General features: G+C 27.6%; 3 protein-coding genes across 3 annotated transcripts; 2 read left to right on the plus strand and 1 right to left on the minus strand.

Moving 5' to 3' along the window:
- Nucleotides 1-6,771: 6,771 nt before the first annotated feature.
- Nucleotides 6,772-23,135, minus strand: LOC129957520 (protein shisa-5-like). Its single transcript, XM_056069861.1, has 5 exons — nucleotides 23,114-23,135; nucleotides 21,490-21,554; nucleotides 19,604-19,748; nucleotides 16,018-16,148; nucleotides 6,772-8,640 (listed from the first exon to the last, which is right to left on the minus strand). Coding segments are annotated over exons 1-5 (498 nt in total). The 5' UTR covers nucleotides 23,116-23,135; the 3' UTR covers nucleotides 6,772-8,485.
- A 278-nt stretch (nucleotides 23,136-23,413) lies between these two features.
- Nucleotides 23,414-39,340, plus strand: LOC129961798 (PRA1 family protein 3-like). Its single transcript, XM_056075366.1, has 4 exons — nucleotides 23,414-23,713; nucleotides 29,314-29,459; nucleotides 32,001-32,072; nucleotides 38,009-39,340. Exons 1-4 carry the CDS (start codon nucleotides 23,532-23,534, stop codon nucleotides 38,146-38,148), a joined length of 540 nt encoding a protein of 179 aa, XP_055931341.1. The 5' UTR covers nucleotides 23,414-23,531; the 3' UTR covers nucleotides 38,149-39,340.
- Nucleotides 39,341-54,202: 14,862 nt separating this feature from the next.
- Nucleotides 54,203-120,901, plus strand: LOC129989343 (uncharacterized). The gene is made up of 12 exons (XM_056097829.1): nucleotides 54,203-54,307; nucleotides 89,539-91,093; nucleotides 96,996-97,132; nucleotides 102,334-102,455; nucleotides 104,349-104,598; nucleotides 106,523-106,672; nucleotides 108,621-108,687; nucleotides 111,727-111,773; nucleotides 111,967-112,045; nucleotides 113,736-113,856; nucleotides 118,172-118,345; nucleotides 120,527-120,901. The coding sequence occupies exons 1-12, from the start codon at nucleotides 54,250-54,252 to the stop codon at nucleotides 120,662-120,664; spliced, it is 2,898 nt and encodes a 965-aa protein (XP_055953804.1). The 5' UTR covers nucleotides 54,203-54,249; the 3' UTR covers nucleotides 120,665-120,901.
- The last annotated feature ends 23,278 nt before the right edge of the window (nucleotides 120,902-144,179 follow it).

The following is a 144,179-nucleotide window of genomic DNA, read 5'->3' on the forward strand; positions in this document are numbered from 1 at the left end:
AAAAAATATTTTCAACCTAATTAAAGAAATTTATTAAGGAGTTCTCATTGTGTATATAGTAAGTCATAGGTACTAATTAATTTTCCTATTTTAGCGTTAATTAATATACTGAATGATAAGAAATGATACGGATTTCCTTGGATCTATTTCATTTACTTGCAAACGATAACTGCCAGTAAAGTATAAAAACAGCCAATCAAACTTTATATCATCTGCATGGAAAAAAACAGCATTTTTTTTTTTTTTTAAGAAAGCAAAATTTATTTTGAATTAAAATCGTTTGACCCGAAAGTAAATTTAATATTCAACTACGATATTATTATTCGGCTATTAAGACTCGTGCTTTGTGAAAAATAGATCTATAAATACAAACAAATTTACTATATAGTCCCTCAAAAAGTGGGTATTTTAAATCAGCAAAGGGGGATTTTACAATTTTCTTGGATATTTAAAAAATTATTTGGGGTATATGCAAAATTTTTTCGATTTCGGCATTTTAGAATGTCAGCTTCGCTCCATGGTAAAAATTTTATTATGTTACAATTCCCTTTTTCTTCACATTCATCTTTAAAATTTTTTAAAAAAGTATTAAATATGTGTTATTTATGCATTCGTTACTTAATTTTATGAAAAAATTATAGTTTTCTTTAGGCAAGTGAAATATTTTTTTGAGAAATATATAATAGTTTTAGAGATATCGCCAGAGCGTCTTATGAGCTTCTCATAAGACTCATTTAACATTGGAAGAACATTTTCCACTCTTAAAATTATCATCAGAATTCCATAAAATTTCATTGTGAGCTTAATTTTTTATTACGACAAATTGATTTAAAAAAAATTTAATGGAAGATTTCCGAGATAACAGTTAAATAACTGGGTTAATCAGTTTCTCTACCTTAATAAACCTGTACTCTCGAGTCATTTCCATCGACACAAAATTTGTGAAGATGCGATAAGTAACAAAATTACAGAGGTGTTCCATCTTTTTTTGTCGACGTCTATACAATAAATCCTTTTAATAGGTTGTTCAACAGATTACTCCAAAACGACATATTAATGATTAATTATATTTATATGATTAATAATTAATTATTATAGTGTAACTAGCAGTACCCGCACAGCGTTGCCCGTGCCATAGCATCCACGAGGAAAAATTAGCTTTAAACTTAATGCCGGGCTTGCACTCGGCCAGTAGGTCCCGACGGGACAACAACATGCCGCTGTATTGTATCTTTTCTCACTGCACATGCGTTTGTAGAATTTGGCGTTTTTTCTTTTTTGCTTGAAAAAATTAATTATTTATTATAGATTAATTCCGCCATTTTTTGTTCTTTGTTCTTTCTGATGCAAGCTTGTGTGTGTGTGTTTCATTTTATTTGTCATTTTTTTTTACAGTTTTCCAAATTGAGCTATGTTGACTTTTTATTTTTATTTTACAATGTTTCTTTGTGTAATTATCCATCATTTTAATACGATGCGCAGTGAAAAAGAAAATTCAGGGGCGCCAAAAATGCAATTTATAGCCAAACATGGAATGCCCGAATCTAATAAAATTGTGGCAAACATAAATCAATTCCTTTCTGCGCATGCGCTACTTAGTCGCCGAGTGTAAACCAGGCATAAGTTTAGCCTCCACCCGAAATGACATGGGCATGCCAAGCAACATTAAACAAACATAAAAAAATATATTTAAAAATCATCAAGAATATTTACAAAACAATTTTTTATAGCACACATTCAGCAATACTTAGATTGTTAAAAAAGTAAAAATAAATTATGTTCATAAGCAAAACAATATTCACTAAAAATATACAATAGAAAAGCTGTTTTAAAATTTAAAAATATACAGATAAGTCATTGTACCCACTATTCCACACTTGTTTATCAACTCTGTATAATCTGATATGAAAATAAAATTCAGCTTGCTTCGTAATATTTCTTTGTAAACTATACAGGCTGTTTTTCCTCCTGGAGCGAAGACAAAAAGATTTTGTTTGGATGTAATTCTAGAAAGTGCTACATAAAGTTGTAAAGCCTAAACTTTGATATACATTCATTTCGCGCCTTGCGAGGTTGCCATCTTTTCGGTGGTGCTTTGTTTGGGGTTACATTGCGACCATTTTTTTACTACTGTTTGTTTACTGTAATTCGATTTTTCCTATTCATTTCTCTTGATTTTTTTTTTTTTTTGCTGTACATATTCCTTCTACTTACTTTCATTATTTCCGATTAAACTTTTTTGCGTGCATTCCATTTTACAGCATTTCTTGATAAAGCCTGACTAAAGCAGGGGCAGTTGCTCCGGGCCCCCACATCTGAGGAGACCCCAAATCCTCCAACATATGAAAATAACTGTTGAGAAATTTGCATATTTTTCATTTAAAAATGTACTAATATTTAGTTTATGAGATTTAGGGGTTTTTCTTATAGACAGATGCTTAAGATAGTTGTAGAAAGCATTCTAATATAAATCTTGCCTTAGTATTTTATCAGATTGCATTTTAAATTCAATGGTTAAATGTGGTACTTCGGGGTAAGACTAAGAGTGTTTTTACTTTTAAGTTTAAATAGCATTTTGAAATAATTAACGACAAATACCATAGATAAATTCTATGCATGGTTCTTCATTACTGAAATAGTGAAGCAGAGGGGGAGGGGGCAAAGAAATTTTTGCCCTGGGCACCAATTAGACTAAGTCGGGCCTTGTTTATTGATTTTTTTCCATATTTCCGTTAATATGCTAGAGCGTTCTTGGGAACCTTACAATTGGAAACCCTATTGCTATTGCCTGCGCCACATTCGACCATTTCGCTAGAATTTGGCGATAAAATATTTTTCTTTGGCGAAAATTATTGTATATCAAAGTTTTTCCTTGAGGCAGTATTTTTAACTGGCTCTGGTGCAGGAGAATCAATTTTAATATCAAAGAGTTATCTCATTCCAATAGATTTACCGTCTTCCTTTAAACGTGTTCATTTCCCAGTGTGGCTCTGTTTTGCCATAACAATAAACAAAGCCCAAGGACAAACGTTTCACACTGCTGAAATTGACTTAAGCAAAGAATGTTTTTCTCATGGACAACGGAACAACTTTGATATACAATCATTTTCGCCAAAAAAAAAAAAAAAAAGTTTATCGCTAAATTCTAGCGAGATGGTTGAATGTGGCGCGAACGGTAGCAATAGCGTTTCCAAATCGTAAGGTTCCGATGAATCAAAATAAATAAATAAAAAAATGGTGACTTCCAACAAAAATAGTGGTAATGTAACCCCAAACAAAACGCCACCGAAAAATTGCCGACCTCGCAAGGCGCCAAATGACTGTATATCAAAGTTTAGTCAATAGCATCATCAACTTTTAAACTTAATTTGTGTGGGGGACGACCAGATGGATTAAGAGAAATTAAAAATTCCATTGGATAATGAATAGCTTCTTCACTATCCCCAACTGTGTCTATTGAATAATAAACTTGGGCTGGGATATCGAGTAAAGATGACATTCATTAATAAGAAGTGAATGTAATGGTTCAGGCGGGGGGGGGGATCTTCTAATTTAATTTTCCCCTATAAACAACACATGCCATTTGATTCATCTTTCCATTTTAAAGTTGAGCAATATGGTCAAACTATAGACATCTTCCCTATTGACACCGATGCATCATTTCTGTAATCTACATATAAATTGTAATTCAAGACGGAGTACCCCTTTTCAGACTAAATATCAGGAACGTTTGTTCTTTCACTTCTTCTCTGTCTCAAATTTAAATGCCTTTCTTTGTCAGCAGATAGGCGATCACTTCGCTCCTCATGAGATTCATTTTGTCTCTGTAATTCATTTGCAGTGCGATTTAAAGAGAGACGGTTATTTCGCTCAAAGGAAGAATCTTCTTCACCAAGTGTGGACATTCTTTCTCTGATATTTGCTAACCGAACGTTTTTCATTTACATTTTTATTATTCCGCAAGAAATGAAGCGTTTTGTCATTTAATGTGCTCGGCCAAGGCTGGATTTCCTTTTTTTGGGCATGAGTTTTGAATTGCTGTTTAAAATCAGACGTAAACAAAGAAATGTATCACATATGCATACCACAACTCTTGCTATTCGCGCATGCACAATTTGAAGTTTTCGCACGTGTGGATAAGTGTTTCACGCATGCGCGACTCTTAGTAGGGAAATAATTAAAATTTCAATTATAAAACTCCTTTTTTAATTTCGATATGACTTCAATATACTAAAACTTCCTCCAATAAATGCCCTACAAAATGGTACAAATATCTCCAATATTAGTTAAATATTTCTCGAGTTCATAAATACAGACGCTTTCAGGAGACTTCATTTTATACTATGTATAGATGAGAAAAATGATCGAATGTGTAATGGACTAAAGAGACTTTACTGTAAATATCTTTAGAGCATCTTCTCCTAGATTCTATATATTTCTTTGGCGCACCAACTGCTGTATTCTTATTTGCCGCTCATTGGGCCAATCTGCGCATTTTTCTTAAACACAAAAAGAATAAACGTAATTTTATCAGGCATAATTAATACAAATTCACCATTTTCGAATTCCGCTGAAAATCGAACATTTTCGAGTATGACATAGTACATGTTTTGTATTGCCCCTTCGGGATAACCCTCCCAATATTTCAAAAAACAAACAATAATGCACAATGTTGCAGATGGAATGGGGAAATAAAAGTCAATGTCGAAGTGTTAGCTTTATACGTGTTGGCAACCCTCAAAACGTTTTCTATGTTCTGTAGAAAATTAAGCACTTTTAGCGTGCTTAAAAATGGTTTCAAATTTAAGCACTTTTCATGACGTTACACATCCTGAGAGGTTTACTGCAGAAATAATTATATCCGAGTAACTTTAAAAAGCACAATTCTTGTTTTACTATCTGCAGTATATACATATAAAACGAAAAGTGAGTTATTACTGATGCATTTGAAGAAATGGCTTGATGAACTCTGTCATTAATACGTGTGAAACAAGCTGATAGTGTCTCGTCACTGCTTCATCGCATACTTCCTAATAAAGGTTGTCGCATCTCCCCACGCCATAAAAATTAGAGACTGTGGTGAAAGCTTTAAGCCAGTTAACAGCTACACTACCTGAGCAATTGCTTTTGTATCGTAGTCATGTTACTAGGCTGCGAACCACAAAGTCCCAGGTTCTATCCTCGCTCATATCAAACTACCACAAGACCATAAGCAAGGCCATGAATGCCACAATTATACAAATTTTTATTTTCAGAGTCCCAGTATAGAAGAAAGGGGAGGGGGGAATATACTGTGAAACTTTTTGGCTAGCCAGTTGAATCCAAAACTTGACACAGCTACAATTTTAAGAAACAAGATAATTTATTCAAATTTCATTTATCAGATTTTTTTTTTTTTTGGTACAATGTTTGCATGCACAGGAATATACAGACCAATGAATGGTCAACTCGTTAACAAATGTATTCAAAATTTTGATATATATATATCTTTACTTTAGACGCTAAAACTGTGAGTAAAAATATTTCATTTATGTAGTACTTAGTATTTTGAAGTTATCCTGTTCACTTGTACATGGACAAAAAAAACTTCACGGAAACAGATTTTGTTCAAACTTTGGTTGAAATCTGCAAATTTAGTATGAAGAAATTTCAACTCAAAGCATTTTTCGTTATAGTGTTCACAAATAGATATAATATCAAAAATGTGTTATTCAGAAGTTTGAATTATGGAAATAAAGCAAGATCTCAAGTTCGAATTTTTTGGCCATTACAATTTTTTTTTTTCTCTTTGGATAGTCCGTATATGAAAATTATTGGCATTCATTTATTTTTGGTAACTTCTGGCAAGAAGAATGAATGACTTGCAAATAAATTTGGAGTATCATGAACATTTTACTTTATTTTAGGAAACCTTGAATCATTCAGTGTATTCAAATGCACATTTTTCTGGCATATTATTAAGAAGTAATAAAATTTGATAGAAAAATTATAAATATTTAAATAATTCATGGATGGAAAGTAACTAAATGTCATTGAAATGTTACTAACAAATGCTGTATAAACAAATAATCATGTGTAGAAAAGAAAGGATGAGCAGAAATTGCAGTTAAAAACATAACATAAATATTTAAAATTACTTCTAAAATAATCCCCCTTATGTAAACAAGGCAAAGGAGGTGAAATATAAAACTTAAAAATATAAATTTATGTTTACAATAGTATAATGGTACTAGAATATTTAACTTCTCCAAGCATTCCAAATTGATAACTTTCAGTTCCGACTTATAAAAATGAATTTTCATAAGTAACAAACTTTCCATCTGAAGAATATTTACAAATAAACATAATTTAAATGCTTAGAGGTAAACTTGTGGAAGAAAAGCCCAGCTATTTAGAGACAAATTCCTTTAGATAAATTGTTTTGAAGCTGCATGGGACTATCTTAGTTCAAATATTTTAAATGATACATGAAAGGTATATTTATCTTCTTGAAAGTTTCATAAATACAAGTTGAAAGACATTTAGCCAGTAATGGAAGATCAGATGCTTGTCAGTTAATGGGAAGGAAAGATGACATTTAGTTGTTAAAGAGCCAACATGTTCAATATTCACGTATATAGTAGATTTTTCGAGTAAACAAAAATGAGAATTTTTTTATCCATTAATAACATGCATGAATATGCTTGTTTTCCTCAAAAAAACTGTAATAAGAGCTAGTAGTCATATTCAGCAATAATAAAGCAACAAAAACAACAAAAAAAATTACCCAACTAGACTTTATATGTTTATTCACATCAAAAAGTAAATTGACATTTTTTCTAGGATACATCAAAAACAAGTAAATTACAAAGCTCTAGCATTAAAGCTCTTACAATGCTGCAGTAATATGAAAGAATATTTTTAATGAGAGTACAGTAAAAATGCGTGAATAGTCTAGTCTGCATGTTATATTAAAAATTACGACACTCAAAATTTTAAAATTTTGGCACAGCATTTTGAGAAGTTATGAATTAAGAAAGGCTAAATAGTTGGAAACTTAATTTCAAATGCAAGTTTAAATATCATTTCAAAAAATAAAACATCTTTAAATGATTTAAAGAGCAAGGCCTTTAGACAAAGCTCAGAGAAATGAAAGTTCATAAATTTTAACAGCAAAAAATTTAATTTAATGCTTTTTCTTTAACGAATGGAAACTCTATTGGAACTAGAAGAAATTACAATAGAAATGTTAATTAAGTACAAATAAATTTTTACATTGACAGTATTCTGCTCACCATATCTACAAAGAAAATATTGGTAACAGAAGAATAGTTCTGTCACCAACCTTCACTGCCAATTCAATTCTATTATGTATTAAAATGCAATGAAAAATTGCAATCCTTTATGAAAAATTTTTATGTTCCAAAAATTGCTCATAAAATTTTTCTTGAAAATTACATATTAACAGACTTAATTATTTATCAACTTTTGTACTGCATACTTTTATAATATATAGTATGTGCAAATGTTCACAGAAATGGGTTAAAAAAATCCTTCAGAAAAGACTTTTGTTCAACAAACATTTAACAAATATCTTTATGATCCTTCTTAATGGCAGTTATCCTTTAATTATATTAATCAATAATACAAATCTTTATTAAAATATTTTATAAATTGGAATGTTGTTTGAATTGGAAATATCAATTACAATTTATTATATTTAAAAAAATCTTAACAGCATGAAAGTAAAGACAAACATGATTAACTTTAAAAAAAAATGTTTGGAATGAAAAATTACTGACCAAGTTTTCAAAATTAAATTTTTATAATACACAGATGAGATTCCATGTACATTGATTTAAAAGAAATATAAAAAAGAATATTAAATTACTCTCTACTTCAAGATTTCTTTATAAACTCTGCATACAGTGACAGATTATCATTATAATGGTACTATAAAACTGAGCATGTTTTTATAAACATTTAATTAAAACATACCCAGATGAAAAAATCTAAAATTATAACTATAAATAACTTTTGTACATACTTATTTGCTTACAATATTAGTAACCAATATTACAACATTAATTTTCAACAAATTTAACGCCATCTTATCTTACTTGTACGATAACTTATCAGTTATGCACTTAAATTAAAATTTTTTTAAGCCAGTATTTAATAAACAATTTAAATAATCATTCCTAAGACAATATTCAATCAAATAAGGCACATATTTGTAATTTCCCACAACTAAATTTTAGTTGTACAATTATTAAGAAAAGCCTAATAATGAGTTAATCTGTCACTATTCATGTATTTTCTAGAAGTACACTCTTTGTACATTTTTTAAAATAAGGCACATTATGGCAATAATACATATACTGCCATATAAAAAAATAGTTGACATTTCACAAAAAAGTTTTAAAAAATACAAATATTTACATAAAACAATCACAACATTCAAACGATATACAAAAAAAAAAGAGGAAAATTATTTTGACATTCATCAATACTTGTAATCAGGATTTGCAGGTGGTTGATAGACATAATTTGGATTGGCAGATTGATAGTATGGTGGTGGGTTTGGAATTTGACTAGGAGGCGGATGGACTACTTGATAAGAAGCTGAAGGAGCAGAAGGTGTATTTGGTGTTACAGGACCTAATATGAAACATTTGAAAACATGGTTATTAATAAAATCTACAGCTACTCATAAGGTAAGATTATTATAATATTTTAAATTACAGATTAAGGAAGTGATAAAAGCATATTTTTTTGTAGTTTCTTAAGCAAAATTTCTGAAACTCACACATCTGATAATTATTCAAGCTAAGCAATTTGAATGAATATTTAAACTAGGGAGGTTCTGCCTCCTGTTGACTAACATTCACAAACTCTCTAGACTCCTTGCTTACAATGAGAATCTGGTTACAATTTTGATAGAGGTAAACTGATTTAACTGCGGTCAGCAGAGAACAAAATTTATTGACTCCGAAATGAGAAATTTCTTTCGATTTTCTTAGAAGACAAATTCAAAACAATCAATGAAACTAAAACTGATAAAGAATGCATGGTATGATGCATAAATACAATTACTATAAGAGGGCATTTCAATGTTGATAAAAATCCTAAATTTCTTTTTAGCGCTTTTACTTTAATCAAAAGTCTTTAAATGTTTTTAATTCTGAAAGGCGTTTTTCATGCAACGAAAGCATTAAGAAGACAATAATGTATATCTCTCATTGCCTAGTAAAATAACTACTAGCATTCTTTCAATAATTTGCTGTGCTTCACATTATCTTCCATTTCAGAATATTTTACTTTTATCATCAATGTGTATAGTTGTAATTATGTTCTTGAATATTATGCTGATTACAATGAAATCTAGCAGTAAATGTTTTATAGCAGGCCAAGCAACAGCTGCAACTTCTCAGCAACTTTGAAAGAGAACTTCTATTGATTTGACAAATGAACACCTAACAGTATATTATATGAATGAGACACGATTCGCGGTGTTTGCACATTGCTTCTAAAAAAATTACATACAGTATAGTACAACAGTAGTGGTCAATTTGCTTGAGGTTACTTGGAATCAAAATTTGACCATAAAGGATTATTTGTAAATGTAATAATAAAATCCGACCTCCCAAATTTCTTTATTATGACCACAGAAACTTGAGACTTAATTGCGTGTGAAAACGATTTCCTTCAAACACAAACAGTAAAATAATCTTCGTTACTTAATTTCCTTATTTTCAGATTCTTATACATCTAAAAATCCATCATAAAGTTCAAGTTGTAAATAGAGCAATCTTCCTCATCAGTCTTAACATACGCATCAACTATAAAATGCTGAAAAAAATTTGTAATAGCATCCTTCACAAATATTACTGATATATCTTTTATGAAACTGTTAAAAATTTTACGCATTTACAGATTTGAACAGATTTATATATCAATTCAAATCCCCACCCCAACATTTTCGTATTTTAAATTCAAAATAAAAAATTAATTTTTCATTCCTTAAAAATTGCAAATTGTTTGCTTCACTCAAGCATAATATATAAAGATTAAGATAGCACCTCATATCATTTAGTTAAAGTAAAGATAAAACTCTGTTGTGCATTTGGTAACAAATTTTAGAACAATAAGGAACATTTTCATAGATTTATGCACTTATAGAACTACTGGTTAAAATACATTGCATTCATAAATATGTATTTTCTAATTACAAGATGCATGCTAATGAGGTGATAAAAGTTCTTTCATTTGGCAGGTCAATAATGCTGGTGAGAGTACATAGCTGTCATGATACGTAATATATTTACAGATTTTTTTGCCCCCCCCCCCCAACAAGTAATTAATCTAAGGTGGTTACTTTCATAATGACCTGATTGTCCACATAGTATAAGAAAGAAGAATGCAGAATACCTTGTAAGAAATTATCCATCTTTTCTTCCTTGCTGCTTTTCAAAATTTTCAATTTATTCCTTTTTATATTGTGTGGGGCTTATTTCATTGTTTCAATAAAATTTATCAACATCCTCGATAAAAAAAAAGGTTTAAACAAAATCTCAATTGTATGTTCATATTTGGAAAGCGAAGCCACATGATTGAGCCTGCAAGTGCTGCTAAATTGTACAACAAAATAATGCATTTTTTAAAAAATTAATTCTTTAAGCCAGTTAAAAGAACAGAAAACGTTATATTCTCTGATGAACATGAACAGTGCACATGCCCTGGATGCTAATAGAAAACATAACAGCATAAATGCTATTATAATATCTATCTTGATAAAGATTTGAACTAATCTGATTGACACACTATTATAATTAGTGCATCTATGGCATTAATTGCTAATTAAAATAACTCTTTAAATCCATAGACTTTAAAAATGAGGAAAATGAGTCGCACCTTTATATATAAACACTGAAAACGATAGTCAGTGTTTAGTATAGAAGAGATTCTAATTGCAACTTTCGTAATGGAAATGGATTATTGTTAAAATAGACAATATGTAGCAAGAACTAGTTAAGATTTCAAATGCTGAAAAGATAGAAGAAACTTATAGACGGATAGACATTGTGAAAATACTTATCCCACATATTGGAAATCAAACATGATTGATTTAAAAATTAACTGCATCGAGAAAGACGAACTAAGCTGATACGCTTAAAAAACACTATATATTTATTATATTATGCAAGAATCCAAACTTGCACATAAAAACTGAAATTTAGATAAAATTTAATTTTGATTGACATCTGTTAAAAATATAATTTAGATCCAATAAGAGTAAAACTGCTGAAATTTAACAGATATCAAAACTGCAAAATTTGTCAAAAAGAAGGCAATCTAATTAAAAGTATGTATATTATATGCAGCTTTAAAGAGGTTTAAGGTTTAAAAGATTTTATAATATTCAGTTTAAAATATTTATTTTTGTATCAAATTTAATTATATACAAATATTTTTTAATTTTGTAAAGAATTAGCTATAATATATTAAAGAAGATGGTTTTAAAGAAGATACGCACACTAATTTCTCACATTTTTGCATTCAATGACAAATGAAATTTTAACTAATGATGACAGAAATTTTTTCAATTTATTCTTTTGGTCTTAAAAAGTAAAAAAAAAAAAAAAAAAAAAAAAGAATTAAGTTAATTGATAAAAGATTTAAAATATTTAACATGAAACATATCCAATGTAAAAACTATGCACTTATTTTTATAAACATGTTTATTTGATCTCAGGTAACAGAATTTACATCAGTGTTACTTTAATACTCAAATTTTAAAGAGATTTGACCAACATTTAGGTAAGCATGCAATTGCAAGAAATCTTGCATATAAAAGCATATAGGAACTTAGCAAGGAAGCATTAGAAACTTTATGCACACATAAAGTATAGAAGTTATAACCAATATAAAACAGAAACAGTATTCCTGACAAGTTTGCCTAAGGTTTCACTAATAATTATTTAACACTGAATAACAAGTGATTAGTTTTTAGTAAATACTAGTGAAGATGCTATTCTAATTACAAAAAGATATTTACATACTATTTAGAGCATTCGATTTCATCTACTGTATATATATGTATAAATATAAATTATGCTATCTACCCAAATAAATAATAGTATAATGCAATTTAAGCACATTATGATATAAAAATTAAAAAAAAAACTAATGCAGAAACATTTTTTTAATTCAGTGTTTTATGATATGATTTTACTGATCAATTAAAAGTGAAATTGTTTATGCATATTATCTATTTTTAACTGTGCATTTCAGGCATTAAAAATAAATGCATTTTGCTTTTAACTCTTTACATTTGGATAGTGAACTCATTCTATTGTTTCTGAAAATGCTGTACTTAGAACACAACAACATTTTGAAAAAGTAAGACAGTATCAGATTACCATGAAAAATTGATAACAGCATGCACCTAACTATCTGCTAGTTAATAGCAATATTCTCAAATGCATTCATCAATTATATAAATACAAATTCAAAATTTTAACATTTATCTCCTGATTAGCAGCATTCAATAGTTATTAATATACAAAAGAAAACAATAAGCAAAAATGGCAGAAAAAAAATATAAAAAAAAGCATTACTAATATTACATGCAATTTTCAAAACAAGTAAAAAGCAAACTACAAGGTCTGTCCAAAAAGAAACAACTTTTAAAATAGAATGCCAATGCATCAACCACGTGTTAAAAATAAGTTGTGAAACATTCACTTTGTGCTTCTATCAGTTCTTTTTTTCAAAAACATTAATAGTATTTTATCAGTACTTTGTATCTGTGGAGACCTTCTACATATGGAAAAATGAAAAAGTAACAAATCTGTATCAAATTAAAATTTGTAAAAGTTTTTACTACAACACTTTAGATATGTTGTAACAGCCAATCTCAATGCTATTTAATGGTAAAAATATTTAAAATTCAGCAGAACTTCAACTACAGATATCTGAAAGGTAAGCACCTTACCACATAAATGGTGATCTCCATGTCAAGAAAACACATGCTTTGAATGATAAGAATTAATGTGTATGTAAAATTGTTGATAGTTAAGTAAAATGTTAGCCTTCTCTCTAGATTTATGAAGAAAACATGCATCCAAAGACAAAAATTTATTGGATAATTTAAATGCTGTTATAGAAATATGACAATTCCCCAGATTGGAAATAAAAGAAAGTTCTGCAGATCAAAGTTAAAATTTGACTTGAAAAGTAAATTTCTAACAATAGATTAAAGGAAGGAAAATTTGTGGTTCTAAATCAACATTTTGAGAAGACATTCCAAAAATTGAAGATTTAGTAAAAGAGATAAATATTCATCTCCTTGTAACTATCAATTTATTTTAAAAGTTTCTTTTATTTGGACAGACTATGCACTTTTTCTATTACAGTTAAAATTAATCCCTTCAGGACCAAATACAGAAAATGAAACATTCCAACATGGAGCAGCTTCAATGGCCCATGCATTTTCTGCAGTCAAATTTAATTTCATATAAAAAATATATAAAGCCAGCATTTTAATACGACTCCAATTTTACTGTTTTTACAATACAATACTGTAATTATGATATGTAGTTATGTATATGATATAAAAAGAATGAAAACTTGTAAAATACTAAAATTTAAACTATGACTATGAAGAGAAATAATATTAAGATGAAAACAAAGTTATAAATAATATCTATAAGAAATTTATAGGTAATCGAGCAATAATAATTTGTAGATAAAGAAATTTAAAAATTCATACTTCTTATTGAAAAGTTCATCAACTGCCGAAATTTTATTTTAGAAGATTAACTGGCTTTGGATTTTGAGGAAGCATCCAAAGACATTGTTTTCATAATTATATTCTTCTATGTCCGAGAAAAAAATCTTCGGACTCACTGTTATTACTGATATCAGTATCACTTCACTTTTCTAGGTAGGTAACATAGTTCTACTTAATTATGGATAACAAAATGAAAAATTCAATACGATTCCATAACATATTTCAAGATTTTTAAAAAACACAGCTATACTCTGTTTCACCCTAACTTGGCAGTATTGTAAAAGGTAGAAAATGCGACGCTCTGCGTTGGGAAAGAGCTCCCCATCAATTCCGACTTTAAAATAGTTAAAATTTATAAAATAATATCATAAATTACAGAAATCCTTTTTTTATCAATATGTATTTAAAATTATTCTCAAGTTAGAAGTGCTTATAAGTTAAGTATTTTGTAAATAAAGCGAACGAATAAAACTAAAAGATTGACATAATGAATTCCACTTTGGCTAGAACCAGTCTTCAAGGTCAAATATTTGGCACGCTTTGCTTTTACGTCTCCGCCAACTCAACTTCATTCAGTTCGCAACCATTATCATCTTTTGTACTTTTTTTATTCTCGCTTTTCTAGCAGCTGCTATTTTCGATACTATTAATCACATTAGTAGTTATTAGTTTTGTTAGGTGAATATTTATTCGATTCGTCATTTCTATTAACTTCTAAAATGTTTGAAAAAGAGAAAGCGTTATCACCGACTACGCTGTGCACACTTTCAAGACGAGTGAAACCAACAAAAAGTGCAACATGTAAAAACATATTAAATGTTTATTCTCGACTCCGAGAAAATCCTTAAGATTCTATCAATCAAATCGTCGATAAAGATGTTACAGATGTTTCGCAATGAACAGTTTTCCTTTTGAAAAAAGAAATAAAGGCATCCTTTAAGTACCTCTGGAAAGAAGTGACCAGGCTCAGTAGATAAACATTCAGGTCTTGTAAAATATGATGATTTTACCTTATTCTGTATTTGACGAAAAATCCATGCATTTTTTTTGCAGAAATGAGATCCCAACATTAGATAAAGTTTTAACAGATGTGAACGATGATACAGATATCTTTTCGAAAAACATTAGCCGAACTACGCTTTACAGAATATTGAAAGATATTGTTTTCTTTTGAGAAACGGTGAAACGAAATGAAATAACTTTAATGATTTGTTAAAATAATGTGTCAATAATATTGAAAAAATAATGAAAATAAGGAAACAATTAATTCTCCGATAAAGTGATAAAGTAAATAAATATTTACTATTTGGCGAAAAATTTGCGAGATAAAGTTTTGCCAGCGATCTGCATTTCTAGTAACTTTGTGCTTTAAAGTAACCCTGTTCCCCTGATGACGACTGCGATTCGGCATGCCTAGAATATACACTACTGCCAAGTTAGGGTGAAACAGAGTATAGAAATATTTCACTCTCATCCTCTTCTGCAGCAGTAAACTAAATGCACTTTCCCATAATCTCCTAACAAAAAAGGCAACAAGAACACCACAAACTCTTTAAACACAAATGTGCTTGTTTGTTTATATCAATAAATCTATCAAATCTAAAAGAGCAAAACAGAAACTAATGCCTGTATATGAATATCAAATAAATCATTATGTTTTAAATTGGTATGCATGTTACATTGGGTAAATAGGAATGGAAAAACACATATATATGTGACAATGGTCCTGAAGGGGTTAAAGCATTCAAAATGCTATTAAAAAAAAAAAAAAAAAAACTAATAGCAAGCATTTTACGCACCTAAATCTATATCTGTCCAAGCAAATAAATCTTCTATTAGCGAACAACTACACAAGAATCAAAAAGTTAGTCATGCACTAATCAAAAACTAAATAATGCAAAAACTAAAAAAAAAAAAAAAAAAAAAAAAAGCAGAATATATGCATTATTCTAATAATTTAGGAATAAACACAGTGAATCTTGCAAAATAAATTACTTGAATCAAAAACTAAACTTAAAAGAAATGCAAATAAATATAATATAAAAATATTGGCAACATAAAAGGCTTTGTGTAAGCTAATACTGAGAAAATTAAAATCAAGTAATAAAGAATGCTGCTTTAAAAATATTGTTCAATTGCTTTCAAATCAATATATGTACTAGATAAAAAGTATAATAAAATATGAGCTTACACGAAGAATAATGCATAATTCCTTCTTTATACATATGATCAAGAAAACTAACCGTAGAGGACAGTTCCACGATTCAGTCTGCGCTTTGCTAAACAGCAACAGCTGCAGAAACAGCAACAACAAAGAGTAATAATAATCAAGATGAGTAGGGCACCAACAATGATGCCAGCCAGAATTCCAGTGCTATCCAAAAATAAATTAGAAAATTAGAAAAACAAGATTAACACTTAAATAATATATTAAAGATAAAAACATATTGAAATCTGTAGAATCAAAACAATCAAGGCAATGTTAAAATATAGAACATTTTTTACCACATATCCCAATGTGTTAAACTTCCATCTATGATAATTTTGTTTCTAGGAAATGTATATTAAGTAGAACTTGGCTAATTACTAACGAAACCTGTAAGACTCAGAGATAACAGCCAGCTGTCCTTGCATGTTGTATTTACTCATAGACCTTCCTAAGGGTCCTTTTTGATCATATCAAAAACCAAAATTAAGATGACCGCAATCAGGTATCAATCATTGTACAAAAAAAAAAAAAAAAAAAAAGTAAATACATTTACGCCAATAAACTGCCTGAGCTGTTTAGTGTTATATGCTCAGTATTTAATTTTAAAAACTTTAAAAAATAAAATCAACTAAATGTATGCAAAATTTATACTACATTACTAGTTAAAAATATTAAGGAATTAATTTTTTTCTTCTTTCTAATCACTACTCCACCTTTGGAATTAAAATTTAGTTACATAAATTTAGAATTAGAAATTTTAAATTAGTTCATCGGAGCAGTGAGAAAAAGGAATTTTATCTTTACAAACATGAAAAAAGTTAAAATAAAAAAAGCAGCAATAATTATAATTTGATATGCATACATATTTAATTCTTGGTTATCCTTTCTCTGATATTCTTTCATTAGGATGGTTAAAAAAAAAAAAAATCTAAAATCATTACAAATGAGTCACTAACACACTAAAGTATGCACGATTAAAATAATCCATCTTAACAGTAGACAAAATAAAATGATAAATGGAATCACACGTTTGGGCTTTTCAGTTTCAAGTTGACAATTTATTCAGATAAAAATCATAAATTTCGACTACATTGCAAGGTTACAAAAATGCAGATTCAACAATTTTAATTTCAACAGAGGAAAATTAACTTTGCACTTTTAATTCTTTCTCTCATGGGTTTTATTCAGTAGAGTTACACGTCATATCAGGTTACCAGGACTTTAGTTTCATAGCTTTTTTTTCTTTCCCCAATACAGATATGAATATCTTAAGATTTTATACTAAATTAGAAATTTTTCATTTACTAAGCTCTGGAATTAGTTTTATTAATAGTTCAAAAAGGTTTTGATTAATGACTGACAAAATATATTTATAAATAAAAAGAAAACCTTTTACAAGATTCTATGAATTTTTCTTCTATTTTATACTTATTTTTACATCACTCTCCAGCAATTAAAACGTGTTTTAATTTATACATACTTAAATAGTTTTCAAATTTTAATTCATAAACAATAAACATTTAAGCTTCATAATTCATTTTTTATTAGTAATAAAAAAAGTTCCAATTGTTCATTATTTTATGAGGAATACCAGAACAATAAACTAATGAAATTACAAATAGTGCTATGTCTCTACAAGATAATTTCTTTCAACAGATGTAATCAACTTTCAGGTTATGGCTGATTTTGAACTATGACTCGTATATTCCTACAAAAAATTAACTTGAATGAAATTTGGACTTGAGGAAAATTGTTAAGAAATTCAGAGCAACTTCCACATACTAACTATTTGTGTTGATGCACTAAGTTTAATGCTTTGGCTAAGTTTGTTTTTGCATTGTTTCTGAATAAAGAGGTAAGTAATTTATATTAAATAGTTAGTTCCAGGAAAATTCCCATAAAATAAAAGGTATTCACATACAGTTCACTATTAATTACCGAACTTTGAGACACATAATTCATTTTAACAGAATTTTATCAACTTGTCACAGTAATGTAAAAATGCTCTATCTTCAAGATTCTTTAATGTAAAAGATTCCAAGTGAAAAAAAAAAAAGTATTAGTGAATTAATTGAAACCCTGACAGCTAATACGGCTCCATATTTGTATTTAATAAATATTTTGAGTTATGAAATTGAAATACATGTAGTTTTGCATAATCCACATTCGGGTAGGTTCAGCTGTTTCCCTCTCCAATTTGGTTAATTTGTTATCAATTAATAACAAACTAAACAATATTATTAAAAAAAATTCAAGCATAAGAATTTACACTAAAAATTTAAAATGGCAAAAAAAGAATTAAATGAAAGTAAAATAAAAACGAAAGTGTATTCAATTTTTCATTTTTAGAACATTTAAGGGATTTTTTATAAGAGGAACTGTAAATATCCAACATTAAAAACATTTCCTTCCTCTTGAGATATTTATATTTTACTTCATGAATACTACTTTAGATGTTAGGAAGCATGATTAAAAAATCATTTCCTGATTGTAATCAGATTCTTTACAGAACATTGCTTCATGAAAATTAATAGAATGTATCATGAAGCAAAATGATGAGATGTATTGAAATATACTTGCAATATGCACCAAGAAATAAATTAATCTTAAAAAGAAGCAGCAGTACCAGATTTTTTATAAAAAGTAAATACTTTCAAAGATTTTTGTCCTTTAACCCCCCCCCCCCCCCCTTTGTAATAAAAGAGTGAGAATAAAAAAATTGAACAAATTTTTCCCAAAGAATTCCCATTTTAATAGTTTTTATATTTGATTTATAAAATTTCAAATACAAATTCATCATTAGCACTGAAATATCAATAAGAATGATAATCTAAACAGTAGACAATCTATAATTTTATTACTCAAGGAAGTTATAAATGCTTTTAACAGAATTAGAACTTGAATTCAGAGCAGATAATGGGAAGGATGCAATTATTAAAACTGCTAAAAGGACTAGTTAAATAGATATATAAATAAAGTATTTATTTACTTTAATTAATACTTTTCTATGCCTAATGCAATGGAAAAGAATTTCCAGATTTCTTCCGATTCTAAGAAAACTTTGTTCCTACACATCATAATTAAATCGAATTTAGAATCTATATTTTTAGAATTTGAAAAGTCAAATGAATTTATTACAATGAGAAACATTTCTTTATAATTAATTTTCAATAAAATAAAACAGAACTTATAAAATAGAAAAGTCGAACTAAATAAAATGACAAGATGAATTATTAAAGTCTTGCTTAGAAGCAAAATAAAAAACAGACATGCCCTTTCTTAATTAAATAAAAATGATGAAAAGAACAATATCAATATGGATATAACTAAGCATTCTAGAGCAAGAAGCAAAAAATGTTTGAAAATGATAAAACAATTAAAAAGTATAACAATCATTAGAGAAGTTAATATTAAAAATAATTAAACCAGAAGTATTCACAATATGACAAATTCAAAACCAAAATACACAATAAAATTTGTATTTAACACAGTAATTAGAAGGGGAAAAAACCACATTTAACAAATATGTGTTGAATGAAAATAGTTAAATATACCAAATGACAAAATGTATAAAAAACTAAAAAAAAATAATCTAATAAATATAATGCTAAGTAACAAACTTTTCTTTCAAGAAATCTTCCACATCGCAGCAAACTTCAACAGAAGAGATCAAGCCAGATTTGCAACAAAACACTTTATTCTGGTTATCTAATCCAGTTGGACAATGAAAAATAATGCCAGCAGCACTGCAGTCCATTGCAGATACTAAAAACCATATTTATCATTAAATGTAAAATATTTATTCATAAAGCAGTTCATAAAAATAACCTCTAATATTATTATTTAATAATATTGGAGATTAAAACTCATTCTTCATTAAATTATAAAACTCTGAATTAATCAGAGAACTTTATCATACTGAAAGAATTGTCAAATATTCCCATTTTTATTTAACTGATGTCCAATCACTTTAAAATTATGGTTAAAAAAACTGATGATAATTCTCTTAGTTTAAATTTAAGGGACGCATTGGAAATGCTGAATATTTCTAGAATCAAAATTCTTGTCTGTTCAAAAATTTTAAAACAGTGATATGTTGAGAAGACAAAGAAACATTTTTAATGAAAATTTAAGACACTAAATTCGATAACTTCCTTGTTAAATTTGGATATTTTGATTGTCTTAAAAAAAAAAAAAAAAAAAAAAACTAGATAACAGTACATAAAATATTCTCATAAACTGCTTTCATACCCTAATATAATTGACATTTAATATTTTAATGCAAGCACTATATTCACAGTAAATCTACAGTTTAGAAATGCAATTAAGTATCCAAAATGATAATTCTATTTCATATTAGAAAAGATAAATATATTGGATAATTTGTATAAACAATTTTACACTGTATATGTCTTATTTTCTATTCTAGATTTCTTATACTAATACCAAAAAACAAAGTTGATATGTTACAATTTATGCATATTAAGATAGAAATGTAATAATTTCAATTAAATATGTTATTATATTAATAATTAAATATTAATATATCTTTATTATCACAGACAAAGGTATATTTTAAGAGTTATATTAGATAAGAGATTAAAACCATCCCATATTTGTTTGATAACAAAGATGCAATTTATAAATACTGGTCTGGGAAAATACTGGATATTGGCTGGGAAGAAAATATTCTTATATCTACATTTTTGCTAGGTGATCTACTAAGATAAAAAATATGCATTTACTCTGTGAAAATTTTATTTTATTTATTTGTTACTGACGATATTCTGCAGAAAGAGAGACTAATACAAGTATCAACACATACAGGCATTTGCTTCGATACAAAATTATTTATCTTTTAAAATTACAAACATTTCAAATTTTATTATTGTTTATTAACACATCTTAAATTGTCAGAACAAGATCTAGCAACACACATTTGTCCACGAGAAGAACAATGATACTGAAAACTCAATATACTATTCAAAATTACAAATTCAGAATTTAATGTAATAAAATACTTTTATACAAGTTATACAATATAAAATCCTTTTGTCATCTGTCATTAATATGAGAATAAAAGTTAAAAAACAATATTCAGATCTTGAAATATATAGAAATATGTATACCATTTCAAGCAACTTTCAAAACTAGTTTTGATTAGTTAATTATTTTTAAAGAATGATACAAAACTAGATAGATTTAGTTAACCATTTTTAAAGAATGATACAAAATTTAATCAAAAATTACAATTGAAAACTCAGACAAGTAAAAAACTTAAAACATCTATAGATTTTTATTCAACAGAAATCACAATATTAAAGATAAATAATTACAATATGTAGGTAAAATTTACACTTAACATTTTAATTATTTATCATAAAACCTTTATTGTTCAAATTTTTTATCAGCAAAATTTTAAGAAAATCTGTTTAGTTTGGATTTTTAAATGTTCAAATTATAGGCAATTTTTTTCATTTTACAATATATTGAAAGATATACTTACCTTCATAAGAAAACTTCAAAACAAGAACAGCAAAGAGCAAGAAACGTGGGCTCAGCATTTTCTTCCTATGATGTAAATAAGAAATTGCATGTCAAAATTATTTGTATGTAATTATTCTGAACATAACATTTATACAAGAGATCCTCGGTCAATCTCAATTCACTATTAACAAAATTTGAAAAGAACATATCTTAATTTATAAGATAAAAATTAAACTAACATCAGAAAAACTTATATTTTCTCTGATTACTTTAACTACAGTTTTCAGCTTAAAACACATGATCCTGCATGGATACACAAATTTTTCTTAAAGGAAAAAAATAAATAAATATATAAATATGCAACAATAACAAAACATTTTGTACACTAACAATTCGTAATGTAATTCTAAAAATCAAATGCGTTCTTTTTTTTGAAAATTGAGAATTGTAGCTTAACTTCCAAACTTTTAAATTTCTTAGAGTAATAAACACAACTGCTCAAATGATTTAAAACAGATCAATACATAATTCATAAGCTCCAAGACAAATAAATAAGTCATATCTTAAAAATTTAGAATTTTAACATTTATTAAAATTATCAATCACAAATGGATTTTCAGTTATATCATGTCACGTTATATCTCTAATATTATTTTATAGATGTATCATTTAATTTTCAACACAATTTAATAAATAAAACAAAAATCCATAAATCTGAATATATTTTATTCAATACTTACAATCTCCGATGATAGTATAAAAAAAACCCAACTTTATATTATATATAATAAGAGTTTTAAAAAAGAATTTTGCTGCAATAGATAATTCTTTTAGTATTGAATGCGTTTGACGAACTAACTTCTAATCCACCAAAAAGTTCATTAATACGATTTCAACATCCGTTGTAATATTATGAGTAACCATTGAACGAATTCCGGTAACTGCTGACTCAATAGCGATAACGATCGCTGTAATTTCAATTTATTACAGTTAAAACCTTTAAAGATATCATTCAACCAGTTGCATATTCAACTGAAGCAGAGATTATTAATGCATTTACTTCACAAAACTGTTTTTCCGAGAACAGCTTTAGAAGCAAATGTTCCGTGCAGAGCAAACGCCCACAAACCGAAACTCGTTTTCAAAAAAGATTTGCAATAAAATTCTAAGGTAAATATGAAAACAAAAAGAAATTCTAATATTAATCAAAAGATCTTACCTGAAAGAAAGCGTAATTGTAAAAATTTTATATTTTTAAAAACCGTGATATTACTTCCTTTCACACGAAATACCAAAACGCTGACTGACAGATAAGAGATTGCTATCTAGACTAAATAATTCTAGTTTAGCAGAACAATAGCGACCGCAAGGAGGAAACTGCAATGGGCAGAAGGGACTTTCCCTTCTCAACAAGTTTATATTGATTTACTGCGCAATCTCAAGGGCAAACTATTCATGCCTCTTATATTTAATATTTTAACTTTTTTTTTAACTCAAAGCTCCAGCATTTTATAAAATCTATGAAACATGGATGCAATTCAATTAAGTTTAATGAATAATAATTATTACATTAGATAATTTGATTATCATTTCCTATAAAATTGATCAACCTGTGGTAAAGAGCTACAAAATAAAAAACTAACATAATTTTTTCGAAATAGTTTGGTTTTGGTTCGTCTTTTCTACTTTAGCGCATGTGCTGTTCTCCAATATATCTGCATATTAAAAGAGTTGAGTGGATATAGCGCTTGAAAAATTGGAATGTGCATCAAGCTGCATTGCCAATATTAGTTTATTTATTTTGTCAGATAAATTCTATAATAAAATAAGGTTAAATGTTCATGTAATAAGAATTTATAATTTTCCACTAGTTTTTTTTTTTTTTTTTACGTTATCAGGCTCTCTATCTCGATTATTTTCTTATTCGTATATCATGCAACTAAACTTCACGTCATTCACACCCATCCATTATTTAGCTTTTCCATTTAAATTTTTATTTTGCTGTCATCAGCTGCCGAATCATAAATATATTGTAATTTTATTATTAAATAAAGGTGTACTATGAGTACCGGCGTAGAAATTGCACCATTGCGAAGTCTGTCTGACTTTTTATTAGAGTCAGCAAGATTTCAGGTTCCAAATGTTAAAGATTTGGATAAATGGTCTAATCGTGTCAGCAACAATTTGCTTTATTATCAAACAAATTACTTCTTTATGTCTGTAGTTATTTTTTTGATAGTCGGGTGAGTTAAATTAGTATTTTAAAATTTTTATTTCTAGTAATATTCTAGTTCCTGCTTTTAAAGTATATTCTATATGTGAAATTTTTAATTCCTGTAAATAAAAGTAAAATCATTCATTTAATAACATACTTTGCAGTAAATAAGCAACCAACTTTGACATAAAATCAGTAGCAAATAATTCATAAGGATTTAAATACCTTGGATATTTTCGTGGAATCAGTTTAAAAAGGTTTTTAGTCTTCATCTGAAAAGTAAATTTTGGAATTTTAACTGCAATCAAAAGATAAATGCTTAGTCTCACAAATTGTAATTAAACTGTAGGCATGAAAAGAACTGAGTTTAGAGCTATCTCATTAATCTTTAGATTACAGGTTGGAATAAATTTCAAATATTTTCAAAAGTTGAAGATTTTTTTTACCAAGGATTGGTTTACTTTTTTCAGATCATTCGAATTTATGCTTGGTGATCTTCCTCCATTTGCTTTGAAGCTAAAATTCTTGTTTCCTTCATTAGCAGTTAATCTGTTCATCATCTATAGAATGATTGAATAATACAGGGATACAAAATGATTTGAGGGGAAATAAATTAGTTCCATTATAGGAGGGGAATCTTAATTACTTTACAATGCAGATTTATATTTGTTTACAAATTAAGGAAAAAATTCTGTTGACAGACTATCTCTTTGTCTTGAGAGAAGAAAAAAATGGCTTCTCTTCAAATTATAAAATACAGAAGATTGCAGATCATTTAAAATGCTTAAGCTAGATTAAATAACAGGGTACAATTGCAAACTATAATTTTTTGCAAGTGTAATATTGCGAAATATGATAATCTGAATTATTTTACTTTAGTTGAAAATTGGTGAATTTTTTTACTGTTTGGTAGAAATTAGCAAAAAATCTGTACTGTTTTCTTTTATTTTATTAATGTATAATATGTTTGATTTATGCAGGAATTTCATAGTACTTCTTTTAAAACAAAAGAATGTCTGATTGAGAATAAAGCATTTTTGAACTACTGCTTATATGAGAACTTTTATTTTACATTGTCTGTTTGAGCATATAAATTTATAATTTTTATACAAATTTGTTTTATGGGTTGAAAAAATTTTCGATGTTAGAATAAAATAACATTAACATAAGTTACTCCTTACATATTATGAACATAAATAATTTTAAATGATCTATATAATGGAATAAGGCAAGCCAGTAATTGATGGAATTTGATATTTATTAATTAAATGAAATATTTTTTAATGGTTATTCTATTTGAAACAATATATAATAACTTGTTTAATAAAATAAAATATTATAGATTTTAGAATATATATATATATAAAATTTTGTATTAATTTCATGTAAAATTGAATTAAAATTTTTGTTATTTTCCTTTGCAGAATGCTTAAACATGATCTGTTAAATTCTTAAGGGCCCAGGTTCAAACAAAAAGTATATGTATATTAATCTCTATAAAAACTGAGGGAGTTTTTTACTTCTATTGATCACATAGTGTGCGATACTGATTAAGTGGTTTATGAATTGGTTAACAGAGCAATTAGAAATCGAAAAGAGATATGCATATTCTTTTTCTTGTATTGCATTTGGTTGTTATATGTTATATGAATATTTAAACTTTAAATATATTTTTGCATTCATTAAATTGGTACTTGTTGGTTATAACAACATCAAAAAGTGCCAAGAAAAAATTTCGCCCATTTCTTGATTTCAATTCATCAAACTATATAGCATATGATTTGATGTATATTTATGCACATATTTATTATATATATATATATATATGCATTTGATTATATTTTTATAACTGAGCAAAATTTTTGCTAGGCACTTTTTGGTCGCTATTCAAATTGGCAAATGCTGTTACATTTTTTTTCTCATTAGTATAATTTTAATTTTATGTAAAGAAATTTGGCAGATTCTTTTCTGAAAAAAATGAATATGTGTTTATATAAATTTTTTCGATCATTTTATTCTATTTGTACAGTTCTATTAAAATTTGTACGTAACCTATTAAATGATACAAAGATTTTTCTCCTTTGTAATAGTTTGTTTTTTATTATGAAAAATAAAAACTCACTGGAAATTATATCACTTCTTTCAAATCTGAAAGCAATTAATATTTGATGTCTTTTGCAATATTGGCACTTAATATAATCTTTTGAAAACCTGACCACTCCCATACTTTATTTTAGTAGATTTATGTCATGGATAAAGTTAGTATGAACAGATTTCAAAATTCTGGACAAATCACAAAAGTTATTGAGTATAAAAGAAATCATTTTGAGTTTATATGGCTATCTAATTCATTACTAAATTTTTTCCTCCAAAATAAAGCCCTAGCTTTAGTATATAAGAAATGAATAATTGATATGCTTAATCAAGCAGAATTCAGACGCTGATTATTCTTAGATATTAGAAAGCTAATCATTTTATGAGAATTCTTGCATATTGATTTAAAAAAATGAAATAACTTTAATAGGGTAATACAGTAACTGTTTTATGTAATCACTTGGAAAATTTAGATTCAATTGATATCAATAACTAAATGGAGTAAAATTAACTATACTTTTATCGCATCTAGGGGAAAAAAATTCTTGGGTTTATCTATAATATATTTAAAAAAAAGGTTTACAAAATTAGTTATTACTTCTTGACAGTTATTCCTTAACAGTTCATTTATATATTGTTTGCATTTGTATTATTTTTTTAAATTGGTTGCATTGAATGTCAAATATTGTTGGGTTTTAAAACATCAAGTGCTTGCCTAATTTTGGCGTTCATTGGATGATTTTTTTTATTTCGGTGCATGCCTCCATCAAAATAAACATGAATCTTGTTAACAAATGGTTTGGCAAATTTCCAAATCTGTCAGTGTGGCAATTATTGGAGTATATTTGCCAGTGAATGTCCATTTTTTAAAAAATTTATTTAAATCTTTTTAGAAGACTTTATAGATGAATCATTTCCTGATCATGTCTGTCATTATTCAATTCTTAGAACTTTTTAAGAGATTCTCCTCTTCAAGGAGAGGGTTTTTTAAAAAAAATCAAATTATATATAATAATCTCTTTATTTTAAAACACTCTAAAATTCTGGATATCATTTAATATCAGTAGTATGACAATGTAGTCTTTTGTTTTTGAGAATCATTAAAACTTGCATTTTTTTTTTTTTTTTTTTTTTTCCTTTTTTCCTCTAGTCATGCGACCTAACACCGAGTAGTAACAAATTCCTTTAAAATTTTGTGATCTTTTGTATTTTCACTCTTTAAAAGATAAGTGTGACTTATCTATTAATATGATGTTGATACTTCAGTTAACTTTGTTCACCATAAATTAGCCTGTGAACAATATTTTCCAAATTTTTCTGCTAAATCTTTTTTTTTTTTTTTTTTGTCATATTAGTGGCCATTGATGGAGTATCACATTCGTGTGCTTTTGTAAGCCTAAGTTTCAGGGTTTTTCTCAACTTTTTGGTTTTTGCCACCTATTCTACATATAATAAATGTTTTCATTTTTTTTTTTTTTTTTTTTTTTTTTTACCTCAATAGATCTTCAAAATTTTACAAACAAGAGGCTGTGAAATTTTCATTGTACCACAGTGTTACATTGAGTCCTTTTACATAAACTTTCATGGCTGTTGAGAATTTTATTTTTGCCATTAACATTCAAATTTCTTTGTCCCTTTTATCTATTTAGCATTCATGATTCATTTGCAGGAAACAGTAGTCTGTAGTTTTGCAATATATTTCAAGTCAGACCTGATAGTATGGCTGTTCCTTTAAATTGGTTCAGACAACTTTTACCATGACAAAAGAATGATACCCATTCTTGTCTATTAAATGGAGGCTTTCAAAGTAGAGTCAGTGAAAGATCCCTCCCCTCCGAAATTTTTTGCTATTTATGTGGTGATATTAGAAAGAGAGAGAGAGAGGAAAAAAAGTTCCTTTGAAGTTGCCTTTGAAGTGAGAAATTTGAATGTCAGTTATTAACACTGGTTGGAAATAAAGGACCAGTTAGTTCTTTACTTCAAAACTGATAAAATAAAACTAATGTAGTGATACACTTAAGTGAATTTTTGTTATGTACATTTGAATATATCAATTTGGAGCCAGTTATTTTTATAATACAAAGATAATGGTAGCATTAAAACAATTGTATTAATCAATGTCTATTGTAGTGAAATTTTATCTCTTTTTGACCATGACTGTAAATCTTGAACTTAATTTTTTGATTAAAAAACTCTGCATACATAAAAAGAAATCAATAGCATAAACTCTTTATTTTTTATTTTGATTCTTTTAAAATTAGAATATTATGCATTAGAAATAAAATTTAAACTCTGTGTTGTTAATAAAAGTATATTATTAATTTTGAAAATCTACAATCTATAATAAGTAGCGTAGATAATTAATTGGATCCTGTTCTATAATGGAATTAACTATACATATTTAATATACAGACATAATTATATAGAAAGAATCCTACTTCGTAATAGAATTCTTTCATGTGTAGTTAATTTAGCAAGTATAAATGCTGCTTTGTTCAGGGTATTATATTTTCATCCTTACATCGTACTGAATTTTAAAATGTGACAAACAACTTTACCTTTTATCACCATGAGCCATAGTACTCGAAAATGCCCCTTTTTCCATTGTTATACCATTGTTGAGATATGTTGAATAAAATTTTTATTCATTTTAATTTTTATTTATTAATTTTGTCATTAGAATATTATCGTCTTTAAAAAAAACTGTTAAAGAAGAAAAAATTCAAAAAAATTTTTTTCCCCTCCATTTATTTCTTTACATAGTTAAAAAAAAATTATGATATAATTTATCTTGCATTCTTTAATCGGTTATTTAGTTTTTAAGACTTCAAAACTAGCATCCTTCCTTGTTACAGAGATTTTAATGAGAATATTTCAAATCTTGAAAATATTTATATTAAAATATTTAACTGTAATTTTTAATTTTGACTTTTCTGATCAAACTACTGTTTTACATGGCCGATAAAATTGCTTTATTTATTTATGTTTTAAAATTTGAATGACAAGCTTCTCCAAATCTGTTTTTATCATTTTGTTTCTTGCTGCTCATACTGGGGCTGTAAATATACACAAGAATCGATTCTTTTCCCCCTGGATGCTTTGAATAAACAATTATTTGGCAAATTTTGCTTTAAAAAAAAAAGGATAGAAAAAAAATAGTAATAAATAATGTGCAAAATAAAAGCATGCATTAGTTATTTATTAGTTAATATTCTCTGTTACTTCATATTGTCAACGTAAATTTTTGAGAAAAATTAATTTTGAGATTTTAAAATTATTTAAGGTCCCGATTTTTAAAAAAAATTTCAGCTATGGATAACGTAGCTTTTTATAATGTATTTAGTAAATCGTAATGTTTTGAGATATTGTATTCATTTTCAAAAAAATTTAAAATGCATTTTTAATACAGCCAAGAATAAAATTTTGAGTGTAAAGACTTATCAAAATTTTTTTAAGAGTTATTATTTTTCTCTGTTCTGAATGTAAATCATATCTTATTTTGAAATATGATGATGATTTGAAATATGTTTTTAGATTGTTTCATCCAACAAAGATGATATGTGGTATTCTTGCTGTGGGAGCTGTTTTTGGCCTGTTTTGCTATGTGACTAATTCTAAAAGATCTGCTACCAAATTTAAACGAGATCACCCTGTTATAAGCCTTCTAGTCATTTTCTCAGGTATACATTACTGCATTTTAAGTAAAGGACAAGTGTAAATCGTTAAACATTGCTTAAATGCAAAATTAGTGTATTTTCTGATTTTTATCTGTTTTTATTTACTTTATTTATTTGCTTGGAATTTTCAATATATGTACACAAGGTATTTATTTTATTGGTCTTTAGTTTCTTACCTGCATGTGACTTCCCAATCTCATGCAATTACTACTTGGTGGCCGTTGTATTCAAGTTGCTAAAAAAAGCTTCGCAATTTTTTATCTTATAATTTTAAAAGTCAAATAATATTGAATTAAATCAGCATAAATCCTGAAAAGATACTTTTATATACGCTTTGAAATGAGTCTAGTATAATACATTTCATAAAAAAAAACAAAAAAAATATTAATTTTTTTCTTATTTTTTGTATATTGATATCGTGTATAAAAGGTAATTGGCATTGTCAGCTTATGAAATAATAAGCATTCAGAAATGCATTAAATATTTTTCATTCTACTTTTCATATGATTTTTTTTTTATTTTACCAAAGATGATGAATTTATGTTTTTAGATGATTTTAGTCTATTTCCATTCTGAAATGTTAGCAGGGTTACTATATGTATCAACCATGAAGGTCGAGTAATAAACAAAAGTTGACAAATGAGCTTTTTTTTTTTACTTTGAAATAAAAAAATGCAGCAGGTGAATAAAAACTGCCAATATGTTTTGAACAGACTTGTGAAAACTCATTGTGAACAAGCAATTAATTTGAGACAATGAAAGTTATAGGAATTTTATATTGAAAGATGTTTGTTTTACTTAGAGAAAGTGTTGTAATCATTAAAAAAAAAAAAATCAGTATCTGATGAATCATCACATTTTAGAATTTTTATTGTGCAAAAAAAAAAAAAAAAAAAAAAAACTGTTTTGGAATTAAGTTTGTAAACACAATAGATAAAAAAAATGTGATAAATTTAAATGAGTGACATTTGATGTGTAATCTTTACATCAAAATTATAAGTTAATATAAAATTTTGAATAACATGTAGCATATTATTTTATTAAAAATTTAGAAATGTGTCAGATTTTGAATTAAATTCATTAATGGATTGGTCATATCTGATAACTTTATAACTTAAATGAAATTCAGTTTGTTCTTATCATCAAGATTAAAAATCTTTGAATCTGCTTGATGGAAGGTAAGAGATTCAAAATACACATTCAGTATTTTTCATTATACAATCAAATCAACTCCCTTATTGTGTTAGTTTATGTAGTATCTAGAAGGGATGATTTCTGTTTATTGATTCTGATTTCATTTGAGGGGGGATGAAGTCAGGAATTTTGCTAAGTGCAGATTTAAAAAAAATTGATGCAAATTTAACTACCTGATATTTTTGAAGAGGCGACAGTAAAAAAGATTACTAAATTTTTATTTGAAAATTATTTCATGAATAAGTAATTGTATCTATAATTTCTTTTCATGTATAGTAATTACAAAAGCCTATTTTAATCCTTCATTGACTAATACTTGTCATAAATAACTTTACCCCTATGAAGAAATCAAATTTTTGTTACATTTAACAGTAATTTTAATCACTTTGAAAGGAAATAGTGTTTGGAAGTACATATAGAAAAATTCCACTGGAATTAAATTCATGTCAAAAATGAAAAAGTACAATTGAGTCATGCTCTGAATTTTACTCTTTTCAGTTATTGTATTTATTATATATACTGTTTTTTAATAGTATTTTTTTGATTCTGTGTCCAAATTTCAATTCAGCTTTGTGAAAATGTTTCTATAATTATCTTTTGTATATTTCTCAAGAATGTTAAGCTGGGGTTTTTATCTTTAACATGAGAAGATTTGTAATAAATTTTGTTTGAAAGTTCATAAATTGCTTTTAGCAAACTATATATAATCCATTTTTGTATTAGATGTTCATGTTAAATATTTTCTTCAAATTTCATTCTGTCTGACATTTCATAGTTAGATTAAAAGATAAGCCTTACATTAAAATTAGTTAGTTTTTTTTTTTTTTCAAAAGTTATAATTTTTAAAAGCATAAATTTGATATTGAGCATTTTTTTTAACAGCATTGAATAATATTATGTTGTGTGAGTAAAATACTTTCAGCCACATTGGACCTTGTGCATATGTTTTAAAATATTAGTAACATGTTTTTTTTTAAGAAAGCATTTAGAGCATTATATATTAAGATTGCATACATATAAAATGTAATTTAAAAAAAACAACAGATGTTTGGAATACTAATTAATCATAATGGTAATAATCTTTATTACAAAGGCTACAATTAAAATTTATTTTAATAATTTTTTGATTCAGTATTCATGAATATCGCTAATTATCAGATATCCTAATTTAAAAATTAAATGTTTTTTTAGCTCATGAACAAGTTAGTAAATTTTGTATGTAATAAAATCTAAGAAATGTAATGATGTTGCAAAATTAATAAGAAATATTCATAATTGAATGTAGCTACGTAGTTATAAGCATGTCAGTTGATTTTCTATTTTTTATAATTCATATTTTTTTTGTATTAGGTGGATATTTTGTAGTCTACATGTTGGGATCAGTTTTGGTTTTTCTCTTTGGTATCATGTTACCAGTTGCTAGTAAGTATGCTTTGATTTTCTTATAACAGTTTTTCCTTATAATGTTTTAATTAAATAAAAAAATATATAGAATTTTTGTTCTTGAAGTTGAGTAACATTGATATTTAATGAAGCTTTATTTTTATGAAATGTATCATTTATGATTCAACAATTTGCTTTGGTGCTAATAGCATTTTTTTCCAATTTTCCTTTAAAAATATTTTTTTGAGAAATGCTTCAAATTCTCTTAAATGATATAAAGTTTGTTAATCCCCCTCTCCTCTTCTGATGCATTTAATTTTTATATTACCTAAAGACTTTTAAGTTAAAAAAATTTATTTGTACTATTTTATTTTCTGATCGTTCAGTAATCAGAATTTATCAAATCATTAGTAAGGCCCATTTTGCAGTGCGAACAAATTACCTTTGTCGAATATATGCAAACTGCAATATTTTTGGTAAGTTATTTTTTTGATATAAAAGTAGAATTATGATTCAGCATTCACAATTCTTTTTTAAAAAGCAGTTTGAAAAAAAATCTTTTTTATATTTAATGATTTTTTTTATAATGCAGATTTTTTTTTTACCCGACTTTGTTTTAAATTAGCTGATGCACTAAGTCTTATTTGCAATGGAAATGCTTACTTGTTTAATATCTTTAATGCAAAATGTATTTTATGCAAGTATTTTAATACAAATAATCCTCTTTTTGTTTGCAATTTAAAATAAAGCATTAAATAATTAAGAACTAACTAAAAACATGTAGAAACTTCCGACAGAAAAAAAAATCGTTGCAGTACTTTCTTCAAAATAAATGAATAGATATTAGTATACATACTTAACATTGAATCTAGAATATTGGGTTCAGAATGAGCTCCTTAGTCTTCTAAAAAAATTTTAATTGTGCATAGCTGAGTTTGAGATCTTTATTGGTCCTAATATTAATAATTTTAGAATTTGTAAATTTTAAAATTCTTATTGATATCTTAGAAATTAAACAAAAACCTCCATCTTATGTTTTGTAGCTTTGTTGTTATAACCATCTGTAATAGATAGAAAGTTATAAGGGCTTTGAGTTAGGTTTAAAGATAAAGTTCCACTTATATTTAAATACAGCATTTCAAGTAACTTAGTAGACTATTTTATTTATAAGTTTAAAAAAACAGCTTTTAGATATGAGAAATATATTTAGATGATATAAAACTGAAACATTGTAATTCTTTTATATTGTGTTAATTAATCGTATTAACTTTATAATGAGGACTTGCCTGACAAAATTTTCTATGCCTGTACTTCTAAATCTTCATTACTATAATTTGAAGAACCAACAATTTCTAGCACTTTTTAAAGTTTTAGTATTATTGCGTGAATAACAATCTAACCAACTTTGCTGCAATTTTTTTTTACAACTTTGATTTTTTTCATTCTTGCCATCAAAATATGCTTATTCCTTTTTGAAAGCAGAATCTGTTTTAAAATTATATCTTAATCTGACAAATTCATTACATTACATGAATTTGTGAACTCAATTTTGCCAATAATTTTAAAATGCATTCTAACTATGCCAACACCTTTTATAGGGCAAACTATATCTGAATTGTTACAATCATTTTAGTATTATTATTAGAATTTAAAGTCATCAAGAAGTTTTCTATTGCAACAAAAACGTGTACTAACAATAATGTAAGACACCCATGTTTTTACTGATATTTGAATTGAAGTATTCTTCAACTAAAAAGCTATTTTGTTTCTTTTTTTCACTTTAATATTTTTAATTTCTATTATTTACCAATTCATATGGCAATTTGCAATTATAAGGCTGTGTTTTTTACAAACTAAAGATGTTTTTTTTTCTTCCCCCCCACTCTTGCAATGACTTTCTTGCATATATTTTTATTTATAAAGAATTTAATTTGTCTCTTCAGGCGAAATTCTTTTCAGTTTACTGTTAAACGTAATAAAATCACTTTGATTCCAGTGGCATACCGACCTGAAATCAAGGAATGTATAGATGTCCCCAGACATCAGTCTTATGAGGCACTATCAGGAAAATGATGCATTTACATCTTTTTTTTTTCTTTTTAAATAAAAACATTATGAAAGAGTGAAAAAAATATGCCATGTCTCTGGTGTAACCTACATTTATTAAAACAAAGATGAGGATTATGGTCAAAAAATTATATTATTCCCCCTTTGCATATTACCCTCATTAATCATTGTTTGAATATGTTTCACTCTAATTCTTCAGCAATAAGTTCATCTACAACTTTCTTAAAAATAAATATTTCATCCCTCCAATAATAAATGAATAATTTGAATTATACATGAACATTCCACTGAAAAATAACCAACTTGAAAAGACTGATGCCATTTTGTAAATGCTGATTACCATATCCTTAAGCTGGGTTCATTAGCTGATATAGACTAACTGCGTAAAGTTTTTTTCTTTTTTCTTTCTTTCTTTTTTTCTTCGTTTTTCTTCATTGATTCAACATAAAAGGAAATTATCTGTCAAAGCCACAACTCATATATTGAATTCTTCTCAGAAATGTAGTTTGTTTTCAGCAAGCTTTTATTTTGTATCCTCTGTGTCTATAAATAAAGGTGAATATATTTAAATGAGTGATATAATGAGCTTGTTTGTCTCTTATTGTGTTGCTCTTTTCCTTCTTATGAATGACACCTTCAGCAGATGCAATTTTGATACCTCGGACAATATTTCAGCAATCCTTCACCATTAATTTAACTTTTAGTTCTTTAAACCAGAAATTATAATTATTTTTACTGGCTTTTTTTGTCACTGAATATTCTATTTCATCCATCTTTATTGTGACATGAATTTATAATGACTATTCTTAGCAGTCGACTAAAGATGATCTTGATACATTGTAATTCAATAATGGCAATAATAAAGTGTGAAAAGAAACCTATGGCTGTTAGAATGAGTATTCAGAAGACACACTTCCAGATTGTATAAAATGTTTGTTGGAGAGATACTTTAGGATCTCACTTAAGCATATTTCATTTCTGAATCCTATTTGCAATGCAAAATATTTGTTAATCTAAGCAATTTTTTTTCATAGGAATCTATGTAAAATAAACAATGCGTTCTAATTCTGAAAAAAAAAAAAAAAAAAAAAAACTCAAATTTATAATTATTTAGCTTATTATTTATAATGAGTATTTTTTTGCCAGAAAATTGTCTAAAGACGTTTATCTTTATCTATGCTTCAAGATTTGGTGAAAATGAGGCACAGCATTACAGATTGATTATGAACGGATTTCAATATGTGATGCTCAACTTCCCATGCTTTCATCCTTTCTCTTATTTCACTGGAAGGTTGTTGCATTACTGATATTATTACTTCCCCCACTCCTAAATAAATCTCATTAGCATTTTTTTTTTCAATACTAAATGTAATTTATAAACTTTGATAGTTATAGCTATGTTTTTCCACCAGTTCATTGATGTTATTATCCAGCTCTAGTCCCATAATTTTGGTCTGAGACACAATCTCATCGACTTAAGTTTCACAAGCATTTGCTCAATTGTTCCAGAACTGCATTCAAATAAGCTATCTGGCCAAAACTTCTTCTATGCACAAATAAGGGTTCTCTTCTAGAAAGCATATGACACTGACTAATACCTGAGGAACGGAACATTTCTGCGTGTGATGTCTTCTCATCATTTCTTCTGCCAAACATCATTCATTAAGAGAGCCACTTTTCTGTATTTTGTTTTGTTCTGTATGCAAATCACTCATTGTGAAAGATGCTCATTAAGGTGGAACAAAAAAAAACAAAAAAAACAAAAAAAACAAAAAAAATCAATTTTTGAATTGTAATTTGTAACAGTGTGGAAAAGTTGTCTTTTGGTGTAGATGAAATAAATTTTAAATATGAAAAATATTGGAGTAGGTCTTGACGTCCCACAAGAACGTTAAAGTACCATAAAATTGAAATTTTTGCTACATTTTAAAGGTTTTTTTTACAAAATAATCAATTTTTGATTTTAAATTTATAATAGTGTGGAAATGTTACCTTTTGGTATAGATAAGTTAAATAAAAATTATAAAAAATATTTCCCTCACCCATTCCCATTCGTGGCAGGCACCTCTAGAGTATATCTTGAGGTGCCACAAGCATGTTAAAGTTTCAAAAAAGCACACTTTTTGCAACTTTTTAAGGATTTTTGCTTATCTTGATTATGAAATAGAAAGCTTTCACTAGGCATTGTCATTTGAATAAAAGTATAAAAACAGCTTTATTATTGCACTGGCATGGCAATGAGTTGTCGGCAGAGTGGTTGTTATTGAGGTAAGTCGGAGATTTGTCTGCTTCCAGTGACAAGGACAGAACTGGTTTCAAATCAGTAGCTTTACTATGTTCAGTTGAATCTATACCTTCTATTGTGTAACTGATTTGTTAGTTTGTGTGCTTTGCTGTGTGTAAAAATGGCTCAGTCTAAATTAGTGAAGACAAGACAAATATTGGAGTGTTCTATTTTTGGGAATTGTAGTGATTTGCTTGAAGTTAAACACACTACTGACGAATCTAGTGCTACTTTTATATTAGACATAACCTCAAAATTAACCTCAGTCAGAAAAGGATCTTTCTGTAAGCAAAATATGCAACACTTTAGTTCCCATAATAGAACAAATGTGGTCAAGAGCTACTATTCCTGTTGCTTCTAGCAAAAGAATTTTATAATTGGTAAAAGCTTATCATGCTAAAGCTAAAGGAATTTATTCAAGTCTAAAAGCAGAAAATATTCAAATGCATTTAATTCCAACTTCACAGAATTTAGAGAAGAAGCTAGACTTTTATTTGATATGTATGTATGTTGCTGACGTGTATAAAAAAAAAGTGCCAGTTATGGAATAAAAGGTTCTAAACGATTAATGCTCTAACAGGAAAATGGTTATAGGTAATATTGATATTGCTACCACAAGTGCTTTGAGGGAGAAAGAAGCAAGAAAGAGTAAAGAACTACAAAGAATAGTTAATTTTAATCAAGAATGGGCAAAAAATACTAGTGCGTGAGAAACAATTACTGAAAAAAAATGACAGATTTCTACAGATTTCAAGCTTTTTGTTTCACCTGAAGAGATTGTAATATTGCAACTAAATTTTTAAATGTTGTTTTTGTACCTAAAGGACAACTTTTCCGCACTATTGCCAAAAAAAATAAATAAATGTAAGGCTGTTTTCGTTCCACCTTAATGCTTATTAAGCAAAGTATCATACTCATATCATGATGTACAGTGGAAATAAAACATACATTTTTATATATAAACAGTGGAGTAATTAGTTTTACAATTACAATGAAGAAATAAAAAATGAAAAAGTAATATATTTGCACGGGAGCTCCGACACTGCAGATGTTTCCTTTTGAGTCTGAATATAACCATAATTGTGGGAAGAAGCACAAGACATCATAAAATCAGAAGAATTACTTCATTCCATTTGTATAAATTTAAAAATTTTTAATATATAATTCAAACTTTAGAAAACTGAAATTCAAAACTAAAAACAGAAAAAAAATATTAAAAGATTTTAACACTAAATGTAAATTGTATTGCTTAATTTGAGACATTATTGTACAATTTTGCATTCTAAATTATTTATACTATTTATTTTAAATTCTTCTTTATACAAATTATTATTTTTAAAATTATTAAATATTTTTCAAATTCTGAAAAATATTTAAAATTGTTTTATATTAGAAATAAATATTTTTTGCCATTTTTAGATAATTTGTCATAGTTTCTATTGCAGTTACTCATTTTTTGATCCAGTTTCATAATTCAAATTAATGGATAAATGTGAATTTTTATACCCCAACAATCTTAAGAAACCATGCTACTCCATATCATATGTATTATTTATAAAAATGTAATATGTTAAGTTAAATGTAATAAGTTTTTCTATAAGTCAATTTGTATTTGTGTTTTTAGTTATCTTCATTCATGCATCTTTAAGACTTCGCAATATCCGAAATAAGCTGACAAATAAGATTGAGACAATTGGACTAAAGAAAACTCCTATGGGATTATTTCTTGAAGCTCTTGGCCAAGAATCTTGTTTGACATCTTAAATGTGTCCAACTTCATTGTAAATTTTCAATGGGTGTGATTTACCAATTCTCTAAAATCAAATGTTATAAATAAAACTTGTAATATGTAATGCTTTTCAATTGTACTCAACTTTCTTTCTTTGTGCACTAGAGAATTAGATGAGTTGTATTTTTATAGCATTGCAAAGGCAAGAATTAAAAATTATTCTAATATGTATCTATGACTTTTTGTTATCATGCTGCTTGATGTTTAACAGGAATGTTTTGATCTGAATTTACTTGTGTTTGCCTGTAGATTCTAGCTTTTATCCGCTTTTGTAAAAGAAACCTAAGTGTGGTTTTAATTATAAAAATATAAAGTAACAAATTTGCAGCATTTTGAAATTTGACTTTCTTTAAAAAAGAGTCTTTCTTAGACACGAAAGCTTTTACTAGTAAAAATATGAATTCATTTAATTAATTTTTATTTTTTTTAAAGCGTGGCAGAATTATTAGAAGCAAATATTTATTTAAACAAAATTGTTCTGCTGATTAAGCTGTTCTAAGAATTGTTGTGATCTTGTAAGTGAATATTCCATTATAAATTAATTATTTTTTTTTTACATTTTTTTTATTCATATGAGTTAAATTTATTAAATATGAGTTAAATTTATTAAGTTTTTCCTATTTTTGAAATAGCTGTAATCTCTCGCATCTTATATCTGACCATCAAGAGTTCATGCTTACCCGGGAAGTTTCCATATATAAATTCTAGCCATGATGACAGCTTTCAGCTTAGCATTTGCTTGCAGCTTAATGTCTTCAAAAAAAAAAAAATTTTTTTTTGGTCAGAAAAAAAAAATATTAAAATTTTTTTTATTAAAGATAGCATGAATTTGAATATCTGATTTTTAATAGAGTTACTATAAATTTAAAATAAATATTGTGTGAAATAAGAAATTTTTGAATTTTTATTTGTTCTTACCTAGTTTTACCAAAGTATGAATTAATTTTTTATTGATAGTTTGAAAAGTTTCCTTACAAATATTTTAAAAATCAAAAATATATCTAATATATATCCTATATTTTTATATTTGGAATCTTTCATATGTATATATGTTAATTTTTTAATGGATTATTTAAAATCCCTGTTTAAATGCGAAGGTTCTTGATATTTTTAAAAATTAAGCTTGCATTTAGCTTTATTGTTTAGTTTGTAATAAAATCTCTATCAATGTTTTTGATTTTTAGAAATGTTTTTATTTTAGTTATTTTGTGTCTGATTTTATTTTGAACATTTTTTAAATATTTATAAGTTTATAAATCAAAAAAAAAAATTGTTTTTGTGTTCTTATTCTATTTGAGTGCAGCTTTTATATTTGAAAAATAATTATAATGACTTTTATTTGAACTTAATTCAGCCACTTAAAATTCTTTGTCAATCAAAATTAAATAATTTGATCAAAATTAAATAATTTTTATTAAAATATCTTCAGAGTTGATAGTTTGATGAATTCTTATGTAAACATCCAAGTCTGCATCTATAATTCTTCTTAATTCTAATTAAATATCAGGCATTAATAATTGCTGCATATGCTGATGCTTTGTGTAGTAATTTTTCATTCTTTTATCAGTTATGGTTATTACTATTTGATCTGCTTCTTTTAGGAGCAAAAAGTGCCAAATCTTGCTGATATAAGTTTAAATAGCTTTTTAGAATTTATACATTTTTTAAAATAGATTTTCAGTTATATTTTGAGAATACTTTTTTTATTTAGAATTAACTGTAGAAATAAAAAAAAATTTAAAAAAATCAATGTTTACTTAGAAAAATAATAATATTGCATCTTTAATTTTAAAAATGTAAAGTAATAAAAATGTAGAATATTTTCAAGCCTGACTTCATTTAAAACCAAGATCTCAATGTAGGCAAGCATGATACACAATGAATTCCAAAAGTTATGCATGTTTCTTTAACTAGATTTTTGTGTGTGAGTGTTTGCATTGTTTGTAATTCTTATATTATATGTGGTCTAATTCTTTATTATCTTATTAGTCTTTCATTTTTATAGAATAGTCTATTTTTGAATCTTACCATAAAAGGCAATTTTTGTAGAATAATTATTCTGAAATTAAAAACTTTTTTTGTGAAAATTTTAATTTCAAAATTAATTAAAGCTTCATTTTTAATTCTATATTAATTGAAATGTTGCATTTGAAGCATATAATTTCAAAATTAATTAAATCTTCATTTTTGATTCTGTATTAATTGAAATGTTGGATTTGAAGTATATCATGTTTTGTTTAATAAAAGATATGTGGACAAATATTTGTAATATATGTCTTTTTATATTTGATATATTATAACACTAATTATAGTTATACCAAATGTTGATGTTAATGTGAATTTACGAATCACAATTTTTTGGAATAGGGTGGTGATTTTTATTTCACCGATTTCTTTGTTCTTTTCTGTCTTTCAAATAATTTTCTTTTCTTATTTCTGCTAAATTAAATAACCGATTGAAAATATTTTTGTTTATTGTATTTTGTTGAAGTTTCTGAATGATGCATTTATGTGAATAATTCTTTTTCTCTCAAATTGATTTCTTTAGTTTTTATCAATGATTGTGATATTTTTTTAAATTTGCAACTTGTATATAAATTCAGTTTTTTAGCACTTTTCCTTTAAATGTAATATTCTTTCAGTATGATTCCTGCAGATTTGAGTGAGGTATTTTAACTTTCTTGTTAACATTGTGTGAGTTAAGAATTGTTAATATTTTATCATAAAAGAATTTATATGAATATATAATTCTTTATCTGTTACTTTTATTTTTTACAATCGTATTGTAGACTGATAATTTAATCAGTAGAAAAATTAAAAAGTAAAATATTTTTTTTTTCAAACAGCAGTGATTGATATTTGGTTTAAAATTTGCAATCTTTGATTTGCATTTGCCCTCTTTTATTGCACTGAATATAAAAGCTTATCTCAATTATATGCATCATATAAAAAATTTAATTTAGCATTAATTTATCAGAATTTTAAATAGAGGCTAGGATTTTTTTTTTTTTTTGAATTAAATGTGAAATTAGGTAAAAAGATATTTTAAACATTGTGTAATAGACAATGCACCCAGTTAATGAATATTTTTTGCACTACTTTTTTTGAATACTTAAAAAAAATAGTTTATTAAATGTATTGATAGTTATAAATATATGTAAATTGTTATTGATGTCCTTAAAACACAATATTTTATTAAATATTTATTAATCTTTTAATTGCTTCAAAATTCATTAAGAAATTAATATATTGATATGCTTTTCTTTCTATCATAAAAATTTCCTTACATCTAATTTTAATTAATTTTTGGGCAAGTGAAAATATAAATTTTGCTACAAAGTTCTGTATAAGCATCTTTTTTATTAGCAGCTGTTGAGTTATAAACAAAATTGTAAATTACAACAAATTTTTTTAATTTTAGCGTGAATATCAGTCAGTATGATTTCTCAATAACTTTTTGAGGAATCTGGAATGTTTGAGCTTATATTTTATGTATTAATTATTTCTGTATGTGTGTACATATGTAAATTTAAGCTTCATTTCATATATATCTTTAAAATTTTAATATTTCTAATAAATTAAATTTTTTATGAATTATACTTTTTGCAAGATTAATTTATTTTAATTTATAAACAATTTCTTTCACAGTTAAATTTTTAAATATTTTTTGATTAGATTTAATCATGTTTTCTAATTAAATTTGATTATGGTTATTAAAAAGTATGAATTAGTCTTTTGCTATATTGGATGAATTTTAGTTTATAAATCATGAATTAAAGTGTGTATATAACAAAAATTAAACTGGGTTTGATTTAAAAACAATATATTTTACTTTATATATATAAATGTTTCTATATAAAGTAGTTTATAGTATTTGTATAAAATATGCATCTTTGCAATTGTAACAGAATTGTTCAGCATTCTAAAAATGTAATGAAGTTATGTTGAATAAAATAAATTTCATTAAGTATTTTGCCCTTTAATTTTTCTAAGCTGTTATCAAAAGGCATTTATTAATCTATTATTAATTGATTTAGGATTCCAAAATCAAAATTCTAATTTTTTGAAAATAAAATACTGAGTTTCCAGTTTTTTTTTTTTTTTTTCTTGTACTAAACAGAGAAAAAGAACCTTCTGTTCAAGGAAAATATTTTGCTTATAAGCGGCTGGCACAATGGCTATTTTCACGTTGGAAATACTATTTATCACAAAATAGTCAATCATATTTTCCTCCTATTAAACATTATTTTGATCATCTTCATGAATTTTTGAAATCTTAAACTGATTCGAATTAAATGAATCATTATTGATTTCTTGTTATTGAGAAAATATATTTAATTTTAATATTCACAAGTCAATTAAAAATATTCAGTAAAAATTCATAGATATTTATAACTATTATATAAAAATCTCAAGTTATGTTTTTTTTTTGCTATTAATTTTATAAGAAAATAGTTTTTTTATTATTATTATTTAACTGTCTTTATTTTCCATTTATGTATCTTCATTATAATCCATCTCTATAGTTCTGGTCTGTTACAGCATTCGAGATGAAGACAGTATCATTTCACTTAATTTTCTAATACTGTCTGCAGAAAATGCTGTAATTCCTTTTATGACATCGCAAAATAGTCCTAGAGTTGCTTTAAAACGGGGAGTTAATATAACTAAACTAAACCAAATCCTTTTGAGATATAAATTGATTTCATCCCCTGATGATCAATTAATGCCTTGTTTTGCAAATCCTACTGCTTTTTAATATTGATTTACTCTTTAATTCTGCAGTGTTCCTTAAATTGCAGCATTTTGTGCATTCTCTTTGTATTTTTTTCCATATGTTTTTTAAGCGCTATTTCTTCTGCTTTCGTTTTTCATTTTATTTGTTATTTTTTGTTATTACATTTTTGTTCTTATATTTGTAATCTTATTTTTATCATTTATCTTTTGCTAATTTTTTTTTTTTTTTTTTTTTTTTGCCATATGTATTTAAAGCTCTACATTTTCTCTTAAACAGCTGTGTCGAATTTAATTAAACTTTCTCATGTCTACAATAAGTATACAAAAACTTCGTGCTTTCCAAAGTGCAAAAGTGAAGTATTCGAATATAAATTGACCTAAATTTTTTCTTTTTATGCTGTAACTTCAGAGTAAATTATTTCATAAGTGTTTTTATACCAATTCAAAATCTTTGCCTTCGATGATTCCGATTTCATTTCTGTGTTATTTTATTTATTTATTTTTTTAAAATTTTTAACAGAAAGAAATTTTTAGATAATCCTTTCTAAGCAATAGTGATGTTTTGAATTTCCTCTTTTAATGTATATTTCATTTCAACGTCTGGTTATTAGGAATTCGATTATGTTTCTAGGTTGTCTTTAGAGTTTTGTACGAGAATCTTTCAGCTACATTTAAGTACTATTACTAATACAACTAAGCTGTTTTACATTTAATGCAACTATAAATATCTAAACCATTAGATAAAGATGTAAATATTTTGTGAGAAGGATGAGAACTGACTTTTAGATTATTTGATCAATATTTCCCAAGTGGTCCTCAATCGTAAGGGGTCTCGTTTCAAAGCACAATAATTTCTTAAATGGATCCATGGACGTAAGGGATAAGTATGGTACGTGTTGGGGAGGGGCTATTACAAGATGCTTAAAATCATTAAGATTTTAAGAGAGCTCCCCCCCCCTTTGCTCGAAATCATTATAATCCATGAAAAAACGGGATGACTTAATATATATTATAGTATATATTTATAGCTTGATCTTGGGTTCTGATTAGAATAATCAGCCTCATAATTTTTTTTCTCTCATTCAAATTTATTTTTTCATCATTCAAAATTCTGTACAGTCAGATTACATTAACACTAACAACAAAAAAGACCTCCGGCCTCAAAGAAATTTGAAAAAGTAGAATTTGAAGATAGAGAAAGTGACCTTTTCTCTATCTTCAAATGCAGAAATTTTCTGAAAAACAGTCAACTAACTAATCTTTCTAAATGGGTTCCGCGACTTTTAAAGCCATCCCAGAGAAAAAGAATAAAAAGCTTTGCTAATAAAGCCATTTTTTTTGTTTAAAATTTTTCTTTTAAAAAAATTATACCTGAAACCATTTTAATTACAAGTAATCACATCACAATCATTATATTATTATTCTTCACACACTGACATTATGTAAATAAATAAATATATATATTTGATTATGGGTTGTGAAATTCATCATCATTAGCTACATCATTCAACTGATTTCGAATATCTCTTGATAGAAGCGTAATTATTCTATTAAAAAAATTCCATTTGCTTTGACAATGAAGGTTGAATGCATTTTGCTTTGAATAGAAGAAAACACACAGACACAAATTAAAATCAAAGTAACTATTATGATATGTCAGTTGATGTAAAATTTTATTTTCTAAGGTAATAATTAATATTTCTTTCTTATGAAGATGCAAATGGATGATCTTTTTATATACATCAAACGGACCGCGCAAATTGAATTTGTAGTCCATTACGCATCTTGGGAGAATGAGTTCATACTGTGTCTCAAGACTTCAGACACATTTTGCGTTTCAATGACATCAGCAACTCTGATTTTTGTGTATATTTATTTCAGTCACACTGAAAAATTCACTTGGCTATGGTATGTAATAACAATAGACCATATCTTAGCAATATAGAATTGGTAAAATGTAACTTTAAAAAAACAACAACTTGTTTTTGTTACAAATTAATATTAATTTAATATTAGATGAAGTGATGGAAAAATTTATATTTGTTCGAAATTATAATTTAATATTTTTCTCGATGCCACTTTTTTACTGAAATTTATATTTTTTTTTACTTTTTTTTAAAGTTTATTTTATTAATTTTTGTCCATGTTTATGAAAATGGAATTTTATAAAATATTTTTCATTCAATTTCTGATATATTTTCGAAATTTGTAAACGTGTGTGTTTTTGTTGACAATATGCCCTTTTCATATCTACAGAACTTAATAATTACTTGATCAATTAATTTTGTTCAATTTTGACTCCATATGGTGGCGCCACCGTGTAGTAAATGTAGGGAAGATTGATTTTAATATTGCTTAATATTTGTGCAAATAAATTATAATTTAAAGAAAAAACAACAAAACAGGTTAAAAATAAAAAATTAACTTTTTTATTACTTAATAAAAATATGTTAACCTTTTTAATTGAATGTATTTATTTTAATTGATATTATGATACAGATGTAGATTGTTATGCATTAAACGCGTATTAAAACTAATAAATATATAGAATAAACCTGCAATTTAACGGGCTGATATAAGACGAAACAGTTTCGTAAAATTAGGATTTTTTTTATAAATAGTATTTAAAATTATTAGATTTCTAGCAAGATGTGAATGTAAAAAACAGCCTATAGTTATTATATTGACACAAATTTCTTAGAACTACATGTTTGAATCATGAAAAAGAATTCTCAATAATATTAGTCAGAGTTCTGTTAAATCCAATATTTATTGAAAATGAATACCATTTCTGAAACAATGTATTGATCATAAAATAAAATGTGGTTATACTGATTTAATGGTTGTTTAGTTAAAGTTAACATCATTATAATTATTAAGTAAGAGCTTTTTTTTGAGTAATAATCTATACTAATAATAAAGATGAATGTGTTCGGTGTTGGCGCTCTACAGGTCAGACCGTTTGATCTGTAACTACCAAATTTGGTACATATATACTTTGGAGGCCCTTCGGTGAGATTAAAAAAAATTGGAATTTAAACTGAATTTTGGAGTTTTTCCGCTAAAATCTGACAATATAATTTCAAAAAATAAATTTTATACCATTTCAAAATTAAAAAAAAAAAATATTTTTAATGATACTAGTTTAATAATTATGTGAATTTTCCCTGAAGTTCCCACTTTAAAAAAAATATTTTTATGACTTAATTTCCAATTATAGCTAGCAATATTGTTGCTCTGAACAATAATAACATTGTTGCGCTGGACAATAATAACATTGTAGCCCAGAAGCTGAAACCGTTCTTATTGTTTCATTAACTATCTCATCACTTTATTTTCTTCCATTGTTGAAAGCCAAAGAAGACGAATTTTATTTAATATCTGTGTAGAGACGAATTAAAAAAGTTAAAAGGTACAGTGCCTTGAAATTTAAAAGATTGAGCGGAGCATATATAAGACAATTAAAATAACTTTTTTTTTTTACTTCTAATAATTCGCCAAAATCATAAACATGAAATTACGTTTATGCGATTTAAATAAAATTAAATATAATGAATATTCCTGGTAATTACACACACACACACACACACACACACACACACACACACACACAAAAACAAAAAAAAACAAGAGCATTTGAAAGAAATTAAAATAATATTTTTTAATCCTTGATCATTTGAGGAAATCTTAAACATGAAGTTATATCTAAGAACTGAAATTATATATAGCAAATATCGCCAGCGAACCAGCCTGTCGCTCTAGCCTTCTATATTTCTCTTATCGGTAAGAAAAGGACTTAGTAAAGTTTTGTGGCCATAAACTAACAAGGAAGTTTTAAAAATCAAGGATGTATCCTATACTATTTAAAATATTTAAACCAAAGTTTTTGAAAATATAAGTACTTACACTTAAACATTTAAATATATATATATATTTTTTGTAATAATTAGTTCAGAAATAGCAAATCAAGTAAAAGTGCTAAAATTTTGTATATTTTTTGATTAACTTAATTAAATGTTTTCAGGAATAATTAAAAATAATAAATAGCAGAAATATCACGATTAGCAATAAATCCTATTCGCTTCAAAATTATCTCGTTTAAATTATACAAAACAACACAGGAAGTAACAATTTTTAAATAATTTCTATGAACGTTGATTGAAGGTGTAAATTCCATTCAAAAGCATACACCAGAGAATGGATATTTGTGTGCGCTATTTTGACCCCTGGACGTCACGACTGTCCCATAACTTACGGAAAAATTATTTTCTATTTTTATTTTAAAATGAGCAAACGATTACGGGAACGCCTAATGCTGGAAATGAGCATGAAATTTATTCTTACTTCAAATGTTTTTGCCAAACCCATATAAACTTTTCACCTTCGGCAGCACAGAAGTACTAGAAGACAGTTCAGTTACAATGATTAATGGTTTGCTTGAAGGATTCAAGTAGGTATTCGTTTGTCTCCTGTAATAATTTGATATTTATTATTTTATAATTTATTATAATTTATTTTTATATATTTATTATATTTTATTTTATAGTAAAGAATATTGTCATGCTTTATAAATTTATTTGAAATATAATTTTTTTGGTGTATAATGAAAACTTTAAAGTCAGAGAAAACGCACTGAATTTATACATCCATATAGATTCTTTAAGCTCTACGGTAATTTTTTCATACTTGTATTTAACTTGAGTTATTTCATGCAAGTAAAAATAAAATTTTGTAATGGACTTTTTACTAACTTCTTGATGTATTAGAACTTTGAAATTTTTGTGCAGTCTCAATATATTCCCAATGAATACAATATTTAGATATTTCCAGAATTTAATTATTAGTTAAGAGATTAGGTATAAATAAGCTTTAATTTCATTTGAGAGGCTTCCTTAGTGTTTAATTGAAAACAAATCATAAGATTCTATGACATTCATATAATAAATCATTAAATATATTAAAATAGTAGAAAATAATAGGCTTTTATTAGTGTTTTAAAGAATACATTTCTTCTCCATCAAAATATGACGTTAGGCATGCATATCAGTTGTCCGCTTTATTTTCTTTTATGTTGCATACATTAGATCTGCAGAGAAATTCAACCATAATGTAAATAGCAAGAAAATTATAGAATTCTGACTCAAAATTATAAAATATACATTTCATGGGAGTAAAATGTCACTTTGTACTAAAATTTCTATCTGTACCTTATGCGTTTGCAATTTCGATTTTGAATCACATATTTTTAATAAAAAAATTTACTTACATTAATAATAAAAGCATTATTTTATTAATTGTAGTTAATTCCGTATTTTAAATTTGCTTAGTAATTCAATTAAGCCTGTGATGGTTATTAGCTGTTCACGAAAGCAATCGAATTTTTAGTGTTAGGCATGAACTTTTATTAGTAAACTAGTTAATATATCCATCGTCACTCAGAATTTAAAATATTTTCATACAAAAATTAATTTTGAATAAACTATACGATGCATTGCAATCTTTTCATTATATCACTCCCCTTGATTGAGTGCCCTTGGGACTTGATAATTTTTCAGCACTTGATAAATTGAAAATCTTTTCATCACTAAACTTGAAAATGAAGGATACATCAGTTCTTTCTTTTAGCTCTTTTAGGCACCGTTAAATAACTACTTGTAACTAAAAAAATCCAAACGATATGAAAGATAAATAAAAAAAAATAATGACAGAGATTCGTTTTACTGTTACTGTATTTCAAAATCGCCTGCTATAAATTTCAAAATAATTAGTGAAAAAATTGTTCAGAAAGGAATTTGATATTATTGAAAACGTAACATTTTGAATTCTAAGTTATCACTTGTGTAAAAAAAAAAAAAAAAAAAAAAAAAAAAAAAATGCTTGAATTTGTTATAGAAAAACAGAAAAAGTTTAGTTATTTTCTAATTAATTGAATGTTTAATTAATTTTTGCCTTTTGGAAAGTTGACGGTATTTTTTATCATATTCTAGTGAGCAAACTTTGTTTGAAATCAGCTCAGTTGTTTAGGAAGATAAGTGAAACACACACACGAGTATGTACGCATGTACATATATTCATTCACGCATACATAAATAGCCACAATGTCTTTTATTCATAATAAAGTTATAACAAATGACCTTCAGAGAATTTTTAAGTATTAAATTTATGTAATATAATTATATACCGGTAGAAATATTCTTGTACTAAAAAAGTCTTTGTAGAAAAAAAATCAGTGGGAATGGGTTCATGTATATTCTCTAATAAAGGTGTTATTTTCCACCCTTCCCACCTAAAATTGTGGGTTTTGAAAACGGCCGCGAATGCTTCACATTGCATTGATGAATGATAGTGATGAAATATTGATTTTTGATTGAATTTAGTATTTTTTATTGAATCTATCGTATGATTCTTGGAAGTTATTTGGCTATTGCCCCCCCTGGTATTTGCCATTAGATATCCGAACATCGAATTTTATTTTAGATGTGTTATTTTCAACCAATCTCAGGCTGGCGCAGAACAATTGTAGCCACAAAATCACATACTAAATTTATGTGTTTAAATCATTCCATTTTTGAGTTATTGCTTTTACATGCTTGTGAAAACATGGCAGAAAGTCAACCTCAAGGCGGAATCAATTTCAAATTTGACAAGCATCTACACTTTAGATGTTAATTATGTGTACCAAATTTTATCTTGTGGTGAAAGCTTATAAGCCAGTTAACAGCTACATTACCCGATCAATTGCTTTTGTATCATGGTCATGTTACTGGACTGCGAACCACAAGGTCCCAGATTCTATCCTCGCTCATCTCAATTCGCCGCAATCTGTATAGCTAGCTCCCTTCGTTTTGTAATTATTGAAGTTTAACTTATTTTCGTGTTAATATATAAATAGTTTTTTTTAAAAATTTTTTGTATGCGAAGTATAAAAAAAGTATTGTAACTGTCAAAAAATTCGAACTTGGGATTTTGACGAATCTTTATCTTTTAAATTTCCCCGAGTTCGGGGAAAAAAAAACATTTTTGGTATTATGTCTGTTTGTCTGTAACAGAGATTCGAGTTTTACACTGAGCTCATGAAATTCGATATATGTTCTTGGTCTTTACACAAAATTTTAGATTTATAGCAAATTTTAGTAAAGACTATATTGAAGTTAACTTATTTTCGGACAGCTGGGCAGACTTCTTCTAATTGGATTTCGCTCACAATTTGTTAGAAATCTGCAAATTTTGTGTAAAGATCATATATTGAATTTCATGAGTTCAGTTCAAAATGTTTTTGTGTTGTCTTTGTTGCAAATGGACGGAAGGATGGACAGACATAATGCCACAAATGATGTTTTTCGAACTCGAAGTCTAAAATATGGAGACTCATCAAAATCAGAAGCTTGAGTTTTCTAACTATTACGATATTTTTTCTGCACTTCTGTAAAAGCTAATAATAATAATAATAATAATTTATACATCAACATGCTTTATTCAATGACTAAGAAATTTTATCGAATTTTGGCTTTATAATTGTAAATTTATTTATTCCCTAGCATTTAAATGCAAAATAAAGCAAGGCTTATTAAAATATATATCTACTTATTTAATTTTAGATTACAATATATGTTTTTTTTTTTTTTTTCAAAAAAGGGCATTACCATTATATATTAATACTTTTTAAAATCAGAAGTGGATGGCAAGATACTCAAGATACTATAGAGTCAAGATGTTTAAGCATGTTTCCTAATTTTTAAAGTCAAATGTATAGTTTGAAAATATACTATATCCGTGGCGTCGTTTCTAATTTGTTAATGGCTGAAGACGATTGACTAGAGATAAAAAAAATTACATTATGCCCAAGATGCCATTTACCTTCGCTACACTACTGATTCCATCATGTTAATTTTCAAAATTAATATAATTATATATGCGCCTCAGATTATAATTAATGTAATATCAATCCCTCCTATATGTAATGCTGGAAGATTCGCATATTTAAAAAAACATATTTTTGGGGTTTTTATCAGAATATTTTTTAATAGATTGCGTATAAATTTGATGATTCAGAACTTTTCTCGATATACTGCAAAAGAGCATATGATGAAAACTAGATCCCGATTCTAGTTTTTTGCATAGTGCATATTTAATCCATCGAGAGGAACATACTCCATTCGGAGTGTATGAAGTTTGAAGAGGAGGACTGCCGACTCTACTTTGTTTTTGTCATCTGACCATGCCTCACAATCAAGAGTGCTTTCCTAAAATAGCTTTTTTGTAGTTTCAAAATGAGATAATAATTTGAAAAAATAAATTTTTTATCATTATACTGAATTTTCTAGTTGAAAGTACTACATAATCAGACTTTGTTAAAATTTGAATTTTTTTTTTTTTGACATCCATAATCCTTTTATTCAACAAATGCAGAACATATTTTTGTATGATCAGATCTTACTTATCGGAATTATTTGATAATTCTTGTTATAGTAATAGACTTGTATTGTATGTTTAAACGGTTTGTTAATAATCCCTTCAATATACTTCCAATATTTTGTTTTTAATATTAAATTAGTGGTGAAACTTCAATGTCGTGACAGCATGTTAGACGTGTCTGTTGTTTACCCGCCTATCAAAATCAAAATAGTGACTACTTGCAGTTTTTGATAAACAATTGAAATTTATCCATGAAAAGCGCCATCATTTGCACTTTAAAAAGCAAGCTCACTTTATATATATATATATATAAAATCACCCTATTGGAATTAATTGAAGTGCCATCTCTGGAATGTGACAAATACACATTTATGCATAACGATATGTAAACTTATAATTAAATTTTCATTCATTCAGCTATTACATCATATACTTTTTCTTCTTACAAAATGCGTGGTGCATTCCAAAATTAAATTGGCGAGGTGAATTTAATTTGTATAATATAATGTAAGCAGGAAATAATTTCGTTAATTATTCAACTCCTTCCTGTTATTATAGTTTGACTTTAATATCAGCAGAAATTTCCATTCGAAGATTATTGATAAACTATTTATTATAAAACTTGGCATAACGTATTGATATTTTCTATCGTCATTTTACTTTTGTTTATGAAAATAAGTATTTGTATGTTTTAAATGTAATGTAATGTTTGTGTGTAAGAAATTGTAAGTTTTAAATTCTGGAATCTTTTAAATCCCTGATTTGAATTCCTCTCGTGTCTTACATAGTTGAACCACGTATTTTCTTTCATTATATGCTATGAAACTAGATAGAGTAGCATTAAATATGATCGCTAAGTATTCTTCTGCAGTAATAGCATCATTAGAAGCAAAAGAACACTTAATCAATGCCTTAACTAACGACGATATCTGCATAACAATTTACGAATTTTTCTAAACTCTTCATGATAACTTTTTTAGGTTTCTAATTGCGTTTAATAGCCGTGTGTCTTAAAACACAATATGAAAATGGTTAATGACACAATAAGCTAAAAAGTAATTGTTTAATAATTACTCATTAATTAATATGTTAAGTGCGGAATATTTTCTGATGAAGTAGCGTTGATTTAAATGCTATATTTTTCTAAATACTTACAAAATTGCGTTACAAAATTATCTTTACTGCTAAGGAATTTTATTTAATAACGTTAATCAGAATGGTTAAGATTGAGATTTAGAACTGTATTAATTTATATTTAAGAATTTACTCATTGAATAATGGTCGTAATTCATAGTACTCTTTTACCAGTTATTTTCTTAAATGTAAATAAGAAAAATAGAAAAAAGAAATTCTTACAAATTTCACAGTTAACTAAATTTATTACAAATTAAATTTTAGTTCACCACGTATATCATGAATTTTTCAGGTTTTCTTTTATTATGGGATATTGAAAACTAATTATACTCATGATTTACATTAAAATTTTCATTAAAAAAGTAGAAAGCAACAGTTACTGTAAGGACATTCAATAAATATATTTCTTTATATAATTTATTCGAGGTTAAAAAATTCTCTCAGCAATTTTTTTGTAGAAATTTGAGTTATTTTTAAACATGGCCATTTCTTTCTCACTATTATATCATGGTACAATTTATGATATTGTACTAATTGATGTCTATTATATGCTGAGCCAAATGGTACTAAATGTATATTGTACATCATTATATTCAATTTCTTATCCTTCGATTAATTTTTTTTATTTTCATTTTTCAATAGGATAATGTTTATAATTTGGCATACGATATGCATAGTGCAAAAATCTTTCAAAACGCTCTGTGAGGTAGATCGCAGGACTAGAATTCAAAATTCATGTATATATATATATATATATATATATATATATATATATACATATATAATATTTGTTATTTTATATTTTTTTGTAAGCACTTTATCTTTTCTATAATTAAGAGTCATTCATAAAAATGAAGTAAAGACAAAGAAATCAAAATAATATTTTATGCATGATGTTTCAAACTACAGGTTCAAATATCCATCAATTAAAAAAAAATTAAACTTTATAATATTATATCTATCCATCAATTGTTTTTGCCCTCTTCTAAAAACGTTTTCTTATCCTCGGAGTAAAAGCTATTTATCAACGATCAGGAACACTTTTTCTTGTAATTTTCTCCTGCTCCGTTTGCGAGCCATAAAAACAATCCGCAAATAAAACTATACAAAATATTTTCATTTATACTGGTCTGTATCTATGTCAGCAGCATTTATTTTAACAGCACAATTGACACGCATGGTTTCTCCAGGGAAATAAAGAAAGGATCTGTCAAGAAATTTCCTTGTAAATTTGATTTGCACTCTCTCTTATAAACATCCAAAAAAGAAATTGACATCTCATTACCTATGCTACGCGTAGAAGGTTTTAGATCAGAAAATTCCCCGATTTTCTGAATGACTTGCAATATTTCTTAATGACGTCATTTTACCTAATGTCCGGGATGATCTAGGTTGGATGACCTACTTTCGAAATCTTCAGTCGGGACAATGAACCTGACCCTCTCGCCCGTTTGTAAAAGAACGGGCCTCACTTAAAGTAAGACAACCAATGAGAAGACAGCCGCACCTGAGATGACGCCAAATTAGCAAGTTGGCAGAATTTTTCGATTCGTATCATTCCGTTCTGATGGTAGCGATAGCACTATCTCACCTGGGAAATGGCGCATTGTAGAAATCTCGCCGTTATGCAAGATTGCCTTTTCTGGTAACCCAACTTGCAGACCTAAGCGTAACTTTCCATGTGTTGTAAATATACATATGGGGACAAGGAGTTACAATCGTAATGACAGAAATTAAGCGCGGGAATTTCGTGGATTTTTGTATAGAAATGTGATCGCCAAAAGACAGTTATGTTGGTTGTGCATGTGTTTGTTTTATTGTGTTCTTCTCTGCACGTTTTAGTGACAGGTAACATCATTTTGTTTGATTTACACATTTTGAATCTTGGTAACAATAACGTGTTAGATATAAGCAAAGCTATACTGATAACACTTCGTGAATACAGTGGTTATATTTTATAGCTTTATTAAATTCTTTTATCTTTACTTTTGTATAACAAATCAATTTTACGCTAAAAATGAATTTAAATTTGAATTCTGAATACAATTTTAGAATATAGCGAAAAGAATTATTTTATATACGTTATAGAGAGGTTATCTGCGAAATTCTATTGTAAACCATGTTGCCAGTTTTAAGAAAGTTACTTTTAATTTTCAAAAATCATAATTTTCTATTTGAAACTTAGAAAAGGTTTTTACATAGACGCTCCAAAGATTGAATATTTTTTAATGAATAAATTTCCTTAAAATCTTTTTTAAACAAAAATTATTAAATGAACAGTTTAAAGTTAAGCTCAGTTGGATTACGAATTGTAAAAAGGGAAACTTGTTAATGAGTTTTTTTTTTTCGGTTTTAAATGTATGATCCTCTTATAAACGAGAGTTATTAAATATTCGCAACGAATTAAGTGGCCTCTAAATTATTATTGAAAATTTAGATGATATTTATATTTTACTGAGCATCTCCAACTAACATAAAAGTGAAGAAAAACAACTTTTTTTATCAATAAATGTAGTTTTGCAAACTAAATACTAGCCAGTGAAATAAAAGCACTGCGGTGTTCTTTGCCTATTTTTGCGTATGTAAGTCATCTTAAGGTTCAATGAGTTGCTAAATAACTTAATAATATCTCTTTATAGTGATTTTATAACTATAAACATGTGAAATATTAAAATGATATATTATTTAAAAGAGTTCGGAAGTTGCAATTTTTTTTCCTGAATAGTTAGGATATCTCTGCAATTTTAAATATTAGAATTAGTTCTGACATTAAAAAATATTACTTCTGCCATATTGGATTGAATATAATACCAAAATGAAAAAAAAAAATATTGTTAAAAATGGTGGTTAATGAAATATTATTTTTTTAAAATAAGAATTTATGCATTAAATGTGAATTGCTATCTTCTGAAACCTAAGTACGATATCATTTATTTTTTTACTAAACATTCTGTATTAGAATATACAGAAAATTATTGAAACAGTATTGCGTGTTCCTAATTATAGGAAATATCTTTAATAAAAAAAATAATAATCAAAATATTACGATGAAAGTATGTTATTGCCTCCATAGTCATAAAAAAATTCTTCAAATGTACGAGTTACTAATATCCTAGTAGCTAATAAATACTGCAAATTAAGAGTAATATACAGTATATAATAGATAACTTTAAAAAAAATTAATCACAATAGTATAAGAATTTTAATTTAATGATATTATATCCAATTATGAAGCTACTTGAGAGATATTTAGAGATGGATTTTGTAATTTTATCCAGTGGTCAGGCGATGAGGACGACGATTTAATCGGTTTCATATTCTCTTTAAAAATATAACTGTAGAAGCCAAATGATTTAATTTGATTTATTGATTGACCATTTCAAAACTGAATGAAAACTAATATAAATAATGAAAAAATTCGATATTTTCACTTTAACCTATATTTATTATTATAATAGTGTTGTTGTTGTAGTTACTTATGGCACTTGTCATAGACAAGCCCGCTGACAAAGTCAGTGAATTATTATATTTACTCCTCCTTTAGTTTTTAAAGAGTGATAAACTCATATGAATCCTTTTTATTTATTTCTTCAGATAGGGTAAATTGGGAACATTTGTATCACCAAGAAATAAAATTTTTAGTTTTAATCTCATGAAATGAAGAGTATTCCTTGATTGCAGGAAAGGTTTGATGTCCTGAAAGCTGATAAATTATCTTTTAAAAATGTAGTTAACAGCAGCGCCTTCTTAAGATAGAAAGATAACGTTTATTCTATTACTTTAAAAAAAATTTCTATTGGCATAATTTTTTTTTCATTTAATTGTATGAAAAATAAGACTTCAATATTTAAAAGCATTTACGATCAGTTAAATGTTTTTAAAAATTTATTTCATCAGAATAATTTAATTTTAAGAGGTTCAGAATAAAAAAAACTTTACATTTTTTTAGAGTTCCAATTTATGTAATATTCAATATATATTTTAATTTTTAATTCTATTAAAATGAAAATAAATTTATTGTAATGGTTAAATTTAAATTCATATAGTATGCAAATTTTGGAATGACTTTTTTTTTCTTCCTGAATATACTGATTTGTGATTATATGCTTTAAGATTATCGCACCACAGCATATCGATTCGATTTTTGTCTTTAGAAAACAAATGATTTGAGATCCAAATATTTTTCTGCGTTTTTATAATGAAAACAGTTGATTCGTTGTATATATGTACATATATACTAAATTTTATGTCAGATATAATTTATTGGCAAAACGAAGCCTGTAATACAATTGAAAGTTTGACATTTTCATTGCCAGGAATGTCCCAATTTCCTTAAGAAATGATTTCTTTCCAATAATTCCTTATGGTATAAATTCTATGTTGATTCTTTTTCATTGATATGAATTAATGCATATTTACGCCATTAATTTTGAAATTTGATTTCCTGAATCAACGCATTATTTCTCATTATTCTGCGAGCATATGAAGTACACAAAAATTTTTGCTATAGAAGAAAAATAAAAGGACATTCATTTCATCGGGGAATAATTACTATTGAGTTTTGGCTTACTATCAAAAATTGAAGACAAGCGCGTGGAATTTGCCGCGTAAAATTAAATTAATTATGCCTTGTAGCTGGTTTAATTATGCAATTATTAAAAACTCAATAATTAATGATGTGACAATATTTTGGAGTAATCGTATATTTAGAGTAATTTTATTCTCGTATAACCTTATAGTTAAAAAAAATATTTGATTAATTTTTGTTTTATATTCTTTCTTTATCTGAAATCGAGGTAAAAACTGTCTGTACTTCTTCCTAGTACATAAAAGCGGATTCATTCAGTTATAGTTTATAAAATTTAATTTTTTTCACAGATAGAGAGATGGTATGCACTGTTTACTAACCGCATCCTCCTACAAGTTTGTTAAAAAGATAAACTACATTTTTCTGTCTGGTTCATCCGCCACTGGCCTAGTAATCTAGTTAGTAGAAGAAATTTTATCGACTTTCAGTGAAATATCCTTGTTTTTGTTATTAATCTGAATAAATGCAGTCTGAAATGGAATCTAAAGAATTCAGCTGTATTAATTTATATTTAAAAATAATTTGAATAATTTAAGAGTGTTTGTAATATTATCTTTTATCTTAAATTAATAATTTTTATTTTTATCGTATGGTTTTCAAAAATGAAACACATGATTACTATAGATTTTCATTCACCATTTATTTTTTAATATTGATTTATCATATTTACTTAAATTTTTCTCTAATTGACAAACAGTCTTTCTGAATGTTTCTTATGTAGTGTAATTGAGATTAGTCTTTATTTTAAAATCGAAACTATAGATTCACTTTCAATTTATTTGAATTATTAGCTATAATAATTAATAGATAAAATGTTTAAAATAAAAAAAAATGTCTAACACTTTTGAAGAATCGCTTTAAAAAAAAGAGAACCAATTTTGAGCAGAAATTTAGTTTTAGAAGGAAAAAAAAAATCTAAAGATTGTTCAAATAGGATGAACAAGAAAAAGCGTAATAAAATTTACAGCAAAAAGATATAAAAAAATTTAGCTAGAAGGAATTTAATTAATTTAATTTGGGATGGTAAAGAAGAATTCGAAAAATTTGATTCACCACTTTCATCATTTTATGAAAATTCATAAGCAAAAATACTTTCTAAAGATTTTGTTGCGCTGAAAGACATATCTGGATTTTCTATTTTATTTTACTGTAAGTGCTTTTACTGCGCGTTTACTTTCAAAACTTCTGTGCAACATCCAAAAAGGATTTTAAGAACTTATATTATATGTTTTTTAAGAACTATCATGTTTAGTTTTCTTAAAATATCTATAGAGTGCTAGGAAATGTTTTAGGAATTCAGTCAGTGTTGCATCATTGTTTGCGCATTGTTAATAACTTATTTATGGTTTTGGTTATTTATTTTGGTTTTTAATTTTTTTTCATTAAAATTCTATAAAATCATTAAAAATTCATTTAGAATTAGTTTCTTTCATGGATCCTAAAAAAGATTTCAGTCGTAAAATTATAAAAATAGGACAAGATCATAATTTTTAAAATAATTCCCAAATATTATTATTCATTGAAGCATTTTGACTTTTATTTTTTAATATATTTTAATTTTTTTTTTCACTACGCAAATAATTAGTATGGCGTATATATCATTTCATATGTACTCTGTAGATAACAAATATTTTTGTTTTAAGTGCAATGCTTATTATAGCAGAATGAATAGCATTCTCTGATTAAAAACTGAATGTTGTACTGACGGTACAGCATTCAGTACTGATAGTACACAAATCAAGCGGACACTTATGTAAAGCCAGAGTGAGTAGTCTCCCTGAAACTCTCTCACATGCTTCGTAATAAAGGTAATAATTCCATTTCCCCCTCGTATAAATATTGTGGATCTTAGACAAGGACGTTAACACCACGACTATTCACATTTTCAGTCCCTCAAATGAGTATTTAGTGCTTCGCAATGTATAGTGATGATGATGTCGTGTCCGCGGCGTTACCAGGGAAAGGGGGTGCATTAGCTTCTGAGGGTAAAGACCCCTGAGCACCCGAGGGCAGAAGTCTGACTTCTAGCTCATATGAAGATGAAACTCACACATTCGCTTGCTCAACCCCTTTTTACAGGGGGGAACATTCACACACTTCACAGATAGAACACAGATGGAGAACAACCATGACCGAACCGGGATTCGAACCCGGGACGCCCAGATCACGGGGAAGATGCGCTACCTCTATGCAAAGACACCGGCAATATATAATTAAAAAAGCCGATAATGCATTTTTAGAATTTTTCTTCATAGACCGATTCAACCCAAAATTTGATTAAAATATACAATTTTGATAACAATATCACACATCAATTTTAATTCCCTACATCAGTGAAGTTTTGAGTTATCGCGCTTACTAGCATGCGAATGGACAAACGGACAGGCGGTCATACCATTGATAGATTTAATTCAAAATTTAATACGAATAAAGCTTAGGAGCTGTTAACGTCTAATTATTAGAATCTTTATTTCTGTTCGAGCAGAAGACAGCCAGACAAATTTCCTGTAAATGCATTTCATTCAAAATTTAATAAAAATCTACAGATTTGGTATAAAGACCATAGGTTATATGTTTTTTCTGTTTAGATTCAAAGTTTTTTGGGATTATCGTGTTCCGACGCAGACAGACAGATAAAATTCAGAAACACGTTTTCAGGACTTAGGGAAGTCTGAAATGGTGAGATTCTCCGAAATCTCGAGGTCGGAATTTTTTTTGACAATTATAATACATTATTTTTATATACTTCGTATATAAGAAAGTAAAAAAAGTTGTATTATTTGGAACAAATACTTTTTATCTAGTTAATTATTGAGGATTAAGTTTCTGTTTTTCCTTAGGAATTAAAAAAAATAGATCTTAGCACTTAAAAGTGAATTTATGTTTTGCATCTTTTGTACCATGCATTTAACATTTAGTGGCATGGAATTCATTCACTACATTTTAAGTGTCCGCTTTTAATCTTTGTCCGTAAATAACTTCGCAACTGTTAGAGAAAAGCATATAATATCAATTTGAAAAATATTTTAAATGGGATAAAGCATTATACTGTATGTTGTTTAAGTCCATTAATGCTCTGATGAAAAAATTACTGATTTAAATTTGAATTTCATTTCTTTTAAGCCAATCAATAGCTTTATGAACAAGTGATATCCATTAATTCCCGGATCTTGCACGAGGTGACTATTAAAATGTTCTAATATATAATAAAGTCATGATATTCAATATGTCATAACTTTGTCGATTTTACTTGCAAAAGAATACAATATTTTTGTTAGTGCTTCAAGGATATTTTACACAATATGACTAATAAGACCGAGGAAATATATAAAAAATTTTGACGCCGTAATTTTTTCAGTAATACATTATCTAAACAACATAAGATATAATTATTTATATCACTTAAAGCTTTTTCCAATTTGTATGTATGTCAATCCTAACCATTCAGAAATTAATAATTTGGTGATGGCTAGAATAAATACTCTGTGTAAGAACTAACTTTTAATTAATATGAATGTTTTGCAATTATCTCTGATATCTTTCTTATTATCATATTATTTTGAAAGCGAGGCTTTAAGGCTACATGGGTCATTTTCTGTAAGGTTATTTGTGACTATGGTAGGTTGATTTGAATAATTTTTTTAATTTTTTAAACATACAAAACTTTGTATTGTTTATAATTAACTAGCTAATGAAGTTATTAGTAATTAATAATGAATTAATGAACGAAAAAGGCGAATACAAAATTCTAAAATAGAAGAAAAAATGTATTTTTTTTTCCAGTTAAGTCTTTTATATGTGTCTATTCATAAAACTATGAAATATTAAAAATTTATCTTTAATATTCTTTAAAATATTTAAATTTAATAAAATTAAATTCTCATAACTCATTAAGTTTATAAATTTGGAATAGGTACAAGTAAGTTTTATAAATTTTAGTCTGTTATATAACATCGGATTTATAACTTATTCTATTTTTGTTAGATATTTAAATATTTAAAAATTTACTCAATAAGCATTTGCTTTCTCTCTCTCTAATAATAATAATTTTTTCTAAAACAATAGCAAATGATATTTCAATAGATCATTTGCATACGCATTTGTATATAATTATATTTAAACAAATACTTGCTTTTTAATTATCATAATAATTAAGTGAAAATGATGAAGCAGATAGGAATCTGACTGATTATACTCGAATAAGTATTAAATTGACGCATGTTGTTTTTAATTATCTTAATAATTAAGTGAAAATAATGAAATAGATAGGAACATGACTGATTAAACTGGAATAAATATTAACATTATCCTAATATATTATAATTCATAATGTTTTTGAAAAATTATTTTTTTTGCAACTAGACTAATGAAATTTTCTTAAGCGAACTGCCTGCGAAATCCTGTCAGTTCTACTTCCTTATGCATTTGCTTGATTTGCTTAGTCGATAATTCTTCATTGTCGTCTTCCACCCAAAAACTATTAAGTTATGGTAGGTAGGCTAAAAAATTTAATTTTCTGGGCCCACTGCGTGCCAAATATGGTAGGTTTATATCCAATGATCTACCCTGAAAGCGTTTTAAATAAATTTTTTCATCATATTTGTAGAATTATGCAATGCACAGATCGTATGCCAAACTGTAGCAATTATCATGCTAAAAAATTAAAAAATCATAGCATAAAGAAATAGTTGTACAGATATTAGAGTTGCATTTGGTTTCTTAAAAAAAATCTGCTTCATTTTTAGCTGTGATTTATATGCTGGATTTCTATTTTGTTAAATTTAAGCCCTTCATTGAAACAGAATGCGTTAATGGTGTTAATTTTTGAAATTGGATTTTATTTCTCTTGAATTTTAAACATTATCAACTTCATTATTCCGTACAGAGGTACAAATCATTTTCTAACACATCAAAACTGAAGAAAGTCTCACGTTTAAAAATTACCTCCAATTAGTAGTTTTTATTTCAGAATTGTCAAATCAGAATGAATTTAGTACCAGTTATTCCTTATTTCTTCCTATTATGTTATAAAATTATGTTTTATAATGTTCTACCCATCATGTTTTGCAATTGCATGTTTGATACAAAGTACTGAGACTTAAATTGTTAAAGAAAATTCAATTTTGGGGATATATTTTTAGTTTATATTTATTTTTTCTTATATAGAAGAAAAGGTGTATATTTTATAATTTATATCATTTAATTTTATTTGATGTGCAACTTTTCATAAAAGCCGGTGAAATATTTAATTTAAAAAATGGCATTTTTTTGAAATTTAATATTTTGGAAAGGATTATTTTTTGAATGCATTTGTTCTTTGATATTGAGGTTGAATAGTAGCTTATTGATCTTTACAACAAAAACAAAAAGGATTTTAGTCATTTTTATGCGTTCCTTAATTGAAATCTTATTTTATTTTCAATCTCTCGACATGTTCTACTCAAAAGGCATCCTTTCTGCATGGATAAAAACATGCGATTCTTCAGAGAAATATTCGGAGGAAAAAAGATTTATTTTAATAATCAGTCTCTTCAAAAGATTAGCTGTTTCGCTAAAAATATCGGTCATATTGGATTTCAGATAAATCGTTTAGATAAAACTTCATGCCCATGGTTTCGCCGAATTGTCTGATACTAAAGTGGTGTTATTTTCATCGTCTTATTTAAGTTCTGTTTATTGTGTACATGAACCTTTCTAATGGAGACCAATCCGATGACATCATATCACTATCAAAAATATAAATGTCCATTTCAGCTATCTTCTAAATTTTGCAGTATTAGAACTTCACTTGTTCGTTTGTCTTGTATATGGAGATTGCACACATGGAGATTAAATAGAATCTTTTTTTTTCTTAGTTTTCAACAACGGAAAATCATGCTATTAAATATATGATGAAACAATGAAAACAGTTTGAATTTCACAGCAACAATGTAATTTATCGTTGGAAATTAAGTAAATAATATTTTTTAAAAATTGCCAAAATTCTGAGAAATTCGCATGATTTGTTAATTGGCATCATTAAAAAGAAGGCATTTTTTTTTAATTTTCAAAAAACACAAAATTTATTTTTTTAAAAAATTTTTGAAAGTTAAAAGTGCAATGTTTTCGGAAGTTTCGGGAAATCCCAAAAAGCAGCTAAATTTTTAATTAATTAAAATTTTTTAAAAAAAATCTCTTATGGTTTCCACCCTCTAATGTAAACTATGTAAAATGTCATAAAAGAAATGGCTCTAAGTTCCCACTCTCTAAGGTATATATGTACTAAATTTGGTATTGTAATTGGTTTTTAAAACTTGTTCTTATCCTATGGTGCAGGTGGTTAGATAAAATCGTATTTACAACCAAATGCCAAAAGAATGAAATTCCGGTTTCAATCAAGAGAAGAAGGAAGGTTAGCTGTTCGGTCGGAACAGAGATGTTGTGAATGTGATGGGAATAGTAATTTCTACTCCCTAAAGAACCCTCAATATAAAGAAGGCATAAGAAAAGATAAGATCCAGATATTTTTCTATGGCGCTCTGGCATATCTGATTTCTGTAAAATTAAAACATAAAAAAGTAATGCTTATGCTTTTAGAAGCTCTTTCAAAAGGTATAAGTATTTGTCCAATTCTTCATGCTTATTACAGATGCCAGAATGGATGATTATCTGAATCTGAATAGGGTCTTAGAAGTTCTTTAAAAACATGGTCAGTTTGTAAAATGAAGTCGCAATCCGTGTTTGATTTCACTATAAAAAGTCTTTGTTTTTTTACAAAATAAGCTATTGTGTATTTGAACAAATCAAATAATTATAATGTAAAATGCAAGGCGACTTTATTTGAATGGTGTATTATTATGGAAATGGAAAGGTTAGAGTCGATGCAAACAAAGTTCTGCTTGAAAAGATGCGTATGTCATAAGAATCTCATTGATGCCTGTTCAATTTTATACCCTTAAAAATTTTACTATTTTACAAAATTTTAGATGATGTTTGGCTTTATACTACAAACCAATAAAGTTTAGATTTGTAAGTAAATTGGCGATTTGATTTTTTTTATCATATTATAAAGATATAATCTTTTAACCGATGTTTCCTTCATGATATAATAAAACTTTGAATTTTATATATTTGTTTATTCTAGAATAACAATGAATTATTTTAATATTTTCAGAAGCTAATAACTAACTTTTAATTGAATGAAATTTTTATTGAGGCCAATGGTATTTATCCTCAGTGGATATTTTTTATCTTGGATATCAATAGTTTTATCTGATTGTAAGTAGTAAATATTAAAATTAAAAACAGAATATAGTAATCCTCTCATTCCTAATATCATTTGAATTCAGGTACCTCAGAGCACTGGAGTTAGAGAGTCTCTTTCAATCTTAATAAAAATTCTCTATTCTGTCAAAAACCGCAATGGAAGAGGGTATTCATAAGGGGTTAATATACATAAGAGGATCCCTTTAACTGGAGGCTATTAAGCAAATGAATGTTCCGAAATCCTTTGAGAATTTTCTGAAAACTCCTGTCCTTAAATCATCTGAATGATCGTCTATAACGAGCAAAGCACGCGCCATGGGTATTCAATCAATCGCATTTAACGTAAAGGGAAGTATAATTTCTCCATAATATCTAGGTGTCTCCGTCGCCCGCCGTAGTTTTGTTGAACGGATGCTTGGAATCTTTCAGTATTAATAGAGTTAACGTTCTTAAATAAACTTCTTCTTTTTGCATATTAAAAGTGTGTTTTAAAATCCATTACTTTGGAATTAATTATTTAATAGCTATTTGTTAAATTGACGCTTCAATGTTTATGACAAAGATTATTAATTATTATATTCTTATACCACTTATAATACTACATCACAATTACAAATGCATTACTATACGCGAAAGCGCTCGATTTTCTTGTATCCAGTGAAGGGCCGCGGTGGCCTGGTGGAAATGGTCTCGGCTTCGGAACCGGTGGGTTTTAGGTTCGTGACCCGATTCTACCGATGAACCGTCGTGTAAGGGGGTCAGTTGCACGTTAAATCGCATTGACGTTAAATCATGACCAAACGTCCTCCCGTTGGTGTGGTGTGGTGTGGTGTGGTGGGGTGAGGGGGGTGCCAGCTCAGGCGTCGTCCTCATCATCTGACTGCGGTTCAAAATGACGAGGTCCGTCCCAAAAATAGCCCTAGTGTTGCTTCAAACGGGACGTTAATATAACCAAACCAAACGTATCCAGTGAAACTTCTTTTGTACGTCGTTTCCTCCTTTTAGGCCCTTGGCTCTAGGGGCATTAAATTCCAACCAATTAACCAATAAAATCCCTTAAGTTCGTATTTCATTGTAAATATATTTCCATGTAAAGCTTTATAACGTCACTAGCCCTAGACAATGTATCGTCTAAAATAATAGACAAAAGTGTTTATGATATAAAACTAATTGATAGTAATTTAGTAAGAATCTATACTCAAACATGACCATACTAACGGTATTTTTTCGAAATAGAATTAAAGTTCACGTATATCCTTGCGATTTTCCGGACAATAAAGGGAAAGTAAGAAGGAATTATAGTGATAAAGTTATTTTTTTTATTTCTATTTATTATATTGTGATGTTAGAGAAATAAAATATGTATTTTATAATAAGAATTACATTTTGTTAATTATTTTGTGATAAAAAATAAAATAAATAAAAAATGTCTCTGCATGGAAGGATGATTGAAATAAAAGTGCTATAATTACTATGGTGAGTTGTTGAATTATTTATTTAAAATTGATTTTTTTGGAAAATGTAAAACTTTTATTAATTCTGCCTGAATATTAGTAAAAAACTAAAACTATTAGGAAATCCCAATAAAACATTGGATTTATATTATTTGATTTTTTTTGTTTCAATAAAGAAAATAATTTATTATATTTTGAATAAAAATTTGTAACTACTTCTTGAACAATGTATTAAATAGATTTCAAATTATTAAGGATTGTTCGCCTATCTGGCCCCACGTTCAATTAAAAAAATCTTTTCAGATTCAAAAGATTCCGTTTGCTATATTTTGAAATGACATCCTATGAAATCCACTGTTCTTTTTTTCAAAATTGTGAGCATATTGGATTGGCATATTGGATTTTTCAAAATTGTGAGCATCTAACTGCTGGATATATGGCATATACCACCAATTGCATTTATTTTTAGCGTTTCATATTCAAGAAGTAAATTTCACCATGATAAAAAAAAATCCCAAAAGATTTTAATCATGATTCGGCTTCTTCTTCTGAAAGGTCTACTGCTGTTCAACGCTTGTGTTCGTGTCAAGAAATCCATGTATTTCAATGAACCCGATCCAAAACGGCGCATTCGCATTCAGAGGAACGTTTTGTCAGAATTGCGGCGGTTTGCAAAAGACTTCGTTATCCTTTGTCGCTGAAGCGAGGGATTCATTTATCCGCAGTCAGGGTGCGTAGCTACAGTTTCCGCTCTGCACGGTGGAAACGTTCCGTGCAGAAACCGGGAAATCGAATAATGAATGATTGAATGCGGAGTTTTGCTTTTACTGAATGAAAGCAAAACAGTGAACATTTTTTTAAAAACTAATTTCTTTTTTTATTTAATGAAAATATCTTATAAAGAGGGAAAGACATGTAGTTTTAGAATAAAAATGAACTACTTAGATGAAAAAAAAGTTGCTTTATGATGCATTTATTTAAAGGAATAAGAGAAATTTTGTGACTACCCTTGCCGTTATTTTGTGACTTGACGCTTCAGGATCCTATAGCTTTTTAATGCTCCTCAATGAAATAAAGACAATTCATGCTAACGGGAAAAAATGCGAATCGCCAATTTAAGGGATTTAACGACGCAGCTTGTGAGATAAACCGATAGAAATACATAGCATCTTTTGCGTTCAGCTTTATTTTATTTCGAAAGATTCAAAAGTCGACAAATTCGACAAAAAAATTATAAATCAAAAAATTCGATATCAAGATTTGAATGTTTCCGAGCTTCCTAAGTCCCAACACCTCTCCATATTTTTTTGAGTATCTGAGATCTCAATAACCAAAAAACGCAAAGAATTAGATGGATAAGGCAATTTTTTTTGCGACATTTTAAAAATTAAAATTGTAATTTTTCATCCAATTTTGAGCGAAATTTGCCAACAGGAAGTCTATCTGTAACGTGCATATGTCGGCAGTTTAAAAATTCTAAAAGCTGAAATAATGGAATTGGGTACTGTTTTAGGTATATTCCTATAGGACGACTACCTATTGCAATGGGGTAGGGGATTGAAATTTTCATTTCCCTATAACTTTCTTAGTATTGGAAATAGAAAAATAAATCCAATTAGTCATATTAGAGCCTTATTAAGACTAACAACTTTTATATTCATAGATAATTGCATTATTTTATTGCGAATTTTGATTGTTTTTTAACATCAGCAGTTTATGTTGCCAGATAATAATTTAGATATAAAGAAATCTACTTTTGCCTTCCAGCCTGCCGAGAGGAATTTTTTTATTTCTTTACTTTTAGATCTGTATAAAATTTTGAATCGAATTCTACCAAGGATTTGCCTGTTGGTTGATCTGTCTATTCGCATATGCGTGCGAATGACTAAAAGGTGACTAAAGAATGCGATGCCTGTAAGGTATGATAAGATATATAATTAAATTTGATATTAGTAATGAAATTCAAATTGTCAATTAGTAATAAAAGTCAAAAATATTGTAATAAAATAAATGTCAAATTTGTAGATTCATACATAGTTTTCACACAATCAAACAAAAGGGAGTGGTATGAATAAAAAATATGCTATCGATTTTCTTTATTCAGCAAGACACGGTAACGTGTTATATTGTGAAAGTATTCTAGAAAATCTAGGGGAGAAAATTTTCTCTGGTTCCTCCTTTACTCTTTCAAGTTTTACTTTAATAGAAGAAATCTATACTTCCTCTGACAGAGTAGTCTTCTTTTTTCTTAGAAAATTAAAAAATGCTATTCTTTGTTTTAAAATTTATATGAACTTTCAGCAGATTATATATGATATACAGAATAACATATTAAGGATTAATTTTAAAGTGCAATTTGAGCAAAATTCTTCTTGCAATTTCGCGTATTATCAAAATTAAACAACAACAATTAAATTAAAATTTGACTTTTTTTTCAATGGAATTCATATTTCTTTAGACAAAATTAGCAATGTTTTTCATCTGTCTAGGCTTCTTTTTGAATTAACTTATTTCTAATTAGTCACAAGGAGTTTTGTTAATTAATACTCTTTCCTTATAATAACGATCTTGACGTATTTGAAAATAGTTTTGCCCCCATTGTCATTTTTAATTTTGAATGAATGGAAAAATGATTATTTCCTTCATTAAAAAATGCATTGTTTTCATTTGGCTTCCTTTGTGGTTTAATTGATCATTGTCATTTCATATTTTTTTCAATTTTATGAATGGGAATATTTACGTAAATTTGTCTGGCCTTATTATTTTATTTATTATGTATTTTTTTGTGTTCATATACTGTTTTTTAAAACCTTTTTTATTTAATCTTTTTTTAACTTATCTTTTAAGTTTAATTTTTTGTTAAATTTTTGTTCCTCGTGTAACTGTATAGTTTGTTTAGGGAATTTAGCATATTAAAAATAAGTTAAAGGCATATTTTTTTTATCATATATTTATTATTATGTGACATCAGCTTTTTATCGTTTCATAAGAGTATAAATCAAAAATGTTGCTCATTAAATATATTACGTGGAATGTCATTTTTTCTAAAGAAGATTCTGTATAGTGTCTGTTTTTGCTCTTTGCTTCTGACTGCTTGATCTGGAACTATTGAATTTAGAACAAATATACTTTGGATGATGGTAATGTGCACTTAGGAAGGATTTTTTGAAATTTAAATTAATTAAATTGTGAGCAAGACTATTATGTTTTTTCTAAATAACTTCCGAAAATATTATTGTGCAATAATATATTTTTTAATTCTTTTTAAAATTAAATTAAAAAAAAATGTTTTTTAAGGTCTATGTACACACTTGAAACTTCGAAAATCGTTCAAAATATTGAATATTTTTTATTGCTTAATAATGTTCTCTGATCCTTTAGCTTTCAAACGATACCAAGATGTTATCAATATTCGAAATATTTCTGGAGTTATAATTATTTTTCTTGAGGTGCTTTCATTGAAAACTCTAGTTATGGTGTTTTTAAAACTCATTTTATGAAGAATGATATTTTTCCACTATGTTGCTTCATTCAAACAATCATAACTCGAAAAGAAATTAACCAAATACAGTTATTTATATATTAAAATAATCTGTATGAAATAGTGGATGTTTTGTGCCTCAATCAAAGTTATATTTATAGAAATAAATTTTTAATAGCTATTTAAAAGTTAAAATTACAGAAAATAACTAGCTTTTTCTATTCATCGTTGATGGAAAAATTGTTTTAAAAAAAACTGTATATTTTTATAACTTGATTGAGGCAGACAACATGAAGACTAATATTAGGCATAATTTTTAACTAGAATTGTGTGTCTGTACAAATTAGAATTTAAGATATCATGTTTCAAAAAATAGGCTAATTAGCTCATTAAATATTATTTAATTAATTAATAATTAGAGTAATATGGTTTTTTCTCACTGAAATGAGTTTAAACATATATTAATGACCTACTGTGAAAAAAATGGATTTTTAAAGTTAAAATTTTAAAAAAATCTTCTAGTGTGTACGTACACCTTAATGACTTAATTTTCCTAAATTTTGACTATTATGTAAAAATATTTTTGCATTATTTAAAATAATATATTTCATTTTTGTATTGAAATTCAAACCGTTTAAGCACGTTATTTTATTCCATTATTGAAATCCAAGAAAGAAATATTCTGTTAATTTTTCTCATAATTTACAGAAGAAGTGAAGTTACAGAACCGCAAAAGTCTATATGCAATTAAATATAGATTGCTGAGAGTGTCACGCTTTTAATATCACTATGATGTCATGAAAATTGACTCCATTAGGAAGGCTTATGTACACAATGAGCAGAAAGGTGTAAGGCTTTTAAAGTAGCACATCTCTAATGTTTGTCACAGTTTGTTACTTAAAAGTACTTTGTTGGGAACATTAAGTTTAGAGATTTATTTGAAATGAAATACAGCCATATTTCAGGTGAAACAGCTTATCACAAAAGATGGCTATTAAAATTATAAATGAACAAAACATTTTTAGATGAAAAACAATAAATATTTGAAGCATTTTTAGTATATTCTGCGAAAACTTCAATTGCTTTTATATAACAAGTTATATCATTTGCAAAGTATTAAAATATATGTTTCAACGCCTTTAAAGCCTATAGAAATTATGCAAACTTCGTTTAAATAAGGAGTTTTATTAATCAGCATGCCAACAATTAATATATAAAATTAATTTCTGTTCATATGCATTCAATTTTAAAAACGTCATAATCATGATTCAGTAACACATTTATGGTTATAATGACACATTACATAGTTTTCCCTCAATGTCAACTTGAATTATGTTTTTTAATTATTTTGGTTAAAAGGTAGAAAGAGCTTCAAAAATTGAAATATTGTATTTAGAACTTGTTTTTAGAATAGATATTCATATTAATTATTAAGTTTATAAAATATAGATGGGATTTTCATAAAAAAATGGAAAAAGAAAGAAGCTTGATGATTAAAACGAGCTAATTTTCCGAAGAATAACTAGGAACACTCTATTTTCTGAGTGTGTCAGCCAAGATGGATAAAGAGTTAGATGTCTTCTAATGTTACAATCAACTCTAATGGTAACATTGATTAGACAGTACATTACAAACGATTGCGATATCGATAGTTATTTTTAACAAAATTAGTCTAACCATATTCTGTATTAAATAAAGGCTGAGAAGGAGAATTTTGGAATGCTAATTTAAAAAGAACTAACGAAGATTAATTTACTTTTTTAATTTTAATATTAATTGTTAATCTAAAAACAATGTCGAACTTTTCGATATAACTTATATATTAATAAGCTATCATCGCCAAAGTAGTATTAATGATAGAGTTCTGGGCTATTGATCACGACGTCATGATTTAATCCTGGGTTTGGCATTTTTTTCATAATTATTTCCAATCTGAATGAATGATTTTCATATAATTTAATTCACATAGCCTTCATTTCCATGGAAACCAGCTGGAGTTGATTTCTAAAACTTACCCGCACACTCTCCAATAAACTTGTCATGTCAGAGAAAGCCTTAGTGATGTACGAGAGTTCGGAAATATTAACTTTTAGCTTGAATTTAGCATTTATCCTGAATCTATCCTGTCATCCTTGGCGAGTTATTTGGCGATTAATCCCTGGCATGCGTTAATAGTATCCAAAAAATTGAATTTATGTTTTAGACACATTTTTTCCAACCGATTGAGAAAAAAAATGACACAAAACTACACTTGTAGTCACAAAATTCCACACCAAATTTGATATATTTAAGTCATTGCCTTTTTGAATTATCGCGTTTGCATATTTCTGAGAATAAAGACAGACAGACAGTCAACCCATACTTGGATTTGTCTCAAAATGTGACAGTTGTCTATACTATAGATGTTAAAGCTGTGTACCGAATTTTATCTATCTAGCTGTCTTCGTTTTGTAATTATCGTGTTAACTTACATTCGAATAGCCGGACAGACGGACTTTCTCTGAACAGATTTTACTCAAAATTTGATAGAAATTTGCAAATTTGATATAAAGATTGTATACCAAATTCCAGCCATTTAACTCAAAGCTGTTTGAGTTATCTTTGTCGCAGCCAGACAGACATTTTCTAAAAATATGTTTTTCGAACTCAGGGTGGTCTAAAACGTGGAGATTCGTCAAAATTTCGAGCTCCAATTTTTTTGACGATTTCTGTATTTTCTATATACTACGTATACCAGAAAGTAAAAATGATATTTATATGTATGAATTATTCATGCAATTTAATTTATGAAGTATGAAATGATTACAAATATACCTTCAATGCTCTTGTACATTTACTATAATGACTCACATCACAAAACTTTTTATTCATTAGTTTTAGAAATTTACTTAAAATTTATTACTTTTTGATTACATACAAGAACCAACCTGATAATTATCATGAAGACATCGGAAACAAAATACATTTTGATATCTTGCATAATTAATAAATGATGTTTATTTAGATGCAACGTTTCCTTAGGAGATCTACCGGAAAACAAATTTCATTTACATTCAAAAATTAATTAATTTATTAATTAATTTAATTTATTATTTATAATATTAAAGAATGTATTTAAAGTTACTTGCCATCCCAATTAAAAATTAAACCTTAACTGTAATTAAAGTGCCATACGGGTAAATCTATTCTCTGCACAAAAATTATTAATATTTTAATTAAAAGTGTTTGGAAATTGTTAATGTAATTTGAAATGATTTGAAAAAAAAAGAAATATAGTATTTGACATGTATTACGTGAAAATGATTGAATTCACTTGCTTCTAAAGTGGAAGTAAGAAAGAAATAAAATCGTAATCAATCAAAAAATAAGTTCACTTTTTCTTCGACAACGCACGGTTTCAGAAGCAACTGTCCAGAAGAGTAATTTTACCATCTAAATCAAAAGTGAAAATATATAAATAAATTTAAATTGATTGAAGATTAAATTTCTATGTCATATTTACTTTTTCACTAATATTTAATTAATTGCGTAACAGCTGCTGTATTATTGCACCATCTGTTATGAAAAGGATTGATCTTTTATTTTTATGGATTTATGTTTAATAATAACACCAAAGCTAGTTTATACTTTCTAAATTAATTTTTATCGAATAACATTTTTTAAGAATGATGTTAAATAAAAATAAATCCTTTCTTAGATATGTAACATGAAATGAAATGAAATGATAAGTATCAAATATGATATTCAAGATACATTATTTGCGCAAATTTTATTAAATTTGATTATTAAATAAATCAATAAAACAAATGATAATTATCAATACAAAGTCTTATTTAAGGTAAATTTCTGTTGGCTCTCCTCCACACACAACCATATGAAAATTAGTAAGATAAATACAAAGACAGCATTTTAGTTTAGCTAATTATGGTACTTGAACTCTATGACGTGCAACCTCTAGAGCTTTATAGTTACTACCAGTTATGCTAATGATTATTTATAACTAATTAAATTTTCGATTCTTAGAATATTTTATCATTCTTTAATTGCTGGATATTTTTAAAAGGACCCCCCCCCATAAAAATATCAAACCTGAATGACAAAAGATATATATATATATATATAAAATCATTGATTAAGATTACATAAAGACTTTTTTTTTTAATTTTTCATAATGATTTCTTACTCAAATTAAATATAAGAAGCCTATAAAATTTCTGTTAATTTATGACAGATTTTTGAATTATCAATCTAAAAAAATATTATTGCTATTGAAATACGAGAGGCTACTGCATTTATGAACACTTATTGTTACTTATTCAATAATTAGGTGCATGGTTAAAATTAATCTGACTGGAAAAAAAATGTATGTGGCTTTTCTTTATCAGTTCAAAATTTCTGTAGGTTGTCTACTGCACTTTATTGTGGGAAAACTCACTTTCAGGTATAGTAATATTTCTATGTATCCTTTCCCCCAAAATAACATTATATTAAAAATGCTCAGCCCAATTACTTCTTCCTTTTCCACTCCCCCCCCCCCCACCAATTCTCTAATTTTTTTTTCCTTTCAGCATTTTTTGAGAAGAAAAATGTTAAAAAAAATCGAAATCTGAACGGAAAAAGGTTTAATATATTTATTCTGTTGCATTTGTTTGGATTTATTAGTGGTGTGATTAATTTATCGATAGCCACGTAAAAACAGTCAATTTTAACTTGCAAAAGTTGCTTTAACAAAAGAAAGAGAAACAAAAAACGAATTTTCCTGTAGGAAATATCGCCAGGGCCATCGAACCAGGAATAAAATTCAGTCTTTGCTTCCATTCTCTTCAGCGACTGCAGTTCAAAAGCTTTAAACGATCGGTACAGAAAGAATGCCAGAATTATTGTCGAAACTACCATAGGAAAAGTCGTTTCGTGAACTCTGACCTTAGAGCAATTTTTTTTTTCTGATTTGCCGAAAAGGAAACAGGACGAAAAATAAAATGGAAAGGGAAACTGCGAAAACAAAGGAATATCGGAATTCCACCCACTGGTTTTTAAAGCTTCGCAACAAATGATCCGCTTGTTGTAATCGACCAGTCTAACAAGCGACCAATGGAAGGTGTTTGAAAGAAGCAAAAGACAAAAAATAGATGTCATGGGCTGGGAATATGGCAACAATAATCATCCGGTACGAGGTATAAGAACAGATGTCGACGTGAAGTTTAGTTCTTATCATTTACGGTTGAATACTAGTTTCTGATCAAAGAACTAAAGAGCTAAAGGAAAAAAAACTGTCATGGATAAAGTCAGCAGTCGAATTAATTTCCAAGTTTAACTAAAATTGTTCAAATAGAAACCAAATTCCAGTGGTTTGCAACTATTGAATATTTTTTTTTTGTATTATGTGTTAATGTAACATGATATTTATTTCCCTCTATTCTATACTAGCCAACTTTGGCGCTTAGCTATGGAATTGTGCTCTGTAAAATTTTCAGTTAAATATCTTAGTTTCTTAATAGCTTCTTAATTCTTCATCAAAATATTTTTAAGTTTCAAATTATGGAAGTCATATAATTCATATTATTATAGAAATCTTACGTTATTTTATCCATCGTACTATGCATCTCTCTATTTTTCTATCAGATCTCGTACGATTTGAACTTCAAATTAAAGTGGGAGTGATTAAACTTTAATTACTATACAAAATAATTTCTTTTACTGAAACTGAGCACGTTTTTTAAAAAAAATATAACCCCAGAAAATCGAATCCTTCAGCGTTGAAGTCTTATGTGTACTACAGAATATTTTTTAAATATTTTATGCAACATTTCAAAAAATTATCCATTAAAATTTTTTAAAATTCATTACAAAATTCAGTTTTTAATTTTACCTTTAAAAGGATTTATATCTGGTAAATAATGTTTTGTCTTGTTTCTATCTATAAATATACTTCCAAAAATAATTTTGAAATTTAAATTTTAAATAATTCTTTTATCTTATGAACCCTATTCGCCCAAATAATCTTGACAATTTAACATTTCACTCTTTTTCAATCAAACCTGTCCAAATGATAAAGCTTTGAATATTATTATTTTAGGATTATTAACAAATTTGTTATTTTAAACCAATCAGCCTTGAGAAAACTCCGGGCGCTGATTGGTATATTTTTTTTTCAAGACGGCCGATGGAGAGGTTTAAAAATCACGCGTTTTTATAAAAAAAAGATATTCAAATTTTCAAAACTCAATCAGTTTTAATCACAAAAGAATAGATTGAAATTTTTTTTTATTAAATATAACTCACAGGGCAGGGTATAAAAATTTAAAATTCATAACTTTTCAGAACATTTATTGATTCAAACTACATAAAATATAATGATTTACTTCGTTCAGACCATTTTTTTATTAGTCTTATTATATTATTATAATTATAATAATATAATTATTTATATGTCTTTTACTAAAGTTTTAGAAATTAGCTATTGGACCTTGATTAGAGTGGATATTATGTATATATTAAACTATGCTTGCCGTAAATAACGCTAAATTATTGAATTAATAATAACATATTTAAAAGATCACAGAAAATTTTTTCATGCATTTTTTTTAAAGTGCCGCATTTTATATTTATTTTTTTTCATAGAAATTTCATACTTTGAAAATTTCATCTTTCTAAATTTAAATTGCAGTACGAGTTAACAATCTTTTAATTTGAGCTTTTGATGGCAACATGTTGATAAAAAGCGGTTTCTCCCGCTCATGCATAATGTGTTCATGCAAGTTAAATTTTATTTTTATTTCGTTTGAAATAAATTGCTGGAAAATAAGACAAAAATATTTTTTTTTAAATGTATTAAAAATAGAAACGTCATTTATGGGTTAAAGTATCCGTGACATTAAAAAGATAATTTTACTTAATTTTTAATTTTAGATTAAAAGTGTTGCTGTTGCAAATTAGAAATTTTTTTTTTTTTTCAAAATTTAGAAAAAAAATTACATGATTATAAAATTATTATCATTAAAACGATAATTTTAAAACTTAAAAAAAAAAAAAACTAAATTTATATTTGTACAATTACATTTTCGGAAGTTATAGGAAAAAAAACGCCAAAATTTAATTTAGTTTATAATCAATTAAAATTTTAATTAAAATTAAAAAAATTGCTTCTAGGTGCATATTTTTACCCTCTAAAGAATGTATATGCCATGTTTGGAAGTTTTATGTCAAATTATTTGACTTGTACAGTACAGTACAATCTCCCGTCAATACACATACACATGAAAGCACAAACGCACATTCATCTTTATTATAAGTAAAGATAAATTTTCATTGAGAGTTAAGTTTTTAATTTAAAATCAGAGTAATAGATATCAAACATCTTTAATTTCTGATAGTTTAAAAGACTACTAAGAAAATAGATTTACAGTTTTTATAAATAATGTGGTACTTATAGCCACAAATATATGTAATGAATCTTCTTTTAACAAGCCACTGCAATTTGCAATAAAAACTACTGCATCTGTATTCTTCATTATTTTAGTTCCGTTCGAGAATTTTTCAGTGAAATGAATTAGATATTTCAGTTTCTTTCCAAATTTAAAATCAAATATTTTTTTAATAATATATCTATAAAAATCTGCAAAAATGATTAATATTTCGGAACTATTGTACGCAAAGTCATGCAAGACGTTCACTGGGATAACACCTTTATTAGAGAATATGCGAGAAAGTTTTGGGGAGATCATTCCCGTTGGTTTGTAATAAATCTATGAAAAATTGCAAAAATGATTAATATTTCGGAACTATTGTACGCAATGTCATGCAAGACGTTCACTGGGATAACACCTTCATTAGAGAATATGCGAGAAAGTTTTGGGGAGATCATTCCCGTTGGTTTGTAATAAATCTATGAAAAATTAGTGGTAAAAATACATTTAATGCTAAATGGAACGTCTGCACACCTAAAACTGTCAATACCAACATTCTTCACATTTACATATACTCAAAACTCCTTTAAAGTATTTTTTATTTTTTTGCAAAATGACTAGAATTAAAATAATAAATTATAAACTAAACCTGCTCACATCGGATGGTTCATAGCCTCAACCTACTCTTTACGTTTCATACGTCTGATACCGTATCGTTTCACATCGTTACATGTCCGGATGTGTCGAACAAAACGCAACATTTTATCACCTCACTTCCAGACTTCCCGTTCCCAATTTAGAATTTATAGAAATAACGTGAGAGCAACCTATGTTTGTAAATAAACTGAGCTAAAAGTATCTCTACCGCCTTGTTAACCTGTGATGCTTTCGCATTGCGTCGTTGGTTGAGGTTCACTGCTGGTGAACGTGAGACTTCAGTCATTAACAATATTTTTCTGACAAACTTAATGATCAAATTTATGCCCCGATGTGTGCTCTCTTTTAGTCAGTCTTTTTGATTTTTTTTTTTTTTTTTTTTTTTTTGTATTTTGTAATTAGTGTGAGCCGGCTAAATGGTTAGGACCTTCCCAAGGGGCCATTCTTGTTCGATGGTTGAGAAACCATTTTGAAATAAACATTTTATGAGGACGTAACAAACAAAGCATAGTAATTTAGATGTCACACCGTGGAATACATTTTTATGCCCTTGTTACGAAAAGAGGCCTAAATTTCATTTGAGGGTCATCGAGCACATTATTAAGACCCGTTACGACGACCTGTTGCCTTTATGGATATACTCATAATTCTGCCATCTGACCCATTGTAGGACCCCCGCCTATGGACGTCGATCTGGAACTTCCCACAAATTGTCGGTAAAATGAATAGACATCAAAGAACCCTGGTGAACCACAGGAGAGGGGAAAGAGGGGAAAATGCGACTGTCTCAAGACCCGTCAGAACGGGTCTTTAGTCTTACATGATTATGATTTTTTAAGTCAATTCATCCGACTCACAGAACTCATCTTTCATTTCCATCCGGTTTGATTTTGCAAGATTTTCGAAAAGAAAATGTCCTGCTAAAAAAAACAAAGCAATATTGCTACATATCTCGTTTATTTGATAGTTATTATCAAAACCCTTGTGGATGTATCAAAAAGGTATAAAAATGAAGGGAATCCGGTTTGAATTTGTAAGATTTTCGAAAAAGATAGTCTGTTTATAAACAAAGTAATATTGGCATATGCCTCATTTATTTTATCCTTATCATCAAATCTCTTCTGGATGTATCAAAAAAGTATAAAAATTAAGGGAACGACATGGAACTACTATGATTCTATTATTTAATGAACTATTTTTTTTTATCTAAGAGACTATTTTTTATTTTATCAGCAGTAATTTTGACAGAAAAACAACAATAATAGGACCTTCATTAAAGACGAAAGATTTCGCTTTCTGTTAAGCCGAACGAAATTTTATATTATGAAATTAACTTTATTAAAAGATGTTATACAATTGGAAAAAAAGAATTAGAATATTTATTTGTTTTAATTTTTAATTTTAGTAACAAATTTTAAAATGAAATCTTATTGGTGGTATTTGCAATATTTTTTTAAATCTTTTTTTTCCTTGATATGAAACTGTATCCCATTGCACGTTCGTTAAAGACTGAAGATTTCGCTTTCTGTTAAGCCGAACGAAATTTTATATTAAGAAATTATTAAAAGATGTTATACAATTGGAAAGAAAGAATTAGAATATTCATTTGTTTTAATTTTTAATTTTATTAACACTTTTTAAAAAGAAATATTATTGGTAGTATTTGCAATATTTTTTTTAATCTTTCTTTTCCTTGATATGAAACTGTATCCCACTGCACAGCGCTAAATAATTCTTTCATAAATTCACAGAATATTTTCTAAACACCAAGCGGATTAAAAATCGCAAATAGAACAAAAAGCGAAGAAAACATATATTTATATATTTTTAATTTTTGCTAACAATGAAATTCTTAGAAAAAGTCTTTGAATTTATTAGCTAAATAACACCATTACTGTAATATTTATTATAAAAATTAAAAGAGCAAATTCTAGAAAACGGCTGCAACTTTCGATGATTTTTTTAGTTGAATAAAAAGATTTATATTGTGATTTTCGATGGATTAAAATAACGTAATTCTTTTCTCTAAGCGATGCATACCACTATATTCACACATGGATACCGATAATGTAATATATTTTTCTTTCTTTATTTGTATTATGGAATTTTTTTTATTCTCTTGGTAATTTTCATTGTTGCATATTAAAATTGAAATCTAGCAATCGCTGGAATAGGATTCATACATATTCATGGGAGAATAAATTGCTATATTTAGGACATAACATATTCATGAGAGAACAAAGTATTAGAGATGTAACATATTCATTGGAGAATAAATTGAATATATTCAGCCATGGTGTCAGAATAACAAGCATAATGTTTTAAGAACGTAGTAGCTGAAAAATGCGAGAGCTACATAACACAATTTTATACACATGCAGATTCTGGAAAAAAATTTGTTTTTAACAGGATAGGAAAAAAATAATATTCCAGCAAAATTCATTGCGATTGAATTTTTATTAGTATCTTCACCATGAAACAAACATTCAGAAGAGATAAGATTGATAAACTTATCTCTTCACAAATAAGATTCTCTATCTTTCACAAATAAGATTGATTTGAACATAATTTAAGCGTGAACTATCTGCGATTAATAAGGGCCAGTCGGAACAGATAGGAATTTTGATTATTTGTCTCAAATTTGTTTCTGATTTCAGTTAAATGGCCATGTTGTTCAAATTTTAAGTAGTAGGAATTTAAAGTAAGAAAAATTATTTTTAAAGTAGGTAATGACAATTAAAAGCAAAATACAATAAAATTCTCCTATTCAAACAGATTAAGTGATCAGTTGTGTTCATATTAGCCTGTATAGTCCCGATTTTGACTCTTTGTAGATGTTAAAAGTATTCCTGATTTGGAATAAAATTCGGATTATCTTGTATTATTATCTGCCAGTCAATAGTTCAGATTAAAAATTTAATTTATCAATAAATAGTTAGTACTTTTTACTTTTTTGTATACGCAGTATAAAGTATAGTAATCGTCAAACAATTCAAACTCGAGATTTTGACGAATCTCCACGTTTTAGACCTTCCTGAGTTCGAGAAACATATTTTTAGAAAATGTACGTCCATCTGCCTGTCTGTATGTATGTGACAAAGATAACTGAAAACGCTTTGAGCTAGACGGTTGAAATTTGGTGTAACGTCTTTACACCACACTTGCAAATTTCTATCAAACTTTGAATAAAATATGTTCAGAGGAAATCAGTCTGTCCGGCTTTTCGAATATAAGTTAACACAATAATTACAAAACGAAGAGAACTAGATAGATAAACAGAATTAACACTTGTCAAACTTTGAGCCAAATCCAATTGTGGATTGATTGTCTGTCGGTCTGTATGTTCAGAAGCAAGTAAACAGGATCGTTCAAAAACGCATTGACTTAAATATATCAAATCTGGTATGGAATTTTGTGACTACAAGTGCAGTTTTATGTCAAATTTTTGTTTCAATCAATTGAGAAAAATGTGTCTAAAACATAAATTAGATTTTCAGATTCTAATAAATATGCCATAGATTAATTATCAAATAACTCCCAAGAATAGCACGACAGATTCAGTAAAAATGTTGAATTCATGCCAGAGGTTAACTATTGTATGGCAAAAAGGTATTTTCTGGCATGCCAAGTTTATCAGAAAGTATACGAGAAAGTTTCGGAAAGACCACTCCTGCTGGTTTTAAAATGTTATCTTCATGAGGATTCAGTTTCGCGATTATTATGATAGTTAGAATGGTGCATCGAAACCATAAATTACAGTCAGTTTTGAAGAATTTATTTGAAAGAGAAGTAGAGAATGTAATAGCGAAATATTCCACTTATGCTTCTTTATTCCTGCTGTTAAATATATTTATTTATTTATTTACTAAGTATTTTGCTATTTCTATTGAATATTTCCAACTGAAATGAAAAAAAAAATCTAGCATTTTAGTTTAGTGACTTATTCACGTTCATTACTTTGTTTTGTGTCATGCTGTAATCTACAAAATCTATCGAAAAGCAATTCTTCAATGCAAATATTCTTTCCACAAATATGTAGCACAATTAAAGCAGGAGCAGAAATAATTATTGGTAGGTGATGCTTCCGCCATCAGCCTGAATCATCTGCGTCCGCTTTCCCTCCCATTTTGATGTCGGCGACACCCGCATGTGCAACTTGTTACAACATTCGCTTAGTGGCATCTTAAAACTGCAGTTCGAAGCAGGTCAATGATACGGGTCTTCCCAAGCGGAACAGGAACAGAATGCTTTGTGACACAGTCTTCAGGCAGGTTTTCGTCTCAGCAGTTCACGCCAGTAGTTCACGGTTTCTTTGCCTTTTTTTTCCATACCTTTTCACAGTTTCTAATTTTTGAGGCAATTAAGTAAAATAAAGGAAGGAAACTGGTGCCAAATTTGGCACCCGAGAAAGTTTCCGGTCTTATAATCGGGAATAAAAGATATTTTCAGATAGATTTTTCTAGAAAAGGGATTAGAAAAGCTTATATCCTAGAATAGTTATATTTTGAAAAGATATCTTATAATTTAACACTATAGGTTTTTATATAACATTTATTATTTATCTTTTTCATTCAAATCTTTTATTAGAATTATATAGGGCAAGTTAAAATTTGTAATTTTATTTAGATTTTTTTCAAGTTAAAGAACTAAAATTGTTTCTGATTCTATACAAACTGTATGTTGAATCACTAGTGCAGTATTAAAATACAGGATTCAAAAATTTTCTGTTAAATTAATTAGATATTAGATGCATAATTTTACTAATTATGTTATACATGCATATACACACTCATATGTATATGTATGTATATATATATATATGTATGAATAACATAATTTGAAGAAACACTTATGGAGTTCCTTAACGATTTTTATTCTTCATATTTTTAAATAGTCCAATTTTTATCTTTTGTCAAGATTATTTTATTAAAGGCGTGATAAGAGCAGTGCAATGAACCGTTGAAGGATGGCATTTGGATTCAAGACATTTTATATATATATATAAAAGTAATGAAGTAATTTTTTAATCTGAAATTAGCCCATATCACTTTATTCTAAAATTTTCTCTTATTTCCTGACCTTAATTCCAATTCTTTATTTAATTATTTCTACTGCGGGTCGATTGAAACATTTCAAATTATTTAGCACCGAAACTCTCAAGATCTTTAATTTTTCCCTTATGAAGTTTATTGTTCGAGTACCACTAAAAGAGTTAAGTGCCACAATTCTTTTCAACAAATTGAATGCGGATTATTTGGTTACTCCATTGTTTCCATGGTTACTAGACAATTATGAATCGGCGTTAAAGTCTTCTCTCAAGCCACTTAAAGGAAGATTTTGTTCCTTTGAAACTTAAAAAGAAATCAATCCTTTAAGTCTTATTTGCATTCATTAGAATTTCATGTTTCTCCGATTCTTTTATAATGCCACAAAGTAATGAATTCAGTAATTTTCAAATAAAATATGGATTTGCTATTCTGCCATTACTATTTCCATGTTTTTAAAAATTGTTAATTCTACACATTATTAAAAATGTTCATTATAATTAATAAAATTTTATAGAACGAGAACTTTTATTGCTTTTGAAAAATAAATAGTTAGATATTTACTATTGAAAAATGCATAGATGGATATGCAACTCTAACGTTAATGTGGTAAAATGGACGAAGCTCTTTTTTTCCCTTAAAGATTTCATTATGACTTTTAAACAAATTTCGGACTTTTAACAATATGATTATCAAATAACTCGATCTGAATAATTTTCATAATTTTATTTTTATATTTTTATTATCAGTGTTAAATTCATTCTTATTTAAATAAAAAAATAACAATAAAACTTTTATCTCAAAATAATGAAGAACATTGGGTATATTTCACCCCTTTTTGGGAGTTTATAAGTAAAACATGTAACTACAGGTGAAAATTATACATTTATTTATTCAAACATCATAAAATTTCGCAATTATTTATCGCGAATCTAATTTCGAATTTCAAAATATATTTTATGCAACACCATTTACATTCATTTCATAAGGTTTGATATATATATATATATATATATATATATATATATATATATATATATATATATATATATATATATATATATATATATATATATATATATATATATATTATTTGTTATGAATGTACGTATTTGTTATGCAAATCATTTTTGAGTAATTGTAAATTATCTTTAATGAAAATGATTTGCTTGTTTTTATTTTTTCCTTTGGATGATAGGCGCTAAATTTTGTGTTTGATTATTTTATTTTAAAACTGTATTGATTATAATATAATAGAATTTTAAAGATTGAAAAATAAATATACATAATTTGATGTGTTTATACTGCAATAAAGCGTTTTATCACATAAGTTGGGGTATTTATGAATTTTTTGCATATTTAGAGGCGGAAATAGTTGTGACTTTGTGTCCAGTATCTGAGTATTCTTTATTATTGTAATTATTTTGATTTTTTTTATTATTTGAGAGTATAATCCTTATTACTATAAGCAATAACAAAAATACATAACCAAATGGATTATCTTTTCTGAATAAATATAGATGTATTCTAAATTAAATTTATTCGCAAATATGCGTCAATTGTTAAAAACGTATCCTTATTTAAATCCGAAACATGATTTTCTATTACAATGACATATCTGTGTTAACTAAAATGTTTCTACTATTGCATACTGATTTCATTTTAAGAATATTATCTTTTTTTTATCGATAGAAACAGGATTTGGTTCATACGAAAAGGATGTAGAGACATTACACGCGACCACGCAAAAGAGGGGAAACCATTTCTTTAATTATTTCGTGTTGCCTCTTTGTTTTTTCTATTTCCATCGTTCCGTTTGTCGTCCGTCCTACTTACCCTTGAGTCAGAAGACGAAAGCAGAGGATAATGAAAACGATATAGGTCATGTTCCGATTTTCTTAAACTATTCCCTTTGATAGTAAAAAGAGCCACATGCAGATTGATTTTTTCAGAGTAAAGAAAAGGTTCTGAGCTAGTGACCTTGCCCTCTCTGCTCACAATTGAAAGAAGCAGAGCACAGCAGGGTCGCACTGATGAGCTTCGGAGACATTCTTTTTCTTCCCCTGCCGATTGTGTGTTTGTATACACACCATTTAGCACCGAGTTCGTGCCTCTTTTTTTAATGTGCGAAATATAAAATGGAATTTTTGGATATCAAAATCGCATTAAATGATAATATATACATATATGTGTCAAAAAAGAATTTGATTTTTTTTTTCATTTTTAAATGTACACCTATTTTATTTATGGCTGACTAAAATAGTATTGCAATTAATTTATTATTATTCGAGAATGTTCTCAGAAAAAATGTCAACAACTGGTTCAGTATTTTAAAAAATCATTATAGATATAAATTATGATATGGTGAATAAATTATGAGTACATTTTAATATTTATTGAATATTTTATTTAGTCCTCGGAAAACATCATTTGAATGACTAATATACATTCCTAACAGTACAAGAAACTAAAATAAATCAAACGGAACTGTAGAGATCTTTAATTTCAGATATGAAATTAAAGATCTATATGGACTGGACTGGTGTTCAGTTTATACATATTCAAACTCGACAAATGAAATGTGAGAAATTAGATAATATAGACATGATTAAAACCTACATGGATTTTTCTCTGTAATGCAGTTGTGTAACTAATTCTCAGGAATTATTTAATGCAGAAGTTCTTGATATATTTAGTATTCATTTTATTTTCCTTTGCATCATATTTTTGTGGAAAAAAAAATCATGATACGTTTTTGAATCAGAAAATCTTTTTGTAGCGTATTTTTTAGACGCCTGGAACAATCTGATATTTTCCCCTTATGTGACTGCTTCTGAATGGCAATTTATTTTATAATCAGAAATCCCATTATCATTTGATCAGCTATATTTCCAAATGATTCAATATCAGCTAACTAGCTGACAAGTTCCATTATTTTCTTCATATCGCTCTTTTTATACTTTTTATTTCAGATTACTTTTTTGTGCATATTAAAAAAAAAATAAGCTTTTAATAATAATAATAATAATAATAATATATATATATATATATATATATATATATATATATATATATATATATATATATATATATATATATATATATATATATATATATATATATATATATATATATATATATATAAAAGGTTTGTTAAGTATGGTAAATAACACAAACACACATGTACAGCCTAAATGTTTCCCCTTTGATTCTCTTTTATAATGGGGCACGTTATGTATTTTTCTTCATACTGGAAAGAGAATCATGTATACATTAGATATCTGAGGTATGTATAAATTAGATATACTTATTAGGTACGAAAATTAACACACACACACACACATATATATATAACAGTTGCATTTTTACGGTATATCACTCAAATAGACGAACAGATAGCGCAACTTCCCAATATTAGACTGATTTAGTGCAAAATTTCATCATTACATCTAATTCTGGTGATAAAAACATATCCAAAATTTTATTAAGCTAGCTAGTTCCATTTATGAATAATTTTGTTCACCATTTCCAAAAAATTTCTTTTCTCTCATGGTGGTTTTAAACGCGAAGATCTTGAATCGCTTAACCATTACAAAACTTTCACTTCGCATACTTTTAATAATCATCTGGTGACATAAGACAATATAAGAGACCCAAAAATAATTAAATTAAAAAAAAATGTAAATAATTAAACCAACCTATTAAAATAAATCATTAGAAATGTTTTTATGAAAAAATATTGCAAATGCCAAAACATCTTAAAATACAAATGATTACACACAGATTATTCAAAATAGAGAAAGCCTGAAAAATATAATGTATAAATAAATAAATATAAAATGTGAAGAAATGAAGCCGGATTTTTTTCTTTTTTATTCATATTTATTATTATTAATTCGCTATCTGCTATGTCTGTCCATTTGGTTCAAGTTAAAGATTCAAAACTTTAAACATAGTTCAGAACTGGATGAAAATGCAATATTAACTCATTTTCTTGTCTCTTGTTTGTTTATCTGTTCGGTACATTTTACAATCTATTAAAAACTTTCTTTCCCGACAAATGTCGTTAAGCCAAATCGTTACTCATCGGGAAGTTAATTGAAAATGGATTCAAATTTCACTCAAGAACAAGATTAAAAAGTAGAAAATAGTTATTTAAAAGAGATTTAATATACCACGTTGTTAAACCAGATTGAAAAGTATAAAATGACTTCTCCCTACCCCACACAGATTTAAAGCTAAACACAGATTCCTAATAATTTGAATTTTAAATTTCACAATCACAAATTTTTAGAATAAATTCTTTTACACCATTTAGTTCATAAAGAAACATATTTAAATTTTTTATTTAAATAATTATTTATACTCTATAATTTTCAAGGTTTTTCTACTTTGAATAATCTCTGTGTAAGATAATATATGTTTTTTTCTCGAGTCTTTTATCATATTAAAAAAGTTTACTAAAGATCTAATCGTTAACTATTTTACGCTATGCTCTGAGATAATGTTCTTTACTCTGTTTTAAAATGCGCAATGGATTTCCAGCATTTGACGTATATAATTCCTTGTGACGTTTTATATGACGTTATTGACTCCGCACGGATTCATTTATCTAATCAAGTACATTGCTCTTTTGATATACCTTCCTTTAAACATTTATACTAGTTTAATGCACTACAGTTAATTTATTCTATCGCTGGAAATAAACAGAACTATTTTCCAAAAAAAAAAGTTTAATAAATTACAGAATTTAAACTCAATTCTTCCCTTGAAAAAATAAAAGTAATCTGTTACCAATTTCCTATTTCTTATGCACCGTGAGACTTTCAACTTTGTCGATTTATTTTCATTGCAAATGTTTAAAAAAGCAGAACGCATCAGCATCCGGGTATACACTAGATTTTGGGATTTCTCTAAAAAAGTAGGTTATTCGATTGTGGACTTTTTGATGTCTCCATGTTGTTTCATTTTTTTTTCTTTTCTTTAGGATGAAAGAAAACGATTCATTTTTACAAACTAACAAATGTAACGGTCAAAGACTTCGAATGATATTCAATAAGCTCTTTCTTGGTATCTGTTACAGCTTTTATTTTCATTATGTTGTTTCTTATGTTGGTTCTTTGTGGTTCGCTATGAAAGGGAAAGAAAAAGTATAGTCATTTTTTTTCGTAGATATGTATTACGCCAGCATTGTTTGGAAAATGCGGGTCCACTTTGTAGTTCAACTTTGAATAATGCTTTAATAGAAGCTGGATAAAAATCTATGTAGTGTTTTTATTAATAAAAAAATAAGAATAGTGAAAATAATAAAATTATTATTTGATATTTTATTAAACATTTAAAATGTATTTAATTTTTTTATAAAAAGAATTCTTAGTAATTGAAATTCGAAAAAATTAATTTCTTAAAGATTTAAACCAAATTTTTGGCATTGGAGCTTTACCCTAGTTTTTTAATTTTAATTTATATTTAAGATTTGTAAAAAAAAAATTTGATCTCCATCATGGGAATGGACTTTACAATGATATTATTTATATATATATATATATATATATATATATATATATATATATATATATATATATATATATATATATATATATATATATATATATATATATATATATATATATATATATATATATATATATAAAATTTATTTTATTATTTATATTTTATTTTGTTATTTATATTTAATTTTATCCGGATATTTATATAATAATATTAATATATCTTGCATAAATATAATAAGCAATGTTCATATTAGAAAGCAAATATCGATTATAACACTACATTATTAATGTAATAAACAAACGAAATAGTTTGGTATATTTTAAAAGTTTCATTCATTTTCTAGTAACGGGAATTTTAAGCAAAGAAATAGAAATCTTGTATTTTGATAGGATTTAAAAGAACCGGTGGTTAGTTGTTGCGCATAATATTTACCCCTAATCAATGAAAGGAAAAGGTAGATTTATATTGTTTAAGGATTGTAAAATTAAAATATTTTCTCATTATAAACAAAATTACTGTTAAATAGAAAAAATCTTCTGTTATTTTTAAAAATTAACTTATCCTCATCAAAGATACTGAAACGTGCGTGCAAATTCAGATTAAGTTAGAAAATTTTTTAGTAAAAATTTTCAACTGTTAAATAAAAACTGAGTGGAATAAATTCTATTTTTTAGCTAATTTTATAATAACGATATAAAGTGAATATAATATAATGAAACAAACAAACAAACAAAAAACTCCTAATTTTTTTAAAATCTTGAAACACCCTTCACTTGAGAGTTTAATCTGTGTAAACCGTTTATTTCGTTCTAGTTAAAAGATTATAATACATATCTAATGCTTTAATAACCCTTAATTTTCGTGCCCGTGAGTTATACGGGCATTGAAATATCGTTTTCCGAAATTATAAATTAAAAAGAAAATATTCAATGATGCTTTGATTTATAAAAAATTGCATTCTTATCTCAAGCACCTTCAATAATCTCTGTATTCTTAACTGAATCAGTGAAACTTTACATTCTCGAAATAGATGATGCTATCTATATTATTCTTATATACATATATGTAATCATATATTAAACTCTTAATTTAGACCATAGTAAAATATTCTCTTATTTCGTGATCCAATTTCACTTTCGGTTTAATTAATTCCTCTGTAAAAAATAATGTGCCATCAGTACTATGTATCAAATGAAAGTGATACTTCCGTTACTCTTCTCATGGTCAACATATGTATTCCCTTGGCACGTGGCCAGAAATCCAATGTTATATAAGACTAGTAATCATTTGTTCGTCCCTTTTTTGCCTTCTTGTAAATAATCATGTTTGTCTCCCGGGAGAGAAGAGAGAGAATAAAACGAAATTAAAATTCCAACGTCTCGTCTATGTCTTCAACCTGCACTCTGCTTCAACCAAGAATAATGTTAAACACACACACACACACACACACACACACACACACACACACACACACACACACACACACACACACACACACACACACACACACACACACACACACACATATATATATATATAAAAGCATGACAGTTAAAGGATTAATAAATACTTCAATCCTTCTAAATATTTATTTACCTGTTTATTATATAAAATAGTTTGATATTAAACTTTATTTAGAGTAGAAAATGCTTTTCATAAAAGAAATTAATATTTGAATTAAATTAACAGGTTTCCAGGAACCATTTGATGGTCCTGAAAATCGGAAATATGATGCCACCGGTGCTCCATACAGAAAATCCAGAGAAATTCGAAAAGATGCACGTGAAGGACGTCTTCTGTATACAACTTCTGGAGAATCTGTCGACCCCCGAAAAGGGTTGGTATTTCACAATCGTCCCAGCGAGCCTCTTCATGACATGTATCGAAAAGGTTTTTCACATTTGCACGTTCCAGATTTTCATCGGCAAGCTGTCGAAGAGAGGATTCCATCCCGCGGGGGTGGTAACCAATCTATAGACGATATCATTAGTGGTATCATCCATTTACTTGGCGGTGATGTACAAGTTACTAAGCCAGGAACTAAATTACCCACTGTCATCTTCCCTTCTTCGAAACCGACAAGAATAAACAATAGAGGTCCAGCAGGTTTTGATAGATATCCTCATCGCGATTCACCGAAAAAATCTAATCAAAGCTCGATCTCTGAGACCTTATCATCAACCTCATCTGTGATAGAAAGCAGCAGCACTTCAGAAAATCGGCTGATTTTCCCCGACCATACGGAAGTTAGCAAGATTTTAGGTCTTTTTAATGATTCGTCATCAACGTCTCAGTCTACATCTACTGTTGATGCATCGACTTTCGTTGGTGGATTTAATAACATTTCTTCAGGTGAAATTGAAGTCGTTGAGATTATTCCAAGCTCTGATTCAGGAAGACACTTCACACTCACATCATCTTCATCAGAAATAAACACTATAAAAGAAACAACGCAAACAGAAAGCAGAATAATGCCAACGGGAGTTTTAACAGAGTTGGATAGGAATGGAGATACTATGCTCGAAACAGTTATCGAAAATAAATTGCAGAATTCATCTTCGGCAACTGAAAAAAGTGACTTTGTGCCTCCTGAATCCTCAACGAGAACAACAATTAATTATACAGAGCTTCCCATTATTTTACCTTCCATGATATCTTCGCTCACTACAAACAGCACGAGTCGAGACCTGCCATCAGGGCCTATAACTGAATGGCTCCCTGTAGCAAGACCACCTGTAAGAAGCTCCAACACTACTGGAACATATAGACCTAAACCTGAAGAACCTGTTATCATAACTCGACCACCTGATAATTTTGAGATTACAGTGACGCAACAAATGTATAGCAATGTTTCAAAAACGGAAGTTCCTGTGCCTACTTTTACCAGTTTAATCACCCCTTCGGATGTAACATCCACAACAGACATTTCAGTGTCCATTGTATCCACACAAGTAGATATTATTTATGGAAGGCCTAGTATGTCAGCCCGTCCGCCTCCACCTCCTCCTCCTCCTCCAACTGGAAGGCCGCAAGTTTATCCTGTGGATATTAACGAAATTCGACCTTCTCCAAGACCACCCAGCGTCCCAGGCCACCAGATATATCAACGTCCTAGGCCACCAGATATTGGGATAAATAAATATGGAAATGGCCTGAGACCATTACCGAGACCTGGAAGTCAAGGTTCAGGATTGCGCAAACCTCCCCCTTTTAGACCTCCACCACCGCCATTGCCAGAAATCAGGTACGTATCTATATTTGGTATATCTTGATGATTTTTTCGTTCAATTTATATTATATTTTTTAAATATTAACTGAAATACCGTGCTTTGATCCAGATAAAAATATGTTCATGATTTTTTTAATACAATATCAACTATTTAATTAGTTGTTCCGGGATTTTCGCTAGAATATTTTCTTATACTTCAATATAATTCCGCCGAGGAATTTGGGGTATCTCGGGTATAATGATGCAAAGTTTCCCAAAACAATAATCTAATTCTCGCTTTCTTTGATATTTGGGATAAAATAATGGTAGTATCCGCTAGTTAGAGGACCATCATCTATTACTGAATGTACCTCTTTATTGAAGCATCTGTGCTGCATTGTAATGGGGCTTATTTTTGATATTCCACATGTCGCAATTAATCAAGGGTTTCTCTTTTTAGTTGAATATATTTCAATATACGTAAACAAAATTTGAAATTATAGCATAAGTAAAGGTTACTATTACTATTAAAATATGTGCTGTAAGTATCATATGATATAAAATATATTTTAAATTAACTTTCGACAAACGGAAGCACGCGTATTAATAAACATATTGTTTATGTATAATACTAGCTGATATACTTTGCATTACTGAGAATGAAAATATTTTTCTCTATTATCTTTAAAGAGAATATTATTTTTATATAAAAATCATTGTACAAAAAAGTAAAATAATATTTATTTATTTCAAAAATTTAGAAAAGTTATTCCAAAAGTTACATGAGCAGAGCTGTTTGCGCTATAAAGTTGATTGGGAAAGAATTCTTAATCCTTATTTTTAAATTCTTTTTAAAACAAACAGTACGAGCAATTCAATGTAAGGCTTCATAGATTTATTACTTTGAAAATTAGTGAAAATCCATTTATTTAATCAATCGTCGCAAAATCATCACTAAAACTTCACTTATGCTGGATAGTATTTGTAATCAAATTTGACAGTTGGATTTTAATATATTAGTTATACAGAACGCTGAAATTTTCTCTTTATTGAAAAAAGTATTCATTGGAGTTTCAATCTTCAGATTCAAAAGCGATGTTTTATACTTTAACGGCAGAAATGTAAGGATGTGTCATTAATGTGCGATGCTACTTTTTATTCAGCACCAAATTTGGAGTCACCATCGGGTTTGGATTTCTTCAGTAAGAATGTTATTTTTGCATTTCAGCATCATCAAAATATTCATAATCGTCCACTACCGTCTGTAAAACTGGGTGAAGTTAAAAAATATTCCCGCATTTTCGGTTGCGTTATTATAGTATGTGAAATTTTAATTTCTGTTCTGGTGCCTAGCAACTGAGAAAGAATTTATTATGTTTAAATTGACTGATTTATCGGTGTGCAAATAAACCTAATCATGAATAAATAACAAAAGTCAATGAACTGAGGTCTGCAATTTTCAGTATTTTATACTTACGTTGATTCATGATAGGCTATTCACTCGCGTTTTCTTTTTTCGCTATTTCTATTTTGTATTTGATATTGCTTTTTTTTTCCGTTAGTGGATCACTGTTTGTTTCAATCTTTTTTTAGTTTTGATTCGAGCATTCGTGAACATAACGGAGTGAAAAGATCCCATTTGCAATGAATCAAATCTTCTAATATTATTATATATTTACATCTAAAATGCACTGCAAATAATATATAATTTTTTATTTTTCCCTTTTCTGCCATTGTACATAATATTTTCTACAACAACTTTCGTTAGTTAATCTGTGATAATACAATCTGAGGTATTATTAACAGGACAATTGCCGATTTAAATGGGAAGATCTAATTTATATTGATGATTCATAGAATTTTTGAGCAAAATTTGTTAAAAAAATGACTTATCGAGCATTTTAGATTTCACTTTACATTGCTATTAAATATTTTTACTGTTTGAACAAAAATATCTAAACTGCACAGGCGCAGTAGTAATGCAGTTCTTAATAAATAAAAGTATTTCCATTTAATTAACTGTCATGAAACTTTTATATTCTTATGTTGCGCTATATTTATGAGCAAAATTCTAAAAAAAAATATCAGTAATTTGGATTTCTATAACGTAAAAAAAACAACAAAAAAAATGGCATTTCAATTTTGTTTACAAAGATGATATATTATTCCTGTGATGTATGTTTGATAGCATAGAAATTATTTATCAATTTTTTTTTATTTATATAGATTTATTTTATTTGTGATGAGCACTATTTATACGTTTATGAATATTTAATGTATAAGTCCATGGCTCTTTCATAAATAATGCATTTCCCAACGTAATCAGAATCAGTAAAGTTTTTAAGACTAATATTTCGGTAAATGGCTCGTAAACATAATAAAAAAACTGACATTCAATTTGCCTGAATTCAGAAAGAAAAAAAATTCTATTCACCATTTATTGTAAGAGAATAAAATGTCTTAAATAAATGCTAGATGTGGGTATGGAATACGATACGTGGCTCTCACAAACTGAATGGAGAAACTAGCAATTTTTGCTAAACTTCGCTTGCTATAAGCTTTATATCAATAATAAAAGTTACTGTGGCTATATTTATATATGTGTATATATATATTATATGTCTTCTCCTAAAGAACTGTATCTAATTTAACCAACTTTGTACATTTATTATTTAAGAAAAGAGCAAGAATACTGTCAACTTCTCAAAATGCAAAAATTAATTAAATATCCAATGAATTAGAATTCAAAATGTACCGTTTTTAGTAGTAACTTTAGAGCAAAAAAAAAGCAAAATAAATATATTCATATTTTCTTAAAATTCAAAATTTTATCTTCAAATGATATCAAATTCGTTCCCATGCAATTTTTTCTCCATTATTAATCTTTCAAAATTTAATGAATGATATAATAGATGCAGACGATTTTTAGAGAAAAACAGCCATAGGCAGGTTTTAAAAATCGTCTGGTTCAAATAATGCTCTAACTTAAATTAAAAAGATTTTCAGACGATTAAATAACTTTACATATTGTAATATTTTATACAAACGTAGTTTTTATACTTAAATATTAGCATAAAAGTATTTTAATCTCGAGTAATAGCGAATAGATACGATAAAAAATTATAAGCGTCGAAAGAGCAAATCATTTGAAAAGTATTGCTGTCCAGTTTAAATTAATTAAATCATTTTTTATCCACTCTGGTGTTTTTATTCACTTTGAAACGATAAAGATATTTTTCATTCCTATAATATGCTTACCTCAATTTTATCTGTTTTTTTCGGTCATTGAATGATATGGCACTTCCATTTCGAAAATATGATGTCCTACCGATTCAACAAAGAATCCATAAAAAACTTGAGAAGGATGTATAATTTTTGTTTCACATGATTAGATGATTTAATTTTACTTAAAAATATTGACAAATGATAATTCAACGCCCATATGACGTACAAAAATAATGAGTTGGTTTTTTTTTCTTTTCCTCAATGCCATATCTTTGCAGTGATATTTTGTTTTTTAAAATTTCACTTTCTTTTTACGATATTTTCAAATGCTGAATAGGCATAACTAAAGCTTATGTATTGAGGTACATGTATAATTTTGAGAAAAGAAATGTTCTTGAACAATTCGAACATTATTTCCTACACAAATTATACTATAGAGATTTATAAAGAAGTCAAGTCTAAAAAAAAAATACTTTCACAAGTTTACATTTTCGAAAACAGGGAGAAATCGCTGCAAGCTGATTTTATGCAGGGAAATAGGCATAACAACTTACAGATGGAACCTTTTATATGCTTGATTAAAATGATTAAAATTAAATGCAGATTTTAACACAGAAATGTTTCTTTGGAGTTACATTTCCTTTATAACATGAAACTGAATTGTTATAATATGACTTTATAGAATTTAATTTTAAGACAGTACTTCTTTCATTTCATAATTTAATATATAAGGGGCTTTTTTCGATGTCACATCTAATCATTTTTAAAATGACACTAGAATGGGGCATGTCTCTATCGATTTGTTTGTTATACGGTACTTTAAATCGAATAAAACATCTATATTCTTAGAATACGCAAGTGGATTTTAAATGACCACACAACAGAAATGTTTTAAGAGTAAGGTAAGGAGGATGACGATTCGCTTTATTGTGGCTGAGAAATTGTAAATGTTAAAGAAAAATAATTGTGAAAAATTGCACTAAATATGTTATAAATGTTAATAAATCATGGGAAACGTTTCTTCATTAGTTTCTATATCTAACTAATTTTTTTTTGTAACCGAGAAGTAAGCATGTATACTGTAATTATAGTTTATCAGTATATACGGAGGATGCTTCGTTATTTTTTGTGATTGTAACTCAATAGTAATAGAGGAACGCATATAGTTAATTCGCTCTTAGATTAGATAATTTGATTGGTTTTAACTCAAATCTTGATTATCACAGAATTAAAAATGCGAGAAGTCCTATTTGATTTGATTTATTGCAATGCCTTCTTACCTTGACATAAAAACACAGTGAGAAGTAGTTCTTTCTGTAGGGCTGAATTTACTAAATGGAAATTTGAATATCACAGGATTAATAAAGTAAAATTTCTTAAGATCAGAGTTGATTCTTACTAATATCTTTACTGTCTTTAACAGCATCCGATTTAAATCTGTTGGCGTCTGCAGTTCGCTATATGCTTTGAGTTGCTATGCCTTACCCCTATTAGCAAAATGTCCAATAACTGGTACGATATTTTGAGGACTTGACTTAACACTTAACACCACACCACATCTCCGTTTCTAGAGCTCATGTGGCCCCTTTCCGGTTTGGTATAGATGTACACTGGCCAGCTTTCAGGATATCGAACACCATCTTAGAGATACCATACAATATCTTGTGATAATAAGGAACACATTTATATGCCTTGCCAAAGCGCGTAACCCCTTTAAAAAGGACTTGGTATCTTTCCGCTACACAAGCCGTATTTAGAAACGTGTCCGTAAGTATATACTGCCCAACTGTCATAAGCTATTTTCATAAATTTTCTCTTTCGACTTTTTTTTAGTTCCTCATTCCTTGGCAACTTGGTAATAAGATTACGGCTTTATGACCAAAGAATTAAAAGTTCGAAACCGGTCTCCATTGAAGATATTTCGCGCATATATTCCTGATTCATATTGAATAAAACGTTTTGACAGTAATAGCATAATAGGTTAAATAATGGTGTATAGGCTAAGGTTTTATGCTCATCATTCGATCGTTGTTCAAAATTAAAGTATCTTCACAAAAAAAATTCATAAAATTTTGAAATGAGATTTTAATATTACTAATTTAAAGTTATGATTACAAGATTTTTCATGCTTTTGTTTCTTAAATTCATGAAAAATTATAATATTAGTTACTTGGAAAAAATCTTAAAAATGAAGATGCAAAATGTGGAAGCCATCTGATTTAAAAAATTCGAAATTAGTCCGAAACTCGCTCTGAATGCTTTGGAAAATGTAGAATTTATTACAATTTATTTCAAAAACTGAATTTTCCCCTTTTGCTTATTGTTAGTCAAAAGGAAATTTTCTGTCTAGTTTTAAATCTGAATAGAGATTTTGACAGAAAGAATTGTTATAAATGTGAGAAGCGGGAAGAATTTGTTTTACTGGCATACTTTGTGTATTTTACTTTAAAAACTCTTTTGAAATGAAATAAATAAATGTCAATGGCAATTTCTTTATTTTAAAATAAACCTTTTTTAATACAAAATACAAATCTTGTTCGAGATTCCTGTGTTGGTTGTCACTTTTCTTTAAAAGAGGTCTGTATAAATGCAATGTTATTTTTATTTTATCAAATTATTTTTGACATACTTTTCTTTTGCATTGTTACTTGATGAAACGGATTTTTATAATTGATATAAATTAAAATTTTTCTTCTTTCTTTTGACAACAAAGGATCGACACCTGCGTGGTCGGTGATGATTCAACTTGTGACGTGCAGCTGAAGGAACAGTGTCGAACGGAAAGGGGTGTCAGTTCCTGTTTATGTCGACCTGGATATGGTCGAACGTTGGAGCGGAGTCAATGTTTACGTAAGATAAATATATTGTATTATTATAATCAATATATATCATCGTTATATAATTAAAACTGACAAGCCAAAATAAAAATGAACTGGGATGTTTTTGTTTAAAATGGCATCTTTTAATAGAATAATTGTGTATATTAATATATGTGAAGTATATATTACATACTGATGATAGATTAATGAATAAGATTTTTTTTTTCTGTAATAGATATGGCTTTTTAGAGAAACAAGAAAACAATGACTCGTTTTTATTTTTTTAATTACGTAGTCACTTTTTTTGTACCATATTGTATGGAAAATACGATTTTTGAGAGCTGGTATGTCTTCAGATATAAACAACATTTTTATGAATCCTTCATATTTTTAACATTTCATACGATCAATAAACTCGTGCAATACTGACATATTCTGCCGCATGCCTTAAAAAAGTCTTGTAGGTTGTTGGAATAAAATACCCAACGCATACACACAGGACATTACAAACAACTTATGTATGCGAATGTATTTACTATTTATACCAATATCTATTTTCATACAATATTTAATCTAAGAACACAATTAATTTAAACTTTTTTGTTTATTATTTTCTGTAAATGATACAAAAATAATTTCTAATTTAGTGATTCGCAAAGTTTACATATAACTATCGATGGGTAAATGCAACAATTGTAAAATATAACCAGTTTCTTTAAGAGTTTGTCTCTGAAACTTATTGATAGTTAACAGACGTGTTAATTAATTACAAAAAAAACATTCAGCGGCAATTGTCTTTTGGTCATTTGGAAAGGCGTGTTAGGATTTTTTTAGGGCTGGTTAATTCGTAGCATGACAATAAGAATTACAATTTTTATAGAATAGATTAAACGAACATTAAGAATGTATTCATGTAATCAGGTGACGGCAGTTTTGTACTATCGCTTCAATTCCATTTAGCACATTTAAATATCTGATCAATACGACAATAGTACTTTTCTTCGAACTGTATCTATGTGTTGATAACTCTGATGGGTTTAAACTATTTAAGAATTCTTGACGATTATAATTCTCCGATTTTATAGAATAACAATTGTTATAAGTTTTCCATTCTCCTTCTACAATACGAGTGAAAGATTTTGCATAATGTATTAGTTGATATTTCTGGGCCTTTTTTTTATCTTTATGCATAATATGCTTGTATTAATAAAATCATTCTTTATTAACACATATGTTATTTAAATTTAATTAGTCATTTTTCATTTATCGGTTAGCATTGTTTTCATTTTCCCTTTAAGTTTTAGTCAAACTATAAGTTTTAACATAAACTGAGTAACACAGAAATCAATAAAAGACTTATCCAGTTATATCTTATTCATCTCCCAGACTATGCATAGTGGGTAAAAAAGATGTTGGTAACAATAGCAGTACGTGGGATTTGAAAAAAGTCGAATACAAAATAAAGAGGAATAAAATAATTTTTTTAAAGAAATACAATGGACGCGAACTTTTACAGATAATCAAAATTGTTTGCATTATAATACAAGGAAGTTCACAAATGCGATATTTATAAATTAAACTAAATTTAGGAAACTAAATTAATTCGCGACATAAAAGAGAACTGCGTACTTATATAGTATAATATAAGATAAACGAAATTGATCTGTACGGTTATTTTGAGGAAAATGCTGCCATGATTAAAAGCCAGAAATTAATTTATTTTAAACTTAACACTTGTAGAATTGAAGATGAGTTTACTTCTTAGATATTATTTTTAGCCAGTCCGCACTATGCAAGTAAGAATTTCATCAACGAATTTTCAATGCAAACCTGCATGATGATCTCCCTGAAACTTTCTCGCATATTCTCCAATAAAAGGCTTATCTCACTGCCCCGCATAAAATTGTAGACCTTCGGTAAAGCCGTGAATATCTTAAATGGCACTGGCTAATAATAGTTACGAAAGATAAATATTTGGTATAAATCTAGAGTTTCTATTGAGTCTATCGTGCGAATATGTATTTTGGACTGTATTTTTGTCAACGGATTGAAACAAAAATTTGAATTGTTGAAATTGAAAGACTACATACTAAATTTCATTGATTCAAGTTATTGTGTTCACATCCATGTGAAAGTATAGACCGACAGACAGTCAATCCTTTAACAGATTTGATTCAAATTTTGATATGTATTTACTGTTACAAATCTGTAATTTTGCTACCCGGTACGATTGTGTCATCCTGGGAAAAACCGTTAAAACCCTTTGTAAGATCTGTCCTGTGCGTCAATGACCTGAGAGCTTGGCGGCCATTTGGCGACTTGGCAACGAATTTGGCGACTTTGGCGACAAAATGGATCATACTGGAAAGTTCGAGAAGTTTCACGATCCATCCAGTAGGAACGGAGATACATCCAGAGACGCCCTGATTGGTCAGAAGATTCTAGCCCCGCCTCCCGGAACTATAAAAGACGGGCACTCTGAAGCTGCAGGGAAGCTGTATGAAATGCGAAAATCATCAAAGCTCTGAACATCCCTCCAATCAAACAATTCATCCTCAAACAAGCCCAAAACTTCTATGGAAACATCATAAATATAGACAACCCCACCCTAAGTAACCTACCGACATATGATATAAACGACACCTTCAACAAACGCAGACCTCGCTGTGCCCTTGCAATTTAAATTGCAGACAAATAATACATAACCCTTTTTTTCCACACACAAGAAAACAATACTTCCAAACTAAAATAAACCATTTATGATGCACTGTAATTACTAAGGTCAGTTTCATATCACTCCAAAGTTAACCATTTTTAGATTTACGGATGGTGGGGCCTGCGTCCCCAATGAGCCGTAATCCCTCTCAACAATTCAGGGAAGTCGTGTGTATCGTCAGAAGTCGTGTGTGAGGAGAGTCGGAGTCACCGACACGTAGAGAAACTGGAGGATTAGACAGCAAGAAAGCTGCTGAACTATAGGGATTAAATGCGTTACGTTATTACGATTTATCGGCGGTATTTATTGTTGTAGAAAATTTTTTGTAACACTACATATAAGATGCTGTACCAAATTCTATCTTTCTATCTTTTTACGTTTTACAGTTATCGAATTCCTTTCTACTCGAAGAGCACGGCAGATAGACTTCTTAAATTTGAAAGAAGTGTTGATTTGATGGTTTGGTAATCGTCTAAAGCTCATATACCAGATTTCATCCATTTAGGTCAAAATGTTTTTAAGTTATTGTATTCACAGATAGATAGATGAACAGACATATTGCCAAAAATGTGTTATTCTAATTTCAGTAGGTCTAAAACGTGGAGATTCGTTAAAATTCTGTATTTCGAGTTTTTTGACATAATAAATTGACTCTCTCTATACTTCATAAACAAAAAGTAAAACAGTTTTAAAGATTAAATTCGCAACCTTTCAAAATTGCGAATTCTTGTTTATGGAAGTGAAACTGGTACTAAAAGGAATTGTGTGCGCAGCAATTTAATAAAGTTGAAGTTAAATTCTTGGAGCCATGGAACTTGTGCAACTCAGAGAGAGAGAGAGAGAGAGAGAGAGAGAGAGAGAGAGAGAGAGAGAGAGAGAGAGAGAGAGAGAGAGAGAGAGAGAGAGAGAGAGAGAGAGAGAGAGAGAGAGAGAGAGAGAGACTTATTGAGAAAACAAAGACGAATTTCGGAAAAGAATGAAAAAAAATGACCATTTTCTCTCGCATTATTACAAACAAACTGTGGTCGAAATACAGCAAATTTAAATGAAATATGGTTTGTTTTTAATCTCCAAGTCAATTAATTGTCTGAGCTGCAGATTTTTTATGGGCTGCCGGGGAGCTAGTCCCAACTTGCGTTTCCCCTGCTTGATGATTAATTTTCTGATTTCTCTTCACGAATGTTTTCATCTTTTTTGATGACCATCGAACTCATCGATTAAAAAAAGTAAACAAAGGGTATGGAATTGTCAGAGTGGGATAGCAAATAAATTAGATAAAAAAAAAAAAAAGAAAATGCAACTTTAAAACATAATTTCAAGAGATCCTGCAATTCTGCAGCTCTAATGAGCCGTCGCTGATGAAGAAAAAAAAATCTCGTCATTTTAATAAAAGCTTGTTAAGCATATTTTGCTTAAAGAGTATTTGTCTTATTACATAATTCTTCGGTATTATATGTAATGCTTTGGGAAAATATACTAACTATTAAAATAATTCATATCTCGTTATAACATTGCAGGCATTCTGTGTATTGTATAAGAATGGACACATATATCTGACATACTCTGCATCCTTAATAATGAACCAATTGCATTAATTAACGATTAATTACATTTACATTAATCGATATAATTATTTATAAAGTATTATTACCCTTAACTATTTTGCTAATTTTTTAAAAATTTAAGATTACATTTTCCTTTTCAGAAATGTACTGTCTTATTGATTCAATTCAGAATTCGCAAAATACTTTTTGGACTATTATATATGATTTTTGTATCGAATTATACGTCTTTCAATAGTTTAATTTCAACGGTAAGTTTGGCAAGCGGTAATTCGATGTCCTTGGACTCATGGCCACTTAGATTAAGGGATTAAAAATGCGAATGTATGAGTTATAACCACTATAACTACTTTAAGGAATCTATAATTTTAATATAATTTTAATTTGGGAAGCAGCTGAAATTTCAAAATATAGTTCTAAGGTACCGACAGTTTAAATAGGGAATTCTTTTTTTATTAATTCATTATGAACATCTAGATTGATCCTGCATTGTAATCTTTTGCAATGTTTCAAAAATTTCCTAAATCTAAATAAATTTGAAAATAAAAAATAGTTAAAAAGTCACACTTTGAAATAAATTTGAAGTGATCGATTAATTAAGAAGCATTCACTATTTAATAAAAATAATTTTATTTAAACGCCTTTACTTCAAGTAATCAAAAATGCATCAACAAAAGTTTTATAAATTAATTATTAAGACCAAAATTTATTGATAAACGGGTAAAAATGATATTAATATATGCGTGAATAATTGCTCCAGATAGTGGAAATTCTAGTAAGACGAAAAAATATTGAGAAAATTCATTTCCATCATTTTTCAGCTTCTTGCCATTAAACGTATGTCCTGAATTCGAAGAATTTTATGCTTTTCTTTCTAGGAAGAATATTTATTCAAGAAATAGTTGCAATAGTTTTTTCCCTTTATAATATTCTGTATTTTTTTATTTCTTCTAGCTGTAGTTTCCATGCTGCTAACTCTTAAAGTTGCAAAGTTAGCGGACCAAAATATAGATCCTTCGCATTTTGTTCCCGGTTCACCAGAGTACCAAAAACTCAATTTTGAAGCTAGTCATGCGGTGAGATGCTTCTCTTTTTTCCTCATTTTAGCTGGAAATACTTTTTATGATAAAGTTATTTTTGAAACGTATTTGTTGCTTAGCATGGGAGAGAAATTTGATTCTTGTAGAGTAATAGTTTATTAGATTAATGGTATATATTTTTGAATGTAATAGTCAAAATGTATTGTAGATGTTGAAAAATTGCATTCAATACCGGCTTTTAACTTAATATTATCATTAATTTTTTTATTACAATTTATTTTTTATACATTTCGAGATTCCTGGATTAAAATGTAGTAATTTCTTTTTCTGGAATTTGAAGAAATTTCTTTGAATGATAAAGTATGAACAGGGAAGAATTTTGGATCATTTCAAGTTATTTTATTTGGGAACTAAAAACATATTTTGATGGCATAATTGAAGCTGTTGTAAAAATTTAATCTTTGAATATGAAGATGTATAATTATATATATATATATATATATATATATATATATATATATTTAGAGTTCAATTACAAAAAAATGATAAGACAAAATGCAACGCCATTTAGTATTCTATTTAAATCGCTGGGAATGGATTTATAACTATAAAAAAAATACATTTCATCACAGGAGACAAAAGTAATGCTGTAAATAGAATTTGGGTATTAAAATAAACATATAAACATAAAAACATAACATGAAAAAGCATTTTTGGCAAATATTTCATGGAAATTTTTAGACGGAAATAAATTTTGAGCAGTTACATTTCAATTTTAGCATTTAATTGAGTTTTTATACATTTGTTATTCACCTGTTCACTTAACAATTCAGAGTTTTGTATAACTATGTATGTTTTGTATAACTTTGCACTTTTTATTTCATAATTTACATTACAAAATATGTGCAATATGTTTCTTTTGAGGACGATTATTTCCGAACATTATCTTATCGATTGCAGAATGAATCATTTTTCTATTGATGTGCAATATTTAAAGTTCATCTGATGTGCAATATTTAAAATTTCTTTAACTCATTTAAATTATCTACATTTTTACCAAGTTCACGTTTCCGTTCTAAATGACGCACCAAATGGAAATCATAAGGTTTGAGATGAGGCAAATAAAAATTTCAAATTCACTCAACTTTTACTGCAAAGGACTAATTATAAATGTAGAAAAATATATATACATTATAATCGAGAAAAAAAATGTAACTGTTAAATATTAGTTTTTTGTTAAAATAACTAATATTTAACATTGACCGTTTAATGTGATTGATCTTTAAATATTAGTCAATCACAATAAAAGTTTCGTTTTACTTCACTTATTTACACCTTATGCAAATTACTTGCATATAAAAACAGATATCTTTTCCCTTAGCTTTCATCAAAGGAAGAAAATCACGTGTCGAAAGAATGAAAACAATTTGAATTTCATTGCAACAATAAAATCTAATTACGGAAAATTATTTAAATAAAAAAAATCGCTAAAATTCCGAAAAAAATGTAGGCGAGTTTTAAATTGTCATCATTAAAAAAGACAATTTTTTGAAGTTTTAAAATGGTGTAAAAATAGGCTTTTTGCAATAATATTTTTGGGAATTATTACGGAAAATGCCAAGATATCGATTAATTTTTAATTAATTAAAATTCTAATTAATATTTTTAAAAAATTGCTCAAAGTGGGACATTTTTACCCTCCAAAATATATGTACACCTAGCTCTAGATGAAGCGATTGTCCTGAAATGCCAACACACACGCACACCAAAATGCCAAAAATATATAAAATATTAATGAAAAAGCTATGTATTCTATAATTTATTATAACTTTTCAGCTTTAAATGTATTATTGGAAAATGAAAAATATGTCTATAAAACTGTAGAATTTGTTCACATAATGGCTTTCTTATTAAAATACACACTTGTAGGTTTCTACCCTGTTTGGGTATGGTCCTCTGTCAGATGCTTACCGAGGGGCAGTTGTCAACCGGATCTACTTCATAGCCAATCGGATGGTCATCAACAGTACTGTTCATCTGTCCGAATCCGAGGTGAGAGGCTCACTGCGGCATCACGTGGAACACGCAGTGGCCACTGCTATCAGCAACAGAGAGAACAGACTGGGCACCAGTCAGCTCTATGTTAATGGACCTCTCAGCGCTCTTGTAGAAGTGGAAGGTAATTTACTTGCCAATTTGAGATGATCGAAACGAGATCCTGTTTGGACTTGTGACGCCATTTGATATCGTCAGAGTAATGTGTTTTTAATGCATTTTCGCTTTTAATGTGTATTTTATAGGAATTAATGTGGTCTAAATGTTAACATCATTTGGATAAAAATGAAAAATGAGTGAAGGATTTTAATTAATTAATTAATTAAGAAAATAATGAATCTATGATAAATAAAAAAATTTAAGTATAAAGCATTTCAAGCTTATTTTTTAAATTTAATTTTTTAATAAAAAATAATAATAACTTATTAATAATAATAAGTAACTCAAATTATTAATACTCACTCTAATAATAATTTGAACTGAAATTGCTAATGAATTTATTTGTTTAGTTGTCAACCTATGAAACATGCAATAAAATCATTTATTAATTTTTTTAAATATTTATTATACTTTTCTTAAAAGGAACTATTCCGTTTCTTGCATAAATCATTTTTAACAATAAAAGATACAATAATGATAATTTTTCCTTTTTAAAGCAGGAATTTTATTTACTAATGCATCTGGAAATTTATTGTATAATGTTACTATAATTTGTATTTTCATGTTGTTATTTTAAATTTTAGGCGTTAAATTTTCATGAAAAGACTTTAAAGAATTTTCGAAAAAGATAACTTTGATAAATATAGAGAATAGAGAGAGAGAGCGCGAATCAGACTCATAAAAAGCGAAAAAGCCATCTTTAAAACAAAGGCATAGAATTTTTAACCATAAACTTTTCAATGGAAAATTATTCTTGATCTGAAGTGAAAATAAAAATTAAATAATGGATCACTTATCATTTTGTTGCAGAAGTTCTTTCTCTTAGGGATGGCACTTCAATCTGGTTTTTATGATAAATATTTAGAATGAACATTTTTTAGTAAAACATTCGTCCCATCTGCTTACATTGTAAAGCATTTGTGAGATAATTCACTGAAAAAAAATTAGATTTGTTATACTGTTATTATACTGTATACTATTTGTTTACTGCCTACACAGTAAAATTATATATATTTTTAAATTTCTGTTAGAAATTTAAGAATATGTAAGATAGGAATAGATTGCAGAACATAAATTAAATGTTTCGCTTATTTTAATATATACTCGTATTATATTGCTGGGTTATTTAATTACAAAACAGTAATTAATATTGTTGGATTACTTAATGACAAAAAGGCACTCTGTACTATTAATTTCTAACTTCATGTTAATTTAATCCTATGTTTTAACCCTTTATTTACTAAATTATTTTACCATCTATTTTTCAAATTTATTTTTGAACCATTAGTTAAGTGTTGGTACAGAATAAACCCAAGAAGAAGAAAAAAACTTTTTTAATGAATTAAAATAATATAATTAATAATAAAAGAATTTTAATATTATTCTTAGTTCACATCTACTACTTTCTATTGGAAATACGTTCTTCGTATTCTTTCAAATGCTGTTAAAAATATAGGCATATTGTGAAGATATCAGTCGGATTTAAATGGCATTTTAAAGCTTTGTCAGTAAATAAAAGATTAAGAAGATAAGAATTATTTTTCAACGGACTTTTTACGTTTGAACCACGATTACGAGATAAGAATGGAACCTCTCACAGCACTGCATATTCCAGTTTCATCGCCATACGAACATTAAGAGGTTTTACACAAGATAGGATATTTAAATTGTAACAGATCCAAATAAAAGAGAGTTTTCCTTAAAAATAAATTCCATTATCATTCGAAACTGAAGCCTTTTGATTGAACTCCCGCAATCTCAGCCTGATTGTGTTCTTATATTACAAGGTCTCAATATTCTTTAGTTTTCCACATAATAAATAAAACATGGTTCTCTCTGCTTTTGTTTCATGTTATCTCTCTGTAAAAATTTATATTTTACTCTTACAGACCTCAACGAATGTGGCGATAAGGGGTTGAATGACTGCTCAGAGCATGCGATTTGCGACAATCTGTTCGGCACGTTTCAGTGCAAATGTAAGCCTGGATACACGGACAAATTTGAAGGCGACCCGAAAAATGAAGGACGAATATGCTCAGGTATGCAATTTTAACGACTTTACAAAATTATATCAATTCTCGTTTTTCCCCTCTATGTTTTGAAAGAAGTCATATGGAAATCTACTTTTACTTCACTTTCTAGGGTGGCTAGTATATTATGTAATAATAAAGCAAAAATACTAAAAAGCATATTTTTTAATACTTAAATTCCAATATATTGCTAGTTTTATCCACCAAGAACATTGGTTAACCGTGTTTAAAAAAGATATGTCTGATTATGTAGTCTTGCAACATTTTTTCATTATCCGCCAATTATGAAACATTATTCACTGATTAATTGCAAAAAGTAATTCAGTAATTCAAGTTTCTGTATCAGGCCCGCCAATTATAGAATATTATCATACGATAATTCTTTATCAAATGATGATTGTATTTCAAATGAATTTTACTTATTCTATATAATGGAAATTATAATCCAATTAAAAAAATGGCAGTTTTATTGAAATTACGAAGTATAGTTACATTTTCATATTCCTCTGGCAGTTAAACATTATATTAACCAGAACATAAAGCATAATGCTCCAACTAAACTTTTGCTTTCTAAACTGATTATAAATTAACCACACTGTATTGTATTCGAGTTTATCCACAAGAGCGTTAATCATTAGATCTAATTATAACTGGATACTGACAGCACCCATTAATTACCTGGCGCAAATTGATAAGTTAAAAGTAGTAAGTGTTGTAAGAGCCAAAGGCGAATATGTTGAGAAAGTTGTAAAAAAATATTCCATCAGCCTATAGGGACATTAGATTAAGGACCTCTTTCTTAACATGCAGTTTTAAAACGGTTAGAGAATTGATTACAAGGCACTTTTCGGTGTACTTGTTCATATTTATGACCCTCACGATAAATCGCCAAGAAATTGAAAACATCATTATCTGAAGCTGCTCGAGATTAATAGCCAACTAATGAAACCATAATGCAACTATCTTGACGAAATCTTGACATTTTATATAAAATGAAATTTGGCTTAATCTGAAAATCTCTGAGTAAACCGAGGGGATAAATATCAAGTATCCATTTTTCATGATTATCAATTTGTAAAGTATTGTTCACACGAAAAAAGGTTATTTTATCACTTACCATTTTTAGTCTTCATTTGTTATAAGTGCCGATTTCCTGATCTAATTGTCATCGTCCATTAACTAACCGACTAGAATCACGATTATAGAGATTAACTCGAGCTTAATGTTATAACAGGTACGTTAGTTATTATAGATTGATGTTATCCATATGAAATTCGCATTATTGGCTTGATTTACTAGGTATTGGTGATTATCTCATCATTCAACTCCTATCAATTTGATACCTGTAAATAATCCTATAATATCCTATAAGCCTATAATAAATCTGTTTTGACTTAATTTGCGATCCTGATTAGGTTTATAAGCAATCAGCATCCAGAATGTTAAACTGTATTTGCTTCTTTAGGCGCTTCAATCAAGAACTGTTAATCTCTTTTTCATGTTAGTTTAAAAAATAAAAATTTAGCCATAACCAAAACTGCCGAAAATTTTTTTTAAAAAAGTGCGTTACATAATTTTACTAAGGCTTGGTTCGAAAAATTACCTAAATTACATTTGGAATTTCTGAAAAAAAAAAAAAAAAAAAAAAAAAACCCCAACATGGAACGTGTTAATAAATCAAATTTTCTAACTCAATCAATTCTCGAAATGAGGTCTGCTATGATTTTTCCATGTCACAAATAAAGCGGAAATGTAGCCTTAAATTCCTAATAATATGTAATAATTTATTAAACGAGACATTGGAGGTTAGAAATAAACTAGCAAAATATTTCCGAAGTCAGAAATGAACTAAATTCTTATATGGAATATTTAAAAAAAAAATCCATTTTGCCGAATAGGTTTGTAAGAAAAAAAGTTTTAATTTATCCTGTCTTAAAGAGTTCTTAAATATTTTCAGCATGTTCTCCTGATTATTGCAACGGGAAAGGACAGTGCGTTGTTGTTCAAGGTCGGCAAGAATGCAGGTATAAATATATTGATGTTTTTATAATTAATATAATGTGTTAATTATTTAAAATATTATATATATATATATATATATATATATATATATATATATATATATATATATATATATATATATATATATATATATATATATATATATATATATAACCAATCTAAAGTAAGAAATAGTTTGAAAACGAAACTAAAATGAAAACGAAACAAAACAGTTTGGAAATTGCAACTAAAAATTATTACCTATTCAAACTAAAACCAAAAAAGGAAAAGGAAAAAAACTTCATAGTATTTAGAGAGCGCAACTGCAGCTACTTCTAAAACACAGATGAATTGAAACAAAAGTATTAAAATCAAGTTAATAGGAAAATCGAAAAAAACCAAATAAAAATTAAACCAAAATATATATATATATATATATATATATAAAAGAATCCGGCCTGAAGACTTTTTCAAGGGTCACCTTCAGGCAGGGATTCAAATAAAGGGATTTTTTCTGTGAAGGAAATGCAGACATTAGTCTAATAATGATTCCTCGTGATGCGAAAATCCCTGAAATTAGGCCCAAGAGATATACCATTTTAACAGAAAGGAAAATACAAAACAACAAATTAGAAGAAATCATTTTTCTTTCTGTTAAAATGGTATATCTCTTGGACCTAATTTCAGGGATTTTCCCATCACGAGGAATCATTATTAGACTAATGTCTGCATTTCCTTCACAGAAAAAATCCCTTTCTTTGAACCCCTGCCTGGTTTTTTTCGATTTTCCTATTAACTTGATGTTAATACTTTTGTTTATATATATATATATATATATATATATATAATTCGTTTTCTTGTGTTTTCAAAATGTTTAATGTAGAATGTTAAAGAGGAAAGTGTGCCTACTTCCGGATTTAAATCATCAAACAATTATTACGCAACGTAAGCAATAAGATTTTGATATATATTTTAGAATAATTAAAATATGATGTTATTTTCTGTATAATTTTGTACATTTCGTACTGAATTGCTAAAAATGCACTTAACGATAAATAGCGTAACGTACAAATAAAATTGTAACAAGCTTAGAAGCTCATTTTTAAGTGAGGTTTCACTAATTCGGCACTTTAGTTAATCCGGAAATGTTCCGGTACGTTATCTTTCAGATTATTTAGTCTACTATGTTTATATTTAAATATAATTTTAAACATTTTTCCATGCATTTCAAAATAGTTGTTTTTGTAATAAGAATAATTATGAAATTTTTTTATTAATAATAAAGATGAATGTGTGTGTTGATGCCGTAAAACCGGAGTGTCCTGACTATAGCTACAAATTTGGCACATAATATCTTGGAGGGTGAAAATATGAGCCTCGGAGGGATTTTATTGAATTTTTAATTAGAATTTTAATTTATTAAAAATTAGGCTAAATTTTGGCGAGTTCCGAAAATATTATCGCAAAAAAATGAATTTGAAAAAGAAAAATATCTGTTTAAATTATTCTCACGATTAATAAAATAATCGTGAGAATTTTTTTCAAAATTTTGCAATTTAAAAAAAAATATTTTTTTTGCTTAATTTCCGATGATAGCTTAAATTTACCTTGAAGTCCAAACCGTTTTCACTGTTCAACTAACTGATCACGTGATTGTAATCGCGTAATGTGGCATTTAGAAGACAGATGAATCAGACTTGTTCGATTTTAAGAGTGATATAACGTCATGGGATTGATCTCCATTAGAAAGTGTCATGTACGCAATAAACAGATGTAGGATAATTAAATTATACTTATATATTTATAAATAATTCATGCCTACATGATATAAATAAAATTAAATATAACCAACATTCCCTGTGGACCAGATGGTCGCCAAAGACGATTAGTTATAAATATTATAGTATCTGTATCTTGGCAGGTAAGATATATAAATAAGGTAAAATACATCTGGTACTTAAGCCACTTTTGCTTCATAGAAATACAAAAATGTATTAACATTGAGACTAATGATGATAAGAAGGGAACGAAAGAGTATTTACGCATAATGTTCTTCTCTATGTTTTCAGCTTTTAATGTGGATTTAAGAGGGCTTGGTGGATCTAGATAGCAACTGAGTCTATAAGAAAATGAATTATTTTATTCAATTTATTAAGAAAATAATTAATTCGTAATAAATAAAAAATTAACAAAAAAAAAGTATTTCTAAGTTGTTTTCTTAATTTTTAATTTTTCTTACTGATAAATAATAGTTTGAGACGGAAAATGATGGGCGCATTAATTACAAGATTTTTCCTTCTTCTACTAAAAGAATGGGTATTCTATTAATATAATAGTTAACCATAATTTTTCAATAGAGAACCAAATACAATGCAACCATTTCGGACCGCATTGCAGCAAGTGAGAAAACTGCAGCATCAGATTTTTTTAATAATTTTTTATTATAATAATTACATCTCAAAACGCATATTTTGAAATGAAATTTCGGTTTATATCCAATAATAATCCGAATTTGTTTGCATAATTCTATCCAATTTATTCAGTTTTTAAATAAACCATTATTTTTATGAACTATAACGAGCTTTCCTTAATTTAGTGAATGTGTATAAAAATATGCCTTAATTAATTACCCGAAATGGTAAACTGAGATAATTACAGAAAGTTGCAAATTTAAAAAATTCGTCTGCATACTCTTGAATCGGTTACACAATTTCACTTCATAATTATCCAGCTAACACAGGAATTTAAATACATCATAATTTTATTCCCAGTCTTGTTAGCCTCACTCATTCATCAGCCTTCGTTAACATTCACTAATTAATTGACTTAATTAGTTTTTGGTGAAGAATTAATCATTATTCGAATTTTTTAATTTAGTGAATTAATTAAGGTTACATTAATAATTGGTACTTCAGAATAATTTCGTAATGGAGACAAGGTTAGTTTAATATCTGACTCTTGAAATGTGTTAGTGCATACTAAAAACGGTAAAAAAAAATCTAAGTTTATCTCACTGAAAAAGTAACATGTGATATTATATTAATGATGTTTTTCTAATATAGATGCAGAGGAAATTACGGTGGGTCAAGATGCCAAATCGATAACGAAGGTAATTTAAGTGCCATTGACGATATTCATTAAAAATATCAAAATATTTTTAAAAAATGAGATTATTTTTCAAATATTTTTTTAAGTTTAGTTTAATTATTTGTTTTGTTATTTAACGTCATATTTTTTTTTCATATATTCTAAAACTGATTTAGAGGAATTTTTTACGAATCTCCTCTTCTTTCTTATTTTAGTTGTTGGTGTTTCTGTTGGAGTATCTGTTATTGCCATCATCGTTATTGCTATTACTGCTGGTTGTTTGTACCTTTGGAAGTAAGTATCAGTGTGTTTTATTTTTAGAAGTTAGTTATTTTATTTTTATTTATTATTAATATCTGAAACTAATATATTATACTTTTTGTTCAAAATATACAATTTTCTTTTTTCACACGTTCTTAAGTAAAATAAGTGCTATATAAATAAATTTAGGAAAAATTCCTCTTTGAAACTATTACAGCTTTTAAGGATTTTTTGCTATCAAAAATTTGTCCGTGTAAAGCTATTCGTTGTGATAAGGCAATAATTCATTCATTTTGAATTGCACTTATGTTTTCGATAATGAATTTTACCACCCTAATTATTTCTTTCTTTCTGAGAAATAAATGACACACATACGAATTCGGCAAAATTTCCGCTCTGCCTACAATAAATTATCCGCTGACTCAAAGGATCAAAATCAAAATTACTTTTATTTAACTGAAACTGAGCTTTAAAATTAACTTTCAATTGAACTATAAAACTAAAGTTAAGGTATCAAAATTCACTCGAGAGCTTGAGCAAAGCGTTATACACGAATCGTGTCGAGATAATTATTGCTTTAAGTAGATTTCCGTGTAAGGAATTGTTATATAACATTATTAGTTCAAAATAACCTACAATATTAGCTACTCCATCTTCAAGTTATTGTGTGATATGCAGAATTTTAAACAAATAGTAAAGATATCTAATATCTCATACACTACTAAGCATGGTTTCTAAATTTATCCCATTCGTAAACTAAACTGTTTTCATATTTTACTTTGGTCCCTCTGAAATTGTAGCCCTACTCTTCTGACACTGAAGGTGAAAAGCCGATTTTCGGCGAAAATATTCGATATAAAATATTCGAAAATCGACTTCTTACACTTTTTAAATGCTATTTTATATAAAATTCTAAATTTTGGTAAGATCTTAAAGAAAACATCATAAATCAATTCTAATGTGTATATATATATATATATATATATATATATATATATTTTCTGAAACTCTAAAATAGCTATTAGTTCAGGTAATAAGATTAGTTTTAATCCTTTATAATCCAAAAAAATTAAAAATTTCATGTGATTATTCAAAACCCAAAATTTTATAATTGGATAGAAATACAGATTATTTTTTAATTTAGGAATTAGATAATATGTTTCTTAAGATAGTTGAAAGATTTTGAACAAATTATTTGATAAATTTCGTAAATTTTCTTTTCCAAAATAAATCATATTTCCAGAAACTAGGAAAATGGATTTTTAACTGGTATATTTTGTTTCATGGGAGTATTTTTTTAATCAATTTTATGTAAATGTTCCAAAATATAAGTATTTTGTAACACCTTTCAAAAATTTTTTTCTCCAAAATAATGGCATACCTTAAACAGATCAAAACTTAATTTGCTCATATCATTTTAATACGATCTTATTAGCTTACCTGTATGTAATTTCAATTGCTCTGAACTTTTGAAGGATTTATTTTCAGACTGCAATATGGTCAAAATATTGTTTCAACTTAATGTATCATAGTAAAATACATTCAGAAAAAATATTTTTGTGAATAAGAAATTTTGTTTAGACAATTTTGCTTTAGAAATTAAAATCAAATTATCAATATAAATTGATTGTATCTTCAACAAATGTTCATTCTCATATTTATAATTCTATAACTTTAAATTCTTTCGTCACTTTAATCAAAAGCTTAATATTTCTTTATCCAGTCGTCGTTGGAAACGCGCCCATCAAAAGTCTGAAGCGTCCAAACATGCTGGTTACAGACTCCAAACAATGGCTGACCATGTACGATGGGGAACCACTAGTCCTCTAGGTAGCACATATGTGGTGAGTATTGCGATGGGCACTCAGTCATTATAATGCTTTCAAAATTGTTAAAATCAATGAAATTCAAGCTCATAAAATGGGAAAAATCATTCGTTGGATGGTTACGCTCAATTAAGCAATTCTACACGAAATTATAAATCCAGTAATAATAAAACAGAATCTATGCATATCTACTGGTTTTCTACCTGGATTTCAACCTGGACTATATAACCTAGAGTTATCAAATTTGGCACAAAACAAAGTTGGAGATGTTCACTTGGTGTATTTTTTAATTATAATTAGACTATTAATTAATTTTTACATAATTTATAAATGACCTTTGAAAATATTAATGCATAAAATTTATTATTACATTCAATGCATTTTTTAAAAAAATTGCATTAAATGTAATAATAAATTTAAAAATTTATTTATTTTTTAAAAATGCAATTTTTTTAAAAATTGCATTTTTACGGTAAAAATTAATAATTCTTGCAATTTTTCCTTGAATTTTGATCATTTTCATAAGAATGTATTTTTATAATTTTCAACAATAGCTTTCTATGTTGTAATACAATTCAAATCTCCCTTGTGTTTCATCAAATGTTTAATAGAGTGCTTTTATTGCTCAAAGCTGAGAAAGAGAGGTTTTTTTTTATCATCTGCTCGGTTTACGTTCGGAATCAAAAAACGAAGTTCCAGTTATGCGAAAAACAACGCGCAATTAAAAGATAATTTATGCAGGCAATTACATTTTTAATGGCAAGTTAGTGGTGTTATTGGGCTTGATTTCGTAAGAAATGTTTTATGAACGGAATTAATGAACATTTAAGGCTGTTAAGGTAGCAGGGAATTAATGCTTTTCACAATTTTAAGCTTAAAAATATTAAATTATCTTGAACCTCAAGTTATGCATATTATATTTCATTAAAATTAAACACAGCCAATATTCCCATCGAACTTGAATTCTTGAATAGAATTAAGTTTTAAAAATCACGAATTGATATTTTATGCACTAAGACTTTAATTTAAAAATGAAAGACGTTTAATTAAACGTACACAAGTAATTACTACTATTTACTGTTGAACGCGGTTGTAATTACATCCGACGCACTATCAATTTGAAATAAGTTAAATATTTACCTTTTTATTAATTGAATTAAAATAATAATTTATTTGAACTTTAGGTTTATTTTTCTCAAATAATTATTTATTTGACTCACCAATTCAAGTTTTAAAATTTCTTTGAACATTTCTAATTAAAAAAGGAATAATATGAAATGCAAAAATATATATTTCTGATTATTTGAACATTTTTAATTTCATTCACTTCATAGATTTGTTACTGCTAATAATTAATTTAGTCTTAACTATTACCCAAAGGCGAATATTTATGAGTAAAAAGGGATCATAATATTGACTTAAATACTGCTTGTCTGGCATTTCATACTTGTTGTCATAAATTCATATGCTAAATTTCATGCATTTTAGTAATTGGGTTTTTAAGTTAATGCATATTCACACGTGCAGAATTTGACATACTGTTAACTCCATGAAGGATTTGGTTCCATATCTGAAGCGGATCTGCAATGTAGATGTAAAATCTGTGTCATATTTCACACATACAGCTCGCTTTGCTTATAGCTGTCGTGTTAAATTATATTCAAATAGCTGGGTAGGGAAATTTCCTCGTAATGTATTTTGTCCACAATTTGAGAGAAATATACAAATCCGATGCACATACCAAATTTCATTCGTCTATCTCAAAAAGGGTTTGAGGTATCGTGTTCACAGATAAACATAACCCATTTTTTAGGGGGTGGGGGGATTTGAAAAAGTTTGAAACTTAGAGATTCGTTAAAATCTCGAGATCGAATTTTTTTATAGTAACAATACTTTCTTTTGTATATTTCATGTATGAAAAAGTAAAAAATTCGATGTTAAATCACAGCTTCAGATAATGCATCATCTGCACTGAGCTTGCAATGCAAAGTTTTTTCTTTTTTATTTGAATAAAATAATGATTTGATCAGTATTCATATTGAATTTTTTCGGTAATTAAAAGTAAAAGATTTCCTAAAATAAAATTTTTAAAAAAATTGCCTATCTTTCCTCATACTTCTAAAAGATATTAAAATCAAGAAAAATTATTACAATGAAGTCAATCATTTTAATGTCTCTTTTGCAATAAAATAATCCAAAACATATTGCAATATATCCTATGAGAATAAAAACTCAAGAATGGAATAACAAAGGGGAAATTGTAATAAACAATTTTATTACAATTTCCAATTACAGATTTTCATTTTTTTTAATTTGCCTTTTTTAAATATAAAAAAATTGGGTTGCCAGATTTTATAAAAACAATAATATATTAAAATAATTATAGATTTTCATTAAACAGTAGATCTTTAATATTATATAGTATGATGGTTAAAATGAGAAAAACGTATTAAACAAAAAAAAAATTAAAAATAAATAGTAAATCTTAGTAATTTATGTATAAAAATTAATGTTACCAACTAAAAATGCGAATTTATATAGCGCGTAAGCGTCTCTTTTAGAACTATGGGGAATTATCTGACAATTAATTATTCCAAGTCTATATTATTATTGAAATTGAATTGTTGAAAGAAAAAAGGGAAAACTAATATAAAAAAATTACCCAATTTTCTTTTTTTTTTTCATTTTCTTACTCATTTTTGCATGTCTTATCTTCTACTTTTGCAAAATTCTTCTTAACGTACCTAAAAAGCGAACATTTTACAATTATATGTTTAGAGAAATCCATAATGTTTGCCTCCATCTTTCGTGTTACTTTCTTAACTTTAACCTTTAGATCCAAGCATGAAAATCACCATTTCAGAAAGTTCTAGATTTCGACGATAGATGTCGCTGTGCATCTGATTGCTGTTGCTGCCAAATAAAGCAAAAATTGATTTCCGAGTAGAAAAACGCAATTCGTCTTTTTTTTTTTTTTTATAAATATTTTTAGCAATTTTTATAATTTAAAAAGAGATAAAAAGAAAAAAAAAGTCTTTTTGCCTTTTTTTTTTTTTATCCACATCGAAAGAAACTGTTGTAATCTTGAAAGTTAGCTGAAGTTTTGCCTTCAGCGTTTCAAAATCAAATGGAAAAAAAAAGTTTGAAAAAGATTTTTTTCTTCGGGAGAAAACATCGAGCGTATCTATAATTCAAGTTATTTTTTTCTAGATGGGTTTTTTTTTTAAGACCACCTTATCTTGTGAGCTAATTGGACGGGAGCGCCACTGATTTAAGAAAGCTTAAAAATTTTATGTATTGATTTTTAAAAAAAATTGATTAAAAAATTAATTATAATTTTAAATTTCCTAGCAATATGATTAACAGATTTAAAATTATAATTAATTTTAAATCTGTTAAACTAGTTGCAAGCCTAAATCCTTACAATTTAGGCTTGCAACTAGTTTTTATAAAGTTGCCTAAACTCTTAAAACCATCGATAGTACTGATTTATTAATGTTTCATAAATACTTGTATCACTTAAAATATTAATACAGATTTAATGTGTGAACATTTTTTTATAATGTAGCCATTAATATTAATCCTGTATGTATAACAGTGAATAAAGCTGGCTTCAAAATTCTATTTTCTATAAGATAGAACTTTGAAAGAAAATTAATATACATTGAGTATGCATATATGATATAGATATCGAATATAAGTTGAATAGAATAGAATTTTCCAAAATTAAATTTTGCATCGAATAATCACAGAGAAGAGTATATTCATTCTAGCATATAGTATTATAATATTCAATTATTTGTGGATCTGGTTATTAGGCGCACCTGAATGCGATAACTGAAAAACGCTAGAAGGTTTAGTTATACTAACGTCCAATTTTAAAGCAACACAAGGGCTATTTTGGGGCGGACATAGCAATTTTGGACCGCGACCGGGTGATGAGGGCGACACTTGAGCTTGCACCCGCATCTCCAAACTTCCACACTATACTAGCTAGAGGACGTTTGATCCTGACAGATTTAACGTGCACTAGACCTGCTTACACTACGGCTTTTTGGTGGAATTGGGTCTCAAACCTGAAACTGTCCGGATTTAAAGCCGAGACCTTATCACCAGGCCACCGCGACCCAAATCAAGCAATCAAAAAGCCCCCCCCCCCTTTTTTTTTTTTTTTATAGAAATATATGAATACATTGTCGGGAGATTTTATATGGTTGTATCAAATAACTGAAGAAAAATTTTAATACTGGAAATTTTTAATATTTGCATTTGAGTTTTGAAAATTCCATCGGGGCATTTCTTATTCAACTAACTGGTTTTATTTCGTCCTCAGCCTTCCGAGTCCACCATGCAACTAGCCCCTCCAAACCTCAGTGCGTCTGCCAGCCAGCTGTACGCCATATCGACCATTCAACCTCCAAGGAGAATCCAGAGGAACCAACTGTACGAGGAAGACAGCAATCCCTATGGACGCATCATCAAGACGCTTCAGCGACATAACAGTCTGGTGAGTAGTAGTCATTGAACATAAAAGTCTGACGAATAATAATAACTGAACATAACAGTCTGGTGAATAATAATAACATAGCAACGTGATGAAAATATCGATATTTCCACACAATACTTCTTACTTCATGCAATGAAAATAATATTAAGTGGTAACAAAAATATATTATTCATTTTTAACACGAAATATACATATATTTATATAACCATTAAAAGCTGTATTTGCGAAATTTTCTTGCATATTCTCTAATAAATGTTTCCCTGTATTATTAATCTCATGTAATTGGTGAAGAATAGTTAGGAAAAAGCCTATTAGCGCGCTGTCTTTGGCAATGAATCGCTGAAATGCGTTTAATACACAAGAACAAGACATCGAAAATATATTTTGAAATTGTTTCCAAACAATTGGGAATCAAAAATTGTCAAAGAACTATAACTGTAGTCGCAAAATCATATATTTAATTTCATATATTTCAGTCATTTCAGTATCATGTTTACAAGCGTTGTGTGTTTACATGGTTATTAAATACCGATAGACGGTTAACTCCTTGTTTCCAAATCTGATAGATATCTACACTTTGATGTTAAATTTATGCACAAAATGTTATAAAGCTAGCTCTTTTAGTTTTGTTGTTATGGGGTTTACTTATTTTCGGACAGTCGGATTGAAAAACTTTTGAATGTATTTCATTCACATTTTGATAGAAATCTATAAATATGGCATACGAAAAAAATATCGAATTTTGTCTATCTAATTCACAACGTTTTTGAGTTAACGTATTCACAGACATGCAAACATGATTAAAAAAAAGTTTTACGGAGTCAGGGAGGTATAAAATCCTAGGGATTCGTCAAAATCCGATTCGATTTTTTTTTAACGATTACAATATTTTCTTCTTGCATGCTTCCAAACGAGAAAGAAAAAAAAATAATTTCGAATAAAAATTGGAAAAATTATTTTAAGCTAGCGTATGCAAACATGAATCTGGTGCATATGCATTTGGATTACAAAATTAAAGATATTATGGTCACCTTTCAAATGATTATTAATTAGATGTATCAAGAAACATCTTATTCAATTCCTTCCAAAAGACAACTATCAAACTATTTAAATAAATCTGAAGTTAAATTTGTAAGTTCTTTTAAAAACATCAAGCATGATAAAGAGACATTCTTTTGCCAAATTTCATTCTTCTGGACTTCTACGAATAAATAATTACAAAATGGAGAAATCTAGGAGGATGAAATGTGGCACACAGAAAGTGTAGATTCGTATCAGATTTGGATCCGTCCAGAGATTAAACGTCTGTCGGTATGTGCTTTTGCAGACAAATAAGATAATTCTGAAACACAACAACTTAGGTAAATGGAATTTGGTTTCAAGCTTTAGCATTTAAAATATAGATTTTGATCAAATTTTAAATCAGATTTGCCCGAGAGTTGACTGTCTGTCTGTCTGTACTTTTAGATGCAAGTAAATGAATTAACTCGAAAATGCAACTACTTAAATTCATGAAATTTAATATGTGTAGCAGTTGCCTTACTCTTATCTTCTCTTTTGGATACTAGATGGCGATGCCTGATTAGGCCATCCCATATGTCATCCCATAGTGCATTGCGATTGTAATTAGAATGAGATGTGATGCTGAACTGTAAAGCCGCGCGCGTGAATGTCTTGTCTTTGTGTTTGTTTAGTGTGTGAATGTGATTATTAAAAGAAATGTTCCTAAAAACATTCGTCCTGTTGCTTCCTGCATGGATCATAATAATCTACATACCACCACATATGTAATTTTGTGTCTACAATTGTATTACTGTGTCAAATTTTGGTTTCAGGTCATCGGAAAAAGTTGCCCAAAATACACATTTGATTATGGTCTTTGTATATTAACCATTTTTTGGTAGCTAATCTCCAAAATCGCACTTTAATAAGCTCTTTCATAACTTTTATTTGCTAATGATATACGGTTAATAATATACAAATATATTATTTGGTATGCGAGAAAGTTCCAGGGAGACCATTACCCGAAATTACGGAACTTAATTTATTGGTTTTGTAATTACTTATTCCTCTTATTAAATAATAATTTTTTTCTCATGCCTAATCTTTCTTGTCAGTGCATTTCGACCAATCACAGCGAAGAGAATTTATCAATTAAACGCTGCGATTCTTCCTTTTCAGAATCATTCTGGTGGCCTCCAATATGACACTCTCGACTCAGAATGCCCCTCTTCGGAAGAAATTGGTTTCCCGTCTGTCCCAAGTAATTCTTTTGTTTACCATGGAACCTTTCCAGACAGATCGAATCTTTATCGGTGATGTCATCTTTCTGTTATCAAGGCAAGCTAGACTCGAGCACTTCGGCCAATGCTTTTGTTCGGACGCAAGCTTGTGTTAATTTTCTTGATTGTTATGCCTTATTTTAGAGCAAAGACTAATTGTATTTATTCACTCCTCTATGTTTGTGAATGTAAGAATTTGTGTAGAATTGTTAATTTCTTAGTTGAATATTATAAAGAATGTAAATATTTTTTTTTTGCTGCGATGTTTTTTTCATCATGTATAGATAATAAAGTCTCACATATTTGTAAAGTTGTATCGTTTTCATTTATTTGATTATTTTCAATTTTATTTAATCACAACAGAAAGAAATTCTATTATGAATCAATTGATAAGTTTGAAGCTCGTTTAAAACTAAAGATAAAAGAATCAATTTGAAAAATATTTACACTTATTAACAAAAACACAAATTAAATAATTTATCAGAAAAAAAATCCAGTATCTGTTACAACAACATGAATTGTTGGTTCGCTCTTAATTTTGGTTCAAAGCTGATTAGCATAGTGTACAGATTTTTTTTAATAATTTAAAAAGCCTACTATATCGTGAAAACCATATTAAATAATAACTTTTGTCTCTGCTAGTTGCAATTCATCTGCCAATAATAAGAAAAAAAATCTTTTTTACCCACTTTTATATTTTTTACTTGAGAAAAATAATTATAATTAGCCATATTTAGTCAGCGAGAATTCCCAAAGCAGTATTTTTCCGCGTTTCTTTTTTTGTTACAATATTTCCTATTAACTCTATAATATTAATCTTTTTATTATATTATATATTAAATAGTCAAAAATAAATAAATAGAATTTTTATATACATAAATAGTATATAAAAATTATATACTCTCTGCAGGCATTCTGCCTTCAGTCCTCTTGAAGAATTTTGGATTCATTATTCATTGCTGACAGATATTGTACCATCAAATTACCTAACAACAGTAATTATGAATTTTGATGCACCAAAGATTTGGTTTATATGTTTCTAATACCACTAAGCCCAGCATATCTATTTAAATATAGCAAAGGGAATCACTAAAAGTACAAGAGGCAGAAGTTTGACTTAGTGTTTCTACATCGGAGTAGCTTGTCTTCGAAGAGAAATTTATTCAACTTTGTATTTAATTTTGATGTAAATTTCAAAAATCCAGCTCACTAATTCATCCCTCCAGCAGATAGTTAGCAATTCGTTTCTTAATAGTGCCCATAGATTTTGAATAATGCTAATGAAGAGCAAAAGCTTTGAATAAAATACCTAACTTTCTCTCACTTTCAGTTTTTTCCCCTCTAAACTTCTTGTGACTTCTAAATGTTTTAGTGTGCCAAGGTGGTTAGAATCTTTATTAATTATACAAAAATTTTCCAGAATTCTATTAACTTTTGTAGTTAAAATAAATCACATAAAAATGTTTCCTTAAAAATATTCTGCATTGAAATTTTTTTAAAGTATTATATTTATAGCATTTTGCATCTTCATAAAATAAGCATTTCATATTTTAAGAGTGTGAAATAAATGTTTTAAAGTTGCATCTAATTTTTCATAGGCATATAAGATTTATTTAAAAAAATATAATAAATGTCCATTCCAATCCAAACCCAATTGCTGATTTTTTAAATAATTAAAAGTAGGCGTATATTTCCAGTTGGAAAAATGATCTAGACCAAATAAAGAACTTTTTTAAAAAATCTCGTTTCAGTCAATAAATGAAAATAATATAAAATTTAATAATATGAATATAAAGTTTAATGAAGTTTAATATAAATATAAAATTTAATAAAGTTTAAATAAATATAAAGTTTGAAAATAATAAAGTTTAAATTTTTATACATTCTGTTAGTCCCATTAGTTAGATTTAGTAAAAACAGTTTGAAACTTTTGCACTTCCGTAAATTTTACAAAGAAAATTTATCAAAATTACACTATTTTATGACTAAAATTGGCTAAGCGATAACTATTTAAAGTGCAGTGGAACCCGTTTAACCGGCATAATTTGTAACTGAATCTTACTAGTAATACGAATTACTTGTTAATGGGAACAAATTTTTCCAGAGGACCAATGGAAAACTTTAATAATATGAATATAATTATTCCATTCCGAAAAAAAAATACTCATACAAATTTATAATAGTGTAATTTATTATTTATTATACATATTTCTTTACAAAAATTAAATTTATTTCTTCTTCCGTTTCAAAATAGAGCAAAAAAATGAGATTATCTTTAATTATGCTTATTATGAGATTAATTATTATGAGAAAATGAGCATTATCTTTAAATAAATCTGCAGAGCGCATAGCTACTGCCTTAATAGGGTGGCGTTTCTTACTATATGATGCAGCAGTTTCCCATATTTTTAGCATCTTCCTTATTTTTACTGGAAATTTGATGCTATAAGGAAGCAATTATCGCCTCCCACTTGACGAAATCTCTTGCATAACTTGCACACAGAATGCAGCTCCTAGCTATGTTTATATTTATGATCACATTTTATTAAAATACTTCTCCTTATTACCTCAATATGAAACCATGATGCTTATTGAAGTTTTTTAATGTTTTATATATCTAATTATATATTTAACAATTCTGCCTTAATTTGAAAAAAAAAAGGACCATTAACAAAAAAGCGTTAAATGGACATTGATGCCGGGATACAGGGCATGAATTTGAAAGTAACGTTAAGGCGTCTATTTGTCATTCGTGTTGTGCAATATCGTTATTTTTTACTTTCTCGTACATGTAGTATAAAGAAAGTATAATAATCGTCAAAAAATTCGAACTCGAGATGTTGACGAATTTCCGCGTTTTAGACAACCCTCAATACGAAAAACACATTTTTGGAAAAAGTACTTAGTCTGTGACAATGGCAACTCAAAAACAACAAACTCTGTTGAGTTGTTTGTCTGTTACAATGGCAATTCAAAAACGCCTTGAGCTAGAAGGGTGAAATTTGGTATGGGCTCTTTATACTAAATTTATAGATTTTTACAAAAAATTGAGAAAAATCTGTTCACAAGAAGTCTGTCTGTTCTGCTGTTGGAATGTAATTCAAAAATATAACTGTAAAACTAAGGAAGATGAGTAGATAAGATTCGGTACACAGATTTAACATCTTTAGTATAGACATCCATCAGAGTTTGAACCAAATCCAATTAGGGTTTTACCACCTGTCGGTCTGTACTTCCAGAAACGCGGTAACTCCAAAACGCAAAGAGTTAAAAAATTAAATTCGGTTTGGGATTTTATAACTACAAATATAGTTTTTTAATCAAATTTTGATTTCAATCGGTTGGGAAAAGCGCATCTAACTCACAAATTCAATTTTCGGATGTTATTAACATCATGCCAAATAACTCGCCAAAGTTGACACGATAGATTCAATAAAAATGCTAACTTCACACCAAATGTTAATAAAATATTGTACACCAGCGCCATGCAAGGCGTTCTCTGATATAACACATTTATTAGAGAGTATACGAGAAAGTTTTAGGGAGACTACTATCACATTTTTTTTTTACATTTTGTTTTGATCGTAATGCGAATCATCCCTTACGACAAGTGCTAATGGCTATAAATGGATTTCGAATAAAAAAAATTTTAATGAACAATGATCAGATCTAGAAAAATTAAAATTTTAATTGTTGTAATTTTTAATTGTTGAAAAATTTAACTGCGAAAAACATCTATACATCCGAAACTTAAAAGCTAAAGTAAAATTACCATAGTTAACAAAAGAATATATATATATATATATATATACATGTTCTTTTATAAAAAAAATTTAAAATTCTTATATAAGAATTTTTAAAATAATCAAAATTCTTGATGCAATACATTTATCTGCTGGAAAAATGCAATTTAAGTAATCTGCTGTACTAGAAAATTCTTTTATGAAGACTTCCTTTTTTTAGAAATAAATAACCAGAAAATTGATTCAAGAAACCGAAATCTAACGATCACTGACAAGGACCGACTCATTCAATTACAATTAGTGGTGCAGAAATGAATTTGTTGCCCTCTATCGTTCTCAAACCAAAGTCTTGAGAAGTCCGATATTGAAAGATATTACTTCTAGTGATTAGATAATGATCTAGATAAAAAGATGTATATTCGATAGAAGTTAAAGTGATTTGAAGAACGATGATCCGACAAATACTTTTCTATATTAGGAAAAGTATTCGTCTAGACGGGCTGTTATCCTGTTAACAATTTTGTCCTGTATCCTGTAATAATATGATTGTCACAGACTAACTAACGAAAGTTGCAGCAGAAAATCTCGTTCCTATTAGCAGAGTACTTAGAAAGTGAAAAAAAAAATGTATTGTATAATAACATTAAAAGTTGTTATATAGAGTAACATTAAGTTTTCTTGCATTATAGTGAGAAACAAATAAAAATCAGAAACAATTACTAAAATCTGTTTCAAAAAAGTAGTGAACCATTAATAGAAAAAAAAAAGACACGATATAATTTTGGAAAAAGAAAACAACCGTACTTTTTAAAATAATGAATTCTGCCAAACAAAGGTAGCGAAAAATGAAGTAAGTATGACTGCCTGAATAATAAAATAAATTTATACAAGAGAAAATTAATCATTCCCTTAAGAATGATAAAATTCAATTCTGGAAACGCTGAAATTTGCGTTTCTGCAGAAATGCAATGCCAGATCCAAAATAAAAAAATAATTCTGAAAGAAAACATTTAGAGACTCGGCTCATTAAGATTTGCTGCAATCTAACAGACAAAAAATATAAATATGAGTAGTTGATCTTAAGTGAAGTCAGGTTCTGAACATGGACCGAGACCAATAACTTGCCACCACGCTATTGCTAGATGGCCCTCGAAGTAAACAATTTTCATAACTCCATCAGTTTTACTCATAAAAAGGCGGGTGTCAGTGTATCGATATTATTTTATTATATATAAATAATAAGATTAAGGAAACTGTATAAAATTTTAGACATTAATTTTTTTTCAGAAGTGCATTTACTGACTTAAACAGGATAAAAATAATTCTTTACATAATCCAAATATTTTTATAACCTGAAGTATATGCCTCTCTCCAATAGTTTATTAATCAATTAATTTATAGTTTAGTTTTTGAAAAATTAAAATATTCAATGCTTATATATTGACTTACTTATATATTTGAGAATTAAATAGAATGTATCAACAACTTTCATAATTTTGGCCGCGAAAAAATAAATTATTTTAAAATATTAATTAGAGAACCATAGTTAATTAGGTTTAAATCCTGTATAATGAATTGAATCTTAACATTCAAGTAGCGTTAAAAATAGGCTGAGCAATTCTTATTGTGAAATATAGATCCTAAGTAGTTTTAATGATCTGTGATCTTGTTTTCTAGACACGAAAATAAACCGTCATTACAAAAATAAACCGTCATTATTTTTAATAATCATGACAATAAAAAGATTCCAAAACGCGCTTCTAGTTTTGCACGCTTTCACATTATTTCTATTTTAAGACATTTTTATTTATATTTCCCGAGAAATTCTGATTTCAGATCTTCATATTCCGCTTTCTGCATATAGTATTAGAGAACTTTTGACATTTCTTCTCATTTCAGATATACTCTTCTTATTTCTTTTAACGACTAAATGCATAGCGGATTTTGTATCTTTCCATAAATTTTAAAAACAGGCCTGTTTTCGTCTAACTGTCGCTAAAGTTCTAAAAATAGCAGACTTGCAATCTAAAGCAAAATTCCAAACGACTTTTTCGTCCATGATATTTGATTTTCTTCACTACTTTTTATGTCATAAATGCTATAAAGAGAATAAAATCACGAAAGAACATTCATTTTAAAGATGTGTTTAAAAATAAGTAGACGGATAAAACTGGAATGGGATAATAATAGTCTATAATTTGACACATGATTTAAAAAGAATAAAAAAAGTAAGAAAATGAATGGCTTCAATTCTATATACGGTTTTAATCTAAAATATTATGGAAGAAAAATCAAAAATCAATATAATTTTATCTAATATGCATTTTTAACTGTTTTATTAGTATATCAATATATCTGTATTTTTTATTTTTATTTTTCTATGTATGAAGTATACAAAGGGAATTGTTCGAACAGAAATTTCGATACTTTGATGAATCTTTTCATTTTAAACATAATCTGAGAACCCCACTTTTCGAATTTTATTTGTTTATGTAGCCTTCTAGGAGTAGTAGGTATAGTATATTGAGTGATTAAAAATCATATATAAATGTTTAGTTGGAAATGCTTGCTAGACGTGGTAAATGGCCTTACACGTGCGCAAGATGCCAAGTGTTTCCTAAGGGAATCTTCATTTCAACATTCCATAGCAAGATTTAACGGTCATAATTAATTACATCACAGCTGTCCACATTGAACAAAGAATGTCTTATGATGTAGCACTGATGTCAGAGTTGATATCATCAGACCCAAAATATATAGATCATATAAAAAAAGTTGAGAAAAATACTTTACAGTTGATTCAAAATATATCATGCATGTTGACTAGGACAGCAATAAAAATCCTTCACTCTGCCTGAAATTTTTTCCAATAAAAAATGAAAACGAGTAAAAGTATGGCAAATTACTTTCTTTTCATTAAAAAAAAATGAAAAATCTTCATGACGTCATTGATCAAAATATTGATACGCATACGTGAGAAAGTAAAAAAGGCTTCTTTTTTTTTCTTTATAGGAACTACGTATATTGGATCCACTGACGTCAGTTGATATCATTACTACGTCATTGGTTTATATTATGCTCTGTTTTTAGGGACAGTTTTGAGGTCATTGGTTATATTCATTTAATTTTGCTATGGAATGCTGAAATGAGGACTCTTTTAGGGAATGCTCAAAGATTCGTCATGCTTGCAACGCCATTTTTTTTGCGTCTGGCAAGCATATCTGATCTAGTATTGTTATATGATTACGAGTATTCTAAGTGTATCCTACCCTTCCTAGGAGTTTGTACCCCTCGTAATGAAACATCCTGTTAGTCCTAACTGTATAAAATTTCCCACATCATTGGTCAAAAAATAGGGGACCAAAATGTGTGTGCAAATATTTGTCTTCAGAGTATTACTGGAATAAATCCAAAATGGGGCGTATTGTAGAAATTATATGAGAAAATCGTCTAGCATATACTTACGTTTATTTGCTTTCCCATTAATCTTTAATTTGGTGATATGAAATATTATACTAATTTTTACTTTCTCTTATGCGTAGTATAGAGAAGGTACATTTATCTTGAAAAAATTCGAACTCGAGATTTTGACGAATCTTCATGTTTTAGACCACCCTGAGTTCGAAAAACATATTTATAGAAATGTCTATCTGTCTGGAATAAAGATAAACTTAAAACGTTTTGAGCTATACGGTTGAAATTTGGTATACTATCTTTACACTAAATGTACAGATTTTTGTCAAATTTTCTGTCAAATCTGTGCAGAGGAAGTTCTTCTGTAAGAATAAGTTAATCTATATCTATATTACTTATAATAAAGCTCAATGTGTGTGTGTGTGTGTGTTGGCGCTCTACAGGCCAGGTCATTTGACATACAGCTACCAAATTTGGTACATGTATACCTTAGAGGTCGGGAATGTGCACCTGGGGTCCCTTTTTTTGAAATTTTAATTAGAATTTTAATTATTAATTAAAAACTAACTTTCCCGCCAAAAAAATCTTCCATTTTCCCCACCGCCAACTTTTCCGCCAAAATAATCTTCCATTTTCCCCAACGCCAAATGATTTAGGTTTTAGTTCTTTTTTTCTCCTAACAGTAATGAGGCTAGGGTTAAGATTTTTCGGCGGATTATTTCAAACGATTCTGTTTATTTTCTTAACGTTTTATGCATTTAAAATTAAACATTGTTAATTAATCCATGTTTCAGATTCATTCTGAAGTACTTTTGAATTAAAATAACACAGAATAAAGGAAATTAAAAATGTCTAATCTGCATAGCGTTACCCCAACTGGCGTAGAAAAATTCACGCATTTGCGTTACCGTAAAAGGCGAAGAAAATTCACGCATGCGCACTGTGTTCTGATTGTTGGCATGGCAACCATTATCAACGGACGATTTAAATTACTTTTAGGTTAGTTGTATGCTTTTGTAAGTAAATTGTATTTATGTTAGTAATATATTTTTTGTATATGCTTATAGTTTTAAGTACATCGTTTTTTAAGTAGTTTTTTTTAACCTGTTTCCAATGATTTAAATAATTTTTATGTTAGTTGCATGCTTTTGTAATTAAATTGTATTTATGTTAATTATATATTTTTTGATATATGCTTATAGTTTTAAGTACATCGTTTTTTAAGTAGTTTTTTTTAACCTGTTTTCAATGATTTAAATTATTTTTAGGTTAGTTGCATGCTTTTGTAATTAAATTGTATTTATGTTAATTATATATTATTTGATATATGCTTATAGTTTTAAGTACATCGTTTTTTAAGTAGTTTTTTTAAATCTGTTTTCGACCGATTATTTTAAACGATTCATTTTATTTTCTTAATGTTTGATGCATTTAAAATGAAACATTGTTAATGAATCGATCCATTCATGATGAATCTGAGAAAATTTTGTTGACAAATTCTTGAGATATTATACAAATTAAGAAAGATATTCTTTAGTGCCCATAAAGTTTAAACGCTCAGTGACTCTATTATCAGTAATCATATTATTAAAAAAAATGCTTTGTTTCAGTAAAAAATATTATTATATTAATTGCAGAGTAATCCTTTACACTTTAATTTAAAGCATACATTCTACGAGGGGTAACAGAAAATTAGAGAGATACATATCACGTTATGACTGAAGGCCTTTATAATATTATGAGTGAATTATATGACTATCAAAATTTGAAGTTTTAAAATATTTTGCTGAAGAATCTATTAAAGTTGGAATTGCATAAAATATTTAATTATTAAAATTTTAACGAACATTAAGATTGGCGAACCGGCTGGTCGCCAAAGGCGGCTAGTATGATATAAGTCCGTCTATATAATAAATTAATTCGAATACAAGTTAATACGATAAATATAAAAATAAGAGTATTAGACAGAAAAAATTCAGTATACAGATTTAACATGTATAGTATAGAAACCTATCAAAGTTTGAGCCAAATACATAGAGTTTGAGCCAAATCCATCCAAATCCATAGACTTTCAGAAACATATAAATGCGATAATTCAAAAACGCAAAGATTCAAATATACCAAATATGGTATGGAATTTTGTAACTACAAGTGCAGTTTTGTGTCCAATTTTTATTTCAATCGGTTGGGAAAAAATGTTTAAAATACATATTCGATTTTTGGATATTATAAACGTATGCCCAGGATTAATCGCCAAATAACGCGCCAACAATGACATCATAGATTCAGTAAAAATGCTAAATTCACGCCAAACATGTTTCGTAATTATTGTATGTCAATACTATGTATGTTCTCTTGCATGGCAAGTTTATTAGTGAGTATGCGAGGAAGTTTAGAGGAGACCACGCCCACTGGTTCCTAATATTGCTATTTTCTTTTATAGCTATTCTTCGAAAAGTGAATTTGCTTCATCATTTATAATTAATTTAATGTAACTAACTGGTTTATTCTAATCTAATTGCTTGAAAGATATGGAATGTATTCTTTTTAACGATAAAAAATTCTAAAAAATTAATCAAGTATCTCTGAACTTTTAGCTTTATTTGATACAAATGTAACTCTGCTTTTCCTTTTCGAAAATTCCTTGATTGTTCAATTTTATCAACTAAGCAATTAGAGGATACCCTCTATTTATAAAATGTAAAATCATATTAATTCATTTAAGAATTCCTTTTAATTTTGGTATCAAATGATAATGTCTATAAATAAGAATACGATACTTGAAATACGATAATTCAAAGCACATGTAACGTGTAGATAAATTAATTATATAATTAAGATGATTTTTCATGAGTGAAATAAATTTTTCTGTTTCATGATACATCCTTAAAATTCCACTAGATTAAAGTTTTAATCAACGGTCAATTTGTTCATGGCATGATGATTTAGATCAGGAGGAACAATATTTAAATTAATATTATTTTTAAAATAATAATTTTTATTAAATTGGCAAATATTTTCTGACCTAGGAATGCATTAATTATTTGAAGATTTTCATAGCTAAACCTATATATTCTCACGTTAACGCGTTACTAGTGGAACTTTAAAAATTCGATAATGGCAGAGATAATATATAACATTATGTTAAGTCATATCGCCGATAATGGTGATCAGTCATATGGCAAACATCATTGCTGAAATCATTTGACTGCGTGTTGTCGTACGTTGCTCTATGACGTCACACACTATGCCTACAATACAGACAATGGATACCAAAACAAAATTGACGTGGTACAGTTGACATGAATCACATGAGCATGATTAGATTTTGTTTGAATCTGATTATGTTGTGATGTTGCCTATTATTATTCTTATGTTACTTATTTCAAAAAATGGTACAGTTTAGCGCTGACGATTGAAAGAATATGACGTAAGAATTGTGTGGTATCAGATAATTCTATTCAAGTAAGATAAGAAACATTAAAGGATCAAAGTTTGTCACATCTGATTGTTTTTAGCTATTTCGTTAGTACAAATTTGCCAGTAATGAAAAATAGAAGAAAATGACTGAATTCCATACAACCGCATTCGTTACACAACTTTTTATTTCTTGCCTACTCTCTCGACGTTTCATACTTTTTTTCCTCTTGGAAAATACATTCATTTGCCTGAGGTCGAGAGTCAACCGTCAACTTGTCAGAGCCACGCTATACAGCGAAATTAATGAATTCCTTCTCTTGCAATACAAATGTGTACCATCTTTCCTTCAAAAGTTTGTTTGAATTGTATTTTTACCTCATATGTCTACTTCAATCTTCTCCTAACATGGGACTTCAATCATTGGACAGAATAAGATTATTCATTAACAAATTATTGTTTCCAGTCTATTTCAGAATTATTAGCAATTAGTGAATTTTAGTGTTATTAGATGGCTTATAGTTTCGAAAAAATGTCCACTTCATGCAGTCAAATTTTCTTTCAGAAGTATCAAATTTCTTTAGTTCTTTCAGAAGCATATATGCTATTAACTTTAATAATTATATTCAAGATTCCATTGTATCACATTATATCATAATAATCGTTAAATTTGTTGTGGTTAAACACCTCCAGCTAGTATGCTGCTATGGTATGGAAATTTCGAAACAGGATGGAAACTCCTGTGTCATTTTCGTTATATGTTTACTGTTCAAAATTATGATGCTTCTCAAAGTAAATGTCTGAGAACTATAAAATTAACTAATATAGCGAATCAATTAATCAGTAATGGTTCTTAACCCATTTCTTTTAGTCTCCATCACATTGTTACAAATTTTAATTGTAGTTTCCTGCGAAATAAGTCTCCTGGAAAATAGTTTTACAAATATAATAATGGTTGCGGAATGGATGCCCCGAACTTGGCGACAAAACGTTGTGACCATTTGGTGACAAAAACGAACTTCCCCAAATATTTGGAAATCTTAGCGATAGTTTCATGAGGAATCGAGTTTTGTTTAGAAAACGGTATTTGTTTTAGAAAAAGGGAATGCTCTGTAACAGAGGTCATAAAACTCAGGAGGGATCATAGAAGACACTCAGTTATAGTATTTGAATTGACCATAAGAGAGTAATTGAGCAAAGTTTCTCTGAGCACAATCTGTGTCATGGTGGCCATAAAAATTATCCGAAAGAGATGAAGTCAGTTCCTCTTATAGTCAATACATAGCAAGTAACTGAACGAAGTGCCTCTGAGAGCTTTGTTCTATTGCGATTATTTAGTAATAATCTGCTGTTGCCATATTGGTTGATTTCTGCACGTGTTGCTTTGTACGCCTAGTCATCATTTTGTTATTTTTGTTCTATGTTTCTATGAAGAATAAAGCCTCATTATTCTTATCGATTTTGTTGTATTTTCTACCGTATACTTGCTGGGCGTGTTTTTAATATCAATATACATATAAACAAATCTTATAATAGTCGAAAAATTCTGTATCGGAAATTTGAGGCTGCTTTCTATATATTTTAATACTTCTAGAGCATGCAAAGCACCGTTTTTGGAATTAATCATATGTCTGTCTCTGCTGACTCAAAAATATAACGAGTAAGAAAGATAAAATTTAATTTATGACCTTTATATCAAAATTTAAACCTGAAAGAATTTTAGACAAAAGTAAGTCATCTGAGGGAAGTTTTTCTATCTATCTTTATGGATGAGAAAACGGTAATGTAAAATTCTAATATGATATAGAGATTAACTTTGGTATACTTTTTATCTCCAGAATTACTGAAGTGTATCAGACTTTGGGTCATATTTTTTAAAAGATTGACAATCTATCGATCTGTCTATTCCGCGCATGTGGAACATGGTAAATCAAAAACACAAATAACTATATTGGCGAAATTTAGTATACGAACTTAAAATTAATTCATAGATTCTTATCTTATTTTGTATTAAAACTTAAAAGAATAGGTTTTTTTTACTGTCAATATGTTTCTAAACGTAAAGACGAATAAGAAAGAAAAAGCAAGCTGAATGAAATTTGGTATGTAATCTTGACACCAAGATTACTGATTATGAAATTATCAATCCATTCGATGTATGGGAAAAATCCCCAAATACAAAATTAATTCCCTTCTCTATTGTTTGTTTAACTTCATTTTTTTCCCTCCCTTAATGATTTAATGAACAAGGAAATTGAGTGAAAAACAAACAAGCTATTTGTTTTTTCATATTTTATTTATCAATATTTCGTGCTTTTCTCGGTTTTTTTATACGTATATACTTGAAAACGCTGAAAAAAGAAATGGAAGAAGCCATATAGTAGATAAAAATGTTTCCAGATTTGCTCATTACCCTTATTTATAAATTAGATTCTTAATTAATTGAGAAGTAAGCGGTGAGTTTGTGGCAAGACCTCAATATTGCGCTTGATGATCCCAATTTGGAACCTGATTTTGCTGAAGAATCGTCCTGTAGGTGGACCTGGTGTGTTTAAAATGAGGCGAATTGAAGTGATTTCCTGTTGGAGCGCCGCATAATAATGGGTTATCTCATATATCGCCATTTCCTTGAACAAGGGTGAGAATTATGAGATTATTTTTTGAACTGGACAAGGTGATCAGCAGGGCTTAACGGATTCCTTTCATAATCCGAAATGCGTACCGATAGAACATTTGTGTGGAGACCACGGGTACGAATGCATATAATCTTCTTTGGATAACAGTTGTTCTATAAGTTATAAAACACCATTTTTTGCTTAATAACTCTATGCTTAGATCACGAGAAAAATGAAGAAAACGATTTGGGAAACGAATTAAGTTTGTCTTAATTAAATTCTTAGAGAATATAAAAAGAGAGAGACAGAAAAAAAAGAGTTATTAGTTTGGTGAGATTGTCATAATTATTTGCAATAGTTCTATGTTACTATTCAAAGGAGAATGTGATAAATCAACAGAAGGAAATTTTTAGTTTAATTATTGTAGAGTGAGCATACATATACAACATAAATATAATAAACAATATAAATATGTATTATATAATTTCTGTGCTGAGAAATTTGATGGTTCTACTTTTTGTCTTAATCAATTGGTCAATTTTTTTGTGTGCATGTACTTGTATGTTAAAACATTTTGTTTTATTTTTTTTAAATTGTGCTTGAAATGTTTGAAAAAAAAAAGATACTGTGTAAGTGGGTCTTGTGGATGTTTAGTCAAACGTTTAATCTGTTAGGATCAAACGTCCTTTCTTTGGTATGGTGGGGAATTTGCTAGTGGTGGTAGAGTGTCAGCTCTTGTGTCGTCCATGCTATCTGATTATGGTCCAAATTTACGAGCTTCGTCTCGCAATAGCTCTTGTGTTGTTTGTAAAGCGGGTCGCTAACATAAAAAATCTATACTTGATTGCAAAAGATCGCAGATAATCGAATTTTCTGTATTTTGAAATAACAATCCATGCAATTTCAATCTCTTCGCTTCAATTTCAATTTCTTCGCGAAAATATTCGCTAAAACGCCTTCGAAAGAAAATACTTCGTATTCTTTAAGGAAAAAATATTTTTTTTTTGAGTAGAAAGAGAGGAAGGTCATATTAAAGGAATCAAATTGAAGTTGGCAATTTGTTACATGGCAAAAACAGCGATGTAACATGATACTCTACGAGAAAAAGTAGAATTTCTTGAACATAATATTTATGCCGCGTTGGTACCACATTTCACAGCTCTGGCGCCATTCATCCAAATTTGAGGCTCGATCTGCAAAATATTAGTGTCACTTTGGCAACTTTATTGTCTCTATGTTTATCTTATTATCTAAGAGTTTTGCTTTTTTGACATCTGCTTTAAATCTTCATTATCAAACACTGAAAGTTGACTAGATATTTTTTTGTTGATAGGACTCTGTAGAATAGGAACGATAAATTATTTGGTGAGGAAAAAGACATATGAAAAACATCGGAAATTAGATATTCTTTTCTAACATGGAAAATTCTTAATATTGTTTTATTAGCATAAATTGCACTGAAAATTCTCTTTTTATAAATTGACATTTTCCTCAAAAGATTCTTGGCTATATTTTTAATCAAAATCACACGCTTAAAACAAAAAAGTTAAATTATAAAAAAAAAAAACTATTTTTATCTATACATATTATACTTGTATCTTTTATTTAAAATAAATCTAATCTAATGCACTAAAAAAATCTAATTTATCTATTTTAAAAATCTAATTTAATGCACTAAACAGCTGAACTAGTTTTATTTTAAATATTTTCTACTTATTAATTTTGAGATAATTTAAGACTCAAAATCACTTCCAAGCTACCAGGTGGCGCCACTGTTAAAGAATAAAAATTTTATAGAATCAATAATGAACTAATTATTAAATTTAAAAAAATATTAAAACAGTACATTGTCATTCAGAATAACTAAATATGTAAAATTTTGATCGATTATAAAATTTTCCTCTTTACAAAAGTGAAACAAGTCAACTCAAATATAAATATTAAAAAAAAAAAAAAAATAGATTTCAATAGATCTTTTACACCAGTGAGAAGAAAAATAAAAATTTTCTACTAACAATAAAAGGAGTTGAGTGTGCATCTTTTGCCTCTTTATTCTACCTAGAGCTTCTAAATTTGGCAAGTAGTTACTTCCTGAGGTGCTTATTAAGAAAAAAAAATTTCCCCATTTTAATCAAAGAAAATTTTACTTGTTTTTTTTTCGCAATAATTCTGGAGCATATCATTTCATAAAAGTTTTTTTTATGTCACTTTAAAATTAAAAGTAATAATAATAAGCTTACCTGTTATAGCAATTTTTTTAAAAAACTTTTCTTCATTTTTATAATTTCAATTTCCTTTTACCTTTTTCCATTTTTTTTCCTAAATTTTATAAATTTTCAAAATATTTTAAAGTAAATTGTTCAACAATATTTTTTATCGTTTTGTTTGCTGGTTTATATACATGCTTGTTGAGACAAAATTGAATGCAATTTTTTTATGTTTACATGCAATCACTATTGCATAATTAAGAATAAAATTTGAAATTATAATTTAAACAAGTCTACAACATTGTTCAAGCAATGATATTTCAGATTAAAAGTCAAATCTTCTAAAAAACTTTAATTCCCGTTTAAAGTTTTTCAAGAAGATTTTATCCATAGAAAACAGCGAATAATCGAATTTATTATACTTTGAGATAAATTATTTATAAAATTCTGCTTTTCTTTTTTCTGATGAAAAGAAGAGAACGAAAGCAATGAATTTTTCAAAAAATGTTTTAGAAAAGATACGAAAACCGTATTAAAGGAAACGAATTTTATTTAGCAAAACTAACAATGTAAAATGATGCTGGATTTGAAAAAAATACGAGTCATTAAGAAAATTTTATTTTCTATTTTAAACCTTATTATTACTTTATTATTTGTAGTTATTTTAAAACTAGCCACCTTTTTGAACATGCAGAAAATTTGCTATTGATATATTAATACAAATCCCTATGAAAATTCTCATGTTTCAATTTACCTTATTTACGTTGAAGTCCGATATTTTTTTGTAGATACTTTAAATTATATTTTTAATAAAAATATTAAATCCTTAAAGCAACTCATTTTGATCATCAAAAAATCTAATGTCATCTATATTGTTATAATTGTGTTAAAATAATTTAAAACGAATTAATTTAAAAATTTACTTAAATCAATCTAGTTTTTTTGTTTTTTATAAAAAAAAATTATTACAAAAAATTTATTTTTTGTACATTTGAGTATCAATAAATGCCAATCTTTGCAACGTTTCATTATATATCAAAAACCTTTCTCTCTCTGTATATATATATATATATATATATATATATATATATATATATATATATATATATATATATGGTAAGTTCTTGCCTTTCTTTTTTTCGTTAGTACTATTTTATGATATTTTTGTTTATATTGTTAATTTTGTTATTGTATTTTTACTTTATGGTGGTTATTTTCTTCTAATTTGTTGTTTTGTATTTTCCTTTCTGTTGAAATGGTATATCTCTTGGGCCTAATTTCAGGGGATTTTCGGATCACGAGGAATCATTATTAGACCTTTGTCTGGATTTCCTTCACAGAAAAAATCCCTTTCTTTGAATCCCTGCCTGAGGGTGGCCCTTGAAAAAGTCTTCAGGCCGGATTCTTGTTTATTTGGTTTATTTGATTTTCCTATTAACTTGATTTTAATACTTTTGTATCAATTCATCTGTGTTTTAGAAGTAGCTGCAGTTACGCTCTCTAAATACTATGAAGTTTCTTTCCTTTTCTTTTTTAGGTTTTAGTTTGAATAGGTAATAATTTTTAGTTGCGATTTCGAAACTGTTTTGTTTCGTTTTCAAACTATTTCTTACTTTAGATAGGTTACTTATATAACATATATATATATATATATATATATATATATATATATACACATATAAAGAAAAATCTTTTCTTTTCACAGTGAACTACTTTTAAAATAAAATCATATCATATTATATAAAATCATATTAATAGTACTATCGCCATCGCAACTATATAATATAAGCTTCATAACATGAATAATCAAATCACTTTCAATATTCAAAATGACAATTTAATTTTTTGAGACATATCATTCTCATGAGATTACTTTTTTGAAGCCCCTTTAGGAAATTAAAAAACACACACACACACACCAAAATCGGTTAAAGCCATTGTTTTGTGTTCTAAAATTGCACATAGAAAACTAATTATTTGTGAGATTTAAGCATTTAACTGGAACTGCTTGACGTTCTCTAAATTCTACAGATCAATCTCACTTAATATACATTAAAGTTAATTCCTTCTATTTCCAAAACCAGCTTTGCTTTAAATAGAATCAGGGAATTGTTGTACATTATAAAGTCTTTCGCAGACGAGGAGATTAGTTGACAATTAAAATTAGTGAAGTAACTTAAGCTCTTAATTTACTCTTGTCGTTTTAAGTATGCAGGAGAAATTCTTCTGGCGCAAATTTCACTTAATTAAAAATACTTCCACGCTGGGATATTTAGAGTTAGTTTTGTTTGTACAAACAACACCATCAGAAATGCTGTGTTTGGAAACGTATTCGTGTGTAAAGTGGAAAATTTTCGAATTGTTTGAAATGTCAAAATGGAAATCAGTTAGAATTTCGCTTAATTTGAATGGATTTTGGGAATAATATTCTGTATATGTCGCCTAAATAGAGATGAAAATATTTGAAAAATATCAGTACTGATGATTAGTTCCAGTGTATTAAAAAAGATTTTAAAAAAAGGAATGATAAAACGTTGATCAGAAGGAGAATAAAAAAACTTTCAAGCGAACAAAAAATTCAGTAAATTAACGGATGGATATTTTTAATGTCCGTTTTCTGCTGTTATTCATTTGTATGGCTCATTTATGCTTAATTTCGCGTTTAAAAATTTCTCAAATTGTGCTTTTGTGCTTAAAACTTTCAAAATACGAACAATCCTTCCGAAAAATAAAAACTATTGCAAATTTGAAAAACTTATAATAACAGTTATGTTTTTATTTAATTATCAATAGAAAAAGATTTATAAAAATGAATTACGTTAAACTGATATTCGTACCGTACTAAATTAATAAACTAGTATTGGAGTAAAAAAAATTAAAACCTTCTTCTAAACTGTTAGCATTGATGAATTTCTGTTCTTGTTAATGCTAAATAAAGGAACCGATAAAATATATTAACTTGTGTGAATATAAGAATATGCTATGTTACTTTTTAGTTGGGTTATAATAAAAAAAGTGATTCTGTGTTCATAATAAACGACTAATAATTAAAAGAAATTATATTTTTATAATATGTATAAAATAGATGCGTTATAGATCATTTCCAGTAAGTGGTAAAAATTTGATAAACCTATTGTTTTGATTTCCAGTTTTATACAGCTGATATACAAATCGAAACACTGTATAGTTCTAAATACTGTTTTTGAAAGCTTTACTTTGTTTTTTAGATTAAAAAAATTAAGTATTTGTTACCTAACTATGAGATAGGTATTTAATTCAATACCAAAAAAAAGGCTGGCACAATTTTTTAATAGGCTGTTAAAAATTATGTACACTCTTACAAATAAATAAAAAAAATCCTTTTTTTTTGTACAGTTAGCATTATTCTCTTAATGAATCCGTCTGTAATAGAATGATATCTTAAAAGCAAAAATCGTTCGTTATTTGCTCCTTCAAATAGTTTGATATGCAGAAATATAAACATATTTCATGCTAAAGACATTCTGGCTGTCACAGTGTCAAAGAGGGCAGAAATCGCGCTCAGAAGAACTCCATGTTTGACGGCTGATGTTGGTCATTTATAAAATTTATTAAAAATAAAAGTAACTGGTTATAAAAATAGTTCTAAAGGCCATGGACAAAAGTTAAACAAAAAAAAGATATAAAAAATAATGTAAAGGCAAATGAAAATTTTGAAGATTAAACGTTTTGGGAGATAGAGAGGAGCAAAACATTCACAATTTCAGAAAGGCCAATGTAGCAATTGTTTTATTATAATGTTGATTATGATGTTGTATGCATTTTGGACGAAGATTATACAACAAATTAGGCACAAATTTACTGCAGATCTGCTACTTTCTGCTAAGACCATCGTGGTAGTTTAATTAAAAAATTAATGTAAGGTCAATCGGGTCTTATTTATACATTATTTTTATTTATATTTTAATGTTTTATAAAAAAATTATATTATTTTGATTAAAATAACGCTACCAAGGTACAATTCAGTTTTTTATACGCAAAGAAGGTCTCGAAGTCATCAATATCAGCTTCACACCACAACAATGACGCCGATCTTCGGGGAACTCCCATGGTCATTTATTTTCTATACCATACCCTCTACTCACTTTACTTCTTCACTTTTTCCGTATAAAGAGGCATACACAAAGGTTTAGATAAAAGAAAGTTTGTTTTCTTTGGCCGGCCTTTTGGGGACGTTATACAGCATACGGAATTTCTTTTATCCAGCTTGCTATGTTTTTGAGCAATCATGCTTCCATCATGCGAATCGACAGATTATCAAGAGATTTAGATCAATATCAGATATTGATATAGTATTCATATAATAAGCTACTATCTTAAATTTCAGTCTTAAATTTATTTGCATTTTTGGAGTTATCACATTCGCATTATGTACAGATAAGCTTTTCACGGAAGGACTTCGTCCAACGTTTGAGAGAAATTTGCAAGTTGAATGCAAAATACTTTATACAAATGCGTCGAACTTTTTCTATTTTCGAATTATGCTGTTTAAATGAAAAACGATTCACATGGCTAAAGCAGACATTTTTTTTTATATTCATTGAAATCTAAAGAGCGGAAATTCATCAAAACCTCAAGGTGGAATATTTGATGATTACAATGGATTCTTTATGTACTTTGTAATAGGAACAAGTTAGAAAACACGCAAATAATGTTGTCATATTTGCATTATGCAAAGTTCAAATTATTTTTACAGAAAATACATCCAAGAATGTAAGATGACAAGTGTAACAAGCTAAATAAAGGACATTGAAGCCTTATTCTGCACAAAATAGGAGAATCACAGGTAACAAAACTCAAACGAGGCGTACGTTAATTTCTGCAAAACAACATTTGCAGAAATTAACAACATAAACAAACAGTAAACAGCAAATCATTATCAAAAAAACTGCAGCATCACAAAGGTCTCGAAGACAGAACTCGATGGAGATCAATTGTCCTTTCCCAAGAAAATCGCTCAACTATTATTTTCCCCAATTACAGACTCATCTGTGTGCCTCAGCTTTTATAGCTCTCGTAATGTTCTAGAACAAATGACGGAATTCTAATACTAATGAGATATCACCAAGATTCAGGTAGTTTCAAAAATATTCGTGCCTGTAGCAAAATCATCTTCAAATCGCCAAATGATGTCTAAGTTCAGGGTTCCCTGACCTGATATCCTCTATTACAACTACCTGTAAACCCTTTTCTTTACTACGAGACTATTTATAGAGGGAAGCAATATTATAGATTAATAACAATATAAATAGTCAGATCATTTGCATTGTTCTAAGTACTAATCATACATTTAGGTGCATATTATGATATCAGTATTTCTCTTTTTAAAATCTTTTTAAAGTTTAAGGAATATACCTAAATTGATATTTTATTATAATTTCTTCTTCCAAATTTATACACAGAATAATTATCTGTAAAATTTAAGCCTCAATTCTAACCTTTTGGATTTCTGTGGATTCTATAAATAAATCTAATTGAATTTACATTACAGCTAACTATTTCTATTCCCCAAACCAGTTTTGCATTAAATTCAGTTTGTATAGCATTGTTCAATATAAATTCCTATAAGAGTAAAGGGATTCGTTAACAATTAAAATAAACGAAATAACTTAAGCTCTTGATTTATTTTTGTCGATTCAAGCGTGTTCAATAGAAATTATCCAAGTGTAAATTTCATTTATATAAAAACAAATCTACATCATGATATTCAGATGTATATTTCATTTGAGTAAACGCAGCCTTTCAAGAGATGCTTTATTGAAATTGTATTTGTGTTTACATTGCAAATATTTTCGAATCGTTATAAATGTCCATTTTAAAAAGCCAGTAAAATGAGCTAAATTTAACAAATTTCCGTTTGGTTTGAATGACGATTAAAAGCAGGATTCTTGTAATAGAGAAGAAATATTATGTTGGAAAATAAAAGCTAATGATTGATTATAATATGTTAAAATAATTTTTAAAATTGGATGAGAAAGAACTTGAAGGGAAGAGAAAACAATAATTCTAAAGTAACTTGCTTAAATTTACAATGATAAACAATATTTTAGATATATCTGTACTTTTTATTTAAATAGTCGTAGCATAAATTAATAAAGTCGTAGCATTAAATAGTCGTAGATTATATTTAAGCAATTACAAGTTATATTATATCGTTACAATTTCGTAAAATTCCAGTTGTTCCTTAAAATGCTGATTTGTGTTTTAAATTAATTTTTAATAAATTAATTACTTATTCTATGAGATAATTAGTCAAAACTTAATCATAAAAAGATTAGCAACTTGATGGAAGTTTATTTAGCAATTAGATAATAATACATGATTAAATGGCAAAATAAAAAAAATTCAAAGATAAGGAAAGTCTTCCGCATCACCCCAACAAAGTAAAATTGAATATTTTCATCCAAATATATTTGTTTCTTTCAGCTTATATACTGAAATAATATCTTAAGCTTGTATACTGAATAAATGATATTTTAAAATCTAATTTAAACTTATTAATTTCCTAATTTTTTTAGCTTAATTTAGCTCTTATTAACTTCATTCTAAAATGTTCTCTTATTTCCTGATCCAATTCCACCTGTTTTATTTAATTAATTCAACGGAAGCTCTGTAAAATCGATGACATTGACCAGTTTCCAGACTCAGAGTGAAGGGATAAAAAATTGCCGTGCTAAGATATTCTTTTAAAAGATCCGAATAATTCTCTTACCTACATTCAACACGAGTAAGAAACCCTACCAAAATCTCACAGTATATATTCACAGGGATAAAATGTTCATTAGATTTTCCTCATTTTCCCTCTGTGTCGTTATATGTTGATGTGCTCGTCGCTTATGCTTGCACATAAATCATGTCTCCCGGAATGAAATAATAATAATAATAAATGAAGTTAAAAACTCAAAGTGTCTTCCCGGTCTTCGGCCACGATTTTACTTCAAAACTTATGATTATATATATATATATATATATATATATATATATATATATATATATATATATATATATATATATATATATATATATATATATATATATATATATATATAAATTTTCATCTCTTAGCGAAAACCCTAAAGAGCATTGGAATGGTACATGTATCACAAAAAACGAAAGCATAATTACGCATGAGTAAAATATAGCTTATATATTATATAAGAAATTATTTCAATATGCAATTTTTAGTTCCTTATATCGATGTATTACTTCCCAATAAATTATAATCGTTTGATGTATATATATATAGGATAAAATTATTTACGTATTAACTCCATTGATTTTTTTCGTTTATGATGATATATTGCAAAAGCAATCTCTGAAACCAGAGTATTATTTGTTTACTAACAATACAAAAAAATAATTGAAATTTAAGAAAACATATCAATTCTTAAAATATTGCCATGTCTTTTAGATATTCTATTCACATTTTACTCCTTTTCAACAGATAAGGATACTTTGGAAATTTGATTGCTGGGAGAAATTTTGATTTTTTGGATGTCCATTCTAGCACCTATGTCGAAAGAAGAAAAGAGGGGTATGATAGCTTCCCTTTTACAGCTAGCTCTCTTGCTCTCTTTAAAATTACCTATAAATTCCTTTACAATTATCCTCATTTACAATCAAAGTTATTTTTGTTGACATTTAATTTAGGATGATTTAAAAAATTAAAAAAATATGCGTGTAAAGAACTTTTGCTTAAAAGTGTTCTTCAGTTATGAATGAATCAATTTACTGAATTACAAATTAATATTATTAGTGGACAATATAATACTTTGTGTTCGAATCATTCATATATGAATAATTTTAATAGAAAAAAATTAATCTTTTTCTAATATGCAAAGCAAAAAATAAGTCACTATAATACAGATATTTTATAAAAACAGAATTTTATTAGAGTATTAAGAACTAAAAATTTTTTTAAGTTACTAATTTCTACTTTTTAGTCTTCAACTAACAATTCATTATTATAAATGCTACGTAATCTGTAAATAAAATGTTTAAATTTTCCCTCCAGATGCTGCCATTTATATATAATCTATTAATTATAGTTCTCTATTAATTGATATATTCTATATATATTAAAATTTGGCGTTTGACGAGAACACAAAGATGTTGAA

The sequence above is a fragment of the Argiope bruennichi genome, chromosome 2, assembly GCF_947563725.1.
Source record: "Argiope bruennichi chromosome 2, qqArgBrue1.1, whole genome shotgun sequence".
Taxonomy (NCBI): Eukaryota; Metazoa; Arthropoda; class Arachnida; order Araneae; family Araneidae; genus Argiope; species Argiope bruennichi.

What these genes read in the sequence shown, in the direction of transcription:
- LOC129957520 (XM_056069861.1), bottom strand. An exon ending in GAAGATTTCTTGAAAGAAAA is followed by an intron (nt 16,149 to 19,603) that starts GTTTGTTACTTA and finishes ATTTTTGGATAG; the next exon opens with CACTGGAATTCTGGCTGGCA. An exon ending in TCGTGGAACTGTCCTCTACG is followed by an intron (nt 8,641 to 16,017) that starts GTTAGTTTTCTT and finishes GTTTCATATTAG; the next exon opens with GTCCTGTAACACCAAATACA.
- LOC129961798 (XM_056075366.1), top strand. Translation starts at nt 23,532, where the DNA reads ATGAGTACCGGCGTAGAAATTGCACCATTGCGAAGTCTGTCTGACTTT. An exon ending in GTTATTTTTTTGATAGTCGG is followed by an intron (nt 23,714 to 29,313) that starts GTGAGTTAAATT and finishes ATATGTTTTTAG; the next exon opens with ATTGTTTCATCCAACAAAGA. An exon ending in CCTTCTAGTCATTTTCTCAG is followed by an intron (nt 29,460 to 32,000) that starts GTATACATTACT and finishes TTTTTGTATTAG; the next exon opens with GTGGATATTTTGTAGTCTAC.
- LOC129989343 (XM_056097829.1), top strand. Translation starts at nt 54,250, where the DNA reads ATGTTGGTTGTGCATGTGTTTGTTTTATTGTGTTCTTCTCTGCACGTT. An exon ending in GGAGCGGAGTCAATGTTTAC is followed by an intron (nt 97,133 to 102,333) that starts GTAAGATAAATA and finishes TATTTCTTCTAG; the next exon opens with CTGTAGTTTCCATGCTGCTA. An exon ending in ATGCCAAATCGATAACGAAG is followed by an intron (nt 111,774 to 111,966) that starts GTAATTTAAGTG and finishes TTCTTATTTTAG; the next exon opens with TTGTTGGTGTTTCTGTTGGA.